We start from the raw sequence: 109,975 nt of genomic DNA, 5'->3' as shown, positions 1-109,975 counted from the left end.
ACAACCATCTCTGCAGCACTCCACCAATCAGGCCTTTATGATAGTGGCCAGACGGAAGCCACTCCTTAGTAAAAGGCACATGACAGCCCGCTTGGAGTTTGCCAAAAGGCACCTAAAGACTCCCAGACCATGAGAAACAAGATTCCCTAGTCTGATGACACCAAGATTGAACTCTTTGGCTTGAATGCCAAGCGTCACGTCTAGAAAGAAACCTGGCACTGTCCCTATGGTGAAGCATGGTGGTGGCATCATCATGCTGTGGGGACGTTTTTCTGCGGCAGGGACTGGGAGACTAGTCAGGATCAAGGCAAAGATGAATGGAGAGATCCTTCAAGTCTCTGAATGTCTATGTGTGGCCCAGCCAGAGCCCGGACATGAACCCAATCTAACATCTCTGGAGACACCTGAAAATAGCTGTGCAGTGACGCTCCCCATCCAACCTGACAGAGCTTGAGAGGATCTGCAGAGAAGAATGGGAGAAACTCCCCAAATACAGGTGTGCCAAGCTTGTACCGTCATACCCAAGAAGAGTTGATGCTGTTATCGCTGCCAAAGGTGCTTCAACAAAGTACTGAGTAAAGGGACTGAATATTTATGTAACTGTTATATTTCTGTTTTTATTTGTAATAAATTTGCTACAATTTAAAAAAAAAAACGTTTTGTTTTGTCATTATTGGGTACTGTGTGTAGATTGATGAGGGGGAAAAAACTATTTAATACATTTTAGAATAAGGCTGTAACGTAACAAAATGTGGAAAAAGTCAAGGGGTCTAAATACTTTCTGAAAGCACTGAAGCATTTGCAAAGTCATCAGCAGCAATTGTTTTAATTCAACCCAGGGTTCAACAAAAAATAGACAATACATATAAACCTAGGGTTTCAAATTTTGGTTGATTTCAAGTATAATCTCCAAGTTAGTCCTTAATATGTTGCATTCACGTCTCCATCTCTACCAAAAATCAAAGTTAAAGAATATGACTAAATCAAATTAAACTTCATCTAAAGTGCATTTGAAGTTATGATTAGAATAGAGTTAGTCCTATTCTTTAACTTTGATTTATTTCAATAATTAATTTGTAGACAAACTGGATATTGAATTGTGTTTGCAAAAAAATATGAACATTTGTAGTAGATGTATCTTCTGCTTTGATAGTTCCATCTGTGGTACTGACTTAGTCTGGTTTTAATTCCATTTGTCTAAAAATATATAATTTATAAGTTTTATTCACGTTTCCATCTCAACCAAAAATCTAAGTTGAAGTATAGGACTAAATTAAATCAAATCAAGAGTTTGATTTTATTTATTTCTATTCTTTAACTTTGGTTCTTGGTTTGTAGACAAACTGAAATTTGACAACTAAACACAATTCAATATCACTTTTTCAATACGGTAAATATCCTATTAACTTGTTGACAAGTTACAAATAATATAGTCTTTAACTAAACCAAAAATAAAAGTTAAAGAATAGGATTAAGCCAGTGGCTCAGGTGAAACAATCCAAGCATTAGATATCCTATAAATGTTTATATTTGGTTGCGTTATAATATTTTTTGTAATACAGTAAATAGCCAAAAGTTAAGGCTAGCTCGAGACAACATAGGAAACTGGCAATATAGCTAGCTAGCTGTTATTTATCAACCTTGAAACCTTTTACTGCAGTGGACTAAATCAGGGTCACACAGAGTGATTCTTGGTAGTTTAAACAAATCTACTTTGAAACAGAAGTTTACACCTCATACACATGATTATGGGCTTAAAAAAAGAAGACACTTGTATGATGTGGGACATAGAGTTCATCTTTTCCATGTTGAGTTTGCATCACAATATTACACTTCATATACATCACAGAAGACTTAAATATAACAAAACACTCGATTTTCGTCGGGTTTTTGGAAATAATTGTTATTACTTGTTATGACATTCTACCCATGAGGTCAAAGGGGGCGCTTTTGGTCATTGACTGCAGGAAAGGGTTTAAAATGAGTAACTACCATGGCCACATTTTAAGGTTAGCCTACTGTAACTATAAATGTCTTATGTAATCACAGAAATAAGGCAATCATGAACAGCGTTGATCACTTGCACTATGTGCTTTTAATGTAATCTCAATTGCAATACAGGTAATTTGGTTGTGGTGTTAGATGAAGCACAGTGATAACATATTAAGTTGTTGTATAAATATAAAATATCTGACATTGTATTCCCATTTGAATTTTGTTGCGCTTTTAGATGGTTGAAAGTGCAGTGATAACACATTTAGATGACAACTAAATAAAAAATCCGATATAGTTTTTCCATTGGAATTTGGTTGTGCTTTTAGATCGTTTAAAGCATACTGATTAAACATTCAATGTCTTTCCAGTGCATTTTCAACTCTACCGATGGTTTTGTCACAAATGGCATCTCACGCATATACAGTCAGGTAGGCTAGTCTACATGATGAGATTATTATGGAACGGCAGTCAAGCGTCGATCATCATGTCAACAGAATAAGACACTCAATATTTATTGGAAAGGAGCATCGAGCTCATCACTGTGCACTTTCATCACCATGTGAAGTTCATCATAACTTATAGATCTGTAGCCTAATAAACTGCATGGTTTCCAGAGTTGTAGTGGGAGGACTAGACCCCATATCATTACATAACTCCAAGATTACATCGATGTGATCAACACACTATCACAGCTTACAGTGAAATAGACACAAATTGCTTTAAAATCACTTTTTCAAGCATTACAGGCATTTCTTTACAATGCATTTTGTGTGTATTACACAATTTTCTTTCTTCATATCTCATTTGTGTACATTAAACACATTCCAATGTGTTGTGGCTAACGTTTTTTAGGTTAGCTAAGTGGCTAACGTTAGCTAGGCTATTTAGGTGGCTAACGTTAGCTAGGCTAGGGGTTAAGGTTAAGGTTAAGAGTGAAGATTAGAGTTAGGTTTAGGGGTTAGAGGTTGGGGTTAGGGTTAGGTAACATGCTAGCTACACACAAAAAGCATATTTCTCTAAATGTTTGTGCAAAAATGTGTTTACATCCCTGTTAGTGAACATTTCATCCTTTGTCAAGACCTACCTATCTGGCCCGACAGGACCTATCTGGCTGTCTTGCCATCCACCTGACAGGCGTTGCACATCAAGAAGCTGATTAAACAGCATTATTATTACACAGGTGCACCTTGTTGTTGGGGACAACAAAAGGCCCCTCTAAAATGTGCAGTTTTGTCACACAACACAATGCCACAGATGTCTCAAGTTTTGAGGGAGCGTGCAATTGGTATGCTGACTGCAGGAATCTCCACCAGAGCTGTTGCCAGAAAATTGAATGTTAATTTTTCTACCATAAGCCGCCTCCAACATTGTTTTAGAGAATTTGGCAGTACATCCTACCGGCCTCACAACCGCAGACCATGTTTAACCACGCCATTTAACCACTCCCTCCGGCTTCTTCACCTGCGGGATCATCAGAGAGGGGCGAGGGGGGATTCTGAGGAGTATTTCTGTCTGTAATAAAGCCCTTTTTGGGGGGAAAACTCATTCTGATTGGCTGGGCCAATGGGACCAGCACTTTACATGTTGCATTTATATTTTGGTTCAGTGTAGTTGGCATGTTAGCTAACCCTAATCTTAACCCTAACTAACCTTTACTCTTTAATTTCTTAGCTAGCATGTAGCTAGGGTTGCTAGGCGATCGTGTTATGCGCCCACCCATCCTCCCCGACCAACCTTCCTCCTGTCGTTTCTGTCTTAATTACTGTATTTATCTGTAATTGAAATACTCTGTATACAGTGCACTGTGATTGTGTGTCTGTCACGAATTTCCAAAAAGCAATTAGTGTCTATTTTTCAGAAATCTGTTTATAGTGGGTTGACATGGTTATCAGGCCTATGTCAATATTTGCTCATAAAGGAATTTCCACCGCCATTTCTTGCATAATACATTTTATCAACACAAAAAGATCCAACCATGTCGAACTAACAAATTATCTGTTGGCATTTATAAAATTGTACCGAAACGTCCTGCTTCCATCAGCCCTGTCGTAAATTGTTTTATGCATCAGGTAATTAATCCGCATGAAATGGTTGGTTAGAAACCTCATTCGTAACAACATCAACTCATAAACTCACTGCATGGTCCATAGTATACCACATATTAGCTTGATTTGCATCCAATTGGTGACAGATTTTCATGCAAATATTCTAAAATCTGCATAAAGAAATATCCTGGCTGGAGGTAGGCTCTGGCAGATCCTGGCTGGCGACTCTGGCTGCTCATGGCTGGCTGGCGACTCTGGCTGCTCATGGCTGGCTGGCGACTCTGGCTGCTCATGGCTGGCTGGCGACTCTGGCTGCTCATGGCTGGCTGGCGACTCTGGCTGCTCATGGCTGGCTGGCGACTCTGGCTGCTCATGGCTGGCTGGCGACTCTGGCTGCTCATGGCTGGCTGGCGACTCTGGCTGCTGGGCAGACGGATGGCTCTGACCTGCTGTGGCGCACAGTAGACCTGGTGCGTGGTGCCGGAACTGGTGGTACCGGACTGGAGACACGCACCTCAAGGCTAGTGCGGGGAGCAGGAACAGGGCACACTGAATTCTCGAGGCGCACTATAGGCCTGGTGCGTGGTACCGGAACTGGTGGTACCGGGCTGAGGGCACGCACCTCAGGGCGAGTGCGGGGAGAAGGAACAGTGCGTACAGGGCTCCGGAGACGCACAGGAGGCTTGGTGCGTGGTACCGGAACTGGAGGTACTGGGCTGGGGACACGCACCTGAAGGCTAGTGCGGGGAGAAGGAACAGGGCATACTGGACCCTGGAGACGCACATTAGGCCTAGTGCGTGGTGCCGGCACTGGTGGTACCGGGCTGGGGACACGCATCTCAGGGCTAGTGCGGGGAGCAGCAACAGGACGCACAGGACTCTGGAGACGCACAGGAGGCTTGGTGCGTGGTGCCGGAACTGGTGGTACCGGGCTGGAGACACGCACCATAGGGCGAGTGCGTGGAGGAGGAACAGGGCTCTGGAGACACACTGGAAGCCTGGTGCGTGGTGTAGGCACTGGTGGTACTGGGCTGGGGCGGGGAGGTGGCGCCGGAAATACCGGACCGTGCAGGCGTACTGGCTCCCTTGAGCACTGAGCCTGCCCAACCTTACCTGGTTGTATGCTCCCCGTAGCCCGACCAGTGCGGGGAGGTGGAATAACCCGCACTGGGCTGTGTAGGCGAACCGGGGACACCATGCGGAAGGCTGGTGCCATGTATGCCGGCTCGAGGAGGCCAGATGCGTTGGGCCGGCTTCATGACATCCGGCTCAATACTCAATCTAGCCCTGCCAGTGCGGGGAGGTGGAATAACCCGCACCGGGCTATGCACACGTACAGGAGACACCGTGCGCTCTACCGCATAACACGGTGTCTGCCCGTACTTTCGCGCTCCACGGTAAGCTCGGGGAGTTGGCGCAGGTTTCCTACCTGACTTCGCCACACTCCCTTGTAGCCCCCCCCCCCCCAAGACATTTTTGGGTTTGACTCTCGGGCGTCCAGCCTTACTTCCGTGCTGCCTCATATCGCCTCCTCTCGGCTTTAGCTGCCTCCAGCTCTTCACGAGGGAGGCGATATTCTCCCGGTTGAGCCCAAGGTCCCTTACCTTCCAGTATCTCCTCCCAAGTCCAAGAATCCTTTATGCGCTGCTCCTGCTGCTGCTTAACACGCTGCTTGGTCCCGGTTTGGTGGGTAATTCTGTCACGATCGTCTTGAGGATAATGAGTGGACCAAGGCGCAGCGTGTGAAAAATACATTCTCTTTTATTTAGAGACGAGAGAAACACGAAACGAACACTTATAACAAAACAACAAACGACCGTGAAGCTACAAACGTAAGTGCAATACAAAAGCTACAAACGTTCTACATAGACAATTACCCACCAAACCCAATACCTATGGCTGCCTTAAATATGGCTCTCAATCAGAGACAATGAACCACAGCTGCCTCTAATTGAGAACCAATCTAGGCAGCCATAGACATACAAACACCTAGACAAGACACTGACCCATTTAACATACAAACCCCTAGACAATCCAAAAACACATACATTCCCCATGTCACACCCTGACCTAACTAAAATAATAAAGAAAACAAAGAATACTAAGGCCAGGGCGTGACAACAGCACATGATGGCATACACGTGGTCTGCGGTAGTGAGACCGGATGGACGTACTGCCAAATACTCTAAAATGACGTTGGAGGCGGCTTATCAGTGGTGTAAAGTACTTAAGTAAAAAATACTTTAAAGTACTATTTAAGTTGATTTTTGGGGTATCTGTACTTGACCTTACTATTCATATTTTTCACAACTTTTACTTCACTATATTCCTAAAGAAAAGTATGTACTTTTTACTCCATACATTTTCCCTGACACCCAAAAGTACTCATTACATTTTGAATGCTTAGCAGGACAGAAAATAGTCAAATTCGCACACTTATCAAGAGAACATCCCTGGTCATCCCTACTGCCTCTGATCTGGCAGACTCACTAAACACAAATGCTGTGTTTGTAATAGATGTCTGAGTATCCGCCCCAAAAAATGTAAATAGATTTTTCAATGACTTGTACTTTTACTTTTGATACTTAAGTATATTTTAGCAACTACATTTACTTTTGATACTTAAGTATATTTAAAACCAAATACTTTTAGTCAAGTGACTTTTACTCAAGTAGTATTTTACTGGGTGACTTTCACTTATACTTGAGTCATTTTCTAATAAGGTATCTTTACTTTTACTCAAGTATGAGAATTGAGTACTTTTTACACCACCTGTGGCTCATGGTAGAGAAAGGAACATTCAATTATCTGGCAACAGCTCTAGAGGACATTCCTGCTGTCAGCATGCCAGTTTTACGCTCCCTAAAAACTTCTGACATCTGTGGCATTGTGTTGTGTGACAAAACTTCACATTTTAGAGTGGCCTTTTATTCTCCCCAGCACAATGTGCACCTGTGTAATGATCGCGCTATTTATTCAGCTTCTTGATATGCCATGCCTGTCAGGTGGATAAATTATCTTGTCAAATGTGAAATGCTCAGTAACAGGGATGTAAACAGATTTGTGTACAACATTTGAGAGAAATAAGCTTTTTGTGTGTATGGACATTTTCTGGGATCTTTTATTTCAGCTCATGAAACATGGAACCAACATATTTTTGTTCAGTGTAGCAAACTTTCCCAATCTGGTTTTGTCACTGATCATCAGGTCACCAGCATTCAAATATAAGGCCACCCTTGATATTTATTTGAAATACGTGCACTTAACCTCCATAAGTTATGAAGTTATGAAATAAGTTATGAAGCTCATCATAACTTAATGAATCTAACTATGAACTTTGCATACTTTTACACGTCGTGGTGGTTGTACAACGTAACATATCTTCACATAACTCCACGGCTGTTTTATCAAAACTTGTGCATAAATGTGTTTCCATCACAGTTGTCACATCTATTTCACCAACCCAAAAAGTATCCACCCTTTTCTAACAGACCTATTTTGTTTAGTCGTCATTGGAAAATTTTACAGACAAATTAGCTGTTTCCATCAGCCCTGTCAGGGTCTCGACTTACTGTTGAGAGTTCAAATAGTAGAATACACAAGGTGCAATTTTGAAGTTTGGTTGTTCAACAGCAGTTTTTCTCTTGTTATGCCATTCACTGACAGTCACTCAATTTGTCATGTCAGTTAACAATTTTTAGATTGGTAAGTTAGTCTAGTAGTCATGGCCGAATACCGACCAGGCACGCAGGGCATGCACCCAGGGGCCCTGACCTCCAGGGAGCTCCCATTGATTATTTTTGTCACTCTCACTCAGAGATCATTAACATAGCATAAGTCTTGGAACAATTGGTAGAATTGCAGGAAATTAGCTTTAAACTGCAAAAATGTCTCTCTGCCCCATGGCAAAATGTGTAGAATTGCAGAAAGCTTGCTTTAAAACTGCAACATTTTCTATTCTCCCCATGGCAAAATTTGTAGAATTTACTTTCAAAATTTAAAACAATTCTCTCCACTATCAAAATTGGGGCCACTAACATGTTTTTCCCGTGAGGTGTGGGGGGACCCTCAACCAAATCTTGCATTGGGCCCCCAAAAGCCTAGGGCTTTATGCATGTATGACTGGATAAAAGTGTTTGCTAAATGCAATATATTATATTATTTGTATTATAATATTGTATCATTATTTCAAAACATGCTGATTGGTGTCAGTTGAACACCAAGGCAATGGTTCGTTTGAGAGTGTGTGGGTGTGTGTATAGATGTACACAGTGTACTCTCCGTGAGAGAGTTTGTGTGTATAAACGGAACTCTAATCCTAGGCTGTGTGTGTGTGTGTGTGTGTGTGTGTGTGTGTGTGTGTGTGTGTGTGTGTGTGTGTGTGTGTGTGTGTGTGTGTGTGTGTGTGTGTGTGTGTGTGTGTGTGTGTGTGTGTGTGTGTGTGTGTGTGTGTGTGAGAGATTGGGAAAAAGGCAGAAGACACATTTTCTGTTTTAACCAAGTATCTCTCCTCTCCACTCCTGTTCTCTAAAGGTGGGCTACTGTGTGCGTGTTCAATATTCTGTATACACCTTTGCATTGAGGTGACAGTGTTTCCTGTAGCCTGTGTGTCGTCACTAGGTTTTGTCCAGGCGTCAATATAATCGACCAAGGTTACCAACCTCCTTTAAAGGAGAACAGACCGAGACAGAGGCTGTGTTGAGTTTCCATCCTGAATACCCTGCATGTCATTGTTTATTCTGGATACTCCATCTCTGTAAATGTTCTCCTGTAGAAGTGATAGCCATTTCAATATACAGTATTTGCACATCAAAAAGCAGAGCATCATAAACTGTCACTGTGTTATCATGCTTTTAGGATTTTACAATACTTGGCCCTGAATGTAGCCTTAATAAATACCCTGACCTTGTTTTTAAAACTGGTGTGTGTTTACAGTGTGTGTGTGTGTGTGTGTGTGTGTGTGTGTGTGTGTGTGTGTGTGTGTGTGTGTGTGTGTGTGTGTGTGTGTGTGTGTGTGTGTGTGTGTGTGTGTGTGTGTGTGTGTGTGTGTGTGTGAATCTGTTTCGGATGTATTTCCTCTGCCTGGCTCTCACAAGCTCAAGCTACCCTGAATTCCCTCAAAAACACTGAAGATGCTCCCACTTTCTGTTTTTTCAGGGCATTCCCTTGACGACCCAGTCAGCTGTCAGGAGTGTGCAGAGCTGGACCAGGATCTGGAGCTCATTCATATACATTTGTAGGATCTTAATTTGAGCCAGTTTGCTACAGCAGGAAAATAATCCTGTAGCAACAGGAAATGTGAATTATTACGTGGATTATAGTTAATGGACAATTTTGTAGGGGTTGATATATTTTTCGTAAATGGAAATGACAAACTTCAGAAGTCTTTTTCAACCCGCGAATACACTGCATTGCAAGAAATTCTCCTGCAACAGGGTGATAAAACATAGATCCTACATCTGTATCTATTCAACCAGTCTGTTTATTTATCTATTTGTTCGCAGATTCCCATTTTTGTTCGAATCTGGGCCGTGCATAAAGGAGACACGATAGGCTTTTGAAAATGTAGCTCAGAATGTTCTTTTGCGTTGATCACCCATGTCTATCTCTATCCCACATTATCCCTTAATCTCTCTTCGTGCTGTGTGGGAGTTATAGGGTGAAGTCTTCAGCTCTTCAGCTTTTCATAAATGTGCAGTGAAGAGGACATCATTTTTAGAACAGCATAAGCGTGATTTCTTGCAAACAGATCTTTCAGAAGTTTATTTGTACAATTAAAAGAAAAACAACTTGCCCATATAGAAAGAAGTCACCTTTGAGAGTGAAGTCTCTGCCATCACCTGTAAAAAGGTAGCCTATTGAATGCAATGTGCTTTAATTTATGATAACGGATAATAACGCATTGTTTTGTAAGAAACATACTGTATATAGTTAAGAATATTGCAACTAAACCTCAACTGAGAACCAAATAGTAAAAGTATCAAGTTTGATTTTGTGTAATAGAAACACCTCAACTGTTACACTTAAAATGTTGAATGCTCCCTGTATTGAACATGGAATGAATAATAAATAGACAGTGAATATATGATACAGTGGAAATACAATTTGTATTGTCTTTCAACTCAAAATGTGTACTGGTAGTTGTGTAGTAGAAGTGATAGTAGAATATGTACTAATATAGGTGATTGGAATGGTTGGTGGTAGGTAGCTGAATTAGTTTCTCTATTAGTGGTAGTTGTAGCTAGAAATAACAATTCATAATTGAGAAAACAGTATTTTTCAGCACATAATGCACTTCAGTTATATGCTGGATTCTGGAATCATCTCTGGATGCAGAATAAACTCAATCTAATTAACAAACTAGAAATATCAAAAGAAAAACACTCTATTTGTTGTCCCTTCGAAGTGCTGTCTATGTGTGTTTTAAATTAAGGGCAGTGTGTAGCTGGTAGTACTGTTGCCACACTGTTACAGCAGTCAACTACAGTAGATGCCAGTGGCATGACATGCGTACAGTATCTACGAGTATTGTTACTGAACTCCTTAGGTATCTGCCATGGTATCTTCAACGCAGCCATCTGCCCAGTCTTGTCCAGGCTTAACAGTTTTAACTTAACTCTTCTGCCAATAACAGCAGACAGGTACCAGTGTCAATACAGTGACAGTATATAAGTGGGGACCAGGTTAGTATATCAGGGGCGTTTTAACTGAAATCCTCAGGTATCTGCCCAGGTATCCTGAAGCCAGCCGTCTGCTGCCCAGTCTGGTCCAGGGTGTTCCTGGGGCTGGATGTGCAGGTAAAGCTGGCTCTGGTCTCCACCGTACAGCTGGTCCTCTGGAGGAACTGCAGGAAGTTCTCGTGGGCCGAGCCCTCGTGGCTGCTGGATATGGCCAGCTCGACAGGCCGGACAGAGTAGCAGCGCCGCAGCTTACACAGCTCCTCCCTGATCTGGCGGTTCAGCAGCCCGTAAAAGAAAGGGTTGACGGTGAAGGAGGAGTACGCCAGCCAGGTGACGGCCTTCTCTAGGTCGGCGGGGATCTTGGGCTGGTTGTTGATAGTCAGGTGCAGGTGGAAGGAGAAGTAAGGCAGCCAGCAGAGCAGGAACTGGCCCACAATGACCACCAGGGTGAGGGCGGCCTTGCACCCACCGAAGGGCCTGTGGTGGTGCAGCCTCCTGGGGGCATTGCGGGTGATGATGATTGTGGTCTGGCTGCTGATGGAGTCAGAGCGGTGTTTAGGATGACTGGCCGTCCAGGATGGTAACGGTCCATGCTGTCTAGCCGCCATGCGGGCCACTTTATAGACATTACTGTACACAGCGAAGATGACCGCAGCAGGCAGGCAGAAACAGGCCACTGTGAAGAGGACAGAGAAGGCCCGGCGGTGGCCGCTGTGGCTCCAGTGCAGGGAGCAGTGGGCGGCACTGATGGAGCTCAGGCTGCTGTAGCTGGGCCAGCCGAACACAGTGGCCAGCCCCAGCAGGCCTGAGGCCACCCAGACCAGGACCATGACGGCTGTGGCCAGCTTCAGGGTCATCTTCACCTCATAGCGCATGGGGTGGACAATGTAGTAGTAACGCTCCACGCTGATGGCCGTGATGGTGAAGATGGAGGCTGTAATTCATATCAAACTTTATAAATGGCTACACACAGTACAAAAATCAATGGAAAGTGATAAAAAGAAACAGAAGAGACTATAAAAAAGAGATGAATATAAGAACATAAAAAACATAATAGTAAACCCACTGATTGATTAAAGGCCATGTGTCCAAAATGGCACCCTTTCCACTGTATAGGCCTAGCCTACCAAAGCTCTGGTCAAAAGTAGTGCACTATATACAGAATAGGGTTTCATTTTGGATGCATACCTAAATTCTGTCTGTCCCTTGTACTGTACCTGCGATGAGGAACACGTTGAGGAAGACGTACACCTGGCACTCCAGCACTGTGAACACCACGCTGGCGAAGTACGGCGAGTTGGACACAATGCCCAGGGGCATGAGCAGTACGGCACATAGCAGGTCCACCGCACACAGGTGGCACACAAAGACAAACTTCCTGAATTGAATGGAATTAACTGTATTAATCCCCAGAGAGAAAACAATATACACATGATACCTTCACTACAACAAATTGAATTTACTGATGTCTGGTGAAACAAGTAGAATACATGAGATACAGTACCTAAAATATTTCATAAATTAAACTCTAATTCAAGAGTATAAGCAATAGAAACAAGGGAATTGTGCATATAAAATCAGTGCATTATCAGTTCTTATCATTGATCTGTTTGATTATAATCTGGTGTATATTTAACCTGCCTGCTGGCCAAAATGAGGACCACAATGGAAATAAATTGTTAAACTTTTTGGATTATCCGTGTTGATTATGCATTGTGGTTGAATTGTGTTATTAACTGGTAAAAAATAAATAAAATCAAAAAGTACCAAGTACCTGAGGTGCGGGGCCTTTACCACCACCACCAGCACGGCTGTGTTAGCCAGAAGGGCCACCACGTTCAGGGTCACCATGAACAATATCCCTGACAGGTCCTTGAAGCGGGTCTGGGCGTTGGGCAAGGTGCTCAGCTGTTTGCTAGGGGCCGAGGCGAAGGGCGACCCCAGCCCCCACCCCAGGCTGTCATTGGCTGTAGTATCACTGAGGTTGGGGGTCAGAGGTGAACCAGAGTGTTCCATAGTTCACAACGAGAGTTTCAGAAGAGACATCATGAGCGTTCCATTAGGGCTAGACCCCATTTTTCACTGTGGTGAGCCAGGTGATTCATTCTGCTCAGGAGTCAAACGGTTATACTACTTTTCCCTGTTGGAAGAAAAAGGACGACGACATCAACGAATTGGGAGTGTTTTGGGGATAGTTTTATATTCACAGTAAATCATCATAGGCCATGTTTTGTAGGCCATTACATCTTCAAAGACACAATGGTAAAAACAACACAAACACTGATATCAAAGTTTACCATTGCAAGAGCCAGCCAACAGTAGCTCAAAGTTATTTAATGTTTGCATGTGTAAGCTTAGTTAAACCCTGTTCTGTTTGAATGATTGCAATGTCCCACTTAATACTGTCAAGGGATAATAACAACAATTGTATGTCAACTCCACAACGGAAGTGACATTTTTCTGTTATTTAGGAATATGTTCTGTTTTCATTTTGTACATTGTACATTATTCCTTGTGTTCACAAGTATCCATAATAAACCCATCTATGTTGTTACTGCCTATTAGTTTCATCACAGTTGATTGGCGCAGGTGTCTACCATCTACCCAAAAGCTATGGAATAGGACATCTATAACATTTATAATATTATATTAGAATATATATTTTTTTTAAAGGATGCTCTCTCTCCATCTCCCTCCCCTCCCCCTCTCTCTCTTTCTGTAAGAGGAGAGGAGGACAGGGACCTGATCAATAGGAATAATTCATGGAGGAGAGGACACCCTCTCTCTCTCTCTCTTCTCTCCTCCATCCTTCCCTAACCTTTTGAAATGAGAGATAATGAGCTTGCTTGTTTTAGCAATGCAGCTGCAGGGGACTGACCCTGTTGATTAGTATGAGCAGCTTACCGATCGCTGCAGCTGTACACAGCCCATCTGTAAATAGCCCATCCAACTACTTACCTCATCCCCATATTGTTTTTATTTACTTGTTTAAACTCTTTTGTACACCAGTATTTCTACTTGCACATCATCATCTGCACATCTATCACTCCAGTGTTCATTTGCTAAATTGTAATTACTTCGCTACTATGGCCTATTTACTGCCTTACCTCCTTATGCCATTTGAACACTGTATATAGATTTTTCTATTGTGTTATTGACTGTACTTTTGTTTATCCCATGTGTAACTCTGTGTTGTTGTTTTTTGTTGCACTGCTTTGCTTTATCTTGGCCAGGTCGCAGTTGTAAATAAGAACTTGTTCTCAACTGGCCTACCTGGTTAAATAAAGGTGAAATATATATATTTTTTTTAAGTATGTGCCCTGTGTCAACCTGCCTGTGTAGGGCCATGCAACCTCTTACCAGGACAGACTTGATCTCCTGATCCCAGCGACACACACAAAGCCACTGCTCTTCTACCCAGACTACATCAAAAACAATATAGTTCAATGAACACTGTCTTTTGGTAACATGAATGCACAACATAGGCCCAGTCACATTGATATTTCCCATGCTCCTGTTCAAAATGTTTCTCAGAGCCTGTGGATGTCTGTGTGTTTGTAACTTTGGAGGTAGTGGATTTACTGTACCTCTAAACCTAAATGTCAGTCTAAACCTAAATGTCAGGAATAGAGTTACATCAGGTGTGTGACTTCAAAGCAACTTTATCTCCATCCACACAGCTCACATATTATGCCCTTCTCCCCTTTGTGTGTGCCATGATCACACACACACACACAGTCACCTGAATCACTGCTGTGCTAGGAGCATCATCCATTTCCCAGAACCTATGACTAATGCATTCTGTTCTGTCTTATTACCATGTCTTCCAGACTACCATACTAGACCAGTGCTTCTCTACTGATGCTCTCTGCGGCTGAAATCTGCTCTGGTGTCCGGACAACAGATTGGCATGCCATGTTAACTAGGCAAGTCAGTTAAGAACAAATTCTTATTTTCAATGACAGCCTAGGAACAGTGGGTTAACTGCCTTGTTCAGGAAGTTTTGTTCAGGGGCAGAACGACAGATTTTTACCTTGTCAGCTCGGGATTCAGTCCAACGCTCTAACCACTAGGCTACCTACCGCCCCACAGCACAGGAAGGACTAGTCAGTGCATGTACAGTACATTCTCGTGTGCGTTATGTAATGTTGTCCCCATTTTCATCCTGTCCTAGTATTAGTCCTACATACAGAATATGGCTTCTCCTTTTGAGGCATAAACTAGGTTTCTGAACTGGCCGTTTTCAGCCATGCAATAGCATTTGGTTGAATATCACTACATTCTTAGGAAAATGACTTACTAAAAAATATTTTATTTGGAAATCTACTTCACCAGTATTTTGCCCATCAAAAAGTATGATTTTCTTAAAATGTATAAACTCGGACAATTGAAAATGACTGTCAGTTACAGAAGCGCAAGAGGGTATTCACAAGTCTATGTACTTGAACATGTGATCTAGTATCATTTGATTGAAATGAAAACATCTGCCACAAATAAATCGCACCTCTTTATATGAGACATTCTCTTTATGTACCACAGCAGGAAAATTCTAGTTCACATCAGCATACAACTCTTCTAGACTGTTTACTGTATCGATTAAACCCAACGCACTGAGCTCCAGCTCAATAATAGGCTACCTGGGCTTATTTCAACATGTAAGCTAAGAGTTTTCATATAACTAAAATCTAATTACACAATAAGTATCAATAGTATTTATTTCAGTGTATACCAGGCAAAACATCTAGGTAATAAATTACTTTAAACCACTTTAAATGTAAATCAAATCAAATTTGAAATAATTAAATCACTACTCACCTGACATGAATTGTGAGTGTGTATCATAAATCCTTTATAAAATCCTCCTGTCACACTTTCACTTCATTTGAGTTAAAAGGGTACAACTACCTCAGAAGATGCTGGTGTTTTCTGTCCAAGTGGAACTCTATTACAGTATGTCTCCAGGCCAGCTGTGAGGCTCTGGTGTCTGGGTCGGCTCCAACAGACAGTAAAACAGGTGCACCTGTTCCTAACCCTACAGACTTCTCTTAGTACCCATCAACCTCTCGAGTTGACCCCAGGGACAACTCACTAAGGCTGGTTGCTCCTTCTATTACCCTGGTTCCTGGCAGTCTTGGTCCTCGGGTTGATAAGTATCCCTGATGGATGGATGTCCTGTGGGAAGGACTTCTGGTTAGGACCGGTGAAGGTGTCAGAGGAGAGTAGTGATAGACTGATAGATGTACAGACTAGGGTCTTCAGAGACACAACAACTGGCTGGGGGAGGGGCTAGCCATAGGTCACCGTTAGAAGCACATCAACAAAGGATCATTGGTGAGGATGCTTTTGTGAAACCACACCCACCCTCATTGTCCCGCCCACACTTTCTCTCATCTCTCAGTCAGTTTATGGCTGTGATTCCTCAGCCTACACACACACACATTCTCTGTCCTCCTCCTGTCCCTCCAGGACTGCCCTGGGTGCTAAGAGTACAGTCACATACAGGTAGGGGTTTAACATGTTTTTTTTATATAAATAAAAAATGTCATTTAATAGCATTAGTGAAACAAGATTGGATGTTGTGAGATGAGTGGGAATCAGAAATACATTTATTTAACAGGCACAATCATTATAGAATAATGTGTTGTTAAGGCTACTATGTGAGTGAATCTATCACAAATGTAATCTATAATATGTGTAGTCTACAGTACTCTTAAATCATACAAAGTCAATATCCTTCTGATCAAAAGTAACATCAACCAACTAAACTGTCTAAACACTGACATCTGTTGGTGGAATAAAACATTGCACTTACAAGACAGAATACAGTAATTACAATGTAAACAATTGTGTGATTATAACCTGGTATTTGGTTATTTACATTTTTGGGACTGGAGATTTAACGGATCCCAAGTCTCTTCTTCAACAGTTTGTCTTCGTTATTTAACTTTGTTCTGACGGCAGCTCGAATCGCACTGTAATCCACACCAAACTTTATCCTCACGTGATCTAGAAAAAATATAATTTAAACATGTATTATTGATATCTTTTATCATTAGAAATAAAAAACATACAGCGCCTTCAGATTCAGATTTGTGTCACTGGTCCACATACAATACACCATAATATGAAAGTGTAATTGTGTTTTTAGACATTTTTACAAATTAATAAAAAATGAAAAGCTGAAATGTCATGAGTCAATAAGTATTCAACCCCTGTTATGGCAAGTCTAAATAAGTTTTGCTTAACAAGTCACATAATACAGTGCCTTCACAAACTTTTTCCACATTTTGTTGTGTTACAGCTTGAATTTAAAATTGATGAAATTGAGATTTTGAGATTTTGTCACTGGCCTACACAATACCCCATAATGTCAAAACAAAATAAACATTTTTTTTTTTTACAAATTGATAAAAAAATAAAAACTGAAATGTCTTGAGTAAATAAGTTCAGGAGTAAAACTGTACTTAACATAACAAGTCACATAATAAGTTGCATGGACTCAATAATAGCAGTAATAGTGTTTAACATGATTTTTGAATTACTTCATCTCTGTACCACACACATACAATTATCTGTAAGGTCCCTCAGTCAAGCAGTGAATTTCAAACACAGAATCAACCACAAAGACCAGGGAGGTTTTCCAATGCCTCACAAAGAAGGGCACCTATTGATAGATGGGTAAAAATAAAGAAAAGCAGACAATGAATATCCCTTTGTGCATGGTGAAGTTATTGATTACACTTTGGGTGGTGTATCAATACACGCAGTCACTACAAAGATACAGGCGTCCTTCCTAACTCAGTTGCCGGAGAGGAAGGAAACTTCTCAGATGTTTCACCATGAGGCCAATGGTGACTTTAAAACAGTCACAGTGTGTAATGGCTGTGATGGGAGAAACTGCAGATGGATCAACAACATTGTAGTTACTCCACAATACTAACCTAAATGACAGAGTGAACAGAAGGAAGTCTGTACAGAATAAAAATATTCCAAAACATCTATCCTGTTTGCAATAAGGCATTAAAGTAAAACTGCAAAAAATGTGCCAAAGAAATTAACTTTATTTCATGTATACAAAGTGTTATGTTTGGGGCAAATCCAACACAACACTGAATACCAATCTTCATATTTCCAAGCATGGTGGTGGTTGAGTTTTTTAGTATAAAAATAAATGGAATAGAGCAAAGCACAATACTAGAGGAAAACCTGGTTCAGTCTGCTTTCCAGCAGACACTGAGAGACAAATTAATGTTTCAAAAGGATAATAACCTAAAACACAAGGCCAAATATACACTGGAGTTGCTTACCTAAACCACATTGAATGTTCCTGAGTGGCCTAGTTAAAGTTTTGACTTAAATCAGCTTGAAAATCTATGGCAAGACTTTAACCTAACTAAAGCATTCTATGAATATCAGCACAACTGGACAGTTTTAGTGTTTTGGGAACCTCTCTCTTGTCAAAGCCCCACAACCTAAAGAAACATTCTAGGAATCTTCAAAGAACAGACTAAATATGTTCTGGAAACATTATTGTAACGTCAAGTGAATGTTTTTTGCACCCTAAAAGAAACATTGTAGAATCATCGACACAACTGGATAGTTTTTGTGTTTTGGGAACATATATTTTCTGACGTCCCCACAATGTTCTCACCATTCTGTTCCCACAACCTAATGAAACATTCTTGGAACCTTTAAAGAACAGATTAAATATGTTCTAATCATCAGCACGACTGGACATTTTTTTGTGTTATGAGAAGATTTGCAGCAAACTGACAAATGTTCCGGGAACTTTCACAAAACCAATTTTGGTTTGCTGGAACGACTTTAAATTAAGGTTGAATAAAATAGACAGCAATAAGAAATAGACAAAGTACAGTACCTAGAAGGCCTCTCATGATGTCAGGGGGAAGTTGAGGTTTCTGGGTTTCCTCTTTGGCGATGTTACACCTCCTGCCCTGCAGACTGTGTGTGCCCAGCGTCTCCCTGTCAAACAGCACCATCAGCATGGCTGAGATGTACTTCTTGAAGTCCATGATCTCTGAGATCCCCTTGTACAGATTCCTCTGCACTCTCAGACCCCCGGGGAGGTGGATATAGTTAGCGTCCTGATAAAGTTAAAGACAGAACTGAAGTGTCCATTGTCAGAGAACATTGCAAAGTTGATTTGTCAGAGACATATCTAGTTTTATTTTAGAGAGATACTTTAATTGAATTGCTGTATTTTATGGCCAGCAATGTTTGGATATTGTGTATCTCCTTTCATCAGAAGTACTCCTAGCCTGGTTAAATTAGACTGCATGATGCACTTACCATTTTTTCAGCTGTAGGTGGAGCATTTGGTCTGGTTTAACCCGGCTAAAGTAATCCTAATGCCATATCTCAGGTTGTCTGTCTGAACCCAGGCAAACATGAGGCTATATACATCATTTTCTTGAGAGGACAAGTTGAATGTGACAGTAGCAGCAACTACATTGTAGAATGGCCTGATGGGGGTGGTGACCTCACCTCTACCTCCTGTGACACCACCTGTGACATCTGAACTGGCACGTCCGCATAAGAAATGCTCTGCCCCTCACAGCTTTCTGGGGTGACAGCGTCGTTCACAACATCGTTCACATCATTCCCCTGCTGCCCCCGGGCATGGTCCAGAACAGTCCTCAGGTCATGGGCAGTGTGTCTCATCTGGGTCATCAGGTCATTCATCTCTGACAAAGTATTACAAGAGAGTATTATACACTCAGTGTACAAAACATTAGGAAAACCTTCCTAATATTGAGTTGCACCCCCTTTGTCTCAGAACAGCCTCAATTTGTATGGGCATGGACTCCACAAGGTGTCGAAAGCATTCCAGAGAGATGCTGGCCCATGTTGATTCCAATGCTTCCCACAGTTGTGTCAAGTTGGCTGGATGTCCTTTGGGTGGTGGACCATTCTTGATACACACGGGAAACTGTTGAGTGTGAAAAACCTAGCAGCGTTGGAGTTCTTGACACACTTAAAATCGATGCGCCTGGTCCCTTCTACCATACCCCGTTCAAAGGTCAGTCTGCATCATGGAAAGAGAAGGTGTTCCTAATGTTTTATACACTGTGTATATAGACCTCTCATGAGCAATCCACCTAACTGATCAACCTTTTCCAATTTATATTTTCAAGATAACTGAGAACATTGGCAGGTCGTTCATCTCTGACAAAGTATCAGAAAATAATCAGCAACACCCATTTGACCAATGAGAATCGATTATTCAGTCAAGCCATGTTATAAAGATAGATAATCAGCAATCACCCTAACTGATTAGCTTAACCTTTTTCAGTGCATCATTGCAAGATAACGGAGTACATTGACAGTGGTGTTTAAAATACTTGCAGTATCTGTCATGATAAGAAGTCTTTTTAAAAGTTAACACTAAAAAAGTTTAAGGTTGACGCCAAAAAAATTGTCTATTTGGGTAACTTTGAATACCCATTAAATACGATTCAATGAACAATGAGTGTAGTTTTACAACATACCTTTCATCTGTTTCAGTTCCCTCTCAGCCAGCTGCCTGCATCTGCGCTCATATTTCAGTTCTGCTTGGAGCTGATCAATTTTCATCAGGAGAGTTATGGTGTCGGTTCTCGTTTCAGGACTTTGATCGTCTTCTTCCTCGAAGGTGATTGGTTCACCCTGAGAGAGAAACAAAGTACGACACTGTAAAATACTGTAAAATACAGTACAGTTACTACAGCACATCAACCATACAGGATATTGTACATGGGCCATAATCCTTACTGATACTGCAGGGTGGAAAAGTAAGGGGTAAAGTATTCCGTGAAACAAATTAAATTAGATTGTAACCTGTGGTGGTAATCTGCAGTAATTGTTAGTAACTGATCATCAATTAAATAACCTCTCTCACCTCTATGGGTGAATATCCATCATCTGGTATTCTGTACTTCTCCTCTATTACCTCACCAAAATCCTCCAGAGAATGATCCATGCCAATCTTCATCATTTTGACAGAAGAGCCTGTGTGGACACTGACAGAGTGTGTTGTTGTTGCTGCCCGCTTTGGTGCCATTACTCAGGTGGGCAAACGCCCTGATAAAATATATAACACAGGCACAGAAAATAAGTACATTTGACTAAATATACAAAAAATATTTTCATCAGGTCTGGAGCACTATAATTGTGTATTTGAATAAATAAAATATAAATATTGAAACTGTACATTACTTTTTTCCATCAACTTTTAAGACCATTAGCTTCACATTGGGATTATATTTAAATAGGTTATTACTACATTGATGATGCTGTATGCGCTGCAATAACGTTAGCCACAAAGAGACTCATCTCTGTGGACGCCATATCAGGTCCTTTACAGAACGTGAGCTCTGCGCTGGCAGTTTTTGGACATTTCCCAATATTGTACAAATTAGCCAATTTCAGGCAACACATTACAGATTTTAACACATCATATTACAGCTAACGTTACCCACCTGTGTATTCAATTTCGTTGCTGAGATCGCAGTGAGAATGGATGCAAATCTTTGTCAGTACATGGAAAAGTACTAGCTGGTACTAGCTAGTAGCTAGAGGAAGTAGTACTGCAGTACTGCGGTGTATTTGGTCGCATTAAGTATTTCAGTGTGTGCTTGATGGCAGTGAAAATATATTCGATTTTTTTAATAAAACGAGATAATTAAAAAAAAAATAGGTTTGTGCTTAACATGTAACCTCAATGTAAAATCATTATTTCATCCTTTTAATTTTTACTTGGTTTAACTGCGTTCTGGAAGGAACCATTTGTCAGGATCACATCTTTTGGGGAAAGAATTTTTCCCTGCACATGTTTCCTTCTGAACTGGCAGGCCTTCTCAGCCAATCAAATTTAGACTTTAGTTCCTACTTGCTCGGGGAACCAGTGAGAGCTCTGTATTTGTGGGCGGGACAAACACATGCCGCGATATTATCCAATCAACACCTCCATTTCAAACCTTGGGTCTGTGGAGTCTATAGTTTGGTTGAATCAGAAGGGAGAGAACCCATGTGGGTCTAATGTTGATTTGCGTGGTTAAAATGTGTGCTAACTAGTGTAAAGATTTACTAACTCTGAAGCACTGTTGAAACAATCTAAAGAATATAATCATGTCGTCTTTCTTCATAAAGAAAAAAGGACCTCTAAAGGTTTTCAAAAAGAGCGAGAATTCAGCCGGTTCCAAACGAAAGGTAAGGAGGTAGTTAGCTAACGTTAGCTAGCTATCTACGTAACTATTACAATGATGGCTAAATTAATTTTCTTCTGATCTGTGATGCTTGTGTGTTGGTGGTTTAGAATGATGGAGACATGGGAAACAAACTCAAGAAGAAATTAAATGCAAAGCACAATGAAGAAATCTCCAGCGACTCTGAAACTGAAGGGTAGGCTTACTTACTCAGTGTAGTTGACTGGCTTCACAGATAGCTATGTAAGTTGGCGAACAAACTGATTTTATTTTGAGCTGTATGAGTTGAAACAATATATTTATGTAGCCCTGCAGTGCACAGAAAAAGGAGGGCCAATGTCGAAGAAGAGTTTGATGAGACTCCACAGGAAAAGAAACTACGATTAGCCAAGCTCTACCTTGACCAATTGAGGGATGAGGGTAAGGGAGTAACGTTAGCTAGCTACTGTAACTATTAATTGAGCTGTGCTAAATTGTTTTCTTTAACTTTATATTTAAGTGCTTATTTGGAATCTGATGCTTTACTGTTCTGTCTTCATGTCTTATCAATAGAAGAAAAGAAAGCAGAGGAAGAGTCTTTTGAGACTGACCTGATAGCTGGAAGACTTCAAGAAGAAGTGGTAAGTGTACTAGCTACAATTTGCAATTGTGATCATAAACTGGGTGGTTAGAGCCCTGAATGCTGATTGGCTAACAGCCGTGGTATATCAGACCGTATACCACGGGTATGACAACATTTATTTGTACTGCTCTAATTATGTTGGTAACCAGTTTATAATAGCAATAAGGCACCTTGGGGGTTTGTGGTATATTGGATATATACCACACCCGCTCATACCTTAATGCTTAATTATAGCCCTAATATATATCACAAGTCCTTTTATGAATATGGTATTGCCCTCATAGTGAACAAGTTCTCTTTTCCTCAGCTTGAACAGAAAGGAAAGCTTCAACGGATGGTTGCAAAAGATGTGAGTATCTTTGTTGTGTGTCTCTCATATAAGCACTCTGTGCATGTCCATCCAGTATCCACACAGTATGAGTTTTCTATGGCCCATAGTGAGCTGTGTAACATGAAGGCTGTGGTCATTTTGTAGGTTACATTGAAAAAGTGTTTTTGATTGGACCTACCCATTTCTGTCCACTTCTGTTTTGTGCCTACTAAACACAACTGCTATGTTGTCATGGTTTTCAGCTCCTGCCACCAGACACGTCAGATATTCGTCTGTTGAGAGGCCACAAGCTGCCAGTCACCTGTCTGGTCATCTCTCCTGATGACAAGCACATCTTCTCTGCTGCCAAAGACTGCTCCATCATCAAATGTGAGTCAACATTTATATTTGTTTGTTTGTTTTCTTCTCCAAAATAATCAAAGATAAGTTTGATGTTGTACTGAAATAGACTGTGCAAAATCAGTCCCATGCTGCCTGAAATGCAAAAGTCAGTGAGCTTATGTATTCTCCCATTTTCTTCTGTAACTGCAGGGGATGTAGAGAATGGTAAGAGACTGCACACAATAGCTGGTGGGAGGAAAGGAACAGATGATCGCCATGTTGGACATACAGCCCATGTACTGTGTATTTCCATATCGTCGGACGGCAAGTACTTGGCAACGGGAGACATGAATAAGTTGATCATGATTTGGGAGGCAGCAACATGTAAACACCTGTACAAGTTCACAGGACATAGAGGCCCTGTGTCGGTAAGCTATTCTTGCTTTAAAATGTGCTTTCTTTAAATTCTTATTTTTGTTGCACCTTCTCTCAAACTGAGCCATCTATTCTCCACAGGGCCTGTCCTTCAGGAGGGGCACTCATGACCTGTACAGTGCCTCTCACGACCGCTCCATCAAGGTGTGGAACGTGGACGAAAACGCCTATGTGGAAACCCTGTGAGTAGCTGACAAGTAATATCTGTGTTTCTTCAGGTTGGCATGAGAATTGTGTTTGTGTTTTATTGACTGTGTGTCTCCCTAGATTTGGTCACCAGGATGTGATCACGGGACTGGACAGTGGGAGTCGGGAGCGCTGTGTGACTGCAGGGGGGAGGGACCGCACTGTGAGGGTGTGGAAGATTGCCGAGGAGTCCCAGCTAGTGTTCCATGGCCATGAGTGAGTCTTCCTGGACTCCTTTCTCTTTCTCTGTATTAGTCAGTCTCACAATACTGTATAGTCTCTGTTGGTCCGAGAGTGTCTATTATCCTTGTGTGTTAACCTATTGGGATGCTCCTCCCACTCTCGCTCAGGGGCTCCATCGACTGTATCCAGCTCATTAACGAAGAACACATGATAACAGGTGCTGATGATGGGTAAGTGTGTGGCTTTATACTCCACTAGGTGTCGTCGTACTCCACATCTGTAGAGGTTCTGTAACCACTTCTCCCCAAACGGCACAGGATGGTCTATTACAAATGTTTTCAGTAGTCAAAAAAGATTTCTCTTCCTCACCTCAGTTCCGTCTCCCTCTGGAGTGTGAACAAGAAGAAGCCCCTCAGCACGGTGAAGGCAGCCCACGGTCGGCATGGCGACTCGGGGCTGGAGCAGCCCTACTGGGTGGCAGCCGTGGCGGCTCTGCAGAACTCTGACACCGTAGCCTCAGGTAACAACTGCTGTGCGAGTCACCAGCTTTATAACACGCATCTATACACACACAGCACTGCAGAACTATTGACACTGTAGCTTCGACTGTGAGTCCTCTTCACCAGCTTTGCTATACACCGTCTCATCTATACACATCTGTACACACCCTGTGTGGGTTATTAGTAATGATCAACCCCAAACTTCCACCTCTCCTTACTATAATGCATACTGTAAACCTATAGTGTGATGCTCTACATTAGTGCTCAATCCGTGGTCCTATACACCCCCCTCCATATTTATTTGGACGATGAAGCTAAATTTTGTGAATTTGGCTCTACTCTAACAACCAAGTTTGTATAGTCAAAAGCTTGATGTTGTCATTGCGTGCTAGGAATATGGGAGCAAATACTGAACTTTCGACTACTTTGTCCAAATTCTTATGGAAAAACAACTTCTTCAAATGGGGGGGTGTGATGCATAAAGTGCTGTAATTTCTAAACAGGTAAATGTGTTAAAATACTGTACTGTCACCTCATATAAAACATTTGATCTCAAATCCAAAATGCACCGATTTTAGCTTCACTGTACAAATAAATATGGGGGGAGTGTATTAGGCGTTGAAGCTAATATTGACCTGCCCAATTGATGATGCTGGAATTGAATAACTGTTGTCACTTGACAGGTTCACACAACTCTAAGGTGCAGCTGTGGAAGTGTGGCCAGGGGTTCCGTCACCTGGAGCCTCTCTTCAGCATCCCTGTGGTAAGCAAGTCCCAGCTACACTGCTCCATACCTAATACATCCATAACTTGCGTTGCATTCAATCATTGTGTAGCATGACAATATGTGGTAAACACCATTGGATGTAATTTAGACATTACGCATTCAGCCTATTTGTATAGGCCTATGTGTATGATCAACTGACTAGTACAAGTGTTCTGCACTAAAACATCTGTATTCTCACTAAAGTGTTTTCTGACTGTCTCCTCTCTCTTAGACTGGTTTTGTCAACAGTCTGAAGTTCTCTAGCTCTGGGAAGTTCCTAGTGGCAGGAGTAGGACAGGAGCACAGGTATATACCCAGCTACTTACCTGTCATACATAGATACAGCCCAGAGCATACTTACTATCATTATACACTCATTGCTGACTGGTCAAAAGCCTCACTATATTGATCATATGCTCTGGGCCTACCCTTTGAGTTAAGCCTGTTTTCAGTGTTCTGTATGAAAGTAGTTTCAATGAGGTCAGGTGACCACAAGGTGGCACTTATTTCACTCCCAAATCCTACGACTCCCTCGACTGCTTGGGGCAGTGATGACAATACCTCCCATGTTTTCTTATTACAAGATTAAATGGCTTCTTAGACTGCGTTCACGTGCTAGTTGAAAATTCGGAAATGTCAGACTTGCTAACTCGTTGTAGACAGAGGATCCCGCGTTTCCCACTCAGAATCAACCAATGGGTAGATCTACGCAAATAACTTGCATTAATTTTAACTCGGACACGTATTTATATACTGCATCATTTTACTCATAACTTTATTCATGAAATATCTGTTTTGTCAATGAGTTTTTTTTTGTTAATAAAGTCTTTGTTTTCAGGCTTGGTCGGTGGTGGAGACTGAAGGAAGCAAAGAACGGACTCTACATTATTCCTCTGAAAAGACAACAGCCAGAGCAGGAAGGGGTCCAGAATGGAGAAGAGAATGGGGTTTAGTTGATCTATGAATGCCTTAGCCTGTGTATGAACATTATTCAGATTTTGTCAATTAAATTCTTTACACAAATGCTCTTTGTGTTACCATCTATCAATTAACTGCAGTAAACAGTTTCTGTTAAGGGTGGAGCAACTTTTACAAATTTCACTTTAGGACTAGAACCGTTTTTGTGCTCTGCCTGTATCTCATCTCTGTGTGCAGATGGGCTCCGATTCCGAGTTAAGCGTGCTAAAAGGAACGTAATTCCCTTTATGCACTTCGCTCTATGCGTATTTTGAACTTAAGCATGAGATGAGCGTGCAATTTGTTTTGGATGGAGAGTGAATAAATGAAGGTGCTTCTACAGATATGCCATATTCTGACCGTGACTTAATTCCCTAATAATTTCACCACCTTTACGCATGAGGAAACCATGAATAAGGTCTCGCGAACCTGCCTGTTCCAAGTGGAAAAAGTATCCAAGAAAAATGTCCCCCCATAGAAATAACACCATTCTGCACCATTTTCCTGTCCCGCTAAGCATTGAAAATGTAACGAGTACTTTTGCTTGTCGGGGAAAATGTATGGAGTAAAAAGTACAATATTTTTGTTAGGAATGTAGTGAAGTAAAAGTTGTCAAATATACATAGTAAAGTACAGATATCCCTAAAAACTACTTAAGAAGTACTTTAAAGTATTTTTCCTTAAGTACTTTACACCACTGCTGGAGACAAATGTAAAACCAGTCATATAGGAGAAAATTGAAGCATATCAACTTAACCACAGAAAAGTTTAGGAAATGTTGTGCCATTGTGTAGCATTTACATTGTACGGCCTTAACTTGCAGGAATGGGCACTGTCAAATATCTTAATTATAGGCTACCCTGACTTTCTATGTCCTATTTCTATCATGTTAAATATTAGCCACTTTCAATATCGACCATAACCACATATTCAACTGCCAATTTACTGTTATTTCTGTTTAGTTAGTATAGCCTACATTATTATTACATTGTTTAGTTTACCTTCATTTGCTTTTTCTGTAAACACAGTCACATCTGTGTGATTGTTGCTGAGGATCGTTAGTAACAGTTGATAATATAAAGAAATGTAGGCGAATTAAATCGTTATGGAGTGGAGCGCAGAACAAACCATAACAGTTTGAAACTGACACATAGCTCAGTACTTGGTTGTCATCATACAGTTCCAGGGTTAGTGCAGGCAATAGACTAAGGTATAGCCTACTATTGTACACTATTCTCCCTAATATAATTCTACCATACCAGTCAAAAGTTTTTCTTTATTTTTTATACATTGTAGAATAATAGTGAAGACATCAAAATGATTAAATAACACATGTAATCATGTGGTAACCAAAAAAGTATTAAACAAATCAATATATATCATATATTTTAGATTCTTCTAAGTAGCCACCCTTTGCCTTGATGACAGCGTTGCACATTTGTTTAACACTTTTTTGGTTACTACATGATTCCATATGTGTTTTTTCATAGTTTTGATGTCTTCACTATTAGTCTACAATGTAGAAAATAGGAAAAATAAGGAAAAAACCCTTGAATGAGTAGGTGTCAAAATGTTGGACTGGTACTGTAAGTACACGAATCTTCTGAATGTGGCAATTTTCAGAATGAATCAAACCACCTTTTTCTTACATGTGTAAAGGCTCTCCAAACCTGTTTTTTATGATTCATAAATAAAGGCTTTCTTCCATTGATCGCTAATATTCTGAACCGTTCTCTCGATATTCTAGTCTGTCAAACTAAAACTAAAAAGTGCACTGTATTTAAAGGGATGTCTTAAGATAAATGTACCAAAAATGAATGAAAACTCCCCAAGTGCGAGGATTTTCAGTAGTTGAAAGAAATGTATTTAGAGCGCGCGAGGTAGCCACTCCTGCAGAGCGCGTTACGTGACTGAATGTGTGTAGGAAAGGCATACGTTCCTAAATCGGGATCGGCCCTTGACGCATGTCTAGCTGTCAGCTACACAGCTTGTGGCATGTTGATTGAGGAATCCCCTGAGATTTGGCTATTTGAAAATGAAATGCTTCTAACAGCTTTTGCATCAGTAAACTTCTGAAACTCCTAAAATGAAACCTAAGTTTACTTTGATAGATTGGCCTGATGCCATGTAGTCAGTAGCCACCACTCCGACCATAGGGCTTTAAAACAACACTAGATTTTTAATAGGCAATGCTAATAGGTGTTAATAATCAGTGCGATTGGAATGCTGAAACTGGAAGAGAACTTTTCCGTGCAACAATGTCTCTGGAAAACTTCCCACATTATTTCCAGGATTATCTGCTTCGATAACCGAGACACCAGACCAGCTCGGCGGCAGAGTGACGAGTTAGCTGCAATCAGGTCAGTGTGGGACAAGTGGGTGGACCGCCTTCCCCTGTTTTACAACCCTGGGCCCAACGTTACTGTTGATGAGCAGCTTATGCTATTTAGGGGCTGCTGCCCCTTCAGGCAGTACACACTGTCTAAACCCGCAAAATATGGAATCAAGATCTGGGCTGCCTGTGATGCTGCTTCATCATATGCGTGGAACTTGCAAGTGTATACGGGGAAGCCAGATGGAGGAGCCCCTGAGAAGAACCAAGGGATGCGGGTTGTCCTGGACGTCACACACGGACTCGCATGCAATAACATTTTTACTTCGCACAACCTGGGACAGGAGCTCCTCAACAGGAAGCTGACGATGGTAGGAATAGTATGAAAAATCAAGCCAGAGCTCCCACCTTAGCTGTAGAATACACAGAACAATGTGGTACACATGAGTACACTGCATAAGAATGGGAGAATCGGTGGGCAGGGACATCAAAAAACAGAAATCATAATGGATTACAATGCCACAACAGGGGTGGACAATTTAGACAAGCTGGTGACTGGCTACAGCTGAAAAAGAAGAACCCTACACTGGCCCACTTGTGATATTCTTCAACATTTTGGACATTTCGGCGTACAATGCGTTTGTCATCTGGGTGGCGTTGAACACAGATTTGAACAGAGGGAAGGTCCAGAGAAGATGGCTCAGGAGCTGGGCAGGGCATTGGTAAGACCTCAAATCCAGAGGAGGCAACATATCCCAAGAAGATTCAGGAGGAGGTTGCCAGCCCCATCCACCTGACCCACAGAACCAACAACTCCAATACCTGAAGTGTGAGTGTTGTTGTTGCATGTGTGTGTGTGTCTGACTCTCCTACCTTGGCCTGCTGTAACTATATATATATGAGTGAGTGAGTGAGATGTTAGTAAAATTCCTGAACTAAGTGTTTTCATAATTCTAGATTGCAACCGGTAGCAACAAGAAGAAGCGCTGGGATGTGTGTGGACCCAAGAAGGACAGAAAGACACAGTACACATGCATCAAGTGCAAGAAATACATTTGCAGCACACACACACAGTAAAACTCATGTGGTGTGTAGTCCGGCCTTAATTTGTGTTCAATGGGGCTCATTTATCATTTCCATAAAATACTGTATGTAAAATTTGTCCAGTTCAAAGCAATAAACATCAATAGGGATGAAAGCCTTGTTTAATTTATATTTGTTCAAGATAAACATGATTTATTCCACCCGTGTCTTGATTATAATTGATTATTGTTTCAAAAATCCCATTTTATAAAAAAAATACAAATAGTGAATTTATTGATAAATGTAATCTAGCAGAGGTAAATGGCAAATATTAACCATGTATGCTGTCTTTATTGCTTATAATTGATATGTCAACTAAGTATTAAGTATTTTTACAGAAATCCATCAGACCCGCGAACATTGGGTGAATAACAAAAACATGAACACCACACGGGTTAAGGAAAGGAGAATAAATTTGAGGTGATTAAGACAAGCTAGCTGCTCTTCTACAGTTCATTGCTGCGGTCTCAGAAACCACTGTGAGAGAGAATATGTAGGCATGTAGATGTTACATCCAATAGTCATTTCAAACAGATTGGGTGCAATGTTTCTCTAGGTGCCTGGGCTGGGATGATGTTCACTGGTGTCTGAGACGGTTAGCTAATAACACTGATTTAGTCCATTGCTAGTTGTAATTTAAGCAGTACCAAAGGAGTAAGGACCCGAGCCTGCCAGTCCCTGGCAAAAAGGAGGTTGAGAAACACTAGTGTAGACTGCTTCTTCCCGGAACACTTGATGTATGTACAAATACCCATCGGCAATGATTGCTTTAATCCATCCTGTCGAGCTACCACCAAAACTGCCTAGAGACTTCTGTGAACAAAATACACAATAGCATTTTATGTTTTAATCATTAAAAAATAACACAATTTATTTACATAAATTACAAGAAAGCACAAACTGGTTCACCAAAGTCTACATTAAAACATTGTCCTTTATACTGATAGTAGGCTAGTTTTTAATCATCACTTTCACTATGGTTCATCTCATATTCAAATGTAGTTTAAAAACAAGGGGCCAAATGAATTCAAGTGTTATGTATTAATAATATTCTAGTCAAAGAGAAAAATAATATTTTGATATCGCATTCACAGCACTGTAAGGACAAGATAAGAACAACCTTTTGTTATGATACCATGATCGCTTCACATGAACCACCTCATTCATAAGACTGATTCTCTGTACTGACAGCAAGGCATACAGCAGTGCATTCAACGACGAGTCTATCTTGAAACCAAGTAAAATCAATCACATACTGTTAAATCTATGCAAAAATGCTTTACAGTCCTACATTACGTCACACTCCTAAGTATTGTCACATAATTTAGCTTTCACAGTTAAGTGCATCCTGGCCTCCCTCTGTCCGAATAGACAGACTCTACTGGTCTCTACTGTAAATGGGACTTAGATATGACAGCAGCCTTGTTGTATGAGAGGGGATGAATTTGGATGGAATTGTGATTTGTGTTGTTCTCAGGACAGAGGAATGATACAAGCAACTCAACCTTCACAAAGAGGACGTAGTGGAGTCCACTACCTCACGACCATTACAGACTGTTGTTACCGCTGTTGGCACACTGGTAGAGGCTGATGCTGGAAAAGAACGAGAATAGAGGATAACATATTTTCAATAAAATACCAAATTAACAGACTAGTTATAAAGTGTAGGTATGACTTTGATTTTCACATTGATTAAAGAAAAAAAATATTGAACCAAGGGATCTGTTTTTGAGAGAATTTTGTGTTCTACTTTTCCATAGGCCTATAGTATGGCAAACACAACAGACTCGTCACACACTGTTTACAACAGGTATAAACGATGCAGCAAAATGCTTACTTGCAAGCTCCCTCAACAGTGCAGTACAAATATCAATATAATCTGAATATAATGAAATCATAAATAGCAGTAGATGTGCAGTATGTTTCAGTAGATGGCTCACCAAAAATGACTGAAACATTTAGCTGATTGTACGATTTATATGTGATGACAAAAATAAATGTTAATGGTTGTTTACAAAAAGATAAAAACCCATTTACCAGTGATAGAGACGTTACCTTTCCAGTAGCTAGAGCTGGGGGCAGACGCCGATGCAGATTTGACCGTGGCCCCAAAACGGTTGGCAGCCACTCTCAGCGTTGTCACGTTCTTCTGGGGCTGGAATAGGATGATGTGGACCTTAGGAGCAAAGAGACAGCCCAGCACCACCGACCCACTCAGACTGACAGAGATGCACATGGTGGTTGTCTGAACCTGTACGGGGTAGAGGGAGAGAGAGGAGGTTGGGTTAGAGTGAACGGGACTCACTGGACATTTTGAGGCAGCCCAGCCAGCACCACAGAGCCACTCGGACTGACAGGACTAGTAATAGATTAAATCAATATCCTTGAGTTTAAGAGAGAAGCGAGAGAAAGGGAAGGAGAAAGCAGGAGAGAGCGAGGAAAACTAGAAAATGCATGTTATTTCCTACTAACTTTGCTGATAAATATTTTGTTGAGAGAAAATATACTTGATACGATTGTGATGTGTTGTTGTCTCACCTAGTTATCTTCATCTTAAGATGAATTCACTAATTTCAAGTTAGTCTGGATAAGAGCGTCTGCTAAATGACTAAAATGTCATGTAAATATTGCTGGAAGCACTGGCTGAAATAATAAATGTCCATCTGGGAGACTCCAGGTTCATCACAATTGAATGAACAAGGCAGCTTGTTTTTCATGTGAGAATATATCTGCAATGTTTTATCTAAACCATATTTAAAATGCAGGAAGCCCAGCCCAACTGCTGGTATTTTTAATGGCACACAAACAGAGATCAAAGCATCAAGGTTTCTATTGCAGAGCCAAAATTGTGTCTACCAAAGCTCCAACATGAACACTAATCATCTATATTCAATATGTACACATTATTATACTGTTCATTTGTTCAGTCTGTCACTCCTTTCACACCCCTTTCTCAAATGTTTCTCTTTCAAATCAGGTATTGCTAGTGTTGACATTTATTTTTCTCAAAGGTTTTTTGCTAGTAGATGGATAAAGCACCGTTGAGATGATAAGGAGATGTCCTGGGGAAGCTCATAATGCATGGCCAATGTGATTCTACCCCTTACTCTCTCCCTCCTCTGTCTGTACACCCAGAGCCCAGTGGCACACCAACAGAAACCGGACAGGCATTAGACTAGACTAGATTCAGCCTTGGGTCACAGTTATAATACACCCTGGACTAAACTGTTCTGTCCGTTTTATACACATTGTCTCTCTTTATCTTGCTTACATGGCAACAAAGGCTTCATAGGCCTGACGCAAGGTGGTGAAAGCCCTATGTGGGCCTTGAAGCTATTCTTCATGCCCAAACGCATGTGGACACCCCTTCAAATGAGTGGATTCGGCTATTTCATCCACACCCGTTTCTGACAGGTGTATAAAATCGAGCACACAGCCATGCAATCTCCTTAACCAAACAATGGCAGTAGAATGGCCCGCACGGAAGATCTCAGTGACTTTCAAAGTGGCACCATCATAGGACGCCAGCTTTCCAACAAGTCTGTTAAATTTCTGCCCAGCTAGAGCTGCCCCAGTCAACTGTAAGTGCTGTTATTGTGAAGTGGAAATGTCTAGGAGCAACAACGGCTCAGCTGTGAAGTGGTAGGCCACACAAGCTCACAGAACAGGACTGCTGAGTGCTGAAGCGCGTAGCACGTAAAAATTGTCTGTCCTCGGTTGCAACAGTCATTGCAGAGTTCCAAACTGCCTTTGGAAGCAACGTCAGCACAAGAACTGTTTGTTGGGAGCTTCATGAAATGGGTTTCCATGGCCGAGCAGCTGCACACAAGCCTAAGATCACCATACACAATGCCAAGCATCAGCTGGAGTGGTGTAAAGCTCGCCGCCATTGGACTCTTTTGTGATAGAGTGAATCACACTTCACCATCTGGCAGTCCGACAGACGAATCTGAGTTTGGCGGATGCCAGAAGAACGCTATCTGCCCGAATGCCTAGTGACAACTGTAAAGTTTGGGGGAGAAGGAATAATATGTTTGGGGCTGTTTTGCATGGTTTGGGCTAGGCCACTTAGTTCCAGTGAAGGGAAATCTTAATGGTACAGCATACAATGACATTCTAGACAATCTGTGCTTCCATCTTTGTGGCAACAGTTTGGGGAAGGCCCTTTCTTGTTTCAGCATGACAATGCCCCCATGCACAAAGCGAGGTCCATACAGAAATGGTTTGTCGTGATCGGTGTGGAAGCACTTGACTGGCCTGCACAGAGCCCTGACCTCAACCCCATCGAACACCTTTGGGATGAATTGGAATGCTGACTGCGAGCCAGGCCTAATCATCCAACATCAGTGCCCGACCTCACTAATGTTGTTGTGGCTGAATGGAAGCAAGTCCCCGCAGCAATGTTCCAACATCTAGTGGAAAGCCTTCCCAGAAGAGTGGAGGCTGTTATAGCAGTAAATGGGGGACCAACTACACATTAATGCCCATGATTTTGGAATGAGATGCTCAACAAGCAGGTGTGCACATACTTTTGGCCATGTAGTGTATATTTGTATACAGATATATACAGTACAGTAAATCATCTATCCTGTTAGGCTATGATGTGGTGTCATATAGGGCTCATCATCTGGGTGCTTATTTGATTAACAGTAAAAAAAAATGTGGATGCTAAGCCTGTCTGTTGATGACTATCAATAATCTTAGACAATCTAAGCATTAGGCCCTGAGAAGCCCAGCTCCCATCCCTCCATCCCTCTATTCCCTCCTTCGAACTGATCTAAACTGAGAACAGGAAACTAAGCTGCGGCAATATTAGATTAGTCTTCCTATCTAAATGCCATTTTAGTAGAGGGATGCTGAGAACAAGAGTCTTCCTATCAAAGACAGTGCAGTTTGAAGATGAAACTGCTTCACCAATAGAAATCTCAAATCACGCTTGTTGGCGATGATGAGATGGCGACATTGGCAAGATTAGCTCGTGCGTAGAAACAAGTCATCGGTCTAACAGTCGTCTCACGCCGAACTGTGCATGTGCAGGCCTTCAAATCAAAGGTCATTCGATTTATAAAGATGTTTTGGACAAAAATGAAAATGTGTCAGTTTGTCACTTTCACATGGTTGGAGTAATATGTTCAACTACTTAATTAAGACATTGGCTCGAATCTAGGTTGTGCCTTTAGATTTCCAGAACATTAACAACTAAGGAATCATTTTCACTTCTCTCTGACTTCTCAAACTGGTCTGTTTGGTCTTTTTCACAAGCTTTCCCGGAAGTCTCGCGATCTTGCGCCTCTGGTTTAAGAAACTCTGTGTTCCAACTAAATGCCCAATTACAGTGCCTTGCAAAAGTATTCATCCCCCTCGGCGTATTTCCTATTTTGTTGCATCACAACCTGTAACTTAAATTGATTTTTATTTGGATATCATGTAATAGACATACACAAAATAGTCAAAATTGGTGAAGTGAAATGAAAAACATAACTTGTTTCATAAAATTCAACAAATAAATAAATAAATAAAAAGTGGTGCGTGCATAAGTATTCACCCCCTTTGCTATGAAGCCCCGAAATAAGATCTGGTGCAACCAATTACCTTCAGAAGTCACATAATTGGTTAAATAAAGTCCACCTGTGTGTAATCTAAGTGTCACATGATCTGTCACATGATCTCAGTATATATACACTTGTTCTGAAAGGCCCCAGAGTCTGCAACACCACTAAGCAAGGGGCACAACCAAGCAAGCGGCACCATGAAGACCAAGGAGCTCTCCAAACAGGTCAGGGACAAAGTTGTGGAGAAGTACAGATCAGGGTTGAGTTATAAAGAAAATATCCGAAACTTTGAACATCCCACGGAGCACGATTAAATCCATTATTTAAAAATGGAAAGAATATGGCACCACAACAAACCTGCCAAGAGAGGGCCGCCCACCAAAACTCAAGGACCAGGCAAGGAAGGCATTAATCAGAGAGGCAACAAAGAGACCAAAGATAACCCTGAAGGAGCTGCAAAGTTCCACAGCGGAGATTGGAGCATCTGTCCATAGGACCACTTTAAGCCATACACCCCATAGAGCTGGGCTTTACGGAAGAGTGGCTAGAAAAAAGCCATTGCTTAAAGAAAAATTAAGCAAACATGTGGGAGACTCCCCAAAGCTTGTGGGAGACTCCCCAAACATATGGAAGAAGGTACTCTGGTCAGATAAGACTAAAATTTAACTTTTTGGCCATCAAGGAAAACTCTATGTCTGGCGCAAACCCAACATCTCTCATCACCCCGAGAAAACCTTCCGTGAAAAACCTACAGTAAAGAAAACCTACAGTGAAGCATGGTGGTGGCAGTATCATGCTGTGGGGATGTTTTTCATATGCAGGGACTGGGAAACTGGTCAGAATTGAAGGAATGATGGATGGCGATAAATACAGGGAAATTCTTGAGGGAAACCTGTTTCAATCTTCCAGATATTTGAGACTGGGATGGATGTTCACCTTCCAGCAGGACTATGACCCTAAGCATACTGCTAAAGCAACACTCAAGTGGTTTAAGGGGAAACATTTAAATGTCTTGGAATGGCCTAGTCAAAGCCCAGACCTAAATCCAATTGAGAATCTGTGGTATGACTTAAAGATTGCTGTACACCAGCGGAACCAATCCAACTTGAAGGAGCTGGAGCAGTTTTGCCTTGAAGAACGGGCAATAGAGACATACCCCAAGAGACTTGCAGCTGTAATTACTGCAAGAGGTGGCTCTGCAAAGTATTGATTTTTTTTTGGGGGGGGGGGGGAGGGGGTGAATAGTTATGCACGCTCAAGTTTACTGTTTTTTTGTCTTATTTCTTGTTTGTCTCACAATAAAAAATATTTTGCATCTTCAAAGGGGTAGGTGTGTTGTGTAAATCAAATGATACAAACCCCCCAAAAATCTATTTTAATTCTAGGTTGCAAGGAAACAAACTAGGAAAAATGCCAAAGGGGTTGATTATTTTCACAAGCTACTGCAGAAGAGGGACGCTGGGAACAAGTCTTCCTTTCTAAATGACTTATTAGAAAAGGGACATTGGGAACAAGAGTCTTCCTATCAAAATGCCCTGGTTGAATCTCCTGCACATTTCACTGTCGACATTAGATGAGAGAAAAACATAATTACTTTTCAAATCGTAATATAAGGTATTGGATTGGCAATACTGCTGTTTTAGATTAGATACAGAAAATAATTTGGAGATTGTCTTTGTCTTCTCAGTAACAGTCGATGTGACTATACTATATGTGCCTATTAAGACTGGGGTTTAACGCCCACATAATCAAGACCGGGTATCTCTTTCTCCAGTGTCTTTGTTCTTGTCTTTAAAGCATCTCTACGACACATGAAAAGAAATACAGTCCTTTGAGGAGACACAGAGTAAGGTGATGATCAAAAGGAATGTATGTATGTCACCTAGATCCTTTGGTACGCTATGACACATTCAAGGACTTATAGATTACAAAAAATAATGATCTGGGAGAAAAGACACCCACTGTCATTCATATCGTACTGACCCTAGTGTTGATAAGCACAATTAACTAATTCTAGTCCCTCATTTCATTACAATATATTGGAGTTGGGGTTGCATAAATTATGGTAAAGTTACTAAAATTCCCAAGTTGTCCAAAATCCTGGTTAGAAGATTCTTGAACTCTGGAGGTAATAAGCAGGAAATCCGAAAACCTCCAACCAGGATTTCTGGAAAACCTGGACCTTTTGGAAAAGTTACCAGCATTTTTACAACCCTAATTCGAGTCTATTATTCCCACTCACCCTGTAGTCGCTGGCCGTTACGTAGAAGATGGGCTGGAAGGCCAGCCAGATGATACAGGTGGTGTACATGGTGAACCCAATGAACTTGGCCTCGTTGAAGTTCTCGGGGCACTTCCTGGTCTTGAAGGCGTAGACCGTACAGAGGACGATGAGGATGCAGTTGTAGGCCAGAGCAGCCAGCATGCTGGAGTCCTTGCTGTTGCACTTCAGGGTGACTATATCCCTCCTCTCGGGGCTCACCTCCATATAATTAAATAGAATAGAATAGTATTAGATATATTGAGTAGTGAAAAGTATATTAATATAGAGAAGTATTATATCTCTATGCTCTTGTGACAGGCATCACTGTCATTGTGCTTGCTTAACAGTATAGCTTCCGTCCCTGTCCCTCACTGGGATCCTCTGCCTTGCAAACACACATGACCGCCCGCTTGACAACACCTTATTACTCTATAGAAAATCAAATGATTTGACAGCATGAGTGGAAACATTTCAGGCTGGGGGTTAGGAATCCAACTTTGTTATACCCACCTCCTTCCTGACGCCAGGCATCTCCACCAGGAGCCAGACCAAGGCCACCAGGAGCTGACAGGAGATCAGCCCGCCACAAATAGCCACCTGGGAGGCCGGGCTGATGAACCGTGGCCGTGTGGCCCCGTCCTTCACCCCGCTGAAGATCCGCGCAATGCGGTTGGTCTTGGTGAGGAGCGCCGAGTAGCACACGGCAAAGGAGGTGCCCAGGCCGAGTCGACGTAGGGTACACACGGCCGTGGAGGGCTTGGCGATGTAGATGAAGGTCATGCTGTAGCACATCAGGACCCCCAGCAGGAGGATGTAGGACAGCTCTCGCCCACTGGCTTTGACCACTGGGGTGTCGTTGTGCTTGAAGAACAGGCCCACCACGGAGAGGGTACACAACATGCCCAGGCAGGAGATGGTGACCGGCCCAATAGCCCAGGCATCCTAAATCAAATCAAGGTTAATTTAAAGTGTTATTTCACATGTATAAGTTGCAAAACACTTTACAGATTCTTTTTTTTAAAAGGGAAGAAAATAGCAGCAAAAGGAGGGAGAGGGAAAACAGTGACAGTACCTCCCAGCGGATGTACTCCTCTGGCAGGTCGAAACAGCCTGTCAGGTTGGCCTGAGGCCACTGTCCAAAGCTACAGTCTGCACAGGTGAACTCATCCAGCAGGTACTGGTAGGGCTGGCAGGGGGAAAGGAAGTGTATAGTCCCAAATAGATGGTTTGTAGATGTTCAGTAGTTGTTAAACTAACTATCGACAATATTTGATGAGCGCCTTTGGAACATCTACATTTTAAAAAGTCTAACAACTCAATTTAATATACACCATCACAATAAATCTATTATTTATTAGTCATTATGATATGAAGAAAATGTATTTCAGAAGAACAGACAGAATATGAGTTGGCCTACTGTATGTTAACTGGCTATGTTCAATGCCATACTCTGTTTGCTTGTTCATTTAGCAGACAAGATATGCTTAGAAGTCTGGTGCCATTACTTAGTTTTATCTGATTTTATAGGAAGAAGAATATCATTGAACTTAGCTGAATTAAATAGAAAGCAGCGAGTGAGCATATGAAGTGGCTAAATTGAGCATAAAAGTGATCATTGGAAACAGGTCCTATATGCTACATTTAGAGTCATTTGTCAACTTTAGTTGTGAATGATACAATCCTTAGAATGTCATATATGGGCTGCATGGTGCAACTATAGGTTATTGATGATTTTAGAAAGTGACAAAAAAAAGCTTGCGCTCTGTTCCTTGCCACAGGCTGCACAGCTGTTCTCTCATCAAGTGATCATATTTTCACTCATCAGACTACTCTCAACTTAATCTTGTCTTCCCTAATATGTCAAATTAGTTTAGATTGAGAATGGCCCATTATCAAATGGGCAGGAACAGGGGCAGGGGCCTCCATTCGAACTCAAATAGCGAATGGAGGCCGCGCGCTTTCCTAACGGAGCTGTGCTTAATATGAACAACTGATATGAACAACTGAAAAATATAAGAATACTTATTTCCCTCCATGCATCAACCACTGTTTGAGGAGCATGCCCTTGATGACCGACAGGTGATATTCCGCCCAAACTCTGTTTGCCATGGCCTCTTCAACCTTGTTCCTGCAGCTACCCAGTGCTTAATTCTGCTCAGGAACATCAATAGTAACATGTTTTCGCAACTAAACATATTTCACTAAACTGTTGACAGTCTCTCTGCATGCTCAATAAAGGAATAAAGGAGAGGAGATGGAAACACATGGTGGTGAGATATTCTGTATAACTGAAGGTATCGTGTCACTCAATATGTTTTTCCCCCAGACTCATGGATAGAAATGTTGGAGCGTAGCATAAGGTAACCAGTCCATCCAGTATGCATAATAATACAGTCCACACTCAAAGGCTAGACCAATTATGTACCAAAGACATCTTAAATCAGTTTTGTTTTATGTTTTTCTGCCATGTGTAATATGCAGTTGGCTATGTATGGTATAAGGGCACAATCATAATTTTTATTCCGTTTTTTTGTTGGCTTAGGCTCATAAGCCTATGCATATCAATAAGCTCTAATATGTGTTTTGAATTAATCATCACCTTATAAAGCGCTGTCCATTTAGTTGTGTTAGGCTTTGAAACAACATCCACAACAACCATGTTTTACACTGTTTCAGCCTGCTGTTGAACTTCTTTCTTCAATTTGATCATCACAGTGAGGTGAGTTTTAATATACTATAGGCCTACTGTTCTGATGTGTTTGATGTGATTTTCAAAGGCATTTGCATTGATGTCAGAGTGGTTAGAGGGACAATAGAGCCCTGAGTACCAGGCCATTAGGACCTGATGGAGGAACAATAGAGCCCTGAGTACCAGGCCATTAGGACCTGATGCAGGGACAATAGAGCCCTGAGTACCAGGCCATTAGGACCTGGTTGTAGTTAGCAAGTTGGGTACTACCAAAGCATGTCCAGAGTGCATAAAAGGATATTACCGTGACTCAATGGTCACACTTAATTTTACTGCAGTCATGACTCATCACTGCCAGTGTGGCGGTAACATGGTCACTGCAACAGCCCTATCCTAACCCTAAACTTAATCTTTAAAAAAATAAGGTAGTGTATTTTCAACTGGCAGAAATGAATGGTGCCGGGTAGAACACACCCTCAAAGTGAGCTACTGACTAACAGAAGATAAACTATACAATGACAGAATAGTGTAATCTCTTACACTCTTCTCTCCTTGCTTGTGGATGTATTACCTGGCAGGGGATGCAGATCCAGCAGCACACGTCTCCAGGCTGCATGCTCTTCACCTCGTTCTTCCTACAGGGGTCGCTGCACTGGGAGGTGGGGGGCCCCTCGCCCGGGCCCCTCCATGGCACCTGGCTGGTGTTTAGGATGAGGCCCTGGGCCCAGTAGCCCACCTTTAGAGAACAGGAGTGGAGAGGAGAGATACTTTGTTAAAACAGAAATGTGTCTTCTGCCTTTTTCCCAATCTCGCACACACACACACACACACACACACACACACACACACACACACACACACACACACACACACACACACACACACACACACACACACACACACACACACACACACACACACACACACACACACACACACACACACGGTGAGAGGCACATGGTCAGCCGCAGTACAGCACCCCTGGATGGAGAGCTACATACCTTCCTGTACACGTATTTATCCTCCTCTTTGTGGTAGTGGAAGATGTTGTAGCGGCCCAGACTGTCTCCGTAGGCGTCAAAACGCACCATGTTCTCCGTGTCCGCAGGTCTGAAGGGAGCTGAGGGAAACAGAAGAGCGGATAATATTCAGCCAATCTTGCCTTGGACTGTCACAACTTCCGCCGAAGTCGGCTCCTCTCCTTGTTTGGGCGACGTTCGGCGGTCGACGTCACCGGTCTTCTAGCCATCGCCGCTCCACTTTTCATTGTTCCATTTGTTTTGTCTTGTTTCCCCGCACACCTGGTTTACATTCCCTAATTACACTACATATATATTCCCTCTGTTCCCCCCATGTCTTTGTGTGGAATTGTTTTTTTTCATGTTTTGTGTGACTCGCCAGGCTGTTTTTTCCCTGGGTACAGTGTTTAACCCGAAGTATGTTTAATTGTTAAACATTTGCATTATTGTGACTGTTGTCACGCTTTTCACTTTTGCCATTGGCTGGAGGTTTTTGACGCAGTTGCGTCCGTCTGTTGTTGCTTCTGCCAAATAAAGTGTGCGCCTGATCACAACTCTCTGCTCTCCTGCACCTGACTTCTATACCAGTAGCACACAACCTGACATGGACAATGGAAATAGATTTCAGAAATGCTTCTATATTGTTATTATTATTATTATTGTTATAGGGTGTGATGCCTTCTTCAGGGTTTCAGATGAGGGGAAACAGAAATATATAAATTATGACATTTAAGAGGAAAGAAAACCCTTCCTCTTTAGTTAGATATTGAGTTTTAATATGTAGTAAAACATTTGTCTCACATACTTAGATGTTATGTAAAAGTTTCCTTCATCGAATCCGTTTTCTTTTTAATTAATTCCTTTAATGCAAACATCCATTCGTGAGGCATGTTCTCAAAATACTGCAGGTTGCTTGCAAAGCATCTTACTCAGTCTCTATTTGTTACTGATGATCCCATAGATGTTAATTCATGTTTTATCACTACAAATTGAATCTTCACCAAACCTTTCTCAACTCCACAGGGACACAACATCAACTGAAAAAACAATCTCATGTTCAATCCAGATTAGCATTTGTTTCAAATTGCCCCAATTTGCCAATATTCATGATTAAATAAAAAAATGTAATACTCAATTATATTTAGACATCAGTCTAGGAGAAGCTCAGGGTAATAATAGGATTACTCTGTGATTCTGAGTTGCTTGCAGAGCGCTTACCTTCTGTGTGTTATTACATTGAAAATAAGAAAAGTAAGAATAAAACATTTCATAAACATTATATATCTATATATTAGTATATCTAAACTTGTGTCACACCCTGGCCTTAGTTATCTTTGTTTTCATTATTATTTTAGTTAGGTCAGGGTGTGACATGGTGAAGTATGTGTTTTTGTATTGTCTAGGGTGTTGTATGGTTTAGGGGGTTAAGTAGAGTAGATGGTTTAGTGTTCAGTGTAGGTGTCTAGGAAAGTCTATGGTTGCCTGAATTGGTTCTCAATTAGAGACAGCTGGTTATTGTTGTCTCTGATTGGGAGCCATATTTAAGGCAGCCATAGGCTTTAGCTGGTTGTGGGTAATTGTCTATGTGTAGTGTTTGTGTCAGCACTATCTGTCTTTATAGCTTCACGGTCGTCAGTTTTGTTATTTTGTTAGTTCGTGATTAGTTGTTTGTTTCTTGTTTGTTTTTTCTCTCTTCTTTATATAAAGAGGATGTATTTTGCACACGCTGCGCCTTGGTCCAATCTCTCACAGCAAGACGATCGTGACAGAATTACCCACCAATCTAGGACCAAGCGGCGTGTCAAGCGGCAACAGGACCCACCTACACAGGATTCATGGACATGGGAGGAGATACTGGATGGTAAGGGACCTTGGGCACAACCGGGAGAATATCGCCTCCCTCGTGAAGAGCTGGAGGCAGCTAAAGCCGAGAGGAGGCGATATGAGGAGGCAGCACGGAAGCAAGGCTGGAAGCCCGTGAGTACAACCCAAAAATTTCTTGGGGGGGGTCTTAAAGGGAGTGTGGCGAAGTCAGGTAGGAGACCAGCGCCTACTCCCTGTACTTACCGTGGAGAGCGAGAGTACGGGCAGACACCGTGTTACGCAGTAGAGCGCATGGTGTCTCCTGTACGCGTGCATAGCCCGGTTCGGTACATTCCAGCTCCACGTATCGGCCGGGCTAGATTGAGCGTTGAGCCGGATGTCATGAAGCCGGCCCAACGCATCTGGCCACCAGTGCGTCTCCTCGGGCCGGCTTACATGGCACCAGCCTTACGCATGGTGTCCCCGGTTCGCCTACATAGCCCGGTGCGGGTTATTCCACCTCCCCGCACTGGTCGGGCGACGGGGAGCATACAACCAGGTAAGGTTGGACAGGCTCGGTGCTCAAGGGAGCCAGTACGCCTGCACGGTCCGGTATTTCCGGCGCCACCTCCCCGCTCCAGCCCAGTACCACCAGTGCCTACACCACGCACCACGCTTCCTGTGCGTCTTCAGAGCCCTGTGCCTCCTCCACGCACTAGCTCTATGGTGCGTGTCTCCAGCCCTTTACCACCAGTGCCTACACCACGCACCAAGCCTCCTGTGTGTCCCCAGAGTCCTGTGCGTCCTGTTGCTGCTCCCCGCACTAGCCCTGAGATGCGTGTCCTCAGCCCGGTACCACCAGTTCCGGCACCACGCACTAGGCCTAATGTGCGTCCCCAGGGTCCAGCATGCCCTGTTCCTTCTCCCCGCACTAGCCCTGAGATGCGTGTCCTCAGCCCGGTACCTCCAGTTCCGGCACCACGCACCAGGCCTACAGTGCGTCTCAGCCGGCCAGAGTCTGCCGTCTGCCCAACGGCGCCTGAACTGCCCGTCTGCCCAACGGCGCCTGAACTGCCCGTCTGCCCAACGGCGCCTGAACTGCCCGTCTGTCAAACGGCGCCTGAACTGCCCGTCTGCCCAACGCCGTCTGAACTGTCCGTCTGCCAAGCGCCGCATGAACGGCCCGTCTGTACTGAGTATTCAAAGCCGCCCGTCTGTACTGAGCCTGCAAAGCCGCCCGTCTGCCATGAGCCTTCAGAGCCGTCCGCCAGACAGGAGCCGCTAGAGCCGTCCGCCAGACAGGAGCCGCTAGAGCCTTCCGCCAGACAGGAGCCGCTAGAGCCTTCCGCCAGACAGGATCAGCCAGAGCCTTCCGCCAGACAGGATCAGCCAGAGCCTTCCGCCAGACAGGATCAGCCAGAGCCTTCCGCCAGACAGGATCAGCCAGAGCCTTCCGCCAGACCGGATCAGCCAGAGCCTTCCGCCAGACCGGATCAGCCAGAGCCTTCCGCCAGACCGGATCAGCCAGAGCCTTCCGCCAGACCGGATCAGCCAGAGCCTTCCGCCAGACCGGATCAGCCAGAGCCTTCAGCCAGCCATGAGCAGCCAGATCCGTCAGCCAGCCATGAGCAGCCAGATCCGTCAGCCAGCCATGAGCAGCCAGATCCGTCAGCCAGCCATGAGCAGCCAGATCCGTCAGCCAGCCATAAGCCGTCCAGCCAGGATCCGCCAGAGCCGTCATCCAGCCAGGATCCGCCAGAGCCGTCATCCAGCCAGGATCCGCCAGAGCCGTCATCCAGCCAGGATCCGCCAGAGCCAGCCAGCCAGGATCCGCCAGCCAGCCAGGATCCGCCAGAGCCAGCCAGCCAGGATCCGCCATCCAGCCAGGATCCGTCCCTCAGTCCGGAGCTGCCGTCCCTCAGTCCGGAGCTGCCGTCCCTCAGTCCGGAGCTGCCCCTTAGTTCGGTGCTGCCCCTCAGTCCAGTGCTGCCCCTCAGTCCGGTGCTGCCCCTTAATCCAGTGGGGTTAATGTGGAGGGTGGTCATTTGGAGGAGGCTACGAAAGCGGGTAGTGACTATGGTGGGGTGGGGACCACGACCAGTGCCAGAGCCGCCACCGTGGACAGACGCCCACCCAGACCCTCCCCTAGACTTTATGCTGGTGCGCCCGGAGTTCGCACCTTAAGGGGGGGGTTATGTCACACCCTGGCCTTAGTTATCTTTGTTTTCATTATTATTTTAGTTAGGTCAGGGTGTGACATGGTGAAGTATGTGTTTTTGTATTGTCTAGGGTGTTGTATGGTTTAGGGGGTTAAGTAGAGTAGATGGTTTAGTGTTCAGTGTAGGTGTCTAGGAAAGTCTATGGTTGCCTGAATTGGTTCTCAATTAGAGACAGCTGGTTATTGTTGTCTCTGATTGGGAGCCATATTTAAGGCAGCCATAGGCTTTAGCTGGTTGTGGGTAATTGTCTATGTGTAGTGTTTGTGTCAGCACTATCTGTCTTTATAGCTTCACGGTCGTCAGTTTTGTTATTTTGTTAGTTCGTGATTAGTTGTTCGTTTCTTGTTTGTTTTTTCTCTCTTCTTTATATAAAGAGGATGTATTTTGCACACGCTGCGCCTTGGTCCAATCTCTCACAGCAAGACGATCGTGACAACTTGTGTGGTGAATGAAGTATAGGCTAACATTGTGATATAGACAGTAATCATGTCACCTGACCTTATATGGCTGTTAAGGCCATAAAAATTGAATTACATTACCCACAGAATTGGGTGCACTCAATATGGCCACCCGTCCACCCATTATGGAATATTTATAAGAATGATGATGGCCCCTTCTGGTAACGCTATTTCTATTATTTGACTGCTTCACTCACCATCAAACTTGGCCTTGAGGATGAAGTCTCTATAGAACCTCTTCCCGGTGCCTGGTTTCATGGCATCACATATCTTGGTGGCATTGGGTAGGCACACCGCCTGCCTCATATTATGCAGGGCATGAGCCATGGCATACACCGCGTTGACTACAAACATGATCTTGGACTCCTGCTCAAACTTGCCGTCCCGCAGACTGTGTTCGCTACAACCAGGCTCTGTGAGACTACAGTCGAAGCGGTGCTCCCAGAATTCTCTGAACCAGGGGTTCCGTGTGTTAGTGTAGGGGTTCAGCTTGGTGAAGTAGTCTGCAAACTCCCGGATGGGGTAGGAGGCCAGCTCGATGGTGAAGGCCCCCTCTGCTGCCGTCTCGCTTCCCCTCACCACGCTCTCCTGAAAATCATTCACATTTTATAATTAATTGGAATGAAAACATAACATTTCTTACTTAACTTACATCTGCAGTTACCAAAATTACAATCACAAAACATGACATTTTATCGAAAACAGCAGTAAAATGACGGGAATCAATTATTATACAGGAATTGGTTCTATAATTGTTAGGGAATCGGGAATCAACTATTTTTGAATGGACTACCAGGCCCTACCTGCGCCCCCCAGCCATCGCTGGCCACCCAAGTGAAGGTGCTGTTCATGCGAGCAGCAGCCACCAGCAGCTCCCTGGCATCCTCACTGCGTGTGAACAGGATGACCACCTTGGCGTTGGACTTCTGCTGCAGCGAGCGGATCACCTGGTCGTAGCTGAACCGGTTCATCGAGCGGCTCACCTGTTTGACCAACAAATTAATTATGTACTAACTTATAATTATTGCATGTTACAATAAGACACAGTAGTCTTCAACACTATTGAATCATTTACACTATATTAATTATTTAGCTGTGACAGGGGCAACAACAACAATAACAGCAACGAACAAACAAATAACAACCGGCTGACCTTAGCCGAGGTGGCGATGCAGATTTGGCGGGCGCGGGCCTCCTGCTGGAAGGCATCGATGCCCGTCTCACCGTAGTCACCCTCAGATGCCACAGTGGACACGTAGGTCCAGTTGAAGTAGCGCAGGATCTCAGCGATGGCCTTGGCCTGGTAGAAATCAGGCGGCACGGTGCGGGCGAAGTAGTCGTAGCGAGACTTGTCACTGAGCTTGGCGCTGGTGGAGGCATAGCTGATCTGAGGGATCTGGAAGAGGCGGAGGAGGTTGGCCACCTGGTGAGGGAGGTAGGGAGGGATAGGGAGCGAGGGAGAGAGGTAGTGGGGGAGGGAGGGAGGGAGGGAGGGAGGGAGGGAGGGAGGGAGGGAGGGAGGGAGGGAGGGAGGGAGGGAGGGAGGGAGGGAAGGAGGAAGGGAGGGAGGGAAGGAGAAAGAGAAAGAGAGGGAGGGAGTGAAAGAGGGAGAGGGATGGAGGGAGGGAGGGAGGGAGGGAGGAAGGAAGGAAGAGAAGTAGGGAGAGAGAAAGGAAGGGAGAGAGAGGGAGGGAGAGAGAGAGAGAGAGGAGGTATGGAGAGAGGGAGAGAGGAAGGTATAAACTATGTTAGGTAGTCCCAGACATTCATCACCTACACTTACATGTGCTAAACACCGTAAGGGAGCTTCTTCCTCATGTCAAATTCACACTGACTATAATCATCACAGTTCTCATTTAAATGACTCACACAGAGTGACAATGGCTACAGCCTCTGTATGGTTGTAGGAGATATATATGATAGACAGTGCCCGCCTTTGGTTAGGTGATCTCAACCGGCACACATATTTTATAAGTAAACTAACAAAACAACTACAGCACACCATTCTCTCTGTTTTCAGAGCTAATTTTTCATTCAGTGATATCAGATCCGCAGCCCCAGTCCAAAGGTGTCTATGACTGCTTCCTAAGTGGCACCTTATTCCCTATATATTGGCTCTGGCCAAAAGTAGTGCACTATATAGGGAATAGGGTGCTATTTGGTTTAGCAGACTCGCATAAATCTTTAATATCTCTACACCTCAGAGGACCCTCTTAAGAAAATCTTCTGCTGTCCAAAAATGTCTATCTCTTTATCTCTGCAGCCTCAGTCCAAAAATGCCTATCTCTACTGTATCTCTGTACCTCGGAGGATTCTCTTTTGAAAAGCTTCTGCTGTCTACAGGGCCGGTTCCAGGTATAAGCAACATAAGTGACCACTTAGGGCCCCGCAGCCACTAGGGCCCATGGCAAAATGCGTAGAATTGCAGGGAATTAACTCTAAAACTTCATTTTTTTCTATCAGGTGCCTACCTGAGGGTTTGACATTGTAGATAGAGAGAGGTCACCAGCCAATGCCCCTTTCACATGTCACACAATCTAACACTATCACCAACCCTGTCTACAATGTCAGTTATCCACATTACCTGGAGCAAGAGCCACCCATCCCAATACAGATGGAAGAAATGGATAACAACCATATCTGTTTAATTATGTGATAACAACCAGAACTTTGAGATAAGAACTTTAGACGCTTGTTTTACCCAGGGCCAGACACACTAAAGCCGCCAGATAGGCAGACTGAGGTGTGTGCGTGTGTTGTGGAATCTACCATTGATATTTCAACACCATAAGCTTATTATGCCCCAAATAACTCAGACATCATCTATTGATCTACCACGTGGAAGCTATTGAAAGCGGACGTTGCTGAGAGAGACATAGGCCTAATCACATAATTGAATAGAACAATATTATATAGTACCTCAGTGGAAAGCAGAACATGTTGAATATATAGTCAACATCGATTAGTGTGCGTGTGTGTGTCTATTTAGTTTTACTATCCTTTTGGGGTCCAGAAGTCCTCCCAAGTAAAACAAGGAAAATTGTGGGGACATTTCGCCGGTCCCCACAAGGAAAAAGGCTATTTAAGGCTTAGGGATTAGGTTTAGGGTTAGGGTTAAAATTAGGGTTAGGGGTTAGGGTTAGGAGTTAGGGTTAGGTTTAGGGTTAAGATTAGGGTTAAAGAAAGGGGTTAGGGAAAATAGGACTTTGAATGGGAATCAATTGTTTGGTCCCCACAAAGAGAGTAAAACAAATGTGTGTGTGTGCGTGCTCGAGCATTTGTGTGTATGCCCATGTTTGTTCTTGTAATACCACTGTAACTACCACCTTCTCCCTCTAGCACATTAGGATGCCTAGGTGCTTCCACAGCCCTACCATTCCCATGGACCTCATTTAACACTAATCCACTTTCAGATTTTCATTATTTCACCTGCCTTCCCTTCCCAACACATGACAATAGAATAGTGACTTAATGGGAAAAGGAAGCCCAAAGCTTCATTTTTCTAACTTTTTAGTTTACTAATTAGTGGCTGAAAAACTGAAGGGATGATGTACCCCACCACTTTATTTTAAGAATGTGAAATGCCAGAATAATAGTAGAGAGAATGATTTATTTCAGATTTTATTTCTTTCATCACATTCCCAGTGGGTCAGAAGTTTACATACACTCAATTAGTATTTGGTAGCATTGCATATAAATTGTTTAACTTGGGTCAAACATTTTGGGTAGCCTTCCACAAGCTTCCCACAATAAGTTGGATGAATTTTGGCCAAATGCTCCTGACAGAACTGGTGTAACTGAGTCAGGTTTGTAGGCCTCCTTGCTCGCACACGCTTTTTCAGTTCTGCCCATAAATTTCTATAGGATTGAGGTCAGGGCTTTGTGATTGCCACTCCAAAACATAAGAATATTATGAGACAGATATCCATCTTCATTTGAGGAGATTAATCCAGTATTTGATAGTTCTTGCACATCATTAATACACCGACACAGTTCTGTGTCTGTGCAGAATAGCCTACAGTATACTGTATAATACTCTGTGTAGCATGTGTTGTGAGACGCCCCATGCCATGCCGTGTATGTTCCCATTACACATGGAAAGTAGAAATGTCTTGAGTCATAAGTATTCAACCCCTTTGTTATGGCAAGCCTAAATAAGTTCAGGAGTAAAAATGTGCTTAACAAGTCACATAATAAGTTGCATGTTTGACATGATTTTTGAATGACTACCTCATCTCTGTACCCCACACATACAATTATCGGTAAGGTCCCTCAGTCGAGCAGTGAATTTCAAGCAGTGAAAGATTCAACCACAAAGACCACAGAGGTTTTCCAGACATTAAATATACCTTTGAGCATGGTGAAGTTATTAATTACACTTTGGGTGGTGTATCAATACACCTAGTCACTACAAAGATACAGGCGTCCTTCCTAACTCAGTTCACAAAGAGCAGTGCATCTGCTCAGGGATTTCACCAATGAGGCTAATGGTGACTTTAAAACAGTTACAGAGTTTAATGGCTGTGACAAGAGACAACTCAGGATGGATCAACATCATTGTAGTTACTCCACAATACTAACCTAAATGACCAAGTGAAAAGAAGGAAGCCTGTACCGAATAAAAGTATTCCAAAATATGCATATTGTTTGCAACAAGGCACTAAAGTAATACTGCAAAAATGTGGCAAAGCAATTATATTTTTGTCCTGAATACGAAGTGTTATGTTTGGGGAAAATCCAATACAACACATTACTGAGTACCACTCTCCATATTTTCAAACATAGTGGTGGCTGCATCATGTTATGGGTATGCTTGTTATCATTAAGGATTGGGGGAGTTTATCAGGATAAAAAATAAACTGAATGGAGCTAAGCAAGGGCAAAATCTTAGAGGAAAACTTGGTTCAGTCTGCTTTACACCAGACACTGGGAGACTAATTCATTTTTCAGCAGGACAATAACCTAAAATGCAAGGCTAAATCTACACTGGAGTTGCTTACAAGACGACAGTGAATGTTCCTGGGGCGGGAATGAGTTAAAGAGTTAACTTAAATCTACTTGAAAATCTAAGGCAAGACCTAAAATGGTTGTCTGGCAATGATCAACAACCAATTTGATAGAGTTTGAAGAATTTTGAAAAGAATAATGGGCAAATGTAGCACAATCCAGGTGTGGAAAGCTCTTAGAGACTCACCCAGAAAGACTTACAGCGGTAATCGCTGCCAAAATATTGACTCAGGGGTGTGAATTCATACGTAAATTAAATATTTCTGTATTTCATTTTCAATGAATTTACAAAAATGTCTAAAAACATGTTTTCACTTTGTCATTATGGGATATTGTATGTAGATTGGTGAGGAAAAATATATATTTAATACATGTTGAATTCAGGCTGTAACACAACAAAATGTGGAATAAGTCAAGGGGTATTAATACTTTCTGAAGGCACTGCATGTGTCTTTTTTGATGCTCTATGACTATACAACACTGACACTGGACTGATTACTTCTTCAGAGCACATATGGCCCATGTGCGTCTTGGTTATGTGATGTGATATGGTGTTCATTGTACTCTCTTAAGTCAGATAGGACTAGATTATATCCTCATGTGAGACCCAGCAATTCATTTTTTTACACTTTAATGGACATTGGGTTTTGGTCCGTATCTTTGAGGCCCATACAGTACATGCCACTATGTTAAGTCCTGTTGTTACTTTGAGAGGACATTATGGGCTTGTCAATGATATAACGTGTGGGGTTGTGACCTGGATAACTTTCTCTTCCTGGTTTTTCAAAATGCCAAACACAATTAGCACCTTTTATGTTAGTAGAAGGTAAATGTGTGTAATTCGGTAATTATAATTTTTGTAAGTTTGATATTCAAATTAGTAAATATCTCAGGAATAGTGTGGTGAGTTTTCAGGGCAATGTACTATTTTTTATAACAGCTTCTTAATGTCCTTTGTAGTGGACATCAGGATGTGCTAACTGTTTTTTTCTGTAAAGTTAAATTGTTCATATTTACTGTCATGGCCGTTGTAAGAAGTGGACCAAGGTGCAGCGTGGTGAGCGTACATTTCTCTTTTTATCACTTAATAAATACAGTTGAAGTCGGAAGTTTACATACACCTTAGCCAAATACATTTAAACTCAGTTTTTCACAATTCCTGACATTTAATCCTAGTCAAAAATCCCTGTCTTAGGTCATTTAGGATCACCACTTTATTTTAAGAATGTGAAATGCCAGAATAATAGTAGAGAGAATGATTTATTTCAGATTTTATTTCTTTCATCACATTCCCAGTGGGTCAGAAGTTTACATACACTCAATTAGTATTTGGTAGCATTGCATATAAATTGTTTAACTTGGGTCAAACATTTTGGGTAGCCTTCCACAAGCTTCCCACAATAAGTTGGATGAATTTTGGCCAAATGCTCCTGACAGAACTGGTGTAACTGAGTCAGGTTTGTAGGCCTCCTTGCTCGCACACGCTTTTTCAGTTCTGCCCATAAATTTCTATAGGATTGAGGTCAGGGCTTTGTGATTGCCACTCCAATACCTTGACTTTGTTGTCCTTTAGCCATTTTTCAACAACTTTGGAAGTCTGCTTGGGGTCATTGTCCATTTGGAAGACCCATTTGCGACCAAGCTTTAACTTCCTGACTGATGTCTTGAGATGTTGCTTCAATATATCCACATAATTTTCCTGCTTCATGATGCCATCTATTTTGTGAAGTGCACCAGTCCCTCCTGCAGCAAAGCACCCCAACAACATGATGCTGTCACCCCCATGCTTCACGGTTGGGATGGTGTTCTTTGACTTGCAAGCCTCCCCTTTTTCCTCCAAACATAACGATGGTCATTATGGCCAAACAGTTCTATTTTTGTTTCATCAGACCAGAGGACATTTCTCCAAAAAGTACGATCTTTGTCCCCATGTGCAGTTTCAAACCATAGTCTGTCTTTTTTATGGTGGTTTTGGAGCAGTGGTTTCTTCCTTGCTGAGCGGCCTTTCAGGTTATGTCGATATAGGACTCGTTTTACTATGGATATAGATACTTTTGTACCTGTTTCCTCCAGTATCTTCACAAGGTCCTTTGCTGTTGTTCTGGGATTGATTTGCACCTTTCGCACCAAAGTATGTTCATCTCTAGGACACAGAACGCATCTCCTTCCTGAGCGGTATGACGGCTGCGTGATCCCATGGTGTTTATACTTGCTTACTATTGTTTGTACAGATGAACGTGGACCTTCAGGCGTTTGGAAATTGCTCCCAAGGATGAACCAGACTTGTGAAGCTCTACAATTTTTGTGGAGGTCTTGGCTGATTTCTTTAGATTTTCCCATGATGTCAAGGAAAGAGGCACCGAGTTTGAAGGTAGGCCTTGAAATACATCCCCAGGTACACCTCCAATTGACAAAAATTATGTCAATTAGCCTATCAGAAGCTTCTAAAGCCATGACATTATTTTTTGGAATTTTCCAAGCTGTTTAAGGCACAGTCAACTTAGTGTATGTAAACTTCTGACCCACTGGAATTGTGATACAGTGAATTATAAGTGAAATAATCTGTCTGTAAACAATTGTTGGAAAATTACTTGTGTCATGCACAAAGTAGATGTCTTAACCGACTTGCCAAAACTATAGTTTGTTAGCAAGATATTTGTGGAGTGATTGAAAAACTAGTTTAATTGACTCCAACCTAAGTGTATGTAAACTTCTGACTTCAACTGTATGTTCAAAAACGTTTTTTTTGCTGAGTCTCAGAATGATAATATGCTAATAAGCAGAGTATACTCCTAAAAGAAGTATTGCCATTTGTGTCAGAAATAGAAAAAAGACAAACAAAACAATTAAATAAAAACAAAACAATAGTTTCATAATAAATGTACTGATTACTGCCTACCTACACTGTAGTCAACATTTCTACAGTCCTATGGATGGCATCTTACAGCTGATTGAGAGATTTTGTCCTCCAAATATCTGGGGTATTTAATCTCAAGGACACTGTTCCATAAATAAACATCAGTGCACCAAAGTGGATGGACATAAGGCAAGCTGGAGAGAGCAGAGAGATCAGCTAGTATGGTGAGTGCAACACTAACATACTCTGTGGAGTGTGCCTCCCTAGAGGGTTTCTCTATAAACTGACCGTAGAGTTGGATAGAGGGCACACTTCACACAAAAACCTCATGGGGCTGTCCATGCTGTTACAGAAGTGATAATGGCAAAGATAAGGGATGGTCTCTCTTCCTACCTCGATGGAGTTGACTGACATTAACACTGATCTCAGAACAGTCTTGCGCTTAACCCACTCTGACAGTTTCATTTAAAACTCCCTGTATACCACAGGCCTGGGGGAACAGCAGGCACACTACTGGTTCAAGGGGACAAATTGAGTAAATATGACGTATTTAGACAGGCAAAGTGCAATGCTCACTCTGGATAACAGCAATCCATTCCATGTCCTCTTTCTGTGTAGACGCTGGGACATCTACACTACTGTACGTACAGTACCAGTCAAAAGTTTGGACACACCTACTTATTCAAGGGTTTTTCTTTATTTTTACTATTCTCAATATTGTAGAATAATAGTGAAGACAAATCAAAATATGTATTTTATTTTCGAGATTCTTCAAAGTAGCCACCCTTTGCCTCTATGACAGCTTTGCACACTCATCAGACCAAAGGACAGATTTCCACCGGTGTAATGTCCATTGCTCGTGTTTCTTGGCCCAAGCAAGTCTCTTCTTATTATTGGTGTCCTTTAGTAGTGGTTTCTTTGCAGCAATTTGACCATGAAGGCCTGATTCATGCAGTCTCCTCTGAACAGTTGATGTTGAGATATGTCTGTTACTTGAAGTCTATGAAGCATTTATTTGGGCTATAATCTCTGAGGCTGGTAATTTATCCTCTGCAGCAGGAGTAACTCTGGGTCTTCCTTTCCCGTGGCGGTCCTCATGAGAGCCAGTTTCATCATAGTGCTTGATTGTCTTTGAAATGTCTTGAAATTTTCCTCATTGACTGACCTTCGTGTTTTAAAGTAATGATGCACTGTTGTTTCTCTTTGCTTATTTGAGCTGTACTTTCCATAATATGGACTTGGTCTTTTACCAAATAGGGCTATCTTCTGTATACCACCCCTACATTGTCACAACTCAACTGATTGGCTCAAATGGAATAAGAAGGAAAGAAATTTCACAAATTAACTTTTAACAAGGCACACCTGTTAATTGAAATGCATTCCAGGTGTCTACTTCATGAAGCTGGTTGAGAGAATGCCAATAGTGTGCAAAGCTGTCATCAATGCAAAGCGTGGCTCCTTTAAAGAATCTCAAATATAAAATATATTTTGATTTGTTTAACAGTTGTTTTGGTTACTACATGATTCCATATATTATTTCATAGTTTTGATGTCTTCACTATTATTCTACAATGTAGAAAATAGTACAAATAAAGAAAAACCCTTGAATGAGTAGTTGTATCCAAACTTTTGACTGGTACTTTATATAGTGCGGAGCCGAAGATGGACTGAAATATGAATCCACTAAGAGCATTAAACTGTAACATATAATTAATACAGCACTAAATACAACTGAAGGTCTTGTTAATTGAAGGTCATGTTAACTTGAATAAATACATTTTACTATAAATTGGCAACTTCTATCAATACATAAGATATAGTAGCCAACATTGATTATAGTTGCTTGTATTGGTTACCTGTCTTTGCAACTGTTTTAAGCACAAGAGTGTACTAGGTAGCATGGACCAACAATGACATCGACAGCTCTCATTATCTGACATTTTTATACTTTATTCCACTGCATGTATCCGACTACACTGAGGCAGGTAGTCACACATGCATGGGTCCCACATCCTCCACCACTCTCAGACAGACAGTGAAGTGTCAGTTAGCTGTCACCAGCAGAAACTGAAAAAGGATCAGGATACCACTGGAGTGTGTGACAGTAACTGTCTGTGTATGCCTTTCTGCACTCACTCTACTCTCCATTTCTCCTTTATCTCACTCTTTTTATCGCTCTCATTATATCTATCTCTCTCCCTGTCTTTCTCCCTCTTTCTGTCTCCTTCCGAGGGACAACTAGGAACACCTCAGCTGCCTTAGACCCTTATAAATTGATCAATTAAATCTTAGATTCCAAAAATCTAATTTTCAGCAACTTAACCTTTAATTGACCTAATTTCTTTATTCAATTTGTACTTAAACTCTGCTAATATGATTAGGATAGACTGTATTATTGAGACAGAGAGTTTAAAATGCTAGCTGTGAGTAGCATTCCACTTACTGCTGCTTTAATCCTGGACAGGTTCAAAGGGGGTTACATACTGTATTTGTTTATGTAAGAGTGGAATCATAGCAAGAGCAGTTCCATCACCACACCTCTGGCAACCTTCAGTCATTTCAGGTGTTAAATGTTGATATGAAAATGAATGTGCAGAAGCCTATATATATTCCCCAGAGTAGACTTTATATTACTATGTGTTGCAGCAAATATGTGTTGCAAAAACCAACTAATGGGATTTAAAATATAATTACTAACAAACTCCCTGGTTAGCTTTTAAGCATAACTGATAGAATGTGAGAATGCAGCTTATAAATCCATCACTGACATTGCAGTCCTTTAAGGGTTGAGAGTTTGAGTTATACATTGCTTCCCTATACATACATGAGACTACATAGACATAATGCTCCAGAGACTCTTTGAGAGCTAAGAGTTCCAGTTATAGGTACAATAAAGTCTCACACAATTGGTCAGCTCCTCGATTAAGTTCTGTGTCCATACGTGTTAAGAGAAGAGATGAAGAGATGCTAGAATGAGGAGCGGAACCGGAATGTGGAGTTGTCCCCTCCTCTTCCGAAATTCGAAAGATGCTAACACCTGCAAAATTATGATTTGTTCAAATAATGCATAACAAAAAACCCAAACCCAAACCCCGGAACTACTGCTGCTCGTTATCCCACACATTCCATTCCTTCCCAACAGATACTATGGTACCAATTATGTTTACGTGGCTCTGTCCATGAGAGATTATAGGTACAGGCATGATTCCATATACAAAGATGACTACAGTTCCAGTTAAGGTTTCTGTATCCCAATGGACAGGATGCATCTATACATCCATCAATACATCCATCTATACATCCATATATACACCCATCTATACATCCATCTATACATCCATATATACACCCATCTATACATCCATCTATACATCCATATATACACCCATCTATACATCCATCTATACATCCATATATACACCCATCTATACATCCACCTATACACCCATCTATACATCCATCTATACACCCATCTATACATCCACCTATACACCCATCTATACATCCATCTATACACCCATCTATACATCCATCTATACATCCATCTATACATCCATCAATACATCCATCTATACATCCATATATACACCCATCTATACATCCACCTATACACCCATCTATACATCCATCTATACATCCATATATACATCCATCTATACATCCATCTATACATCCATATATACATCCACCTATACACCCATCTATACACCCATCTATACATCCATCAATACATCCATCTATACACCCATCTATACACCCATCTATACATCCATCAATACATCCATCTATACACCCATCTATACATCCATCTATACATCCATATATACATCCATCAATACATCCATCTATACACCCATCTATACATCCATCTATACATCCATCAATACATCCATCTATACACCCATCTATACATCCATCAATACATCTGTCTATACATCCATCAATACATCCATCTATACACCCATCTATACATTCATATATACATCCATCTATACATCCATATATACATCCATCAATACATCCATTTATACATCCATCAATACATCCATCTATACACCCATCTATACATCCATCAATACATCCATCTATACACCCATCTATACATCCATCTATATACCCATCTATACATCCATCAATACATCTGTCTATACATCCATCAATACATCCATCTATACACCATCTATACATTCATATATACATCCATCTATACATCCATCAATACATTCATATATACACCCATCTATACACCCATCTATACATCCATCAATACATCCATATATACATCCATCTATACATCCATATATACATCCATCAATACATCCATCTATACATCCATCAATACATCCATCTATACACCCATCTATACATCCATCTATACATCCATCTATACATCCATCAATACATCCATCTATACATCCATATATACATCCATCAATACATCCATCTATACATCCATCAATACATCCATCTATACACCCATCTATACATCCATATATACAACCATCTATACATCCATCAATACATCCATCTATACACCCATCTATACAGTACATTCATATCTACACCCATATATACACCCATCTATACATCCATCTATACATCCATCAATACATCCATCTATACATCCATCAATACATCCATCTATACATCCATCAATACATCCATCTATACACCCATCTATACACCCATATATACAACCATCTATACATTTACATTTACATTTAAGTCATTTAGCAGACGCTCTTATCCAGAGCGACTTACAAATTGGTGCATTCACCTTATGATATCCAGTGGAACAACCACTTTACAATAGTGCATCTAACTCTTTTAAGGGGGAGGGGGGGGTTAGAAGGATTACTTTATCCTATCCTAGGTATTCCTTAAAGAGGTGGGGTTTCAGGTGTCTCCGGAAGGTGGTGATTGACTCCGCTGACCTGGCGTCGTGAGGGAGTTTGTTCCACCATTGGGGTGCCAGAGCAGCGAACAGTTTTGACTGGGCTGAGCGGGAACTGTACTTCCTCAGAGGTAGGGAGGCGAGCAGGCCAGAGGTGGATGAACGCAGTGCCCTTGTTTGGGTGTAGGGCCTGATCAGAGCCTGAAGGTACGGAGGTGCCGTTCCCCTCACAGCTCCGTAGGCAAGCACCATGGTCTTGTAGCGGATGCGAGCTTCAACTGGAAGCCAGTGGAGAGAGCGGAGGAGCGGGGTGACGTGAGAGAACTTGGGAAGGTTGAACACCAGACGGGCTGCGGCGTTCTGGATGAGTTGTAGGGGTTTAATAGCACAGGCAGGGAGCCCAGCCAACAGCGAGTTGCAGTAATCCAGACGGGAGATGACAAGTGCCTGGATTAGGACCTGCGCCGCTTCCTGTGTGAGGCAGGGTCGTACTCTGCGAATGTTGTAGAGCATGAACCTACAGGAACGGGTCACCGCCTTGATGTGAGTTGAGAACGACAGGGTGTTGTCCAGGATCACGCCAAGGTTCTTAGCACTCTGGGAGGAGGACACAATGGAGTTGTCAACCGTGATGGCGAGATCATGGAACGGGCAGTCCTTCCCCGGGAGGAAGAGCAGCTCCGTCTTGCCGAGGTTCAGCTTGAGGTGGTGATCCGTCATCCACACTGATATGTCTGCCAGACATGCAGAGATGCGATTCGCCACCTGGTTATCAGAGGGGGGAAAGGAGAAGATTAATTGTGTGTCGTCTGCATAGCAATGATAGGAGAGACCATGTGAGGATATGACAGAGCCAAGTGACTTGGTGTATAGCGAGAATAGGAGAGGGCCTAGAACAGAGCCCTGGGGGACACCAGTGGTGAGAGCACGTGGTGCGGAGACAGATTCTCGCCACGCCACCTGGTAGGAGCGACCTGTCAGGTAGGACGCAATCCAAGCGTGGGCCGCGCCGGAGATGCCCAGCTCGGAGAGGGTGGAGAGGAGGATCTGATGGTTCACAGTATCAAAGGCAGCCGATAGGTCTAGAAGGATGAGAGCAGAGGAGAGAGAGTTAGCTTTAGCAGTGCGGAGCGCCTCCGTGACACAGAGAAGAGCAGTCTCAGTTGAATGACTAGTCTTGAAACCTGACTGATTTGGATCAAGAAGGTCATTCTGAGAGAGATAGCAGGAGAGCTGGCCAAGGACGGCACGTTCAAGAGTTTTGGAGAGAAAAGAAAGAAGGGATACTGGTCTGTAGTTGTTGACATCGGAGGGATCGAGTGTAGGTTTTTTCAGAAGGGGTGCAACTCTCGCTCTCTTGAAGACGGAAGGGACGTAGCCAGCGGTCAAGGATGAGTTGATGAGCGAGGTGAGGTAAGGGAGAAGGTCTCCGGAAATGGTCTGGAGAAGAGAGGAGGGGATAGGGTCAAGCGGGCAGGTTGTTGGGCGGCCGGCCGTCACAAGACGCGAGATTTCATCTGGAGAGAGAGGGGAGAAAGAGGTCAAAGCACAGGGTAGGGCAGTGTGAGCAGAACCAGCGGTGTCGTTTGACTTAGCAAACGAGGATCGGATGTCGTCGACCTTTTTTTCAAAATGGTTGACGAAGTCATCTGCAGAGAGGGAGGAGGGGGGAGGAGGGGGAGGAGGATTCAGGAGGGAGGAGAAGGTGGCAAAGAGCTTCCTAGGGTTAGAGGCAGATGCTTGGAATTTAGAGTGGTAGAAAGTGGCTTTAGCAGCAGAGACAGAAGAGGAGAATGTAGAGAGGAGGGAGTGAAAGGATGCCAGGTCCGCAGGGAGGCGAGTTTTCCTCCATTTCCGCTCGGCTGCCCGGAGCCCTGTTCTGTGAGCTCGCAGTGAGTCGTCGAGCCACGGAGCAGGAGGGGAGGACCGAGCCGGCCTGGAGGATAGGGGACATAGAGAGTCAAAGGATGCAGAAAGGGAGGAGAGGAGGGTTGAGGAGGCAGAATCAGGAGATAGGTTGGAGAAGGTTTGAGCAGAGGGAAGAGATGATAGGATGGAAGAGGAGAGAGTAGCGGGGGAGAGAGAGCGAAGGTTGGGACGGCGCGATACCATCCGAGTAGGGGCAGTGTGGGAAGTGTTGGATGAGAGCGAGAGGGAAAAGGATACAAGGTAGTGGTCGGAGACTTGGAGGGGAGTTGCAGTGAGATTAGTGGAAGAACAGCATCTAGTAAAGATGAGGTCAAGCGTATTGCCTGCCTTGTGAGTAGGGGGGGAAGGTGAGAGGGTGAGGTCAAAAGAGGAGAGGAGTGGAAAGAAGGAGGCAGAGAGGAATGAGTCAAAGGTAGACGTGGGGAGGTTAAAGTCACCCAGAACTGTGAGAGGTGAGCCATCCTCAGGAAAGGAACTTATCAGGGCGTCAAGCTCATCGATGAACTCTCCAAGGGAACCTGGAGGGCGATAAATGATAAGGATGTTAAGCTTGAAAGGGCTGGTAACTGACAGCATGGAATTCAAAGGAGGCGATAGACAGATGGGTCAGGGGAGAAAGAGAGAATGTCCACTTGGGAGAGATGAGGATCCCAGTGCCACCACCCCGCTGACCAGAAGCTCTCGGGGTGTGCGAGAACACGTGGGCAGACGAGGAGAGAGCAGTAGGAGTAGCAGTGTTATCAGTGGTAATCCATGTTTCCGTCAGTGCCAAGAAGTCGAGGGACTGGAGGGACGCATAGGCTGAGATGAACTCTGCCTTGTTGGCCGCAGATCGGCAGTTCCAGAGGCTGCCGGAGACCTGGAACTCCACGTGGGTCGTGCGCGCTGGGACCACCAGGTTAGAGTAGCGGCGGCCACGCGGTGTGAAGCGTTTGTATGGTCTGTGCAGAGAGGAGAGAAGAGGGATAGACAGACACATAGTTGACAGGCTACAGAAGAGGCTACGCTAATGCAAAGGAGATTAGAATGACAAGTGGACTACACGTCTCGAATGTTCAGAAAGTTAAGCTTACGTTGCAAAAAAAATAAAATCTTATTGACTAAAATGATATAGTACTGCTGGCTGGTGAAGTAGGCTGGCTAGCAGTGGCTGCGTTGTTGACTTTGTTTGAAAGTGTAGCTGGCTAGGTAACCTCTAACTGGCTAGGTAACCTCGACAATTTCTCTAAATTTCTCTAAACTACACAATTATCTTGGATACAAGGACAGCAAAGACAACTATGTAGCTAGCTAACACTACGCTAATCAAGTCGTTCCGTTGTAATGTAAGTTTCTACAGTGCTGCTATTCGGTAGAAGTTGGCTAGCTAGCAGTGTTAGCTAGCAGTGTTGACTAGGTAGGAGAACGGCAGCGCGGCGGACGAAAATAGCTGGCTAGCTAACCGATAATTACTCAAAACTACACAATTATCTTAGATACAAAGATAGCAAAGACAACTATGTAGCTAGCTAACACTACACTAATCAAGTCGTTCCGTTGTAATGTAATCGTTTCTACAGTGCTGCTATTCGGTGGCTAGCTGGCTAGCTAGCAGTGTTGACTACGTTACGTTACGTTAGGACGAAAATAGCTGGCTAGCGAACCTCAATAACTACACAATTATCTTTGATACAAAGACGGCTATGTAGCTAGCTAAGTAGCTAGCTAAGATCAAACAAATCAAAGATAGCAAAGACAACTGTGTAGCTAGCTAACACTACACTAATCAAGTCGTTCCGTTGTAATGCAATCGTTTCTACAGTGCTGCTATTCGGTGGCTAGCTGGCTAGCTAGCAGTGTTGACTACGTTACGTTACGTTAGGACGAAAATAGCTGGCTAGCGAACCTCAATAACTACACAATTATCTTTGATACAAAGACGGCTATGTAGCTAGCTAAGATCAAACAAATCAAACCGTTGTACTGTAATGAAAATGAAAATGAAATGGTAATACTACCTGTGGAGCGAAGCGGAATGCGGAATGCGACTACTCGCTCCAACCCGGAAGTTCATAGATACATCCATCAATACATCCATATATACACCCATCTACACAGTACATTCATATATACACCCATCTATACACCCCTCTATACATCCAACTATACATCCATCTATACATCCATCAATACATCAATACATCCATATATACACCCATCTATACACCCATCTATACATCCATATATACACCCATATATACATCCAACTATACATCCATCTATACATCTGTATATACATACATCTATACATCTATCTATACATCCATATATACACCCATCTATACACCCCTCTATACATCCAACTATACATCCATCTATACATCCATCAATACATCCATAATACACCCATCTATACACCCATCTATGCATCCATATATACACCCATATATACATCCAACTATACATCATCTATACATCCATCTATACATCCATATATACATCCGTATATACACACATCTATACATTCATCCATATATCCATCTATACATCCATATATACATCCAACTATACATCATCTATACATCCATCTATACATCTGTATATACAAACATCTATACATCCATATATACGCCCATCTATACATCCATCTATACATCCATCTATACATCCATCTATACATCCGTATATACACACATCTATACATCCATCTATACATCCATATATACTCCCATCTATACATCCATACATACATCAAACTATACATCTATCTATACATCCATCTATACATCCATCCATCCATCAACCTATACATCCGTATATACACACATCTATACATCCATCTATACATCCATATATACTCCCATCTATACATCCATACATACATCCATCAATACATCCATATATACATCCACGAGAGACGGTTTGATGAGAAGTCACCTCTTCAGAGGAGATAGGAGCAGAGAAGGGGCTGAGATAGAGGACATATGTACATGAGACAGCCTGGGTGCGGGCGAGTGGCAGCTCTTACTCATCCACACGTATGTCATGATTTTTTCAACATGGAAAGCCCATCTGTACATCCCAGAGGGCCATGCCAAGCATGAAGACGGGATGACGAGGAAGGAGGGAAGGAGGCTAAGCTACAGATCCACTATAGATGAAATGTAGAAGAGAGCAACTCCAGCCTGTCTATTGGCCTCTCCTCTCCAACCAACCTTCTACCATTGGAACGCACGCATGCACACACGCACACACACACACTCTCAATCCATGCATCCATCCATCCATCCATCCATCCATCCATCCATCCATCCATCCATCCATCCATCCATCCATCCATCCATCCATCCATCCATCCATCCATCCATCCATCCATCCATCCATCCATCCATCCAGCCAGCCAGCCTTCTATCATGGGACCATACAAGCATGTGCATGATCGTATCAAATGCAGAGACATTGTAACTGAATGTAATTATACTGTTAATGCACTGTCAGTCAACGTCAGATATTACAATAATTTGATTGACAATGAGATTTGAGAGATTTGACAATGAGATTACTTTTTTTCTTTATCTCAATCTTGTTCTCTTTGGCAGTCTCTATGGCCATTAAGATCTGTGTCTCCATTGTCCAAGGCAATGGTGCTTATCTTTGCCTGGTTCATCATAATCAAAACCATGCCAGTATATATCATACACACTACAGGAGTGAAAAAGTCCAGTCAGTCAGTATTGACCGAGAGAGGCTGCATGATGTCTGGCTGTCTATTGATGACACCTTATCAATTTGTGTGTCAATGAAAAGTAGAAGTTTGCTGAAGAAATCAGTAGAGTGCTCAACATTGAAATAACAACACCTCACAACCTCAGCATTGGATCAAGACTGGGGCAAATATACTGAACAAAAATAAAAACTCAACATGTAACATTTTCAAAGATTTTGCTGAGTTATAGTTCATATAAGGAAATCCGTCAATTTAAATGAATTCATTAGGCCCTAATCTATGGCCCTAATCTGGGGAGCCAGGCCCAGCCAATCAGAATGAGTTTTTCCACACAAAAGGGCTTTATTACAGACGGAAATACTCCTCCGCACCCCCCTGCTCCCTCCTCTGACGATCCCGCAGGTGAAGAAGCCGGATGTGGAGGTCCTGGGATGGTGTGGTTACACGTGGTCTGCTGTTGGATGTACTGGCAAATTCGCTAAAATGACATTGTAGGTGGCTTATGGTGGAGAAATTAACATTCAGTTCTCTGTCAACAGCTCTGGTGGACATTCCTGCAGTCAGCATGCCAATTGCGTGCTCCCTCAAAACTTGAGCCATCTGTGGCATTGTGTTGTGTGACAAAACTGCACATTTTATTTTTGGCTTTTATTGTCCCCAGCACAAGGTGTAATGCTGTTTAATTAGCTTCTTGATATGCCACACCTGTCAGGTGGATGGATTATACTTTTGACCAGAGCCCTATAGGCCATATATAGTGAATAGGAAAAGTAGTGCATTATATAGCGAATAGGGTGCCATTTCAGATGCAGACTGTGAGATGTTGCCTGATCTGCGGACATTGGTCTTTACCAGGAGGACACCCACAGACAAATCCACCACATGTTAATTACCTCTAACACTTCGTCCATCCTCCACACCAACAACAATGCAAGGCTCTGAGTGAGTGACCTCAAAAACCACCTTGATAAACACACCTACTCACACACACACACACACACAGCTATACACACATGCCTGTGTATTCTGGTTCTCTCCCTAGTCTCCTGTAAAGCGGTACCAATTTTAAAAAACGTCAGAAATGACTCCAGCACTTTTTCATATCATTATAGCTGATACCAGAAGATATAAGCATGTCATGCATATTTATGAATACACAGTGCCTTTAGAGAGTATTCACTACCCTAGACTTTTTGACATTTAGTTAAGTTACAGCATGACTAAAAATGTGATTAAATTGAGATGTTTTGTCACTGGCATACACACAATATCCCATAGTGTCAATGTGGAATTATATTTTTTCAAAATGTATACAAATTAATAAAAAATGAAAAGCTGAAATGTCTTCCGTCCATAAGTATTCAACCCCTTTGTTATGGCAAGCCTAAATAAGTTCAGGAGTAGAAATGTGCTTACCAAGTCACATAATAAATTGAATGGACTCACTCTGTGTGCAATAATAGTGTTTATCATGATTTTTGAATGACTACCTCATCTCTGTACCCTACACATACAATTATCTGTAAGATCCCTCAGCCGAGCAGTGAATTTCAAACACAGATTCAACCACAAATACCAGGGAGGTTTTCCAATGTCTCTCAAAGAAGGGCACCTATTGGTAGATAAGTAAAAAAAAAAAAAAAAAAAGCAGACATAGAATATCCCTTTGAGCATGGTGAAGTTATTAGTAACATTTTGGATGGTGTATCAATACACCCAGTCACTACAAAGATACAGGTGTCCTTCCTATCGCAGTTGCCAGAGAGGAAGGAAACCACTCAGGGATTTCACAGTGAGGTCAACGGTGACTTAAAAACAGTTACAGAGTGTAATAGGTGTGATAGGAGAAAACTGAGGATGGATCAACAACATTGTAGTTACTCCACAATACTAACCTAGTTGACAGAGAAGAAAAGAATAAAGCCTGTACAACATAAACACATTCGAAAACATGCATCCTGTTTGCAACAAGGCACTAAAAGAATACTGCAAAAAATGTGGCAAAGCAATTCACTTTTTGTCCTGGATACAAGTGTTATGTTTGGTGCAAATCCAATAAAACACAATACTGAGTACCACTCTTCATATCTTCAAGCATAGTGGTGGCTTCATAATGTTATGGGTAGCTTGACGAATTTTGAAATGAATAATGCGCAAATATTGTACAATCTAGGTGTGCAAAGCTCGTAGAGACTTACCCAGAAAGACACAGCTGTAATCTCTACCAAAGGTGATTCTAACATGTACTGACTCAGGGGTGTGAATACTTATGTAAATGAGATATTTCTGTATTTCATTTTCAATAAATAAGCCAAAATGTCAAAGAGTATGTGTGTAGATGGGTGAAAAAAAATCTATTTAATCCATTTTGAATTCAGGCTGTAACCCAACAAAATGTGGAATAACTCAAGGGGTATGAATACTTTCTGAAGGCACTGTAATTACATGTACAATGCACTGTGGAACACCCACAGGTTCTGAACAAATATATGCCAATTCATTCCATGTCACCTTGTGAGAAAGGGAAAGAAAATAAAACAACTTCTCTGGGAGATTGGAGGGATAAAAGTGTGTGTGAGTGTGTGTGTTTGTTTGTGTGCACATGGATATCGATTGGCTGGCATTATTACGGGGTGGCAGGTAGCCTAGTGGTTAGAGCATTGGGCCTGTAACCGAAAGGTTGCTAGATCAAATCCCTGAGCTGACTAGGCAAAAATCAGTTGTTCTACCCCTGAACAAGGCAGTTAACCCACTGTTCCCTGGTAGGCCATCACTGTAAATAAGAATTTGTTCTTAACTGACTTGCCTAGTTAAGGATCTGACACTTTTGTCAAATTATGACTAATCTAACTGCCTGTAAAATCTAGCTGCCTGTAACTCAGGCCCTGAAGCAAGGATATGCATATTCGTGGTACCATTTGAAAGGAAACACTTTGAAGTTTGTGGAAATGTGAAAGGAATGTAGGAGAATATAACACCGAAGAACTGTAATATCTTATATTTCACAGAGTCGTGGCTGAACAAGGACATGGATAACATACATCAAGCTGTTTTTCTATTTTACCTCCACAAACTGATGCTGGCACTAAGACCGCACTCAACTGTATATGGCCATAGGCAAACAAGAAAAGGCTCCTAGTGGCTGGTGATTTTAATGCAGGAAAACTGAAATCTGTTTCTACTGTATGTCTACCAGCATATCACGTGTGGAACTAGAGGCGAAAACAACTCTACATCACTTTTACTCCACACACAGAAAAACGCATACAAACCTCTCCCTCCATTTGTCAAATCTGACCATAACTCTGTCCTCCTGATTCCTGCTTAGAAGCAAAAACTCAAACAGGAAGTACCAGTGGTGCGCTCAAAATGGACATGGTCTGATGAAGCAGATGCTAAACTACAGGAAACGCTAGCGCAGACTGGAATATGTTTCGGGATTCATCCGATGCTATTGAGGAGTTTACCATAGCAGTCACCGGCTTCATTAATAAGTACATTGATGACATCTTCCCCACAGTGACCTTATGTACATATTCCAACCAGAAGCCATGGATTACAGGCAACATCCGCACTGAGCTACAGGCTAAAGCTGCCACTTTCAAGGAGCAGGACACTAATCCGGACGCTTATAAGAAATGCCGCTACGCCCTGTGACGAACCATCAAACAGGCAAAGCGTCAATACAGGACTAACATTGAATCCTACTACACTGGCTCTGACACTCGTCGGATGTGGCAGGGCTCGCAAACTATCATGGATTACAAAGGGAAACTCAGCCACAAGCTGCCCAGTGACGCGAGGCTACATTGACCTTTTTTGCACACCCTTTTTTCTCTAATCACATACTCTGCTGCTAATGTTTATCATCTGTCACTTCATTCCTAGTTACATGTACATATCTACCTCAAATACCTCATACCCATGCACATCGACTCAGTACTGGTATCCCGTGTAATATAGCCAAATTAGTGTTACTCATTGTCACGCCCTGACCGTAGAGATCCTTTTTATGTCTCTATTTTGGTTGGTCAGGGCGTGAGTTTGGGTGGGCATTCTATGTCTGGTGTTCTATGTTGTCCTTGTTTTGTATTTCTGTGTGTGTGGCCTGGTATGGTTCTCAATCAGAGGCAGCTGTCTATCGTTGTCTCTGATTGAGAATCATACTTAGGTAGCCTGTTTTCCCACCTGTGTTTGTGGGTGGTTGTTTTCTGTTTAGTGTATGTCACCTTGCAGAACTGTTTCGTTTTCGTTTTTTCCTCGTTGTTATTTTGTGTTCAGTTGTGCTCAGTTGTGCTTAAATTATTTTATCATGAACACTTACCACGCTGCATTTTGGTCCTCTTCTCCTTCTCCAGACGAAAATCGTTACAGAACCACCCACCAACAAAGGACCAAGCAGCGTGGGAAAATGGACTCCTGGACATGGGAGGAAATTTTGGACGGCAAAGGACCATGGGCACAGCCGGGAGAGTATCGCCGTCCAAAAAAGGAGCTGGAGGCAGCAAAAGTGGAGCGGCGACGCTATGAGGAGTTGGCTCGAGGAGAAGTGCACGAGAGGCAGCCCCAGAATTTTTTTTTTTGGGGGGGGGGGGGACACGGGGAGATTGGCGGAGTCAGGTAGGAGACCTGACCTAACTCCCCGTGCTTACCGTGGCGAGCGTCGTACTGGTCAGGCACCGTGCTATGCGGTGGAGCGCACGGTGTCTCCAGTATGTGTGCATAGCCCGGTGCGTTACATCGCAGCTCCAGTGCGCCTCCACGGCCCAGTGTATCCGGTGCCTCGGCCAAGGACAAGGCCTCCTGCATGTCTCCCCAGCCTGGTGAGTCCTGTGCCTGTGCTAAGCTCTAACCCTCCTGCATGTCTCCCCAGCCTGGTGAGTCCTGTGCCTTCTCCCAGAGCCAGGCCTCCGGTGTGTCTCTCCATACCAGTGAAGATCCATGGCAAGAAGCCTCCAGTGATGATCCATGGCACGAAGCCTCCAGTGATGATCCATGGCAAGAAGCCTCCAGTGATAATCCATGGCACGAAGCCTCCAGTGATGATCCATGGCACGAAGCCTCCAGTGATGATCCATGGCACGAAGCCTCCAGTGATGATCCATGGCAAGAAGCCTCCAGTGATGATCCATGGCAAGAAACCTCCAGTGATGATCCATGGCACGAAGCCTCCAGTGATGATCCATGGCACGAAGCTTCCAGTGATGATCCATGACACGAAGCCTCCAGTTATGATCCATGGCACGAAGCCTCCAGTGATGATCCATGGCACGAAGCCTCCAGTGATGATCCATGGCACGAAGCCTCCAGTGAGGATCCATGGCACGAGGCCTCCAGTGAGGATCCATGGCACGAAACCTCCAATGAGGAGTTATGGCAGGAGGCCTCCAACGAAGGACGCTAGTCCGGAGCCGCCAGCGTCGCCCTCTAGTCCGGAGCCTCCAGCGACGCCCTCTAGTCCGGAGCCTCCAGCAACGCCCTCTAGTCCGGAGCCTCCAGCGACGCCCTCTAGTCAGGAGCAGCCAGAGTCTCCCTCCTGTCCGGAGCAGCCAGAGTCTCCCTCCTGTCCGGAGCAGCCAGAGACGCCCTCCTGTCCGGGGCCCGCTGTGAGGGTTCCCGGTTCGGGGTCGGCGGTAAGGGTCCCCGCTCCAGAGGCGCCACCTAAGTGGGCCAAGACTAAGGTTGAGCGGGGTCCACGTCCCGCACCAGAGCCGCCACCACGGTGAAATGCCCGCCCAGACCCTCCCTTATAGGTTCAGGTTTTGCGGCTGGAGTCCGCACCTTTGGGGGGGGGGGGGGGGGGGGGGGGTACTGTCACGCCCTGACCGTAGAGATACTTTTTATGTCTCTATTTTGGATGATAAGGGCGTAAGTTTTAGTGGGCATCGTTAAAATCGTTACGCTCATTGTGTATTTATTATTACTTGTATTAGTACGTGTTTTACTTTAATATTATTTCTCTATTTTCTATCTCTCTGCATTGTTGGGAAGGTCCCCAATAAGTAACCATTTCACTGTTAGTGTACACCTATTGTTTATGAAGCATCTGACAAACAACGTTTCATTTTGATTTGATTTGAATCTGATGTCGTCCGACCTTCCCATCCTCTCACATTCTCTTCACTTCTAAACACCACTAATTAATGTGACGCACCGTGGCTGCCAAAAACATCCAGTTTAAAAATAACAGATTCAGCGAGGAGAAGGTGGGAGGAGGGAGGGAGGCACAAGACGAACAATACCTTTTTTGAAGTTCACACCAAAGGAGAAATATGTTTCACCCTGTATTGCAATCTCTGTGTGAAGCTCAGTTGAGCTCAAAACACAAACACACACAGTGATCTGTCCACCTTCCTATCCACCCAGTATGACACTAAACCTACACTCCTATATCTTCCTCATAATCTTCATTATCCACTCTGAAATAACAACACCCAACCACCTCAAAATCACAGTGGACCTCCTTCCTCAAACACCACATATTAATGCCTCCAGTGATGAGTTATAAAAGAGAAGATGTGTATCCTGTTTAATGGCTGTACATACTGCCATTTGTTTTGTGTTCCTCTAATTAAAAGCCACCATCTGGAACAAGGCTTAAAGGTCCAATGCAGTTGTTTTTTCTGACAATATCAAATCATTTCTGGATAACAATTAAACGAAAGATTCACCCATTTTGAATGCTATATTAATTGTGTGCGTCTCTGAGCGATGTTCTAGTGAAACAAATCAAATCAAACTTTATTTGTCACATGCACCGAATACAACAAGTGTAGACCTTACCATGAAATGCTTACTTACAAGCCCTTAACCAATTTACCGCCTGGTGATGTCACCAGACAGGCCAAAACTCCATCACACCACAACAGGCAGAAATGACAGCATGACTTTCAAGGACAAAAGAGACAGAGTTAAGATTAAAACTTAGATTTTGGCAATGTTGTGACACATATATACAGTAACAGCGCACCAATCAAGTTATATAATATTATGAAGAAATCACTATAGAGAAACCATATGAAATTATTATCTGTTCTATGTTAAAATAATTCCATTCTATATGGACGATAGACGTGTGCTTGCTATACCTGGGAGACAGAGACACAAGGCGGCAGTTTTAATGTTCTAGAAGAAAACTGTAGCCTGCTAAGCACAGTCTGTGCCTTCCGTTGCTTTGAAATTACTATTTTGCACTTGGATCGTGTTCCTTATCTGTCGGATTATCCCTGTATGTGGATTACAAAACAGATCGCAAAGAAAGTTTCATGAGTGAGGATGCGCCTTCAAAAAAGTGTTGGGTTTATTGAAATACATATTACTGAACTGATAAATCACCTACTACGTTCCCATAGTTTTTTCTTGCTATAAGTCCTGTTGAATTTTGGGAGATATGTGATTATGTGATAGAGTGTGCAGAGTCTCTCTTTATAATTTGCAGCATTATTTTATTAATATCCAGCACCTGCTTAAAGGCATTTACCTAAATATGTAAAGGTTTATTTAAGTTGACAAATACAAATATTTTCAAGACTATTCACATGGAGTATGGTGTTTACTTGTGAGGAGTTCACACAAAACCTTCTGTCTGAATACAAATACATGACCACAGAATGCTCAAACTAATATACAAACAGACCACCTCAGTAGAAGTCTGTCAGGTACTGTAGAAAGACAGGTATGGGAAGTAAGAGTGTGCTGTAGAAATAGCACCAACTCTGACCACAACAAGCACCACACATACAGATTACATTTCTAGTTGTGGTGGGTTTACAGTAGCAACATAAATCATATAAAGCGCATCATGATAATGTTATAAAATGTATAGGCTATGCCATTATTATTTCCACCCATGCATAAGTAAATTCCAAACAGATTACAGTTTTCTACTTGTGGTGGTTGGTTAGTAACAGCACAATTCATAAAGCCTAAAGAGCATCATGGAATTAAACTTTTCAGATGCTTATATCATCATTTGGCACCTGAACTAAGTGTCATTTAGGCCATAGTTACACCTTGCATTAACATGTGGTTGTCGTCATCCAATCAAGATGAACACTATCTGATCGAGATTTGTTGCTTGTAGCAGGCATAGGTGTGTCTGTGACGGCCAATACAGCACGGCTTGGAAGCATTAGCATCCAGGATCCCCCAAAAAGTTTTAGAAATGGTAATAAAATGTGTCTCTATTCTGCACACTGTGTCCGCATTGCGACCAGATTCCAAGGTCCCTCCCTATATGCAAATTAATCCAACCTGCCTTGGACCTACCCCTATGACACAAGCTATATAAATTGACAGAAAATGACACACTTTTGTAGTCAATAGTTGTATACTCTCATCATTACAGCCTACTTTTGTTATCCAATGATTTAAGACTTGGTGTAATACTGTCCCGATAACCTCAACCTGTCCACAGCCGTACATATAAATATTCTGTGAAACTTTCCCATCAATCAAAAAGTCGACACACAAATGAGCTGAGTATCTGGATGTGTACAATTACAATTAATGCACAGCATAAATAAAAATGACACTTAGGCCCCAATGCACACAGCAGAAACAGAAACAAGTTAAGTTACAGAGTACCATCTCCGAATGGTTCAATGCATTTATCCAAAAAGGTCTCTGTACAGGGTTGATCTTTACGCATGGATGTTAAAACCTGTTGAGGACAGAGGGCGCTGTTTTCACTTTGGGGGAAAATCGTGCCCAATTTAAACGGCCTCGTACTCAATTCTTGCTCGTACAATATGCATACTATTATTACTATTGGATAGGAAACACTCTCTAGTTTCTAAAACCGTTTGAATTATATCTGTGAGTAAAACAGAACTCCTTTTGCAGCAAACTTCCTGACAGGAAGTGGAAAATCTGAAATCGATGCACTCTTCTAGGGGCTGCCTATTAAAGTCCTTGATATTTATTAGTTTAGATGCACTTCATACGTCTTCCACTAGATGTCGACAAGCAGTGAGAGAAGAAATTGAGTGTGTAACTTGATCTGGACTCGAATCATAGCTCTTGGCATGACGTGTCACCAGTTTCCTGTTTTCTGGAGAGCGCGAGGAGGGACCTGGATTTGCCTTCTGATAAGCTGCCGTTATGGACGACTAATATCTCCGGCTTTGATTTTATTTGATACATGTGACAATATCATCGTAAAGTATGTTTTTTCAATATAGTTTAATCAGATTATTGAAATTTTTTCGGGAGTTTTGCCGTGTTCCGTTCTCTTCCGTTTGTTGACCTGGAGAGATTCGCGCCACTTGGCAAGTGTGCTTGCTAAATCGAGAGGGAAAAAGGCCGTTCTAAATCCAAACAACGATTGTTCCCGACAAAGGACCCCTTGTACAACATTCAAAAGTAGGACCCATTTTATGATGCTATTTCATATATCTGTCGAACATGTTGTGCTAGTCGTTTGCGCCCAGCTTTTGGGTACTCTCTCGCTATACCTAAGCTGGATGTCGTAATGAAGTTATTTTTAGAATTCTAGCACGGCGATTGCATTAAGAACTAGTGTATCTATCATTTCCTATACAACATGTATTTTTTAGTTATGTTTATGAATAGTCATTTGGTCAGAATATGTGTGTCAGAAAAAGTGTCAGAAAAATATCCGGACGTTGTGGGAAAAAGATGCTACGTTAGCACAATGTATAACCACTGATTTCAGCTCTAAATATGCACATTTTCGAACAAAACATAAGTGTATGTATAACCTGATGTTATAGGACTGTCATCTGATGAAGCTTATCAAGGTTAGTCAAAAATTATATATCTTTTGCTGGTTTGTCACGAGCGCTAACTTTTACTACTGGGGAATGGCTTGTGTTTCTGGCTATTGTGGTAAGCTAATATAACGCTATATTGTGTTTTCGCTGTAAAACACTTAAGAAATCGGAAATATTGGCTGGAATCACAAGATGTCTGTCTTTCATTTGCTGTACACCATGTATTTTTCAGAAATGTTTTATGATGAGTATTTAGGTATTTGACGTTGGTGTCTGTAATTATTCTGTCTGCTTTCGGTGCAATTTCTGATTGTAGCTGCAATGTAAACTATGATTTATACCTGAAATATGCACATTTTTCGAACAAAACATAGATTTATTGAATAACATGTTATAAGACTGTCATCTGATGAAGTTGTTTCTTGGTTAGTTTGGTTGGTTCTTGGTTAGTTAGGTTGGCTTTGTGCATGCTACCTGTGCTGTGAAAAATGTCTGTCCTTTTTTGTATTTGGTGGTGAGCTAACATAAATATACGTGCTGTTTTCGCTGTAAAACATTTTAAAAATCGGACATGTTGGCTGGATTCACAAGATGTGTACCTCTCATTTGCTGTATTGGACTTGCTAATGTGTGAAAGTTAAATACTTCTAAAAAATATATTTTGAATTTCGCGCTCTGCCTTTTCAGTGGAATGTGGGAGAAGTTCCGCTGGCGGAACGCCAGAGCCAGACAGGTTTTAACATACGTTGTCTTTATATTATTGTAATCTTGTATTGAAAGTAACCTTTGACATTGCTATTTTGTGAAGTTGTCTCCATCTCTATTTTAACGCAACGCTAACTTCCACAACAATGCTGTTTGAGAATGACCTGCCTTCTCCAGTGGCAGATAATCATATGTACTGAACATGTTGGGAAAAGGTCAGCTCTTTGTTTTACTACGAATGATTTGCAATCGTGGAAGTGGCCTCACTCATGCTTTAAAGCTATGCATCAGTTTGGACATCTTCTGCACTTTATTGCTAGCGATTTATCTGGAAAATGCTAAAAGATTCACAGAATATAATATAATAGAATATCATACACTCTAAAAGGATTGCATTATATTCCAGAGATCAGATTATTATTCAGTAGGCCTATAGGCCTAAACAGTTTTACCAAAGCCACAAAAGAGTAACATGCTGGGAGAACGACCGCGTTTGGTTTCCTCCAAATCATTGATCAGTGATAATTCAGTAACGGAGGCTCTTTCACTCATCGAGGGTTGATAAACTAACATACTAGCAGTACAGAATTTAAACTAAACTACACATGTATTGGGTATGCATGGCGGATTATGATGGAATCACAGCAGGAGAGAGCAGTGTCTACAAGTGTAGGGCAAGGTATAATGTAGGCCTAATTTCCCCCTGTACCTTTAGATCTAGCCAGAGTAGACTTTTATAACATTTCCATAGACAAGCCACTGTATTATAATACCACTGTAGCCTATTCGTTTCATATCTGATATAGCAACTGAATTAAGACTATTCTTCACATTCCCCCAAAAGTTGAAAAATCATTCAGCAGATCAATATCTCCATTATCCACAGCGCTGTCCAGAATGAACGGTGGGATGGTCACCTAATACCACGTCCAGCTCTGAATAAAATGGCCATTGGGTTCTCCCGTTCACACTCCTGCTATTAGAGACCATCCTGGCCTTTCTGTACAATGTTTTAAAATATTAGATTTTGCGCTGGCATTAGACGTGGGAACAGCAGAACCCTTTTTTCTCTCATACTTCTATATGAGTTATCTAATTTCGATTTGACTGTGGCATCCGACCACCATGTCAGTAGGCAGTTGGATTCCAACACCATGATCTTAATTCTGGAACAATTGTAGAGGTATCATAACCCACAATTACTAGCTCAACTGGCCGGTGTGATTTCTTTTTACAGGGTGGGAGAACCGTCACAGAAAGATTTATACGCTTTTGCTGTCAAGATTTGTTTACACTTCAAGGATATTCGTACAATATGGTTCTTTGACTACACTACCGGTCGAAAGGGTTTTTCTGTATTTTCACTATTTTCTACATTGTAGAATAAAAGTGAAGACATCAAAACTATGAAATAACAATCATGTAGTAACAGAAAAAAGTGTTAAACAAATCAAAATATATTTGAGATTTGAGATTGTTCAAATAGCCACCCTTTGCCTTGATGACAGCATTGCAAACTCTTGGCATTCTCTCAACCAACCTGGTTGAGTTCCCACATATACTGAGCACTTGTTGGCTGCTTTTCCTTCACTCTGCGGTCCGACTCATCCCAAACCATATCAATTTGGTTGAGGTTAGGGGATTGTGGAGGCCAGGTCATCTGATGCAGCATTCCATCACTCTCCTTCTTGGTCAAATAGCCCTTACACAGCCTGTGTTGGGTCATTGTCCTGTTGAAACACAAATGATAGTTCCACCATGCCCAAACCAGATGGGATGGCGTATTGCTGCAGAATGCAGTGGTAGCCATGCTGGTTAAGTGTGCCTTGAATTATAAATAAATCACAGACAGTGTCACCAGCAAAGCACCCCCACACCTCCTCCTCCATGCTTCACGGTGGGAAATACAATTGCAATGCAGAGATCATCCGTTCACCCACACCGCAACACACAAAGACACGGTGGTTGGAACCAAAATTCTCCAATTTGGATTCTAGACCAAAGGACACATTTCCATCGGTCTAATGTCCATTGCTCATGTTTCTTGCCCCAAGCAAGTATCTTCTTCTTATTGGTGTCCTTTAGTAGTGGTTTCTTTGCAGCAATTCGACCATGAAGGCCTGATTCACACAGTCTCCTCTGAACTGTTGATGAGCTGCAATTTCTGAGGCTGGTAACTCTACTGAACTTATCCTCTGCAGCAGAGGTAAATCTGGATCTTCCATTCCCGTGACGGACCTCATGAGAGCCAGTTTCATCATAGTGGTTGATGGTTTTTGCGACTGCGCTTGAAGAAACTTTTAAAGTTCTTGAAACTTGCCGGATTGACTGACCTTCAAATCAAATCAAATTTTATTTGTCACATACACATGGTTAGCAGATGTTAATGCGAGTGTAGCGAAATGCTTGTGCTTCTAGTTCCGACAATGCAGTAATAACCAACAAGTAATCTAACTTAACAATTCCACAACTACTACCTTATACACACAAGTGTAAAGGGATAAAGAATATGTACATAAAGATATATGAATGAGTGATGGTACAGAACGGCATAGGCAAGATGCAGTAGATGCTATAGAGTACAGTATATACATATGATATGAGTAATGTAGGGTATATAAACATAAAGTGGCATAGTTTAAAGTGGCTAGTGATACATGTATTACATAAAGATGGCAAGATTCAGTAGATGATATAGAGTACAGTATATACATATACATATGAGATGAGTAATGTAGGGTATGTAAACATTATATTAAGTGGCATTGTTTAAAGTGGCTAGTGATACATTTTTACATAATTTCCATCAATTCCCATTATTAAAGTGGCTGGAGTTGAGTCAGTATGTTGGCAGCGGCCACTAAATGTTAGTGGTGGCTGTTTAACAGTCTGATGGCCTTGAGATAGAAGCTGTGTTTCAGTCTCTCGGTCCCTGCTTTGATGCACCTGTACTGACCTCGCCTTCTGGATGATAGCGGGGTGAACAGGCAGTGGCTCAGGTGGTTGTTGTCCTTGATGATCTTTATGGCCTTCCTGTGACATCGGGTGGTGTAGGTGTCCTGGAGGGCAGGTAGTTTGCCCCCGGTGATGCGTTGTGCAGACCTCACTACCCTCTGGAGAGCCTTACGGTTGTGGACGGAGCAGTTGCCGTACCAGGCGGTGATACAGCGCGACAGGATGCTCTCGATTGTGCATCTGTAGAAGTTTGTGAGTGCTTTTGGTGACAAGCCAAATTTCTTCAGCCTCCTGAGGCTGCTGCGCCTTCTTCACAAAGCTGTCTGTGTGGGTGGACCAATTCAGTTTGTCCGTGATGTGTACACGAGGAACTTAAAACTTTCCACCTTCTCCACTACTGTCCCGTCGATGTGGATAGGGGGGTGCTCCCTCTGCTGTTTCCTGAAGTCCACAATCATCTCCTTTGTTTTGTTGACGTTGAGTGTGAGGTTATTTTCCTGACACCACACTCCGAGGGCCCTCACCTCCTCCCTGTAGGCCGTCTCGTCGTTGTTGGTAATCAAGCCTACCACTGTAGTGTCGTCCGCAAACTTGATGATTGAGTTGGAGGCGTGCATGGCCACGCAGTCGTGGGTGAACAGGGAGTACAGGAGAGGGCTCAGAACGCACCCTTGTGGGGCCCCAGTGTTGAGGATCAGCGGGGTGGAGATGTTGTTACCTACCCTCACCACCTGGGGGCAGCCCGTCAGGAAGTCCATGACCCAGTTGCACAGGGCGGGGTCGAGACCCAGGGTCTCGAGCTTGATGACGAGTTTGGAGGGTACTATGGTGTTAAATGCTGAGCTGTAGTCGATGAACAGCATTCTCACATAGGTATTCCTCTTGTCCAGATGGGTTAGGGCAGTGTGCAGTGTGGTTGCGATTGCATCGTCTGTAGACCTATTGGGTCGGCAAGCAAATTGGAGTGGGTCTAGGTAGGGTGGAGGTGATATGGTCCTTGACTAGTCTCTCAAAGCACTTCAAGATGACGGAAGTGAGTGCTACGGGCGGTAGTCGTTTAGCTCAGTTACCTTAGCTTTCTTGGGAACAGGAACAATGATAAGGATTGATTGAATATGTCCTTAAACACACCAGCCAGCTGGTCTGCGCATGCTCTGAGGACGCGGCTGGGAATGCCGTCTGGGCCTGCAGCATTGCGAGGGTTAACACGTTTAAATGTTTTACTCACGTTGGCTGCAGTGAAGGAGAGCCCGCAGGTTTTGGTAGCGGGCCGTGTCAGTGGCACTGTATTGTCCTCAAAGCGAGCAAAAAAGTAATTTAGTCTGTCTGGGAGCAAGACATCCTGGTCCGCGACGGGGCTGGTTTTCTTTTTGTAATCCATGATTGATTGTAGACCCTGCCACATACCTCTTGTGTCTGAGCTGTTGAATTGCGACTCTACTTTGTCTCTATACTGGCACTTAGCTTGTTTGATTGCCTTGCGGAGGGAGTAGCTACACTGTTTGTATTCGGTCATGTTTCCGGTCACCTTGCCCTGGTTAAAAGCAGTGGTTCGCACTTTCAGTTTCACGCGAATGCTGCCATCAATCCACGGTTTCTGGTTTGGGAATGTTTTAATCGTTGCTGTGGGTACGACATCGTCAATGTACTTTCTAATGAACTCGCTCACCGAATCAGCGTATTCGTCAATGTTGTTGTTGGACGCAATGCGGAACATATCCCAATCCACGTGATTGAAGCAGTCTTGAAGAGTGGAATCAGATTGGTCGGACCAGCGCTGAACAGACCTGAGCGCGGGAGCTTGCTGTTTTAGTTTCTGTTTGTAGGCTGGAAGCAACAAAATTGAGTCGTGGTCAGCTTTTCCGAAAGGAGGGCGGGGGAGGGCCTTATATGCGTCGCGGAAGTTAGTATAACAATGATCCAAGGTTTTACCAGCCCTGGTAGCACAATCGATATGCTGATAGAATTTAGGGAGTTTTGTTTTCAGATTAGCCTTGTTAAAATCCCCAGCTACGATGAATGCAGCCTCAGGGTGTGTGGTTTCCAGTTTACAAAGAGTCAGATAAAGTTCGTTCAGGGCCATCGATGTGTCTGCTTGGGGGGGAATATATACGGCTGTGATTATAATCGAAGAGAATTCCCTTGGTAGATAATGCGGTCGACATTTGATTGTGAGGAATTCTAAATCAGGTGAACAGAATGACTTGAGTTCCTGTATGTTGTTATGATCACACCACGTCTCGTTAATCATAAGGCATACACCCCCGCCCCTCTTCTTACCAGAAAGATGTTTGTTTCTGTCGGCGCGATGCGTGAAGAAACCAGCTGGCTGCACCGACTCCGTTAGCGTCTCTCGTGTAAAGCCATGTTTCTGTGAAGCAAAGAACGTTACAGTCTCTGATGTCTCTCTGGAATGTTACCCTTGCTCGGATTTCATCAACCTTGTTGTCAAGAGACTGGACATTGGCGAGTAGTATGCTAGGGAGTGGAGCGCGATGTGCCCGTCTCCGAAGCCTGACCAGAAGACCGCTTCGTTTGCCTCTTTTACGGCGTCGTTGTTTAGGGTCGCCGGCTGGGATCAGATCCATTGTACTGGGTGGAAGGCAAAACACAGGATCCGCTTCGGGAGAGTCATATTCCTGGTTGTAATGATGGTGAGTTGACGTTGCTCTTATATTCAGTAGTTCCTCCCGACTGTATCTAATGAAACCTAAGATTACCTGGGGTACCAATGTAAGAAATAACACATAAAAAAAAACAAAATACTGCATAGTTTCCTAGGAACGCGAAGCGAGGCGGCCATCTCTGTCGGCGCCGGAAGTAAGTCTTAAATGTCTTAAAGTAATGACGGACTGTTGTTTTTCTTTGCTTATTTCAGCTGTTCTTGCCATAATATGGACTTGGTCTTTTACCAAATAGGGCTATCTTCTGTATATCCCCCCACCTTGTCACAACACAACTGATTGACTCAAACGCATTAAGAAGGAAAGAAATTCCACAAATGAACTTTTAACAAGGCACACATACTAATTGAAATGCATTCCAGGTGACTACCTCATGAAGCTGGTTGAGAGAATGCCAAGAGTGTGCAAAGATGTCATCAAGGCAAAGAGTGGCTATTAGAAGAATCTCAAATATAAAATATATTTTGATATGTGTAACACTTTTTTGGTTACTACATGATTCCATATGTGTTATTTCATAGTTTTGATGTCTTCACAATAAAGAAAAACCCATGAATGAGTAAGTGTTCTAAAACCTTTGACCGGTATTGTACCTCCGGAGGTGGTCAGGAAGATCTAATCACAATGCATATTTTGCTTCTCTACACCTGTCGACAAATGTGAGCACAATCAGAATGTGGACAAGATCTGGACAACTGACGCATGTTAGAACCAGGTATAAACGGGGCTCCTGTCATCAGTGATGCTTCGCCCCAAGTCTTATCCAGATGGCCATACAACCTTTTCACATCATTGTGAGAAAAACCAGCTAATCTATACGCAATGATGCTATGCCATGTGCTCTCTGTCTGAGTGTCCTGTTATAGCCTATGGCTACATCCCAAATGGAACCCTTTTCCCTATATAGTGCACTACTTTTAATAGGGCTCTGGTCAAAATTAGCGCACTATAAAGGGAATAGGGCGTTCCATTTGGGATGCAAAATGGGCTTTTATTCTGGGCGGTGAATGACTGGGTAATAGCACAAACAGAAGGCCAGCACATCACACAACCCCCTCTCAGGCAGCAGTTGGCACCAGTGACAGGCATCCAGGCTGAGGCAGCATCGCTGCATCGTCCCCCCACCCCTAGTCAGGTGGACAGGTCTGTGCCAAGATTCTGTGTTTCTATGTGGCCCTGTTGCACCCCACAGATGGGAAAAGCAAAGCTTTTCCTCTGAAGGATGCAGGCAGCACCATAGAATTGAATAACATTCTAAATGAGTGTTATATTGTAACTCTATGGGCAGAGCTCTCCAGGGGTGTCATTTCAAATCAAATCAAATCAAAACCAAATCAAATGTTATTTGTCACATGCGCCGAATACAACAGGTGTAGACAGGTGTAGAGGTAATTAAGGTAATATAGTTATTAAAGTGACTATGCATAGATAATAACAGAGTAGCAGCAGCGTCCCGGGGGGGGGGGGGGGGGGGCAATGCAAATAGTCTGGGTAGCCAGTTGATTAGCTGTTCAGGAGTCTTATGGCTTGAGGGTAGAAGCTATTTAGGAGCCTCTTGGACCTCGACTTGGCGCTCCGGTACCACGGTAGCAGAGAGAACAGTCTATGACTAGGGAGGCTGGAGTCGTTGACAATTTTTTGGGCCTTCCTCTGACACCGCCTGTTATACAAAGCATTACATGGGCTTGCTCCTACCTATCTTTCCGATTTGGTCCCGCCGTACATACCTACACGTACGCTACGGTCACAAGACGCAGGCCTCCTAATTGTCCCTAGAATTTCTAAGCAAACAGCTGGAGGCAGGGCTTTCTCCTATAGATCTCCATTTTTATGGAATGGTCTGCCTATCCATGTGAGAGACGCAGACTCAGTCTCAACTTTTAAGTCTTTACTGAAGACTCATCTCTTCAGTGGGTCATATGATTGAGTGTAGTCTGGCCCAGGAGTGTGAAGGTGAACGGAAAGGCTCTGGAGCAACGAACCGCCCTTGCTGTCTCTGCCTGGCCGGTTCCCCTCTCTCCACTGGGATTCTCTGCCTCTAACCCTATTACAGGGGCTGAGTCACTGGCTTACTGGTGCTCTTTCATGATGTCCCTAGGAGGGGTGCGTCACTTGAGTGGGTTGAGTCACTGACGTGGTCTTCCTGTCTGGGTTGGCGCCCCCCCCTTGGGTTGTGCCGTGGCGGAGATCTTTGTGGGCTATACTCTGCCTTTTCTCAGGATGGTAAGTTGGTGGTTGAAGATATTCCTCTAGTGGTGTGGGGGCTGTGCTTTGGCAAAGTGGGTGGGGTTATATCCTTCCTCTTTGGCCCTGTCCGGGGGTATCATCGGATGGGGCCACAGTGTCTCCTGACTCCTTCTGTCTCAGCCTCCAGTATTTATGCTGCAGTAGTTTATGAGTCTAGGGTCAGTTTGTTATATCTGGAGTACTTCTCCTGTCTTATCCGGTATCCTGTGTGAATTTAAGTATGCTCTCTCTAATTCTCTCTTTCTCTCATTCTTTCTCTCTCGGAGGACCTGAGCCCTAGGACCATGCCTCAGGACTACCTGGCATGATGACTCCTTGCTGTCCCCAGTCCACCTAGCCGTGCTGCTGCTCCAGTTTCAACTGTTCTGCCTGCGGCTATGGAACTCTGACCTGTTCACCGGACGTGCTACCTGTCCCAGACCTGCTGTTTTCAACTCTCTAGAGACAGCAGGAGCGGTAGAGATACTCTTAATGATCGGCTATGAAAAGCCAACTGACATTTACTCCTGAGGTGCTGACTTGCTGCACCCTCGACAACTACTGTGATTATTATTATTTGACCACGCTGGTCATTTATGAACATTTGAACATCTTGGCCATGTTCTGTTATAATCTCCACCCGGCACAGCCAGAAGAGGACTGGCCACCCCTCATAGTCTGGTTCCTCTCTAGGTTTCTTCCTAGGTTTTGGCCTTTCTAGGGAGTTTTTCCTAGCGACCGTGCTTCTACACCTGTATTGCTTGCTGTTTGGGGTTTTAGGCTGGGTTTCTGTACAGCACTTTGAGATATCAGCTGATGTAAGAAGGGCTATATAAATACATTTGATTTGATTTGATAGAGGTCCTGGATGGCAGGAAGCTTGGCCCCAGTGATGTACTGGGCCGTATGCACTACCCTCTGTAGTGCCTTGCGGTCGGAGGCCGAGCAGTTGCCGTACCAGGCAGGGATGCAACCAGTCAGGACGCTCTCGATGGTGCAGTTGTAAAACCTTTTGAGGATCTGAGGACCCATGCCAAATCTTTTCAATCTCCTGAGAGGGAATAGGTTTTGTCGTGCCCACTTCACAACTGTCTTGGTGGGCTTGGACCATGTTAGTTTGTTGGTGATGTGGACGCCAAGGAACTTGAAGCTCTCAACCTGCTCCACTACAGCCCCGTCGATGAGAATGGGGGCGTGCTCGGTCCTCCTTTTCCTGTAGTCCACAATCATCTCCTTTGTCTTGATCATGTTGAGGGAGAGGTTGTTCTCCTTGCACCACACAGTCTCATTGTCTCTGTGATCAGTCCTACCACTGTTGTTTCATCAGCAAACTTAAGGATGGTGTTGGAGTCATGCCTGGCTGTGCAGTCATGAGTGAACAGGTAGTACAGGAGGGGACTGAGCACGCACCCCTGAGGGGCCCCCGTGTTGAGGATTAGCGTGGACGGATGTATTGTTACCTACCCTTACCACCTGGGGGCGGCCCTTCAGGAAGTCTAGGATCCAGTTGCAGAGGGAAGTGCTTAGTGATGAGCTTTGAGGGCACTATGGTGTTGAACGCTAAGCTGTAGTCAATTAATAGCATTCTCACATAGGTGTTACTTTTATCCAGGTGTGAAAGGGAAGTGTGGAGTGCAATAGAGATTGCATCATCTGTGGATTTGTTGGTGCGGTATGCAAATTGGAGTGGGTCTATGGTTTCTGGGATAATGGTGTTGATGTGAGCCATGACCAGCCTTTCAAAGCATTTCATGGCTACAGAAATGAGTGCTACGGGTTGGTTGTCATTTAGGCAGGTTACCTTAGTGTTCTTGGGCACAGGGACTATGGTGGTCTGCTTGAAACATGTTGATATTACAGACAGGGAGAGGATGAAAATGTCAATGAAGACACTTGCCAGTTGGTCAGTGCAAGTTCGGAGTACAAGTCCTGGTAATCCGTCTAGCCCTGCGGCCTTGTGAATGTTGACCTGTTTAAGGGTCTTACTCACATTGGCTGTGGAGAGTGTGATCACACAGTCGTCCGGAACAGCTAATGCTCTCATGCATGTTTCAGTGTTACTTGCCTCGAAGCGATTATAGAAGTTATTTAGCTCGTCTGGTAGGCTCGTGTCACTGGTTAGCTCTCGGTGGTGCTTCCCTTTGTCGTCTGTAATAGTTTGCAGGCCCTGCCACATCCGACACGCGTCAGAACCGGTATAGTACGATTCGATCTTAATCCTGTATTGCCGCTTTGCCTGTTTGATGGTTCGTCGGAGGACATAGTTGCATTTCTTACAAGCTTCCGGGTTAGAGTCCCATTCCTTGAAAGCAGCAGCTCTACCCTTTAGCTCAGAGCGAATGTTGCCTGTAATCCATGGCTTCCAGTTGGGGTATGTACGTACAGTCACTGTGGGGACTACGTCCCCGGTGCACTTATTGATAAAGCCAGTAACTGATGTGGTGTACTCCACAATGCCATCGGAAAAATCCCGGAATATATTCCAGTTTGTGCTAGCATCTGCTTCATCTGACCAGTTTTTTATAGACTGAGTCACTGGTGCTTCCTGCTTTAATTTTTGCTTGTAAGCAGGAATCAGGAGGATAGAATTATGGTCAGATTTGCCAAATAGAGGGCGAGGGAGAGCTTTGTACGTATCTCTGTGTGTGGAGTAAAGGTGGTCTAGAATGTTTTTCCCTCTGGTTGCACATTTAACATGCTGATAGAAATGAGGTAAAACTGATTTAAGTTTCCCTGCATTAAAGTCCCCGGTCAGTAGGAGCGCCACCTCTGAATGAGTGTTTTCCTGTTTGCTGATGGCGGTATACAGCTCAATGAGTGTGGATTTAGTGCCAACATCGGTCTATGGTGGTATGTAGGTAGATAGTGTGGTCTGCAGCTTATCATGAGATACTCTACCTCAGTCAAGCAAAACCTCGAGACTTCCTTAGATATCGTGCACAGTGTTGTTTACATAAATGCATAGGCCCACACCCCGTGTCTACCAGAGGCTGCTGTTCTGTCCTGCCAATAGAGTGCATGTTCTTCATGTCGTCGTTCAGCCACGACTCGGTGAAACATAAGATATAACCGTTTTTAATGTCCCGTTGGTAGGATAAACGTGCTTTCAGTTCGTTCCATTTATTTTCCAGCGATTGAACGTTAGCTAGCAGGATGGAAGGCAAGGGCAGATTAGCCACTCGTCACCTGATCCTCACAAGGCACCCTGATCTCTTTCCGCGAAATCGCTTGTTTCCTTTCCTTGAAGAAGAACTCTTCGTTCAGTTTGAGGTAAGCAATCGCAGTTCTAATGTCCAGAAGCTCTTTTCGGTCATAAGAGAAGGTAGCAGTAACATTATGTACAAAACAAGATACGAACAACGTGAAAAAAAAATAGCATGGTTGGTTATTAAGAGCCGATATGACTGCAGCCTTCCCCTCCGGCGCCATCACTAACCCCCACTGGCCCTGGTGGTGTCCATCTATACTATACTTTGCCTCTGATTCTGTGGCACAGTGGGACAAACTGGGTAAGCATAAACACATATACAAACATCTCTGCCTCTGATTCTGTGGCACAGTGGGACTTACTGAGTAACATAAACACATATACAAACATCTCTGCCTCTGAGATACAGTGGGACTGAGTATGTAAGCAGCCGCCCTCCTTCTGACAAAACCCACCACAGGTTCCTCAGTCATCACTACTCAAAAAGGAGTGAGGCAATGAAAGGGACCTGGAAGTATAGGGCCACTGCCAACAGAACATTGAACCCCAATTACATTATGACAGTACTGTAAGCATGTATTCTAATTCTAATCCATATGGAAACACTCAAAAGCTCAGTTTTTTCCAAAACCTTTATGTGTGACCGTCTAGTAAAGTGTCCCTCTCTGTCACCCTTTCTCACACACGGTGAAGTATCCACTTCCTTTCAGCTCTCCTGTCACTGACTGTCACTGACCACAAAAGGGTCCGGGGATCCATACATCTCTACTCTCTCAGTAGGGAGGCTTTGTGTTCACTGCTGCCTCAATTGACTAGACTGGAGTGTATAATGCAATCTCTGCTGTGTTGTCTGGTGTTTCTCTAAAGTACCACACTGAGAGGTATAGACCGGAATGCACTTTATGTAGACACTGAACACAAGCATAAATTAGATCTTAAAAGTTAGAAATAGAATACAGAATAAAATAAAACAATGCAGTCGCTGGAAACATGCTACAGATTGATCCTGTCATTTTACAAAAAAAAAATGTAATGGAGGATGTCATAATGAATGATCCTTTTCCAGATAACTTAATGACTTCATGAGCAGAAGCTTTATCATTCATTAAGCAAATAGAAACTACTGCTCTGCCTCATCACATCTGACAGAGAGTCATCTATCAAGGGATTTGTTATAACGTCCAGTTAAGAGTTGCTAGGAAGCATGGCAGAAGTGAATACTTTACTTGATAAATCACTCCAGAAGTAACTTGTCGTGGACTACGTCTGCTTCCCAAATGGCACCCTTTTCCCTATGTAATGCACTACTTCTGACTAGAGCCCTATAGGCCCTGGACAAAAGTAGTGCACTACATCGAGAAAAGGGTGACATTTGGGAAGCAAACTATGTTTCACCAAGGCTTGGCACTTTACAAAAGCCTCCCCATGAAGTCACAGCTCATAAGTGTGATCATATTGTGATCTGAACCGTACATGTTTTGACTGGCATGGTGCTGATGGATTCTGTAGCAGACATGCTGCAACACTCCATGATGACACGTTCTGTCTGTGGGATCACTTCATCATAAGCAATACACACACGCCCACATGCACAAACATGCACTCAAACACATACACACACACGCATGCACACTTTACACACTGTACACACACACACACCTCTCTATCAGCCCCATCGTTGACATGATCAATAACTAACAACGTCCCTCCCAGTGTAATGCCCCGTCTCTGAATTATACAATTATTCACGCTGGCCTCCTCTCCTTTACGCCTAGTGCATCATGGGTAATTACAGTGGCCCAAACCCTGGGAGTGGAGAAAACAGGCATTAATTAACCTGTTTAGGCCAGGGGTGCCGCTAGCGGCACTCCTCCCACATTCCATTGAAAAGGCAGAGCGGCAAATTCAAAAAAAAAATTCTTTGAAATATTTAACTTTCACACATTAACAAGTCCAATACAGCTAATGAAAGATACAGATCGTGTGAATCCAGCCAACATGTCTGATTTTTTAAATGTTTTACAGGGAAGACACAATATGTAAATCTATTAGCTAAACACCTTAGCAAAAGACACCATTTTTTCTTTGTCCACCAACACCACTAGCTATCACCAATTCGGCCAAATAAAGATATTGATAGTCACTAACCAAGAAAAAACCTCATCAGATGACAGTCTGATAACATATTTATGGTATAGGATAGGTTTTGTTAGAAAAATGTGCATATTTCAGGTATAAATCATAGTTTACAATTGCACCCACCGTCACAACTCGACTAGAATAAATACATAGAGCAACGTGTATTACCTAATTACTAATCATAAAACATTTCGTAAAAATACACAGCATACACTAATCGAAAGAGACAGATCCTGTGAATACAGACAATATTTCAGATTTTCTAAGTGTCTTACAGCGAAAACACAATAAATCGTTATATTAGCATAGCACATGTGCAAACATTACCAGAGCATTGATTCTAGCCAAAGAGAGCGATAACGTCAACATCGCCAAAATATATTAATTTTTTCACTAACCTTCTCAGAATTCTTCAGATGACACTCCTGTAACATCATATTACAACATACATATAGAGTTTGTTCGAAAATGTGCATATTTAGCCACCAAAATCATGGTTAGACAATGACAAAAGTTGCCCAGCTGGTCAGAAAATGTCGTGCGACATATTAGACAGTGATCTAGTCGTATACATAAATACTCATAAACGTGACTAAAAAATATAGGGTGGACAGCGATTGATAGACAATTTAATTCTTAATACAATCGCTGATTTACATTTTTTAAATTATCCTTACTTTTCAATACAGTTTGCGCCAAGCGAAGCTACATCTAACAAAATGGCGGCATAAGCGATTAACATTTTTCGACAGAAACACGATTTATCATAATAAATTGTTCTTACTTTGAGCTGTTCTTCCATCAGAATCTTGGGCAAAGAATCCTTTCTTGGGTCTAATCGTCTTTTGGTCGAAAGCTGTCCTCTTGCTATGTGGAAATGCCCACTGCGTTCGGCATGAACTGGAAACGTGCCCAGAAGTTCAAAGTGTCTCAGAAATAAATGTCCCAAAATCGCACTAAACGGATATAAATTGCTATAAAACGGTTTAAATTAACTACCTTATGATGTCTTTAACACCTATTACAAGTAAAAACATGACCGGAGAAATATTACTGGCTACACTAAAGCTTGGAAAAAGAGCAGGTCGGTGTCCACCGTGCGTCCGGCGCAGCTGGAAAAGGGAAACTACCTACACGTTGTTCTGTTTTATAGAGGCTGTGATTGCGCAATCGACTCCATTCAAAGCGTCATCACGTAAAGACATCCAGGGGAAGACGTAAGCAGTGTTTGTATCCTCATAGCATTCACAGGGACCTTTAAACTGACTCCAGATCAGGGGCCAAGATGTGTGAAATCTGACTCCATGTCAGGGAAAGTGCTGTAGAATGAGTTCTGTTCCACTCAGAGACAAAATTTCAACGGCTATAGAAACTAGAGAGTGTTTTCTATCCAATAATAATAATAATATGCATATTGTACGAGCAAGAATTGAGTAGGAAGCCGTTTAAAAATTACACGATTTCCAGAAAAAGTGACAACAGCACCCCCTATCCCAATGAAGTTAAGTAGCTACGTCTCTGACTCCATGTCGCCGCAGGCTCCTCTTCATAGGTGTGGAGAAAGGTCAGCGTTCCCCGCGTTGCGGACGGAAGTATTCGCGCTGACAATGTGATGGAGGTCCCTGTGAACGAATGCCGTGGCGGAGGAGAGCTTTAAACACCTACTGCAGGCAGCTACTGCAAGCCTCCCAGATTGATACTTATTCCAGCCCGACCAGAGCCAAACAAAACTGTTAAAGCTGGAGCTAGAGGAAAGTTCCTATGGCTCAGCGGAGGTAGGCAGCTAGGTGGGGATAGGATGCCATCCACTTCTGGTGACTGTTTTCTTCTTCTTTTTAAAAAGTTTTTTGAAATTTTGAATTTTGAACAAGAAAGCATCTCAAAGACATAGTGTACACACTTATAGACAGAGCAACCCACTCAAACAAACACACACACACAATCAAGCACACACACACAAACAAACACAGTATGTGGAGTACTAACTAATGGAGAGGAACACGACAACATCTCAGCTGGAACCAATTAGTTAGAGAGCTTTGATTTGTCAGCGAGAACTGAGAGCTCTATTCAATCTCTCTGTTTCAGCTTCATTTCTCTCTGCCACTCGTGAAACCTGAATACTGATCAATGTCAGCATCAACATCCTGTTAGCAACACGTCTCTACCGGCACGTCTCACATATATCTACCAGCAGGTATACAGATGTAGGATCTTCATTTTGGCCAGTTTGCTACAGCAGGACAATAATCTTGCAGCAACAGGAATTGTGAATTAATTATATTATTAATTATGTGGATTATAATTCATGGCCATTTTTTGTAGGGGTTGATACATTTTGTGTTAGGGCAAATCAAGTCTGACATTTTAAAGTGGAAATTACAAACTTTAGAAGCCTTTTGAAACCTCAAGTTAAGATCCTACATCTGTGTGCAGGCATAGGCACAGAAAAAAAACATTTCAACACCAGATACCTAATGTGCAAAGGAATAATTATGTTTGGCTAACAGGTAAAAATACTGCATATCTGCATTGTCCAAGGCTCGTTTTGGAATCTGTGATGTCTGAAAGAACCTGAACGAAACTTAGTCGTCCTATCTGCTGGTGGGTACGGGTAGCCTACCTTACGGTCAACTGTTTGTAATGTGTCATATATTAGGCATAATCAAAAATCACATTGTATGTGGATTCATTCATAGTATGAATCACACAAAAATGACACAAAGGGGACACCTTAGACTGCAATGGGTGAGATGTGAGTCGACAAGGTGTAAAAGTACTTGTGTGGACCATAGACTGTATAGAAATAACTGGACACAGTCATAACCAGCTAATGAATAGATTCATATGAGAAACGTACCTGGATAGACACGTCACTGTAGGAGCCCCCGATGACTCCAGATATGGCCAGAGGGACGTCATCCTGGATGGGGTTGGATCCGTCTGGGCAGATGAACCCCGGCTCATGCACCTTGGTGAGGGAGGCTCGTACGAACTCCAGGCTTTGCTCCAGAGCATAGGTGTCCTTAGAGCAGGTGTCTAGGATGTGGGCTCCCAGCCTGAGACCCGGCAGCAGCCGCTCGTCCGCGTTGATCTCATCCAGCGCTAACAGCATCGCCTCCAGTCTCTGGATCCCTCTCTGCTCGTTGATCTTCCCACAGTCCTCCGCCACCTCGCCCTTCTCATGCACCGGGAACAGACCGCCGATTACCAGGTCCCCATCGATGGTGATCTCCCTCTTGGTGGAAGGAGGGAATCTGTTGTTAGGGCTGGGCAGGGCCTCTGGGATGAGCAAGTCAAAGAGGAGCAGGTGGAGGGACCACCATGGGGCAGCCTTGGCCCAGAGCCCGGGGCAGAGGAGGCCGGAGGTGGGCATGGTCAGGTCGGGTAGCTGAGGTCAGTGTGGTGGGTGGTGGGTAGAGGAGTGGGACACAGGAGGTTCTTACAGGGACTGGGGCTGGGTGAGGTGGATCGCTCTAGAGCCCTCTCTCGACACTCGTGGCATCTTGGTTACTCGTTGCAAGTGGAGGAGAGAAGATGGAACAATATATCATTATTCATGTTACTGTGCATCAATATTGTGGTATTTCAGTCATAAAAGTAATTAATTCACATTTGTAATTCAAATAGTATTTTTGCCCCCTTTAAAATAAAATAATATAATTTATTCCAAACTATCACAGATGCTATTTGTTCCTACTTCTCATGAGGAGGGTGTGAACATCCAGACTTTCCTCTCTACCTCCAGTCCAGTTTAAGGTGTCTCAGCCTCCAGTATTTATGCTGCAGTAGTTTATGTGTCGGGGGGCTAGGGCAGTTGGTTATACCTGGAGTACTTCTCCTGTCTTATCCAGTGTCCTGTGTGAATTTAAGTATGCTCTCTCTAATTCTCTCGTTCTCTCTTTCTTTCTCTCTCTCTGAGAACCTGAGCCCTAGGACCATACGTCAGGACTACCGGGCATGATGCCTCCTTGCTGTCCCCAGTCCGCCTGGCCTTGCTGCTATTCCAGTTTCAACTGTTCTGCCTGCGGTTACGGAACCCCTACCTGTCCCAGACCTGCTGTTTTCAACTCTTAATGATCGGCTATGAAAAGCCAACTGAGATTTATTCCTGATTATTATTTGACCATGCTTGTCATTTATGAACATTTTGAAAATCTTGGCTCTCTCTAATTTTCTCCTTTTCTCTTTCTTTCTCTCGGAGGACCTGAGCCCTAGGACCATACGTCGGGACTACCGGGCGTGGTGACTCCTTGCTGTCCCCAGTCCGCCTGGCCTTGCTGCTATTCCAGTTTCAACTGTTCTGCCTGCGGTTATGGAACCGCCACCTGTCCCAGACCTGTTGTTTTTCAACTCTTAATGATCGGCTATGAAAAGCCAACTGAAAATTATTCATGATTATTATTTGACCATGCTTGTCACTTATGAACATTTTTGAACATCTTGGCATAGTTCTGTTATAATCTCCACCCGGCACAGCCAGAAGAGGACTGGCCACCCCTCATAGCCTGGTTCCTCTCTAGGTTTCTTCCTAGGTTTTGGCCTTTCTAGGGAGTTTTTCCTAGCCACCGTGCTTCTACACCTGCATTGCTAGCTGTTTGGGGTTTTAGGCTGGGTTTCTGTACAGCACTTCGAGATATTAGCTGATGTACGAAGGGCTATATAAAATAAACTTGATTGATTGAAGGTGTAAAGGGAAAAGATGGCTTCATTTCCCCATCAATCTTTCAACAACCTTTAAAGGTTGCTTTACAGCCCTTCTATAAGAGCTCTCTATCTTAAAGACTGGCTACTGGCGGTCGTGGCTCTCGGCGCATTCCTCAAGCAGCACTTCATCCCAGCAACTTGTCTTGGGCCACACAACCAGACTGTCAGCCATCTCAACAGATGAGTGAGTGTGTCGCCCTTCCTCGGCAAGCCACTGTGTGTGTGTGTGTGTTCATGTGTGTCTGTGTCTGTGTGTGTGTGTGTGTGTGTGTGTGTGTGTGTGTGTGTGTGTGTGTGTGTGTGTGTGTGTGTGTGTGTGTGTGTGTGTGTGTGTGTGTGTGTGTGTGTGTGTGTGTGTGTGTGTGTGTGTGTGTGTGTGTGTGTGTGTGTGCGTGTGTGTGTGTGCGTGAGTGAGTGATTGCATGCATGTTGGAGACAAGAAGGACTGGATTATTTTACTGCTCTGCATGGACTTCCCAGCACCCCAATCTACTGCCCTCTAGCTCTAAGACATTTAAATACCTTCATTCTCCCATTTTTACTAATTCCTCATATATTTTTATGTCTCTCTCTCTCTCTCTCTCTCACACACACAGTCTGTCTGTCTGTCTGTCTGTCTGTCTGTCTGTCTGTCTGTCTGTCTGTCTGTCTGTCTGTCTGTCTGTCTGTCTGTCTGTCTGTCTGTCTGTCTGTCTGTCTGTCTGTCTGTCTGTCTGTCTGTCTGTCTGTCTGTCTGTCTGTCTGTCTGTCTGTCTGTCTGTCTGTCCCATCTCACTTTTTCTACTATGTTGCTCATAATGATGCTTCAGTTAAAGGACCGCTGGTTAATGAGGTCCCTGTTAGCCTTATAGTCTTCTCTGCATCTTAAATGGCACCATATTCCCTATATAGTGTGCTACTTTTGAACAGGGCCCATAGGACACTGGTCAGAAATAGTGGACTATGTAGGAAATACGGTGCCATTTGGGATGCACAACTTGTAATCTGTCCTTTATAATGCTCACTGAGCATGTTAACCTTTCCATGTGTTTGTGCCCTTCATTAAAATATGATAGAAAGTCAAATTTTGGGCAGTCCAATTGATCATCTATGTGTGTCATTTCTTGATAGATATCACACCCTTAAAGTCTTGCCTGACTACCCAGACTCCTTGCTCTGACCAAACTCTACGCCACGCCCACGGACGTTAGTTTCTTCTAAGCAATGAGTCTAGATCTGAGTACCTTCCCAACGCGTCACAGAATGTGGACACATTGGCACCATCTGATTGGTCCAGAAACCGATAGGTTGGGCCAGAGCTACAACACACGTGGGTAAAGCGGCGGTTTGAAAACGTGTCATTGGCTTTGATACTCTGATTGGTTATAGACGATCCAATCGCTGATGACTTTGTTTTGTACAACGCCCCTCGTCACCACAAACGACTTCAATGATGACAATCTCAGACTGAAGAATATAGAGATCATAGAGCTTTGGAAGAATTTAGTTTGAGTCGTTAGGCTATGCATTTTCCACATGTTTATTGATTGTATTTCTTAGCAATAGCAGTTGGAAAGCCTCTGCTCTTCAAAAAAAGGTCAGAACATTTACAGTGGTCATAGCCTACTTCAAGTGAAGCTAATCGAAGACGAATCGGCAATGAAAAAGCTGAATCAAACATTTACAGTACAGCATCATGGAGTATGAACCATATTACCCAAGAACTATCATCAGCTTGCCGTGCCTTACAAAGAGATATTCTCACACTTGAAAGGGCTCTCTTCTTCGCTAACTGAGGTTGCCATGGAAACATTGTGGGTAAAAAAAGAGGATGGTGGTATTGGTGGGTGGGGGAGGGGTAGTGGGCAGTATGACAAGAGTGTTTCTGAAATAAATTCTCACCATGTTGAGGTTATATATCTGGTATATTAGGGGTTGAAAGTATATTTTGATTGGAGGTACAGGGAGAGGGAGAGAGAGATAAGGAGAGGGATAAAGAGGGAGAGAGAGAGTGCTACATGGGTTTGTCAAACAAAGCAATGAAGCATTTGTAATGAATAGGAAAATATATTGAGAGAATATTATCTTGATATTCAGAAATAGACGTTCAGGATATAAATGAATGACCATTTAATATAGACTCAACTGTGAGCAAAATAAATATGATAGCAGGCTCCCTGTATAGGATATAAAGGTGTACGTCCTAAATGGCATCCTATTCCTTATAGTGCACTACTTTTGACCAGGGCCTATAGGGAATAGTGTGCCATTTGGGACGCAAGCACAGTAGTGATCAACACGATATCAACAAGAAACAATTAATTTACACCAAGGAAGCATATAAGGAAGTGGTCTGACACATACACCACTTTCTCTTGTGATTTCTATTTCACAATCAACATTCAATTTCAAACTATGATTGATCATTGGAGAACTTTCTGAAGGAAAGCTGAGGTAATCAGTCACATTAGCTGCTGGACACCACCTCTTCACTGATGCGAGATAGTAGCTATAGCTGTTAGTTGAAGGTGTGGCTGGGCTTTCAATCAACCATCTCACTCATAGGGGAGAGTGGGGTGAAGTTGAGCAAAAGGGGTAAATTCAATTGAGCCACCCTTGTTTCTAGGAAACCTTACACAAATTTAATAATTTGACCAAATATTTAGGAAGAAGTCATCATTTCATGGAGTCTGTGAAGGATGAAACCACATGGAAAAAGTGGTAAGCAAGTTAAATTAATTTATTGTGTTAGAGGTTTCATGATGCTTGTATCTAAACCGAAGTACATACTCTTAAGATTGTTCTATACATCAGTTGGGGTGTGAATGTGCATCCTTGTAGCTGGGTGGGCTAATATAGTCAAAATGTTTGCGTTGGGGTAAGTTGAGCTAATGGTTGAGCCAATGGCAAGTTGAGCATATTAAAGTGTTTTCTTTCCAGGCGTAATGCAAAGCATTATCGCTGGGATAAGAGGTACAGTAATAACAGGGCCTGGCCTATGTTAAAAAAAATTGTTACGTTTGTTCAGCCTGTATTAAAAGATGCTTAAAAATATAAAAAGACAAAACACGATTGGGATTGTGTTGAATTGTGTTCTGGAAATAAAGATAGACATGTTTTTTTTTAAATACCGTAGTGGTAATATTTAATTCTGTACAGAAATGTGTATGCGACTTAACTTACCCTGTCCTGCAGATCAACTTAACCCATACCTGGGTTAAGAGACCCCTTTTTTTGGGGTCTCGCTAACCTTTTGCCGTCAGAACCGTCTCAATTCCTCAGGGCATGGACTCAACAAGGTGTCGAAAGTGTTCCACAGGGATGCTGGCCCATGTTGACTCCAGTGCTTCCCACAGTTGTGGCAAGTTGGCTATATGTCCTTTGGGTGGTGGACAATTCTTGATACATACGGGAAACTGTTGAGAGTGAAAAACCCAGCAGCGATGCAGTTCTTGACACTAACCGGTGGACCTGGCACCTACTACCATACCCCGTTCAAAGGCATTTAAATATTTTGTCTTGCCCATTCACCCTCTGAATGGCACACATACCGTACACAATCTATGTCTCAATTGTCTCAAGGCTTAAAAATTATTATTTAACCTGTTTCCTCCCCTTCATCTACACTGATTGAAGTGGATTTAACAAGTGACATCAATAAGGGATCATAGCTTTCACCTGGATTCACCTGGTCAGTCTATGTCATGTTTTGTATATCAGTGTATATGTAAATATATTTGTTAGAAAGAATACTATATTTCCCTTAAGGGAGTGATGCTGAATGTAAAAAGGGCTCAACTTACCCCACTCTCCCCTACATGCTGTTGCTGAACCTTACCCGGTTATAAATACATAATTTCAACCAGTTTTGCAGTTGAATTGATGTCCTGTCGACCAGTTTTGTTCACTGGTATAGGCTATAAGGGTACTGATGTTGATCAACTTTGCCTAGCTCTGATCCATTGTAGTAGACATTACACTGTCATGACACTGTTTGTCATGACAAACTTCTTAATCTTAAACATTTTCTAAATAACGTAGTGCAGTACACTGTGTAATGTTAAACTTCCCTATAAAAGTACTTTGCATTTCTAGTACAGAGGGAATGTGCCAACCTACTCCTCTAGCTAGGCTAAAGTTAGTAATAACTTATGGTCACAGTGTGAGTATGTAACATATATAATTTCCTGTCACTCTTCCTGTGTGTGGGCCCCTGATGCATCTCTTGTGTGTGTGCGTGCGTGCGTGTGTGATAGTGTTCAGCCACACCCCAGCAGCAGACACAGCAACAGACAATGAAGCAAATTAGCCGGAACAAGTACAAGGATTGCTGCTGAATATGCCATCTCTACAGAAGCTCGCCACTACGTAAGGGATAATCAAGGAGGGGCTATGTGTTCTAAGGAAAATAATGAATCACGTGAAAGGTGTTCCACAACGCGCTAGCGGAGAACGCATAGAGCCCCGAGTTGATTATCCCTTTATACCATGGCTATAATTGAACTCATTTGCTCCTAGAAATGTGTTAATTTGCCGGTAGAAATTTGTTCAAAACCCACTGAAGTAGCTACTAAGTTTACAAGATAGCTACAGTAGTTGCCTTGGTATCCAAACAAACAGACGTTAGCTAACCAAACCATCAGTCCTAGGTTGCTGTTATAAAAATTGAATTCAACAATGCCAATACTGTTTTCAATTCAACTTTTGCTTTCAAAAGCAGCTCGAATATAGAACATGTAAGAATGATCTATAGCCATTGATATATAGATATATATAGATATATAGATATAACATGCATTATAGGGAAATAATGCATGCTTTAGAATGCCCCTCAAGCCAATCAGATATGAATATTCAACAATGCAAAATAAATTCCAAATATATAAATGTCTTTATAAACTGGGCGGTTCGAGTCCTGAATGCTGATTGGCTGACAGCCGTGGTATATCAGACCGTATACCACAGGTATGACAAAACATGTATTTTTACTGCTCTAATTACGTTAGTAACCAGTTTCAAAGAGCAATAAGGCACCTCGTGGTTTGTGGTATATGGCCAATGCGTCGTGCCTACGAACGGCCCTTAGCCGTGGTATATTGGCCATATACCACACTCCCTCGTGCCTTATTGCTTAAGTAGGCTGTTGGAGACAGAGAACATATGGTGCATTGACAAAAACCTCTTCTCGACTGAAACTGTCTGTGCAACATTTTCAAGACAGTGATCCACGCTCAATCAAAAGAGTGTGAGGAGGACACTTACAATGTCCAAAACTTCATACACAACCATGCTACTCTTGTCCAAATCTACTGTCCATATCATTGTAAAAGACAAAGTGGACTGAGTTGACTCTTTTACAATGCTACATTTTATCCTTCTTAAGTGTTGTATAGCTCTTTAGACCTGTCAAGGCAAAACCAGACATGTTGTTTAGTGTAGTGTAGTGTAATGTAATGTACTGTAATGTAGAGTAGTGTAGTGGAGCAGGTGTTTAGCATGGCTGTATTTGTATTTATTAAGGTACCCCATTAGCTGCTGCCAATTTAAAATATTACATGACATTACATTTCATAACACTTTTCACAACACATTAAGTGTGTGCCCTCAGGCCACTACTCTACTACCACATATCTACAATACAAAATCCATGTGTAGGAAGGGAAAGGGGGATACCTAGTCAGTTGTACAAATGAATGCCTTCAACTGAAATATGTCTTCTGCATTTAACCCAACCGCTCTGAATCAGAGAGGTGCAGGGGGCTGCCATAATCAACATCCACGTCTTCGAAACCCGGGGAACATTGGGTTAACTGCTTTGCCCAGGGGCAGAACGACAGATTTTTACCTTGTCAGCTCGGGGATTCGATTGTGTGTAGAGTGCGTGTCTTATCATGTGTATGTGTAAGCGTGTGTCTGTGCCTGTGCCTGTGTGTGTGTCTCTTCAAAGTCCCCGCTGTTCCATAAGGTGTATTTTTATCTGTTTTTTAAATCTGATTCTACTGCATCAGTTACCTGATGGGGAATAGAGTTCCATGTAGCCATGTTCTAGACTTTGGGATTGTGAAGAGACCTTTGGTGCCATGTCTTGTGGGGTGTGCATGGGTGTCTGAGCTGTGTGCTAGTAGTTTAAACAGACAGCTCGGTGCATTCAGCATGTCAATACTTCTTACAAAAACAAGTAGTGATGAAGTCAATCTCTCCTCTCCTTTGAGCCATGAGAGATTGACATGTATATTACTAATGTTATATTTCCATGTACATTTAATCGTGCTGCCCTGTTCTGAGCCAATTGTAATTTTCTTAAGTCCCTCTTCGTGGCACCTGACCACTTGTCTGGACAGTAGTCCAGGCGTGACAAAACTAAGGCCTGTAGGACCTGCCTTATTGATAGTGTTGTTAAGAAGGCAGAGTAGCGTTTTATTATGGACAGACTTCTGCCAATCTTAGCTACTGTTCCATCAACATGTTTTATGGTGACAGTTTAGTCTCCTCAACTTGCTGAATTTCCACATTACTCATTTCAAGATTAAGTTGAGGTTTAGGGTTTAGTGAATGACTTGTCCCAAATACAATGCTTTTAGTTTTAGAAGTACTGTATTTAGGACAAACTTATTTCTTGCCACCCATTCTGAAACTGACTGCAGCTCTTTGTTAAGTGTTGCAGTCATGTCAGTCGCTGTAGTAGCTGACGTGTATAGTGTTGAGTCATTCTCATACATAGACACACTGGCTTTACTCAAAGCCAGTGGCATGTCATTAGTAAAGATTGAGAAAAGTAAGGGGCCTAGACAGCTGCCCTGGGGGAATTCATGATTCTACCTGGATTATGTTGGAGAGGCTTCCATTAAAGAACACCATCTGTGTTCTGTTAGGCAGGTAACTCTTTATCCACAATATAGCAGGGGGTGTAAAGCCATAAAAAATACGTTTTTCCAGCAGCAGACTATGACCAATAATGTCAACAGCCGCACTGAAGTCTAACAAAACAGCTCCCACAATCTTTTTATTATCAATTTCTCTCAGCCATGCATGTTGAATGTCTTTCCCTATAAGCGTGCTGAAAGTCTCTTGTCAATTTGTTTACTGTAAAATAGCATTGTATCTGGTCAAACACTATTTTTTCCAAACATTTACTAATGGTTGGTAACAGGCTGATTGGTCGGCTATTTGAGCCAGTAAAGGGGGGTTTACTATTATTGGGTTGCGTAATGACTTTTGCTTCCCTCCAGGACTGAGGGCTTAGATTGAAGATATGGGAAATAAGAGTTGCAATATCGTCCGCTATTGCCCTCAGTAATTTTTCATCCAAGTTGTCAGAACCAGGTGGGTTATCATTGTTGATAGACAACAATCATTTTTTCACCTCTTCCACACTCACGGAAATCAAAATTACAATGCTTGTCTTTCATAATTTGGTCAGTTATACTTGGATGTGTAGTATAAGCATTTATTGCTGGCATGTCATGCCTAAATTTGCTACTTCTGGCTGATGAAAAAATCATTAAAAGTTGTTACGGCTAGACGTTCCGCTAGCGCAACCCCTCGACAACATCCGGTGAAATGGCAGAGCGCCAAATTCAAATTAAATTACTATAAAAATTTTACTTTCATGAAATCACACATGCAATACACCAAATTAAAGCCACACTTGTTGTTAATCCAGCCAACGTGTCAGATTTCAAAAAGGCTTTACGGTGAAAGCAAACCATGCGATTATCTGAGGACAGCACCCCACCAAACAAACACATGACAATCATAATTCAACCCGCCAGGCGCAACACAAAACGCAGAAATAACGATATAATTCATGCCTTACTTTTGAAGATCTTCCTTTGTTGGCACTCCAATATGTCCCATAAACATCACAAATGGTCCTTTTGTTCGATTAATTCTGGCGTTATATCTCCAAAATGTCCATTTATTTGGCGCGTTTGATCCAGAAAAACACCGGTTCCAACTCGCGCAACATGACTACAAAATATCTAATAAGTTACCTGTAAACTTGTTCCAAACATTTCAAACAACTTTCCTAATACAACTTTAGGTATTTTTCTACGTAAATAATCGATAAAATTTAAGACGGGAAATACTGCGTTCAATAGGGGATAAAAACGAAGTGGAGCGAGCTTTCAGGTCACGCGCCCCTAACAAACAGTACACTACACTCAACCCTCATTCTGAACTGCCCTACTTCTTCATTTCTCAAAGGAAAAACATCAACCAATTTCTAAACACTGTTGACATGCAATGGAAGTGATAGGAACTGCAAGCAAGTGCCACAGAAATCTAGATCCCCATAGAAATCGCATTGAAAAGAGAGTGACCTCCATTTTTTTCCCCTGGATGGATTTTTCTCAGGTTTTCGCCTGCCATATCAGTTCTGTTATACTCACAAACATTATTCAAACAGTTTTAGAAACTTTAGAGTATTTTCTATCTCAATCTATCAATTATATGCATATCCTAGCTTCTGTGCCTGAGTAGCAGGCAGTTTACTTTGGGCACGCGTTTCATCCGGAAGTGAAAATACTGCCCCCTAGCCCGAAAAGGTTAAAGTAGTTGGCAATATCAGTGGGTTTTGTGATGAATGAGCCATCTGATTCAATGAATGATGGAGTTTGCCTTATTGCCCAAAATTTAATTTAAGGTGATTCAAATCTTTTTACAATCATTCTTTATATCATTTATATTTGTTTCATTGTATAGTTTCTTCTTCTTTGTGATTGGCATGGTGAGATCATGAAGCCTACATATATGCCAGCCAGATCCTTCTTCCTGCCTCATATTGTGCATTCCAATAATATCTCCTTTCTCTCGAAGTGTGTACTTCTTCACTAACCTTCATAAATTTGAAGGATATGGCTGGTATATGATAACTCCCTCTAGCCAATGCCTAACACCAATCCAATGCTTAAAACTGTGTGGGGAGTAGTGAACAAGATTATTGGGACTGAGCCACAGTCTTCCAGCATGAGCTACGGGGTCCAGGTGACCCAAAACAGTTTTATTGATGTTAGAAATCGAATCATCACGCTCGACTGTCACTTGGAACAGATGGGTTCGGTGGGGGCTCTCAATTCGCCGAGCCCATCAGAGAATGGGAGTTTAATGGACGAATCAGTGCCAAGCAGGAAGACCAAGAAGGGACAGGAACTAGGCCAAGGTAAGGTCTAAGGACTGACTGGCATAGATGCTAAAAGTCTCCTACAGATATAGCATGCTGACACATGATTGCTCCACCAGATACCTTTAATTTGGCTCAGTTATACAACATTTTGATCCAAGAGTGGATTTTTGTCTGGTGATAGCTAACAAAGTGCTACCACAAATCCCCCAGGTGTGTGTTGAAGAGATTTGGGGACACACAAGCTTGAAGATTGGAGGTAGGTAGATATATCAAATTATATTTGTGACAATATTAAAGAAACATTTGCCACTGAGCAGAGGCCATACTTAACATTTTCCTGAAACAGGAGATAGATAACAGACAGAGAAAACCAAGAGTAATTTGACGTGATTTGGAGCTGCTGCTACGACTGTCAACGCTCACTCCGCCTCCTCTTAGTTCTTAGGTATCTTCTATCAGGCCTTGATCACATTAAATCTGGCTAGTGGCAGAATCGGCCGTCACGATTGCACTCGGCAGCCAAGAGAGCCGCTTCCTCCCTACCCAGCTGTCTCTGCACAATTATTCCCTGTGAAACAGGAGTTCAAAAAGAGAAAACAGTGTGCCTTGCTCCGCTTTGAACCCTCAGCTAGCCAGATAGCACACACATACAGTACCCACCCCACATCAGCCTCACATCACGTGCATGGAAAAGCTGTTTGTCTCTCCAACTCAGATCACTCTAGCAACATAGGCTACATTAGTCAACCGCCTCCAATACAATGTACCTCTCTCTTGGATCCAAATAACAACCAACTATTGAGTGACTAAGTACAGTTGTTGCTTTGAGCATGTGTTTCAACCAAACACAGGTGAAGATCATACAGATGACAGTTGGTACAGTATAGTTCACTGGCTTCAACTGTACAAAGAGTCCCAGTTAAGCTTCTGTTTGCATCAACTGTGGGCAGCAGAAGCTTGTGAATACATTGATGTAGAACAGTCTAGAATAGATTCTACTGTGCTGGACATTCAAGTCAAATAGATTGCAGCTTGTCATCTTGGTAAATGGTGCATGATGGAACCTTCATATGGACGGTGATGTATCATTTTATGTTTTTATTTATTGAACCTTTATTTATCCAGGCGAGTCGTTTAAGAACAAATGATTATGTCCTCTTGGAAGATAATGGTGTGTGACACCTTTACATGGGTGTTGATGTCCTTGTCCTTTTGGTAAAAAGAGCATGGCATCTTCATATGAACTTAAATGTAATCTTGGAGCATGACACCTTCATTAGTTGGTAGATGTCCCCATGCTGTGTCAAGTGACACCCTGATCAGGTGATGAGATGTCAGACAGCAGCCAGTGTTGAAAGGTGTATCACCTTTCACCTTTCACCCACCTCCCTAACGGACCTGAACACCATCATACAACACATGGTGGAGCCAGAAGGAGCCTAAGCCTTGTTAGCCCTCAGACATAGAGCCCAGCTGCTCAAGGCACTGCTCAAATACAGCCTTCATAGATTAAATATGTCTTATTTTGTCCATCATAACATTGGTAATATAATGGGTATTACCTTTGGTATAAGTATGATTGGCCGGTGTGAGTATACTAAGTATTATATAGTCATTGGTTTAAGTATGATTGATGCGCAGTCTGTAATGTGAAAATGATGGCGTAGGTTCTTAATTTGTTTTAACATTTCAACGAAGAAACAATTAAGCAATTCATGCTAAGATGGATATAAATATTTAATACAAAATACATACAGTGCCTTCAGAAATAATTCATACCCACATTTTGTTTAGTTACAGACAGAATTCAAAATGGATTAAATGGATGTTATTTCTCACCCATCTACACACAATACCCCATAATGACAAAGTGAAAACATGTTTTTAGAAATGTTCGATAATTTATTGAAAATGAAGTACAGAAATATCAAATTTACATAAGTATTAACACCCCTCAGTCAACACTTTGTAGAAGCACCTTTGGCAGCGATGACAGCTGTCAGTCTTTCTGGGTAAGTCTCTAAGAGCTTCGCACACGTAGATTGTACAATATTTGAACATTTTCTTTAAAAAAGTTGGTTTTTGATCATTGCTAGACAGCCAATTTCAAGTCATGACATATATTTTCATAACTGTAACTAGGCCACTCAGAAACATTCAATGTCATCTTGGTAAGCTACTCTAGTGTATTTTTGGCCTTATGTTTTAGGTTATTGTCCCACTGAAAGGTGAATGTGTCTCCTAGTGTCTGTTGGAAAGCAGACTGAACCAGGTTTTCCTCTCGGATTTTGACTGTGCTTAGCTCTATTCCATTTATTTTTTATCCTAAAACACTCCCTAGTCCTTGCCGATGACAAGCATACCCATAACATAATGCAGCCACCACCATGTTTGAAACTCAGTGACGTGTTGTGTTGGATTTGCCCCAAACATAATGCTTTGTACTCAGGACATAAAGTTAATTTCTTTGCCACATTTTTTGCAGTTTTACTTTAGTGCCTTATTGCAAAAAGGATGTATATTTTGTACAGGCTTCTTCATTTTCACTCTGTAATTACATTAAGTATTGTGGAGTAACTACAATGTTGTTGATCCATCATCAGTTTTTTCCTATCACAGCCATTAAACTCTGTAACTGTTTTAAAGTTATCAGCTTCATGGTGAAATGCCTGAGCGGTTTCCTTCCTTTCCGGCAACTGTTAGGAAGGACGCCCGTATCTTTGTAGTGACTGGGTGTATTGATACACCATCCAAAGTGTAATTAATAACTTCACCATGCTCAAAGGGATATTCAATGTCTGCTTTTGTTTAACCCATCTACCAATAGCTGACCTTCTTTGCGAGGCATTGGAAAACATCAATGGTCTTTGTGGTTGGATCTGTGTTTGAAATTCACTGCTCAACTGAGGGAGCTTACAGATAATTGTATGTGTGGGTACAGAGACTATTTAGTCATTCAAAAATGATGTTAAACAGTTTTATTGTACATAGAGTGAGTCCATGCAATTTATTATGTGACTTGTTAATCAAATCTTTACTTCTGAACTTATTTAGGCTTGCCATAACAAAGGGGCTGAATATTTATTGACTCAAACATTTCAGGTTTTCATTTTTTATTCATTTGTAAAACAAAAAATATCTAAAAACATAATTCCACTTAGACATGATGAGGTAATGTGTGTAGGCCAGTAATGCAGAATCGACAACAACATGTGGAAAAAGGCAAGGGGTGTGAATACTTCTGAAGGTACAATCACTCACCCCCTAAAACAACAATAGACACCTTGTGTTGATGAATGGGAATAAGACCTGTAATCATAAGGGGATAACACTTCTTACTCTAGACAGATAAGCTTAAAGGTGGAATCTATTTGTGACTGGGAAATAATCATGATTTAGATTTACCCATGTGATACAGCACCTTTCCAGCTTTCTTATCTCTCCAAGTGACTAGTTATGTTTCAGTGCTCCATTTCATCTCTCAATCCAAACACACGCATGCACACAAACCCCCCAAAAATGCTGATCAATTCCATTTTTCCTCAAAATGAGCCAAAATGTTAACTTCAAGTCCTTCCCCCGACACTCATCTCTGCGTTGCTAGGGAATTTTCACCAGCACAGTGTGAGAATGTCCATGACTCAATGGGCTTCAAAATGAACTCAAAAAGTTCCGCGGCTGAATCCAACTCACATAGGTACTTCAGATTTCAAGTAGCTCTCACACGGCGACATTCAGAAGGACAACTGGTGTTTTTGTGTGAACGTATCAAAAAGCTGCACTCCATAAACAGAAGCCTATTCAAACCAAATTGTGTGATTGAATAGCCATCGTAGGCTACAATATAGTGCATTAGTGACTGCGTGTCAAATTCACACAGGAGGGTTTTGGGCTCAATCCAAAAAGAAGACCTCCAACTAGGACCTACTTTCAGTGGGGTGATAAGAGGCTTTTGACTCTTTCTACATGAAATGAATGGGGCTATTGGTGCTGTATAGTGAGAAGAGACACAACACACAATGGGTGCCACTTCAAAAAAGGAAGGAAATTATTCTGAAGGTGTTTCACGAAGACGAATGGAGCTCAATAAAAATGAATCCCATTTACATATGCCTATAGAGGATCTATGTCAGTTTCTGAGGAGAGTAAAAGCTGTCCTTCAGCAGATTTCCCTAAATATCAATCATTGCACAATAATGTCATATTGCTCATGGCAATAATTTCTGTGGCATACATGGACATTTGAATTTAGTGAAGTGATGTTCAAGAGGAAATCATACATTTGGACAAATTATAAGACCTAGGCAAGCGTACTCAAATCATCACGCTCAAAAGCTTGCCCTGTGAAATCAGCAGAAAGTAATTTGTCGCAAACCTCCAACACACCGGTTGGTCATTTCGACCGACGAACGGTTCGTTTTATATATGGAAATAACACTCATGGTAAAACTTTCTACGCATTCTCTCGAGACCAGAGGAAATAATTCCCTTCTATTTAGATGATGACAGAATTAACCGAGAGGACAGAGAGGACAGAGAGGACAGAGGTAGTGGCCTACAGCTAGAAGTGAAACCAGACAAAATCCAATTAGCCTCAGCAACATATTAAAGTCAAATCCTACCTGTTCACCACATAATGTTATCTAACAATATATTAATATAGTGCCTGTTGCTACCCTATGGTGACCTATAGGCCTACCTTATCTGCTGCTATGGTGACCTATAGGCCTACCTTATCTGCTGCTATGGTGACCTATAGGCTTACCTTATCTGCTGCTATGGTGACCTATAGGCTTACCTTATCTGCTGCTATGGTGACCTATAGGCCTACCTTATCTGCTGCTATGGTGACCTATAGGCCTACCTTATCTGCTGCTATGGTGACCTATAGGCCTACCTTATCTGCTGCTATGGTGAGCATTACATTTTAGAACAGATATTTGACGTCTCATGTAGTGTGGCTATTATTGTTTGGCACCGGCAGTTTTTTCTGTGTGTTCATTAATTGGTATATTTCTCTGTTTGTAGGCTACAGCTCGGCACTCAATAAAATAAAATTCCCTGCTCTAAATAACAAGTTATCATCATAACTCTTAAATATTTGCGTCGTAAACCTGTGTGTAATTTCTATATAGCCTACTGGTTTGCAATAACTTGGCTATAATTATGTAATAAACAATGGACCGTCTAAGAAAATTTCATTCAAAAAATATACTGTTTTAAGTAATTATTCAGACCTGTCACACTTTGTATTAGATAATGTGCCTGTAGAACAATAGAGCCTTGACTCCAGTGGGAGTGGCAGCTACATGTGCCTGTGTTTATTATCAATTGATTCAAAATTATATTCAAACAGCTTGTAAATTCATAATCTTTCTTAGAATCGAAAATAGTCTATGTGTAGGCTATTTCCATAAATTTCATAATGTTGCCATATAGCATAGGGCTAGAATGCGTAAACCTATATTGATATGGTGGTAAAATAAACTGCTATTTGTGCCAAGACAGTCAGCTACAGACCGTAGCTATCCTGTTCTTTATTCCCTGTATTCTTAACAATCCACATGTTGTAATAGCGCTGTTATCATCAGACTATCATGTATTGTAGGCTATAGAGATGTAGAAAGAGCATTAAATAATGTGCGTGTAAGCAATGCGTCAGCTCATGCTATATAGATGCAAAAGCATTTGTGATCTGGAGCGCTGTGAGTAGCCTAGCCTAAAACAGGAGAGTTAATTTCTTACCTGGTAGCATTTATTAAAATCTTGTCGTAGCCTTATCAAGACTTCGAGGTTCAGTCATCCGATCCCATCAAAATGATGATCCTTCAAGTCCCTTCTTTCCAAAGTTGTGTGGACCTATGACTTTTGAAATAGTATAAGAACTTTTAAGACAAATTGAGTCCGGAAGTCGGGAAACCTCGCGCGTCGGTCTCCCAGGTGGAGCAGGTGGGAACTGTCCTTGGTTCTGAAATCGAGTTCAGATTGACACGGGTAGCAAATTCCTCTACGTTGTTGACCACATAGTTGTGATCAAAGTTACACGTGCCGAGTGTATAGAGTAGGCTACTATGACTTTAAACGGACAGACCGACCAGAGTAGATAGTCAAGTAGGCCTATACAGTTACACAATTCAAAATGTTCCTAAATGTCTCGGCAAGCGCTATTCAAAACCACGAAGCATTATGCTGTGTAAAATATTCTAAAGCTTAGAATTCTCATTAGCAAATGTACACATCACGCGCCATTTAATAATACGATTATAACATTCTTGCCTATTGTGTCACATCGAATGAAATACCTTCATAGCAGAAAGAGGGAGAGAGAGATCCTTCTATGCGCTGGAGTTCATCAGGATCAACTTAGAAACAGGCACACACCCTGACTATTGAGGAGGACAGTGGACACGCGATGTTGATAATCTTCAGCTCAGACCAACCTCTGCTTTGTAGTCTCGGGCGCAAGTTGCTTGGTGTATAGCAGTTGTGCTTGGAATGCAGGTTGCAGTCTGTTATTACTATTCATAAAATACTAGTTGTACATTTATATACAGTACCAGTCAAAAGTTTGGTACTGTTTTCTACTATTTTACTATTTTCTACATTATAGAATAATAGTGGAGACATTAAAAATATGAAATAACACACATGGAATCATGTAGTAACCCAAAAAGTTTTAAGCAAATCTAAATATATTTTATATTCTTCAAAGTAGCCACCCTTTGCCTTGATGACAGCTTTGCACACTCTTGGCATTCTCTCAACCAGCTTCATGAGGAATGCTTTTCCAATAGTCTTGAAGGAGTTCCCACATATGCTGAGCACTTGTTGGCTTCTTTTCCTTCACTCTGCGGTCCAACTCATCCCAAACCATCTCAATTCGGTTGAAGTCGGGTGATTGTGGAGTCCAGGTCATCTGACGCAGCACCATCACTCTCCTTCTTGGTCAAATAGCACTTACACAAACCTGGAGGTGTGTTTTGGGTCATTGTCCTGTTGAAAAACAAATGCCAGTCCCACTAAGCGCAAACCAGATGGGATGGCGTATCGCCGCAGAATGCTGTGGTAGCCATGCTGGTTAAGTATGCCTTGAATTCTAAAAATCTCAAATTTGGACTCATCAGACCAAAGGTCAGATTTCCACCAGCCTAATGTCCATTGCTCGTGTTTCTTGGCCCAAGAAAGTCTCTTCTTCTTATGGGGTCCTTTAGTAGTGCTTTCTCTGCAACAATTTCGACCATGAAGGCCTGATTCACGCAGTCTATGTTGAGATATGTCTGTTACTTGAACTCTGTGAAGCATTTATTTGGGCTGCAATCAGAGGTGCAGATAACTCTAATGAATTTATCCTCTGCAGCAGAGGTAACTCTGCTTCCTGTCTTCCTTTACTGTGGCGGTCCTCATGAGAGACAGTTTCATCATAGAGCTTGATGGTTTTTGCGACTGCACTTGAAGACATTTTCAAAGTTCTTGAAATCTTCCGGATTGACTGACCTTCATGTCTTAAAGTAATGATGGACTGTCATTTCTCTTTGCTTATTTTATCTGTTCCATATTATGAACTTTTGGTCTTTTACCAAATAGGGCTATATTCTGTATACCACCCCTACCTTGTCACAACACAACTGATTGGTTCAAATGCATTAAGAAGGAAAGGAAATTCCACAAATTAACTTTTAACAAGGCACACCTGTTTATTGAAATGCATTCCAGAGGAGCACCTCATGAAGCTGGTTGAGAGAATGCCAAGCGTGTGCAAAGCTGACATAAAGGCAAAGGGTGGCTACTTTGAAGAATCTCAAATATAAAATATGTTTTGATTTGTTTAACACTTTTTTGGTTACAACATGATTCCATATGTGTTATTTCATAGTTTTGATTTCTTCACTATTATTCTACAATGTAGAAAATAGTAAAAATAAAGAAACATCGTGGAATGAGTAGGTGTGTCCAAACTTTTGACTGATACTGTACATAAATCGTTGCTGCTGTAAATATTAATTTAGGCCCTTCATGGAATGCCTTTCCAATAAAAGATTATAGAATCCCCCTCTCATTAAATCCGATATCCACCAAATGCCTTTGATGGTCTTTATCGATGTGCTACTAGGCTACTCTTATAATATTAGGCTGTTAATAACCGCAATACATTCATGGGAAGAACTTTATTCCAATTGCTGAATCTCATGTCTCTTCTTAAGCTTCAAAGACTTCCCAAACTTCAGTATTTAAATGCACATTATTTCAAGAATCTTTGCCTGGCTTGGTTACTATGCAGACTGGACTGGTGTCCTTCCATTTCCATTCGATTACAGGACTGTAGCCTATAGGACTGCTGCCTTCTGTTAGTTAGTGTGAAGAGGTACCGTTGGCTGTGTTTAATGAGTGCCTGTCCAGTGCACTGTCATGGATAGGCTACCAACTACCATCAGGGCAACTACCCCCCCCCCCCCCCCCCCCCCTTCCTATCTAAAT

General features: G+C 42.5%; 4 protein-coding genes across 5 annotated transcripts; 1 reads left to right on the top strand and 3 right to left on the bottom strand.

Annotated features, from left to right (window-relative positions):
• Nucleotides 1–9,843: 9,843 nt before the first annotated feature.
• LOC120064804 (probable G-protein coupled receptor) lies at nucleotides 9,844–12,880 on the bottom strand. The gene is made up of 3 exons (XM_039015402.1): nucleotides 12,495–12,880; nucleotides 11,938–12,098; nucleotides 9,844–11,654 (listed from the first exon to the last, which is right to left on the bottom strand). Exons 1-3 carry the CDS (start codon nucleotides 12,734–12,736, stop codon nucleotides 10,744–10,746), a joined length of 1,314 nt encoding a protein of 437 aa, XP_038871330.1. The 5' UTR covers nucleotides 12,737–12,880; the 3' UTR covers nucleotides 9,844–10,743.
• A 3,345-nt stretch (nucleotides 12,881–16,225) lies between these two features.
• Nucleotides 16,226–21,356, bottom strand: LOC120064616. Of its 2 annotated transcripts, none has more exons than XM_039015220.1 (6): nucleotides 21,199–21,356; nucleotides 20,670–20,800; nucleotides 20,230–20,386; nucleotides 19,226–19,425; nucleotides 18,600–18,825; nucleotides 16,226–16,726 (listed from the first exon to the last, which is right to left on the bottom strand). In XM_039015220.1, exons 2-6 carry the CDS (start codon nucleotides 20,778–20,780, stop codon nucleotides 16,617–16,619), a joined length of 804 nt encoding a protein of 267 aa, XP_038871148.1. In that variant the 5' UTR covers nucleotides 20,781–20,800; nucleotides 21,199–21,356; the 3' UTR covers nucleotides 16,226–16,616. The 2 variants fall into 2 exon arrangements, with proteins under 2 accessions (XP_038871148.1, XP_038871147.1); XM_039015219.1 differs by having other exon boundaries at nucleotides 20,619–20,800; nucleotides 21,199–21,331.
• A 363-nt stretch (nucleotides 21,357–21,719) lies between these two features.
• LOC120064615 (U3 small nucleolar RNA-interacting protein 2-like) lies at nucleotides 21,720–26,293 on the top strand. The gene is made up of 14 exons (XM_039015218.1): nucleotides 21,720–21,928; nucleotides 22,035–22,120; nucleotides 22,232–22,344; nucleotides 22,477–22,544; nucleotides 22,854–22,895; nucleotides 23,120–23,246; nucleotides 23,409–23,626; nucleotides 23,715–23,815; nucleotides 23,901–24,035; nucleotides 24,170–24,232; nucleotides 24,377–24,522; nucleotides 25,186–25,265; nucleotides 25,501–25,574; nucleotides 26,107–26,293. The coding sequence occupies exons 1-14, from the start codon at nucleotides 21,848–21,850 to the stop codon at nucleotides 26,219–26,221; spliced, it is 1,449 nt and encodes a 482-aa protein (XP_038871146.1). The 5' UTR covers nucleotides 21,720–21,847; the 3' UTR covers nucleotides 26,222–26,293.
• Nucleotides 26,294–31,147: 4,854 nt separating this feature from the next.
• On the bottom strand, nucleotides 31,148–91,063 carry LOC120064802 (metabotropic glutamate receptor 2-like). The gene is made up of 11 exons (XM_039015401.1): nucleotides 90,548–91,063; nucleotides 46,797–47,066; nucleotides 46,447–46,626; nucleotides 45,841–46,231; nucleotides 41,146–41,264; nucleotides 40,716–40,880; nucleotides 38,528–38,641; nucleotides 37,966–38,397; nucleotides 37,435–37,674; nucleotides 31,696–31,891; nucleotides 31,148–31,233 (listed from the first exon to the last, which is right to left on the bottom strand). Exons 1-11 carry the CDS (start codon nucleotides 91,061–91,063, stop codon nucleotides 31,148–31,150), a joined length of 2,709 nt encoding a protein of 902 aa, XP_038871329.1.
• Between the last annotated feature and the right edge of the window lie 18,912 nt (nucleotides 91,064–109,975).

Source organism: Salvelinus namaycush, chromosome 20 (genome assembly GCF_016432855.1).
Source record: "Salvelinus namaycush isolate Seneca chromosome 20, SaNama_1.0, whole genome shotgun sequence".
NCBI lineage: Eukaryota > Metazoa > Chordata > Actinopteri > Salmoniformes > Salmonidae > Salvelinus > Salvelinus namaycush.
The sequence above is the reverse complement of the archived record's forward strand: the minus strand, read 5'-3'. Positions and strand labels throughout refer to the sequence as shown.

Coding starts and splice junctions, on each gene's coding strand:
- LOC120064804 (XM_039015402.1), bottom strand. CDS start 12,736: ATGGAACACTCTGGTTCACCTCTGACCCCCAACCTCAGTGATACTACA. Junction 12,099..12,494: donor GTAAAGGCCCCGCACCTCAG/GTACTTGGTACT, acceptor CATTCAATTCAG/GAAGTTTGTCTTTGTGTGCC. Junction 11,655..11,937: donor CAACGTGTTCCTCATCGCAG/GTACAGTACAAG, acceptor TATGAATTACAG/CCTCCATCTTCACCATCACG.
- LOC120064616 (XM_039015219.1), bottom strand. CDS start 20,780: ATGGCACCAAAGCGGGCAGCAACAACAACACACTCTGTCAGTGTCCAC. Junction 20,387..20,618: donor ATGGATATTCACCCATAGAG/GTGAGAGAGGTT, acceptor TTTCTCTCTCAG/GGTGAACCAATCACCTTCGA. Junction 19,426..20,229: donor GGAACTGAAACAGATGAAAG/GTATGTTGTAAA, acceptor ATACTTTGTCAG/AGATGAATGACCTGATGACC.
- LOC120064615 (XM_039015218.1), top strand. CDS start 21,848: ATGTCGTCTTTCTTCATAAAGAAAAAAGGACCTCTAAAGGTTTTCAAA. Junction 24,233..24,376: donor ATAACAGGTGCTGATGATGG/GTAAGTGTGTGG, acceptor TCCTCACCTCAG/TTCCGTCTCCCTCTGGAGTG. Junction 25,575..26,106: donor GGAGTAGGACAGGAGCACAG/GTATATACCCAG, acceptor CTTTGTTTTCAG/GCTTGGTCGGTGGTGGAGAC.
- LOC120064802 (XM_039015401.1), bottom strand. CDS start 91,063: ATGCCCACCTCCGGCCTCCTCTGCCCCGGGCTCTGGGCCAAGGCTGCC. Junction 46,232..46,446: donor GCGATGGCTGGGGGGCGCAG/GTAGGGCCTGGT, acceptor AATGATTTTCAG/GAGAGCGTGGTGAGGGGAAG. Junction 31,892..37,434: donor TAACGGCCAGCGACTACAGG/GTGAGTGGGAAT, acceptor TACCCCGTACAG/GTTCAGACAACCACCATGTG.